At 40.9% G+C, this 142,631-nt stretch overlaps 9 protein-coding genes and 1 pseudogene across 18 annotated transcripts; 4 read left to right on the top strand and 6 right to left on the bottom strand.

Moving 5' to 3' along the window:
• Positions 1–14,711: 14,711 nt before the first annotated feature.
• Positions 14,712–23,116, bottom strand: LOC117413456 (dynactin subunit 4). Of its 2 annotated transcripts, XM_034022668.3 has the most exons (14): positions 22,925–23,116; positions 22,202–22,272; positions 21,421–21,599; positions 20,984–21,027; positions 20,677–20,784; positions 20,186–20,206; positions 19,484–19,557; positions 19,284–19,396; positions 18,908–19,017; positions 18,542–18,615; positions 18,072–18,126; positions 17,769–17,876; positions 17,314–17,411; positions 14,712–16,925 (listed from the first exon to the last, which is right to left on the bottom strand). In XM_034022668.3, the coding sequence occupies exons 1-14, from the start codon at positions 23,057–23,059 to the stop codon at positions 16,712–16,714; spliced, it is 1,404 nt and encodes a 467-aa protein (XP_033878559.2). In that variant the 5' UTR covers positions 23,060–23,116; the 3' UTR covers positions 14,712–16,711. The 2 variants fall into 2 exon arrangements, with proteins under 2 accessions (XP_033878559.2, XP_033878560.2); XM_034022669.3 differs by lacking the exon at positions 20,186–20,206.
• A 1,070-nt stretch (positions 23,117–24,186) lies between these two features.
• On the top strand, positions 24,187–31,666 carry LOC117413044 (small integral membrane protein 3-like). The gene is made up of 2 exons (XM_034021751.3): positions 24,187–24,534; positions 28,521–31,666. The coding sequence occupies exon 2, from the start codon at positions 28,556–28,558 to the stop codon at positions 28,727–28,729; it is 174 nt and encodes a 57-aa protein (XP_033877642.1). The 5' UTR covers positions 24,187–24,534; positions 28,521–28,555; the 3' UTR covers positions 28,730–31,666.
• A 2,741-nt stretch (positions 31,667–34,407) lies between these two features.
• On the top strand, positions 34,408–38,834 carry LOC117413243 (glutathione peroxidase 3-like; annotated as a pseudogene).
• A 1,392-nt stretch (positions 38,835–40,226) lies between these two features.
• Positions 40,227–67,083, bottom strand: LOC117413242 (TNFAIP3-interacting protein 1-like). Of its 4 annotated transcripts, none has more exons than XM_034022122.3 (18): positions 66,976–67,083; positions 56,570–56,761; positions 55,923–56,069; positions 55,452–55,549; positions 55,260–55,328; positions 51,938–52,132; positions 51,529–51,623; positions 48,467–48,611; positions 47,548–47,640; positions 47,134–47,199; positions 46,202–46,333; positions 45,360–45,488; positions 45,107–45,238; positions 44,235–44,360; positions 43,582–43,662; positions 42,818–43,009; positions 42,445–42,538; positions 40,227–40,863 (listed from the first exon to the last, which is right to left on the bottom strand). In XM_034022122.3, the coding sequence occupies exons 2-18, from the start codon at positions 56,712–56,714 to the stop codon at positions 40,802–40,804; spliced, it is 2,001 nt and encodes a 666-aa protein (XP_033878013.3). In that variant the 5' UTR covers positions 56,715–56,761; positions 66,976–67,083; the 3' UTR covers positions 40,227–40,801. The 4 variants fall into 4 exon arrangements, with proteins under 4 accessions (XP_033878013.3, XP_034764682.2, XP_034764683.2 ...); XM_034908791.2 differs by lacking the exon at positions 66,976–67,083 and adding an exon at positions 62,984–63,125; XM_034908792.2 differs by lacking the exon at positions 66,976–67,083 and adding an exon at positions 62,984–63,125 and having other exon boundaries at positions 42,445–42,532.
• A 4,954-nt stretch (positions 67,084–72,037) lies between these two features.
• LOC117413375 (annexin A6-like) lies at positions 72,038–88,051 on the bottom strand. Of its 5 annotated transcripts, none has more exons than XM_034022483.3 (26): positions 87,875–88,048; positions 85,217–85,276; positions 83,453–83,543; positions 82,748–82,842; positions 82,317–82,430; positions 81,963–82,053; positions 81,475–81,554; positions 81,320–81,376; positions 81,052–81,145; positions 80,449–80,544; positions 80,255–80,313; positions 79,716–79,838; positions 79,294–79,352; positions 78,857–78,935; positions 78,231–78,312; positions 78,050–78,144; positions 77,849–77,962; positions 77,408–77,498; positions 76,651–76,730; positions 76,035–76,088; positions 75,591–75,608; positions 75,037–75,130; positions 74,488–74,583; positions 73,924–73,982; positions 73,683–73,805; positions 72,038–72,688 (listed from the first exon to the last, which is right to left on the bottom strand). In XM_034022483.3, the coding sequence occupies exons 2-26, from the start codon at positions 85,232–85,234 to the stop codon at positions 72,629–72,631; spliced, it is 2,022 nt and encodes a 673-aa protein (XP_033878374.3). In that variant the 5' UTR covers positions 85,235–85,276; positions 87,875–88,048; the 3' UTR covers positions 72,038–72,628. The 5 variants fall into 5 exon arrangements, with proteins under 5 accessions (XP_033878374.3, XP_033878373.3, XP_033878377.3 ...); XM_034022482.3 differs by having other exon boundaries at positions 73,668–73,805; positions 87,875–88,047; XM_034022486.3 differs by lacking the exon at positions 75,591–75,608 and having other exon boundaries at positions 87,875–88,047.
• Positions 88,052–91,355: 3,304 nt separating this feature from the next.
• LOC117431431 (cationic amino acid transporter 2-like) lies at positions 91,356–104,931 on the top strand. 2 transcript variants are annotated; one of them, XM_034908619.2, is made up of 13 exons: positions 91,356–91,501; positions 94,549–94,651; positions 96,571–96,943; positions 97,247–97,402; positions 97,563–97,728; positions 98,124–98,260; positions 98,418–98,640; positions 99,044–99,180; positions 99,658–99,760; positions 100,002–100,141; positions 100,259–100,425; positions 100,748–100,856; positions 101,427–104,931. In XM_034908619.2, exons 3-13 carry the CDS (start codon positions 96,574–96,576, stop codon positions 101,555–101,557), a joined length of 1,839 nt encoding a protein of 612 aa, XP_034764510.1. In that variant the 5' UTR covers positions 91,356–91,501; positions 94,549–94,651; positions 96,571–96,573; the 3' UTR covers positions 101,558–104,931. The 2 variants fall into 2 exon arrangements, with proteins under 2 accessions (XP_034764510.1, XP_058853064.1); XM_058997081.1 differs by lacking the exon at positions 91,356–91,501 and adding an exon at positions 93,379–94,263.
• Positions 104,932–104,995: 64 nt separating this feature from the next.
• On the top strand, positions 104,996–108,678 carry LOC117964606 (platelet-derived growth factor receptor-like protein). Its single transcript, XM_058997082.1, has 6 exons — positions 104,996–105,297; positions 105,772–106,114; positions 106,386–106,537; positions 106,876–107,169; positions 107,489–107,628; positions 107,806–108,678. Exons 1-6 carry the CDS (start codon positions 105,240–105,242, stop codon positions 108,019–108,021), a joined length of 1,203 nt encoding a protein of 400 aa, XP_058853065.1. The 5' UTR covers positions 104,996–105,239; the 3' UTR covers positions 108,022–108,678.
• A 109-nt stretch (positions 108,679–108,787) lies between these two features.
• Positions 108,788–119,810, bottom strand: LOC117413225 (coiled-coil domain-containing protein 69-like). Its single transcript, XM_034022081.3, has 9 exons — positions 119,582–119,810; positions 116,578–116,641; positions 115,860–116,044; positions 114,076–114,163; positions 113,534–113,607; positions 113,124–113,225; positions 112,441–112,560; positions 112,229–112,326; positions 108,788–112,080 (listed from the first exon to the last, which is right to left on the bottom strand). The coding sequence occupies exons 1-9, from the start codon at positions 119,630–119,632 to the stop codon at positions 111,897–111,899; spliced, it is 966 nt and encodes a 321-aa protein (XP_033877972.3). The 5' UTR covers positions 119,633–119,810; the 3' UTR covers positions 108,788–111,896.
• Positions 119,811–123,029: 3,219 nt separating this feature from the next.
• Positions 123,030–124,952, bottom strand: LOC117412783 (ganglioside GM2 activator-like). The gene is made up of 4 exons (XM_034021353.3): positions 124,810–124,952; positions 124,338–124,493; positions 123,786–123,965; positions 123,030–123,462 (listed from the first exon to the last, which is right to left on the bottom strand). The coding sequence occupies exons 1-4, from the start codon at positions 124,900–124,902 to the stop codon at positions 123,307–123,309; spliced, it is 585 nt and encodes a 194-aa protein (XP_033877244.3). The 5' UTR covers positions 124,903–124,952; the 3' UTR covers positions 123,030–123,306.
• A 2,007-nt stretch (positions 124,953–126,959) lies between these two features.
• Positions 126,960–129,869, bottom strand: LOC117413457 (ganglioside GM2 activator-like). The gene is made up of 4 exons (XM_034022670.3): positions 129,459–129,869; positions 129,086–129,238; positions 127,761–127,943; positions 126,960–127,489 (listed from the first exon to the last, which is right to left on the bottom strand). The coding sequence occupies exons 1-4, from the start codon at positions 129,561–129,563 to the stop codon at positions 127,325–127,327; spliced, it is 606 nt and encodes a 201-aa protein (XP_033878561.2). The 5' UTR covers positions 129,564–129,869; the 3' UTR covers positions 126,960–127,324.
• Between the last annotated feature and the right edge of the window lie 12,762 nt (positions 129,870–142,631).

Raw genomic sequence — 142,631 nt, 5'->3', positions numbered from 1 at the left:
TGTCTTCTGGTATTTCTTGAAAATGCCACCATTAACTAGTTGTTACTACAGTCGACAGAAAACGTTTCCTGAAGGTTGCGTGGTCTTTGAAGCTGCAAGTCGATCTTCCTCGTGTGGTAAGAATCATCCCACAAAGGGGGGCTTAAAAAATACATGAGCCCTCACGCACTCAAGTGGGACAATCCACAGTTCTTTTAAATAGGATGAATTTCTGGTATCAAAAGAAAAAAATACAAATACAAAATAAATAAACACCAAGTCTTGGGTTGTGGGGAGAGCATGCATTGCTGTTTTATTTAATGAAAACGAACTGTAAACGAGCTGCAGCTATTGTGATACACATCGTTTTAATCGAGGCTGGGAGGAAATCCCACTGAGTGACGAATGCTGTGTTCCAGCAGTGCAAAACCATCCTTCCAGTCTTTAGTTCCTGTCCTTCGCTCCGCTGGTCACTGTTAATGCCTAATTAGTTTAATAGGTGCTGATTCAGCGTAACTGCTGATCGGGGAATTCTTACAGCCAACCCTTAGCATCCTCTAAAAAGTATTAAAAAAAAAAAAAAAAAAAAAAAAGCAACGGAATGTGTCAGGATTTCCACTCAGGGATCTGGACAGCGATGGCATAGCTTACAGCAGTACAAATTCACCTGGTGAATGTAGCCCCTGCGTTCTCAAATGACAAAAACACCTGTTGTGAAATTGCAGAGTGCTGTCGTTGAACTCCGCGAGGTGAGATTTGTAAGTGCTGAACCGTGGAATAAACATGAATGATCACAGCATGTATCATAAGTGTTCAGTATACAAGCTTATTGTTCGATTAAAGTTGAATTAGTAATGTTTTTTTTTTTTTAAGTTTTTATCAGTTATTATTTTAACTGCAAAACTTTAAGCTTCAATAGAAGTTAATATAATTTCTGAGTTCATATTGTGGGTACAGATGTTTTTATTTATTTTATTAAAAAGTGATCTGAATGTGCTTTTAATCATCTTCTATTTGTGCCTCTGCTCTGAATTTGAAAAAAATGACATTACATTATTTAAACCACTACTGTACTGGACTCAGACTTCAGAAGATTCAGCAGGAGCAGGAACAGTGATCAGAATAATTAGAAATCAGCAGAGCCAGACTTTCACGATAAACACAAACTCACCGAGGTGCCCCATGGCTCTTTAATGAGATGTGTATTCAAACTGGCTGTGTCACGTCGTAAGATTTTAGAGAAAGTAAACCTCACTAAACACATAACACTGAACGTTATGAAGGCCACAATTCATCCCCAGCCTGTTAAACAGAGTTTTGAAAGCAAAAAGCCCGAACCCCAAGGATTTGCAAACCAGAGGAACATCTGCCTAAAACAGGTCCTGCGTTTAGGAGCCCCAAGGAGTCGCAAAGCACTTTTTTTCAAAGAGTTTAAAGGCCCTCCCAAATCCTGTAATACTCATGATAAATTCTGTCCAGAAACATACCGTTAATAACAAAACATTGACATTATCACTTTTAATTGGACAGAATATGCCGCAGACATTGCAATTAAAACCACCGAAGGGCCAGATGGAGCTCTGGGTCCTACATTATCCAAGACCTAAACACATTCCTATCCAGGTCAGTAAGCTATATTATATGATACACATATATATTCTAATAGTTTTTGTATGCAGAATGGCAGAACTAAAGTGGTAAGATTTAAATTTTATTTTGAAGCCTTGAGGGTAAAAAAAAAAAAAGCAATGGTTATGCCAATGATCAATTTGTAATATATATTTTTTCTGGTTACAATATTTTATTTTGCTGCCTGGTGTCACATAACTAATTATAGCTTGTGCTGAGGTAAGGCAATGCAGTTTTGGCTGTGAGATTTTTTTCCCCTCGTAAATAATGTTGATTGTAATAAAAAGAACAGTAGTTGGAATGATGGACTGGAGAGGGCTACGTATGATTCTCCTAAAAATGTACAGCCAGGCAATTTTAATGTATGTAGCTTCACGCTTGGATCACATCCATAAGGAAAGGATTAAGCTGCTTTTAAAAGGTCAGCTTCTTTTGCTTTTTGTTTTTGTGTCAAGAGACAATTCAATAGCCTATACCTGGGTTACCGTATGACTCGATGTACACTCAGACAATCTGGAACAGTTTGGGGCTTTTCAGCTCACACCCCAAAGCTTTTTACTATGCGAAAAGGAGCTGTAACATCATGGAAGTAATGCTTAAGCAGACACACAGCGTAACATTTTGGGGAGGGCTGTTTCTCTTGTTTTGTTATAGAAAATAATTCATACTATGTCCCTTTCGCCACACACATGGTTTACAGCACTCAGATACCTTTGGGGAACAGTATTTTAGTTCGGACTGCTCGGACTGTAGAATTTCTTCCCTCGGCCATAATGACGATTTCATCGGATCCGACCCAGTTTATTTCCCTTATTCCTGTACATCCCTTTACAGGCTGGCTACACTTTTATTACTCTAGTAACACAAAGAGTTCCCTCATAGTGGTCATGGTCCACGGCACACCTCAGGTCATTGTAACTTCAGACATCCATCGTCAGGTAATTGAACAGTTTGGGAGTGCATCCTCATCACGGTGCATTGAGAACACACTCTCCATGGAATTCCTGCGCTCCCGAACACGTGTGAAAACATTCAGTCCATTGAGAGGCACTGGGGAGCCGTACATCATCGTGCTGTCGCTGTTTCAAACATGCCATGGGAGGAATGCGCTAAAGTGGGCTACTTAATAAGGGAGGCATCAGGAGGGTCCGCGTATTAATAACAGTCCTGGGTAGCCAGTGGTTTGCTAAGTCGACCCCCACCAAGCATGTACAGCTAACAAACGTTTTGTCCAATGCCTTCATCAGTGCCATGGTTTTCATTTATATCCCCGACATGAAAACCTGTGTGCAGTATATATAGGACTCCTAGAGATAGACTGTTGCTGCGCTAGAATTCTTAACCCATGTAACCCTACTCATTGCGTGGCTGGGTTTCTCAATAACCTGATTCTAATACTGCCAGACTTGCCCTCATACTATACATCCTGCTCTCACTAACCACTCATTGCTACCTTTCCTTGGGGAAGGAGAACCCAAGATGCTTATGAAAACTGATCCTAATTAGACCATAAATCAGCTTGCCAAATAGGACTGTGAGCCTTGGCAGGGAGCATGTGGGTAGCTCTTTAGCTTCACCATCAACCCCTTACAGTTATTTATAATTCACACTACATGAGATTGTTCATTTCTTCCAATCACTCGTCCCATAGGCCCATGTAGCACCTGTGTGTCCAGATTTAACAGAATTACAGCAAACACAAGATTGCAATCTATATCTACTCATGGCGTATACCCCTTTAAGCTGTAAAGATACAGGGATTCTCTGACATGTATGCAGGATTACCATGTTGATAGGGCCATGCTTTATGAGCAGGGACTGGGTATAACGTCTGGACAATCCTGATTTCCCACCAAATTCCTAGAGCTCTCCAATACATGGAAACAAAATTGGATATTTTTCCAGGGAATTCATTGCATCTCTCTCGTTCTCTCGCTCAGCAGTTTGTCCTTCACTAAGCTGCAGAGAAGCTGTAACTCTTATTTCAGACAAGTCTATTGTTTCACCTCTGCTGCTGCAATATGATCTGATGTGCAGACTGTCAGTGTGTTTGAGGGAGACGCTTTGATTCATAGGCACAGCACTGTGCATGGACGTCAAACAGAAGGTCAAATCAAATGATACATTTGTATACATGGTACATGTGTTCAGAAGTAGAGAATATGATGGAAAGGTGTTTATTTTATATTCAAACTGGTTATGGTCTATTGAGTGTGTTTATAGTTTGGGTTGAGTTTTCCTGGTCACGGTGGTATTCACAGCAGTAATAAACCAGATTATTAAAGCCCTTCCACAAAGATTGAATTGCATTTCCAAGCTCATTTCTTAAATGCACATTAACAAAATCATAAGGTTTTTTTATGATTAAATTGTTTTATTGTTTTGGGGTTTTTTTACAACAAAAGAACAGCAGGTTATGAATGAAGCATAATACATTGATATGTGTCCATTACCAGTTGAAAAGAAAAGTTTAAAAAAAGCAATAGTAATTAAGCAGTAATAAAAAACGAATATTATTATATTTTCATATAGAGGAACATCCTCACCCCTACATGCACGCTGTTAAGCATGTGCACATATACGCCTGTACTCATGCACATCATGTAGAAAACTTTTAAAAAGTATCAGAGTCTTAAATCTACTTCCCTGAGAAATTCCAGATGTCAATCATTAAAGTTGTTAAAGAATATAAGTTTATGTTTTTCAAGTATTGTAAGGATTTTTTTTTTATTATTCTTTCTTTTAATTCAAAAATCTACAGCCGCACTAACTAAAAAGAATAAAATCTGAAAGCAATATTTTTCCTTAAAATGATTTGCGACAACCTAGTTCTTTCCAATTTCTGCCTTTCTGTAGATGAAAAAATAAATCAATAGATCAAATCTGACACTAAACACATGGTAAGAATGATTAAAATATGGCATTAATTAGAGAACACAGGATTTGAGACGTATTAGTGGTTAATATGTGGTATTCTTGGATTTTCAGAGAAAACAGAGCTATTTAAGCATTGCCACAAAGCTGGACTGTGCCAGCGTATGAGGTTACTGCAAATGCCAGTCAGGCTGCTTCTTTATTCTAAGCTTATACCCGCCAACAAGCACACTGATGTTGCTGCTCTGTTTCCTACCATGTCAAACCCATTGTGCTCACCCAGATGCTAATTCTGAGCTGACTAATGAGCTTAAAGCATGGTCCTCCAGACCAGAAGAATGCTGCTTTCTCCTTTTTGCTATTCAATTTTGAAATGCCCCAATCTGAATGCAGTGTTACTGCTGCAACTCAGGTCATGAGATCAATCTGATCAATTGTATTCTACCACCAAATCTAGACAATTTTCCTCTCAAACCCATGGGAGTACAAGGGCCAATGCAAAACTCTATTGATGGCTTCTACCATACTATACAGAGTCATTCATGATCATTCTTCTCCAGGTTTAATATGTGCAATTACCTGGATGGATATTTAATAGGATCAAAAACATAAAAATGTAGGAAAATGCAATGTCTTTCTTAAAGTAACCCCAGACCAAAGAAAAATCAATTTAAGGGGTAATTTATTGCACAGCATAGCTAAATAATGACAACCTTTAAGGGGCATATGATAACCTTTCTCATGAGGGAAACATTATTTAATAATGTATAATAATTGAAATCCCTAATATGAGGTTCCAAATATTTTTAAGCATATCTTAACCATAATTGGCATAGCGTTGTCCTGAACGTTCTTATTGCCAATTTAAAAAAAAAAAAAACCTCTCCAATGTGTTCTAAGATGTCAGGAACCCTTTAAAGCTGGAGCCCCCTGCCTCACCTCCACCCTGACAATACAGTGTTTTGGGCTGCCCCCGTGACAGATTAAAACCCTGTTGGATGCATTTATTTAGCAAGAAGGAGGGCAGGGTTTCAGTTTAATGACCTACTTTATTCTGTGTACTGGCAACAACATTTCAAAAAGTCTTTGGCAGCAACCCGCCCTTCTTATTCTGGGCTCCAAATATGTTGAGCTCTGCAACTTGTGCAGTATTTATACTTCTCATTAATTAGCAAACAGTGGTCCAGCAAGAACAGGAAAGACTGAGAGCAATAGAGAGACAGACAGCTAGAACAAATACCCGCAGAGAAGGAATGTAATGTATCCTTCTCTTAAAGGTGGCGTTTTGTTTAATAACTTTTGACAATCTACAAAAGCTATGTACAAAAAAAACATGTTCTTTTTTCGTGGAATGAAACACTGCCATAAAGAAAGTTATATTCATAAAACGTACATTTGCTAAATCAAAGACGTTTGGCGTTCAATAAACATTTAATGAACACCAACCCAGTCTTGATGGATTACACAGAGCTTGATATTCAGATCTAATCGAGACTGTTTTGGGGTTCTACAGATTATGGCATGTAACCTGGTCACTTACACCACTCCGTGTGTGCAGCTTTGTACAGAATGCATCACGTGCTGTAATGTATGCGATTTGCAAAGTGTATTTGTGAAACAGGAAAGGAGTGAGGCTGGAGCATTTGTGAAACAAGAGTGGAAAAGCATCATTGCTGTGAGGGAAGCATGCATGAACTGCAGACCACACTGTCAACACAAGCAAATCAAGGACAATCGCAAAGCCATGTCAAGGAAGCTTTCCGTGCCGGCTTGACAAGAGAAACCCCACTGAACAGCACAGAGCCAGCAGAATGACTGGCAGCAAGCAGCCTTCGAACACAATGTGCTCACTGAACACTCCAGGGAAACTGTCCTTTTCTCTCAACCACACTGCAGAAACCCCGCTTTCAAAGTGGTCAGTTTTATTTTGTTTGTTTGCCAGAAAATGATATTAAACAATGAAATGAAAAATTAAGAATTTGAATATGATATAAAGACTTTGGGATGGATGCCAAACCAGATGTTAAATAAAGTAAATACACGGATAAGGCATGTAGTGAGAACCATGAACATGCAGAAGTGTCGCCTTGTGTTCTTACTGCAGACCACAGTACAAGTGAAAGGCTTTTGAATGACTCTGTTTCTGTCCAGATATCACCTAGTCTGTTTGTTTTTCAGTGCTGGTATCCAATATGTATCGGTTTCACACGAGCTTGCTTTAAATACAATAAGGTGATGAGATACAGCACCCTTCCAAATGTGTCCTTTGAGTTTCTCATAATGATAATGATTTAATATTGAATTGGGAGCTTCACCGACCCAGTAGGTCACATGGAAATATTGTGTTGGTTTGTGATATTTATCAGAAAAGTGGGCAAAAATCTGACCTTTCAGCTGTTGTTATTTGAAGACTGGGAATGTATCAGTTTTATTTATTTCTTTATCATCCAAAGCTTCAAAAAGCTCAATCAGAATACTACTGGTGCCTTCTTCAGTCTGCTGATTAAGTACTGTATATGTGGCTATTGTTAATAAATGTTTGTGAGAGTGATAGCCCCTGCCTGTAGGAGCTATGTGAGAACAGCATCCATCATCATTATTCAAACATAGTATTAAGTAACACAGTGTCTCTGCTTCAGTGCACATGGTATTATTCTACATTTCAAGAACTGACCCAACTTTAGTAGCCTGGAGCAATGGCTAAGCCGGACTCCTCTGTGTATAACATGAGACAGGCTAATTCAAACAGGTCTGGTTGCGGGGTCACTTCTAGAAGGAGCTGTGTTTGGCTCATTCCCGGGGAAGGTGCCGGCGCAGTGGTGTCGGATAGCCATCCCATGTGTGAAACTGTTTTCTTTTTGGAGGTATGTGCTGCTGACTGTTTGGGAGTGCAGCGGGAGAGAGTCCCGTTTGTTCCCCATTAGTGGGACTCTCGCACAGGCAGGAGCCACTGTTCAGTCATGTGGATCCCATTAACCACTACCAGGCAGGCAGGCTTCCTCTGCTTCTCATCTCTGTCACCTCATTCATCCTTCTCTCAACCACACAGTCGGGTTGCAGAACCTCAATCAAAACAGCGGTCCCTCCAATTCAAGAACTGCTGGAGGTTTTAGAAACAGTTAGCTTTGTTAGCTAAAGCTTTGTCGCATAGCCAATCAGGTTTCACCCCTGCATGTAAAGTGACAGGTCGGCTTGTAATCACTATCTGCAATATTAATCATGTACAAACCACCCTAACTCAATCCAGTGTACTTAAACATCGCTTGGAAGCCAAGCACGCTCTCTGATACTCAGCTCCAGTACTTCAATTTGGCCTCACTTGTGTCTAAAACTTTTTAAAAAGAGCATTGTATAGCCTGCTAGCTTTAGAAAGCTTGAGTGTGGATTCATTGTGGTAGCTGTGCTCCTGTCTGCAGCCAGAGCTTTCACCACATCAATGGAAATCAGTAGAAATTGCTGAGTATGTAGCATGTCAAAACCAGCATATCAAATTATAACTATTATCAAGTTACAGAAAAAAAGAAACCTGGACAGGGCAGATGTTCATAGCTCATCTCATTCAGTTGCTGACATTGGGAAATTGCATTATTTCCCCCATTGTAACATCACAACCTTAGAAAGAAATATATATCCTCCATGGTCCAGATTGGAATTAACTTCTTCCTAAATGCTACCATTTGCCAGAAAGTCGGACTGCCTTTCCACAGGAATACTCTCTGAATCCTGGATCCGCTTCCCAGCAAGTGCTGGACTAATGTGACATTTCACTTTTGGTTCCACCCTTTTTTTCTGAAAGGAAAAACAATGAATCACCTTAAATAGCTTTCATTTAGGTCACATTCTAGTTTAAGGACTATAAAGCATTACCCTTAAAAAACAGGGTTTTTTTTGTTTGTTTGTTTCTTTACAATAATTCACGCCCTGTATTGCTATTTCGGTAGTTTAGGACTAAACCCACAACACAGAAATTTGAGTTTAACTAAATGTTTTATTGATGATTATGTGACGTATGGAAGAAACAATTTGGCATCTGCTTGGTTTGAGGGTCCGCCACCTGGCCGTCTGGATGAGGCAGGAGACCCCTATGATAGATTGTACCTAGAGAAGCTACTGGGGCAGAGATGGGAGATGGAGGGATGCGAATTAATCGAACAAAAGAGAGGGGTGAATTACATGGGTATGCATATGTTTCTGATAGGCTACAATTAGACGACAAAGTGTGATGGGGCTTTAATTTCTAAACTTCATGAACAACACGTTTCATAAGCAGCTCCTACTTGTAAATCCACAGACTAAGGTGTGACCAATTCATGCTGTGATGTGCCAGGTGCCTGCTTGTTCAAACTCCTGGTAATTTCAATAATACACCTAAACAGTTCTGAAACCCAGGACTGGGTTCAGGGCTAGTGTGAATTTCAAGCCCTGACAACTCAATCAATACATTTTGTGCTTTTGAAAGACCTTGGAACGAACGACTGGGGTGGTCATAAGAACCCGCTGTAAGCTTGATCAGACTCGGTCTTCTGTGTTGTCAGCTTTGCAGACAGCGCGGAATGAACTCTTTGATCAGCTCAAACATGGGGGCGTCACAAGGCTTCCTTTCCATCTGTCACTCACACGGTCTCCATCAGCCGTCACCCGCACTTCAGCACAAAACCAAAGCAACGCATTTCCCGTTTTATTTTATTTATTTATTTTTTTAATACATTTGACGGCTGTCAGACTGCAGCTCGCTCTCCTGTTCCCATTTGTGGCTGCATGAAGAAACGCTCAAAAAATAGTTATTACTGTGCATACCTCTTCACAATAGTTATTACTGTGCATACCTCTTCACAATAGTTATTACTGTGCATACCTCTTCACAATAGTTATTACTGTGCATACCTCTTCACAATAGTTATTACTGTGCATACCTCTTCACAATAGTTATTACTGTGCATACCTCTTCACAATAGTTATTACTGTGCATACCTCTTCACAATAGTTATTACTGTGCATACCTCTTCACAATAGTTATTACTGTGCATACCTCTTCACAATAGTTATTACTGTGCATACCTCTTCACAATAGTTATTACTGTGCATACCTCTTCACAATAGTTATTACTGTGCATACCTCTTCACAATAGTTATTACTGTGCATACCTCTTCACAATAGTTATTACTGTGCATACCTCTTCACAATAGTTATTACTGTGCATACCTCTTCACAATAGTTATTACTGTGCATACCTCTTCACAATAGTTATTACTGTGCATACCTCTTCACAATAGTTATTACTGTGCATACCTCTTCACATTCAGCAAGAAATCTGTCACATTCAACGTGTGGCTTTCCTTAGCTGAAGATGTGTAAACCCTCTTCATCCTGTACTTGTTGTGCTGCAGCTGCGTGTGACCCCTTAGACATTGTTCTCTTCTCCCTTGTATCAAATTTGCTGTAACATTTTATTAATTGTTTTATTTGTTTGTATTTCGTTAAACAATTTGTGTCTATCCGGTCTGCTCCTTATCTTACCATATTCCTCTGGAATCTATTAGCAGGACACATTTGCATCACATTTTTGCTCTCCACATTTCTTCATGAAGGTCTTTTCGTATTATCTTTTTTTTTTTTTTGGCTCCGGTTTAGACAGCGGTTCTGGGTTGTGTGAAACATGATGTGGAGTCAGCCCAAAGTTCCTGGAGAAACCTCAGTGATCCATCACAGGGGTCGTCTAGACCTCCACCCCTCAGTCATCCAGTACCAGAGAGTTCTGGTCTTGAATATGGAGGCTAGCCAGCATTTAAATGCCTACAACTAGAATTGTACTAGACGAAACTGACCTTAATAAAGCATGATCTTAAAACAAGCTTAAAAACACCTTGGGGACTTGAAAAGGATTCACACAATAAAATACATATTGTCTGCTACTTATTCCCAGATTTAAAGTAGTTTTACATCCACATACAGCATGGAAACTGATCCCCTGCTGCACACGCAAGAGCTAAGGGGCCAGAAAGCAAACCACTGTCCAATCCACCAGTGACATATATTCTTCAAACAGCCGGGGGTAGAATTTATATATAAGACAGAGTACAAGGAGGTTAAGTGACTTGCTCAGGGTCACACAGTGAGTGAGTCTGGATTTGAACCAGGGACCTCCTGGTTACAAGCCCTTTAACTTAGCCACTGGAGCACAAAGCCAAACTATTGGTTTGAATTACCCAGGTCTGCTCATCTCTATGTGCCTCCTTTTCATTGAGTGCTGTACTTCATTAACACATGATTAGGCATATCATGTTTCTGCCTGAATCAATCAACATGCAATCTTCTGAAATCTGAATTGCAGTACAAACTAAAGACATGCATGGTAAGATTGAAAGCAGTTGTATAAACAAGGGATGGACCATGAGCAATCAGAGAGTGCTGTGGTTATTCCATTAATGAGGATGGCAGAAGTTCCGACAAGTGGGACCTCAGCAGAAACTCTGCATCTCAATGCAATCCCTGCCACTTCATTGACAAAGAATTGTTAATCAAAAATTACCAGTCATTACATAAAGACAGACTGCGCTAATGCCCACCTGATCCCCATTGCTCCACCAGCCCAGAGCAGAGGGAGGATGATACACTCTGATTTACTGTAGCACACATCCTCAAGCCAAGGAGAACAAGAGGGATGGTTCTGAATGAGACTGAGAAGAATGTGTAACTTCAGCAGACAAGCATTGAAATAATATTCCACGTTAACTTAGAAAACAGTTGTACATTGTGTATGTTACTGGAGCATGACTGGAAAAGCAGCTTGATAGAATCGTTGATTCTGCCATATGAGCATAGTGGTACGCAGTATCATTCCCAGGAGTTTTCTTTTCTTTTTCAGATTGCATTTGCAGGTCCAAATACATCGCTAAGCTTCCAAAGCTTTTTTTTTTGTGATGGTAAGTTTCCATGCAATAACTTTATTACCAAAGCGATATCGTCTGGCATCTATTAACAGGTATGGACATCTAATGCTTTGTTCTCAGGAGTCTGAATGCTATACTAAATTGTGTTTAGGAATTTATAACATAAACGCATGGAGAACGTCTTAAGCATGAGCTTCGGAAAACAGATGTCAGCTTTCTGAGTGTTAAATAAAAAGGAAACAGAATGCAGTTCTGAACTGTAAAATGAAATGCAGTTGTTTTTGGAGTGTCCGTTTTCACCCAGGCAGCCTAAGTAAACATTCTTAGGCCCGCTCTGTGGAGGCTCAGTGAATTTATCTAGCGGTCTAGTTTCACAGAACCAGCCTTGTCTCTACAGCTGGCGGGGGGCTGGGATCCATCCATCGACCCAGCCTTCATAAATAACCCTCTTAATTAGACATCATGATGGTCTGTTGAGCAAAAAAAAAAGAAAAGATGATTCATAGTCCAGTTTTGCCTTTTCATTCAAAATGTATTACATCATAGAAGTTGGGTCTGGATCTTTTCCACAGGGTTCGGTACAAAAAAGCATACTGAAATGTATTATTGTAAAGCCTGCTGGAACACAGCCAGCTGTTAAGACTTAAATAAATTAATAAACACATCCTAAAGTGGCTTTCTAACTTCAAACCCCAGCTTTACCCTACATAGCAAAGAGAGAACAGCAGTGGACACACACAGAGCTTTTTATTTCATGCTAAATTCTTTATTCAGAAAAGCGTCAGTAACTCAAGTAAGAGACAGTAAAGTCATTGACTGGCCGTTTGTCAGCTTGGACAGTATCCAGCCAGGATGAGACCACATGCAGTACCAAATGACTTTCAAAGGCAATGCATGGGTTCTGTACTAATGGACAACAGAAGCACAAGTTGTAGGAGCCAATGGTTGAATGGTACCATATTTTGGCATTCCACTTGAGTGCATAGCAGCAAAACACCAGGTCACCCTGAGTCTACTGCCTGTCTTAGATAACATGTAATAAATCAGCATTCGTCGATTGTGACCATTCTTAATGCTGGACAGGACTGGACACTTCCCTTTCATTCCCTGTTCTCTGCCAACAGCAGCTTTTATTTCTGTATCCAGTCATGGTGTTATTTAATTGGACCACACAGTACATCTAAACTGTACACTACAAGCTTTTTTTAAAAAAGCACCTCATATTTTAAAAGTATATTTTTAGTTCGGCCAAATGTTAAATATGAAACTTTCTTCCTATTTGATTGAAAAATAGTTTCCTTCATTTTGTCGCTGTTTGAAAGTGTACTGCTGTTTTCTGAATGCAACTGAACTGACTCAATATTGACCTCATTATGCCTTCCTTCAAGCTGGATAGGAACACCAATGCATACTATACGAATATTTCTAGCACCTTGCCACCCACATTCTGACACGTTGACCGTCTGAAATATGAACAGTTTCAAGTGGTTTATAGAACGTTCTGGGTTACACGCTAAATGAAGGCCATAAAAATACAGGCGGTGATTTGGAAAAGCCTGATTTCTGTTACGTTTAATATTTAGGTCTGTTTTTCCATGTAAATCTCTGTCAGGTCTTATATTTCAGTGTATTTTTCATCTTCCTTTTATGTACCCCTGGTAAACCGTAGCCACACCCTTGTTAAAAAAATGTCCAGAACATTATCAATTGCGCATGAAAAGGATGGCCCTTTCCACTAACTGGAGTGCTAGTGTGCTGTATATCACTTGCAATATTTCATCTCCTGTCTTTTCTAACTTTCTGGGGAATCGTTATAATATCAGTCCTTTTATAATCAGTTCACCCATTGTGTATTGCCCAAGCATGCAGATTGAGTGAAGCTCAGATGTTTCAACGCTCTCGCCACCTCTTGTTAAATGGGCCCACATCTCTCAGGATTCCAATCCTCTTTCCCGGGAATCTAGGTCAGATTTGTGTTTATTAGGCAGTCCACATTTTGGAATAAAAATAAATAAACGCACATCAATATGGAAAACATTTGCTGTTAACATGTAATTAAACTTACACAACAAGCCTTTAAAAACTGTAATGAATTAAAAGTTGAATTTAAATCAGATGCTAGAACAAAACTGGAAGTAAAAAAAAGGATAAAAAAAAAGAGTAAAACCGACATATAAATGGATGCTAGAAATCAATGCCAGATTAATCTTTTATCCCACAAAAGACAGAGAATGCTTCTAACAGATGGAATGCATCGTTCAAGTTTCAAACCAGATTAAAAACAATTATGTTAGGACCATACACATCCCCAGCCAATACCAAATTAGAGCTGTCTGAATCATAAGAGTTTTACAACGACCCACAGCATGTGCAAAATGACATAAGAAAAGGATGCGCATGTTGTAGCATCATGAAAATGGGGCTGACGAAAACGGATGTCAATCTGCTGTTCACACTAAAACAAGAAGGAAGTGTTGGTCGGGCGGTAGGAATGTCACAGTACATACAGTAGGTAAGATAACACACCACAACATGCAGCCCCCAGGGTTATGAAGATCACAACTGTTTTTAACGTTTACGTACAGCCGCAAAACTACACGCCTCTCGACTGGAGCGTTTCAGACAAAGATAACTAACTGTCTGCCTTACTAGATATAAACATGAGATAATTCGGAGCTAACCCATGCCTCAGGGGGACTGAGATTTTCTGATAGCTTTTAAGCGGAAGAATAAATGAAAGCTAAATAAAATGTGTCATGTTGTTTTTTTTTTTTTTTTTTGGTTGAATATACCCAGATAAGGAAGTACACTTTTAACTAAGATCTGTTTTTTTTATTTCTGTATTCCATTGTTCACAGCAGTTACATTTTTTTTCTAATGTAATCTCCTAAAAAAGTGATCACAGGAAGTTGAAAATGTAATAATTCAGGTACTGTTACCCTGTTAGATACTGAGCATCATGAGCATTGCAAAGGTGGCAGATGTGAAGAGCAGTGCAACACAGGAAAAGCACACTGGTGTGCGGACCCCAGGAGCTCACCCTGGTCTAAGACTGCATTGTACAGTGTTCTCAAACATCAGTGATATCTGCAGAAACAACCACATTCCCTAAGAGGACGATTATACCGCCACCTGATGGATGAAAATGTGAACTCCACTATTGATACTGTTTATATTCTGAAGTTTAAAATTTCAGAACAGCTGTACAGCTTTACAGTGCCATCTCATGGTTGTCAGTTTGTACTACAGTCTTACTTCTATATACACAGTATAATACAGATACAAAGTATATATAATAACTGCTGTTCCCTTTCAAATAAATCAAACCAAGAAAAGTGTCCACATTTTCATATTTATTGATGCTCAGTTTATTTCATAGCAGAAGATCAGCGTGACAAATAAAATGTTAACTACAGTTATGAATTAATAAAAGGATTTTACATCAAACTATTAGATGCCATTTCAACACAAAGCAGAAAGCTGGTGTTGTATACAGGTTACCATGACATACAGGAACAGAGTGTATGGATGGGAAAAAAAAAAAAAGACTTCAAACCTGTGCTATCACAATTTTCCTTGTATTTATATTTACAGGTTTCCTGTTGTCTGGAATGAAGACTAGGACAACGAAAAAAAAAAAAACACTAGAAAAAGGAATTCCAGGAAACATGATAAAAGCAATGTTTTAAATGTAATATAACGGTTGTGTACACATGCAGACAAGGTCTTTAACACTATACTGAATAAATAATTGTGGATAAGCATGCTGTAGATGTGAAGATCCTAAAACCTTAAGCTGTAACAAAGCGGTCCCCTTAAAACAGACACAGAAGTGTTAAGGGTGCTCCACCAGTACATTAGCAGAACGGGTAGAGCCGTCAGTCAAGGGCAGTGAAGTACTGTAACAGCAGTGACCTTGACAATCTCATGCTGTGCCCGAGGAGTCCTGAAGTTCTAGCGATCTGCCACTGCTCTTAGTGTTGCCTTCAGAGCTTTAGAAATTCGTTTGGAAGTATCTGAATGTTATTTAAAAGGGCGCGGTGGGGGGGTAAAGATATTAAGATATTTGCAAAATCTTCGTTCATTTTTTCAAGGGCCAACACAGTACTTTACCAAAAACCTGAAAAGGAGGCGATTTGTTTCTTTTGCCCCCAACCCGATTACAAAACTGCTGAAACAAGAAGGGCAGAGCGTCCAAAAACCAGCATTACTACCGACCGCTACATCTCAAATGCTGTCTTTTACAGTTTACTAAAAGATATCAATATACTATCGGACAATAGTATGTCTGAGAAAATGAAGGGTTAAAAGAAAACATATTGCCCCTTGCTGTTTACTCCATGCATCCACTATGGCTCCCTAAGATAGCCTCGGCCACTAAAATACCCAGAGCGAAGACACTTAGGTTACCAGCAACCACAATGCAAGTAAAGTATTTATATCTAGCCACAGAAAACATGTATTCTGGTTCCTGGGCAGACTTTGGCAATAAATAAAAATATAAATTGCTTTTTAACCTAACCACCACATTCCATATGATCCTTTTCACAACGGTTCTATTTAAATTTTGCTTGCTGTTTTTAAACAAGAATTGAAGACTATGGGTACTTATTAAAGCTATACATACTGTATTGCTTACAGTTAAACCTGTTTTATATGCAAACCATAAAAATCGCCTTTACAAATAAACCACTTTAAAAAGACCACACCTCCCCAGAATTAGATAATTATGTGTTACCCTTTCCGTGTATTACTAAGTTTTAAGTAGCTTCATTAAGTAGAGGTCATTATTTGTACATGTTGCCTGTACAGGACTTCAGTGCAACACACAAACTGTTTATATAAATAAAACCAGGTTTTGTCCTGTAATAAAGTGCATTCAGTTTGGTAGCCTTACTAACAATGCACTGCACTAGAGTTACACACAGACATCAGAACTTTCATGCCCAACACAGACACTAAAATTAGCTCTGCAAAGTGTAGAATAAAAATCAGGGCTAAACTGTGAAGTATCAGAAATGACTCTGCAACTGTAATCCTATTGACTGTGTCCAATTACTTCAATATCACCAAGCTAAATGTCCAACAATATAAAATGTCAGACAATCTACAGATCAACTTGCAAATACAACCACCAACAGGTTTTCCTACAGTTGTTTTGGATAGCTTTTCACTGCTTTGAATAGAGGCTAGCTTACATTAAGAGACAGTGCAGTCTTTTTGTTACTGCAGTTTATTTTAAGGGTTATGAAGGGAAAAAGCTTCTCTGAGGTCCTGGCTAGACCCCTGCTCCCAGCCCATTGTGAACGACCTCCAGTCTGCCTCTCGATGTCCCAGTTCAAGGTGCCAGTGGCCCCAGGCTCAGCTCCACATGGTGGGTCAGCCAGATGGGCTCGTTTCCCTGCTCCCCCTCTTCAATGGGACGGATGGGCACCGCCAGGTTCCTGAAGTCATGTCGCATTTTAAAGGACAGTGTCACCTCTCCCTCCTCGCACTGCGGGGTCACCTTGATGAAAATCCCGATTTTGTTGGACTTCCTAAAGGCAACGACACTGGGAAGAGAAAGAACTGAAGGTGAATAAAAGCGTCTATTTCATACAAGATACAGTCCCTAGGTAAACACCTCACTGTAGGGCTTTAAATACTGTTCTGAAGTTAAAAGTAGCCCTGTATTATGAGTTTCATTGTACTGTGGTTGCTTTTTACCTGTGCCTTCCTCTGGTATTTAAAATCACTATAACTTGTGGTTTCATATTCAAGGCTGCTACTACTAACTAAACAGAATGCAAACACAGCTTCTACAACTTTATATAAAATAGCCAAAAGGCCACTGGATCTCTCTTAGTCAAAATCTTTTAAAGTGTCTCAGTTTGTATTACTAGGTAACCAAGAGGAAAACAAGGATAGTCACAAAATGCAATTTCTAGCAGAAGCCCTTACTCTGGGTCATCTTGGAAGTCTTGTGGTTCTGCCAGCTCATCATATTCTGCTGCAGCATCCTTGCCAGCCAAGAGCAGCTCTTTAGGAGACACTGCAACCTGCAGGACAGGGCAGAAGTGGGCAATGAAACAGGGTAAAGGGGCACATATCAGTGGATTTAGTTCAGGGCATGTCATTTGAATAACGAATAGAGACTGATCTAAATTTAACAGGAGTAAAGAGCCCATCACAAAAGCAAAGCTTTGTATTGTGACAGAGCTTCACAGGAGAGGAGTTTGGTCATCAAAACGAGCAATGTGTTTCATGCATTTTTTTACGATCAAGCAGTAAAATATGACCCCAGAGATCTGCTCATGCCATGTACAAAACATGTGCCAATGCATTTAATATATCAGTGTTTAAATAGTCTGCAGACTTTGTGGATAAAGGCTTGGTAAACACTTTTGCTCTCGTACCGTAGCAGTGCTGTTCAGATCATCCTGGTCTCCCTCCTCACATGGGCGCAAGGTCACATGCGTGATGTTCTCGACAGGGTTGGTCAAAGTCAGGAGAACCTGGCTCTCCTGTAGCGCAAACAGGGAAATAAAGTAAGTGACCTGCAGTAAACCTCTTTAGCTACCACTCAGAATTGCATTTGTCTGAATATTTACCTTTATCTTTAATTTGTAAAACAATGCAAAAAAAAAAAAATCTACTATCCACTTAAATAGTAAAAATAAAAAAACAAGCAAGAAAAAAAAAAATAAAGGAAACTTTACCTTCAAGTATCGCAGATTTGGAATAGACATGATTCTCACCTCAGGGATATAATTCCTTGTTAAAAAAAAAAAAAAAAAAAAAATACTAACTGATTTATTGCATCCTGACTGTTTTACAATGAGATGCCTACAGTTTATTTCTGGGAGAGTATGGATGAAATGGTTTAGTTTCAAACATTTCCTTCCTAACTTTGTATTACAATGAACAAAGTGATGACATATTTAAAAATAACTTAAAATGGTATTTGCTGAACACTGCATTTGGACGGAAAGGTTTGAAGGTCCTCCCTTGAAAAGTGTCTGCTCACAGGTCTAGTTTCTGTGAATGAAAAGGCAGTGGTGCTAAATGAGGTGGACAGCAGACCCTCCAATCAGGCTGAAAGGACTGGGAAAGCATGATCAGATCTGGATTTGAGGAAAACAAAAGCACACCTTGTTCCATGTGCTGCACTTCAGGAAGAGGTACTTACAAAGCCACCAGCTGAATTTTGAATTTAATGGAAGTTGGATTAAATTCCGGTTTGCTCAAGTTGTGCTCGCATTTCTGGAATAAAAATTAATAAAATGAACACCTGACCTTGCATTATTTTTGGTCACTGGGTTACTGTTATTATATACTGTATATGTAGAATAAATAACATGAATTGTCAGCTTTATAGTTCACAGTCCTATTTAGTATGGGGTATATCGTTTTGTTGTGAGGTTACTATTCATGATGAATGTACTGTACGTTTTCTTTTAACTAACTGCAACACTAGGCCTAACTGTTTTTAAAAGGCCAGGTTGAAAGAGGCTTGAACAGACATCAGCACACTGTGAACTCAGCCAGTCCTTACCCTGCAGCGCAGGGAACGCTTGATCAGTAGGTGCTTGTGTCTCGGGTACAGCTGGGAGGCACCAATTGGCTGGAAATCTGGCTGCAGAAGGCGCTGCCGGAGCGTGGTGACTGGTGAACAAAAGAGTATTTACTGAAGCATTTCAGCTCGTAGCTTGTATTCAGTGTTTGCAGCCCAGCCATCACATGAGACTGAAGTCTCTTAATCTTAAAATCAAGATTCATTGGGAGGTGGTACAAAGAGAAAGGAACATTGTGTGATACACTGTTGCATATCTACCTCATGCAATACAATAAGATTCAATCACACAGAGGTATTGCATGCTGAGAATCCCAAAAAACTGCAAATGATCTGACCACCTTCTAGAATAAATTACCTTCTGGCAGGTTAATGGGTCGTGTGTAGTAGTCCTCAGGTAAGGGCTCCACCTCCTCAAGTGCCTGTACTGGTTCAATCTTTATCTCCTTCTGATCCTCGCCCTCTTTCAGTCTATCAGGTAGGAAGAAGAAAATCATTAGAAATTAAAAGAGCATTCCTCACCATTTCTCTGACAAATAGCTGCAAAATTGTACTTACGAAAGTCCTGCAAGACCGCTTATAGGTGCTCCAGACCTCTGACGCTGAAGTCTTGTTCCCAGACCATATTTTTCCTTTAAATAAAATAGAGTTCAGTAAATTATATTTTTTTTATTACGAGTTTATACAAATGTGTTTCAAATACTTGAAATTCTTGCTTTATAAAGTGCGGCTATTTTCGATTGGAGGATCAAATCCAACTCAGTTTTTAAATATGTTAAGGTTTTACTGGCTGCATTTACAACAAGCTAGCAACCACATGTGCGCAGATCATTACTACAGGGGCCAAAGTAGACACAAAAAATATATGCATATTTAAAAAAATAACAATAATAAATCAACAATCAACTAGCAAGCAAATACCAAAGACAAATGTAAATCCCAAATGTCACCTTAGTAAATAAACAGAATCTTCCATGAAACCTTGACAAAAAATGCTGTGAAAACCATTTTGCTTTCAAAAACAGTATCTTTGCATTGCAAAAACAGTTTGTATTGTCAGCTGCTAGATGCTGGAAGTAGTTCATAAAACCTACAACATGTTTACTGTTTACAAAAGGGCAAGATTATGTTTTTAAAGTAAATTATGCATCACAGTTCAGTAAGTGATCCCACACACAAGGGAGAAAAAGTTAGAGGAAGAACACACCTTTAGCCAAGCCAAACATTGCTTGGGAATTAAATTTGTGAAAAGTAACTCACCACCACATGAATTGTGTGTTGCTGGGGATTAAAACCAAAATAGCAGCGTGCATTAGCAAAGAGAAGGGAGGGAGGGAGAGAGAGAGAGAGAGAAAATCAACAAGGTGAAACGTAACTAAGTAAACTTAAGCGGGTGAAGTGCACTGCAGCAGTAACAGCAAGGGATATTTTCTATATGTTACAGGAATTGGGGACGCAATAAATACAATTAAAAAAAAAACAACATATCTTCCAGGGAAAGCAAGACTTGAAAATTCTCAACATTCCCCTAGGCAAGTGCAGTGCTAAGAGTGAGTAAAAACAGGCAGTGCTGCAGCTGGCAACAAAAGCGCAGTTTGAACTGTTGCAGCCCTAACAAACATTGTGGATGTACCACAGCATGTTCGAGCAGGTTTGTTTTTACAAATTTGCTGACGAGTTCTTCAGAATTCTAAAGACATTGTACACTTATCGTCCACCCTTGCGTGGTGAAGACAGAGAAAGAGGCTCACCGAAAACGCCAGTGGCATGTAGGTGCGACGCCGCGCAAGCTTCTTGCGGTCCCGCTCCACCTTCTCTCTCTGAGCAAGCTGCTGGTAATACTCTATCAGCTTGTTAATCTGGAGGGGCAAATCAGAAACTCACAATAACCAACATCTTTAACACTTCCCTTCTCGTTGGTGGCTCTTCAGGTTTCTTGATGGAAGCTCATTTCTAGTGATTTATAATGACATCAACGTACCCCTTTCTACGTGCACAAAGTAATATGCAGAAAAGGCACAGTGATAAACTCCCACCTAAATGTTTGGTTTTACTCACCCGTTGGGTGTGAGGGTTCTCAGGCTCCTGCCAACCTCCACTGGCTGAAACACAAAGACATTCGAAAAGCTGCTTTAGTTTAGTTGTCCCCTTTTAAAAACCAGATCACAGATGCATGGGACATTGTGCCCTAAACAGGTCTCACTGTTGAGTAATATCTCCTTGAAGCTTTGTGTTTCCCCAAAAAGCATAACACAACCGGAGAACAGCTGATCCCATCACAGTACATAAACTATATAACCTCTAATCAAAGAGACTACGATAAGACTTGCTCATTCAAAGGTGTAACTACTGGAACTACACACTTCTCCAAAGTGTACGGTAGTCTCATGTTAAATCGGGTGTTCAGGTGATCACAGAAGGTTTCCTGCCGACAATGCCCACAGTACCAGATCAGCGACAGTGTAAAAAGCTCTGGCTGACTGTAAAACACGTACCCACGGATTTGTCTGCCATCCCAACATCACGCGAGGTCCAGCGGCAGAAGCCACAGGCCAGGTAGTAGGCTTTCTTCATGGTGGTCTTGGCAGGGTCATCAGGGAGGGGTGAAGGGATGTTGGTGGCACGTGTGGACAAGGTGTGCATGCAGCATGGGCAGTCGAAGCAGTTAGCACACCTGGGACAAACACACAGACTACAGCAACAAGGTACTACACCAAGAAGAGATATCCAACAGTACAGATAATGCTGTTGCTAGTACACACAATAGTGTGTGGGAATAGCACATTTAAAGGAACTGGATAAGATACTACACTTAATAGCCTGAGACAGACAACCCACTTGTCTATTCTCTCTAAGTATAAATTCATTGTCAGTCTTGTAGGCATAGAAAATCCACACGCTAAAGTATTATTTAACCATTTTGCATTTAAGCACCAAACGCTATTTGCATGCTGCATTATGTTTGGCAGCCCTGCCTTACTTTGAGATATGTGCTTGCGTCAGCTTTTTATTTAATTTTGTCTGTGTGTTTACTTCCACTATTATTCATTGCTGTTAACTTTTGGTATTATAAGCGAGATGCACTTTTTAGACATCAAAACAGTATAAAAACATCAAAACACATCTCAATAGAAAATTCAGCATGACACCATACTTAATACTTTTAGAGGTGTCGTGAGTCAGCATTTACACATTCAGAAAACACTGGCCCTAGAGATGCATGCAATAGGACCTTTATGTTTGCAGTCTCAATTACTGTGATGTACATTGTCTGACCTGTTCTTTTTCAGCTTGGCCTCAGCTGATGGCATATTTTCTAAGCAGCTTGGACAGTAATGGGAATCGACCTAAAATAAAATTTTAAAAATATATACATTTCAAGCCATGTTCAACACTACGTGTAAGTATATTACGATATTTTAAGGTAATGTGGTCAAAACTAACAAATTCCAAAGATGGTGTAATACATTTATCCAAGAGCCATTTTTATTTTCACGTAAAAACAAATGAGACGATGATGCAGGCACCCGGGCACACAGGGTGTGGAGTATTTTTCTTAAACAAAACCTATGTCATTTCATTTTCAAGATGTAAACATTTTTGATACAACGTCGTAAACTTTGCACTGCAGTATAATTTAACGTACAGGGTGTTTTTGTTTTTTGGTTTTAAAAATTAATTTTCCAAGCTGTAATTATCAAGGGTTCTCGTGTGTTGGTCCAACCCACCACCACTTGCCTGTAAACCAATCAGAACGCTACACGGCCGACAGACTTAATCTGTAGCCAATTGCAAGTCTCCAACTCTGACAGACACAACAAGAAACCAGTAACAAACTGTATCATAAATTTGACAACCTTGTACAGTAGCCAATCACATGAAATTAAAGGCGGACCGACAGAATTAGGTTAGATCCGTCTAATCTATCACAAACGGCCTGGTACTGTCCAGTAACGATGTTAAGTGTTTGTATTTATTTGTTAGGTATTATTTTGTTACCTCGTGAGAGACACATTCCAGGGAGCGGAGCTCGCTGCAGTAACGGCAATAGTAAAGCTGCGACAACGGAGAGCGGATCTTTTTCTCCCCGCTTACGAGATATAGCACTCGGTCAGCCTGCAACAGAGACGCCATCTCTAGAACTGTCCTCTCCCTCCGCCCAAAACCCTAACATGTGACCTGAGACCAGACACGTAGTGTGGTGGCTTCATCATGTGACCCATATAACGCAGCCGCGAGGGATTTGTAGTTTTCTGGGATTTGTAGTTTCTCTACAAATTAAAATTCTGTAAAATACAATAAAAACAAATCTGGCAATTTGTGTGTTTTGTATTGGCAGGGGGGCTACAGTACGTTGTTGTACTACAATATTTGGTTGTTTAGATGTAGTGAGGTTTAATTTAAATAATGCAAATATAACGAAATGGTTTATAAACCTCCATTTGTGCACCTCTTGCATTTGACACACATATTTAACACAAACACTGCATATATTTATATGTGTGTGTGTGTGTGTGTGTGTGTGTGTGTGTGTGTGTGTGTGTGTGTGTGTGTGTGTGTGTGTGTGTAGATGCAGTTTATATACTTGTACTTGCTAGAACCAAAGTAATTGTATTTTATCTTGCTCTTAATTGTATTAATACTTGTACTGTGATTCTTGAAATGTATTTTTGTTTACGACTGTAAGTCGCCCTGGATAAGGGCGTCTGCTAAGAAATAAATAAATAAATAAATATATAATAATAATAATAATAATAATAATAATAATAATAATAATAATAATAATAATAATAATAGAAGAAACACACATTCAGTTTATTTTAGTATTTCTTAAATCATCAATATCGAGCGTTTAAACCTGAACTAATTTTAAAAAACGATCCTTGTTGGAGCAAGCCAGGATAATGATGTGATCGTTACGAAACCTTCTGTGATCGTAGCCAGGAGACTGTGTGGTCCAGTGGTTAAAGAAAAGGTCTTGTAACCAGGAGGTCCCCACATTGCGTGACCCAGAGCAAGTCACTTAACCTCCTTGTGCTCCGTCTTTCGGGTGAGACGTAGTTGTAAGTGACTCTACAGCTGATGCATAGTTCACACACCCTAGTCTCTGTAAGAAGCCTTGGATAAAGACGTCTGCTAAATAAACAAATGATAATGATATCTATACTCCAACCAACCAAGTGTACTGCGGCAGGAGCGATTAATATAATAAATCAAGTCAGGGAACCAAGCGCACCGCCGTAACGCGTCAGTCTGGAGCTCAACCGACTGAAGCATTTCCTTCGAGGGGAGGGGAGGGAGGAGATTGCTCACTCAGTGAGTTACGAAATGCCGTGTGTTTGTAAGCGGAGTGTGTACTGCTGGTGCCGCGACTGATCAGATACTTCGCGTTTTAGTCTTACCAACATCTGTTTTTTGTTGTATTTTGTTTTTTAAAGGATGAAGGTTTAATCAGAGAAATGTTTATTGTGTAAATCGACAAAACTCAAAAAGTGCCTTCTTTAAATTGTTGCCGAGGATCGAGTATTGAACCTTTCTTCGTTGACGGGTCTGGGGGTTCCCCGAGTCTGTTGACAAGCTGCAGAAGTTGAAGCTCACACTTTAGTGAGGTAATAACTTAACGAAACCGATATTGTTCTGGTGTTGCTGTGTGTGTGTGTACCTGTTGTATCGATACAAGCACCAAAAACTACATTTGGCACCAGCTTGCCAAGTTTTGTCATAATTCAGTAAACATTGATCCTTATGTGACTGCCATAAAAACGTGTTAAATGCTTAGCAGCAACTATATTTAACCAAACATATCGTTGGTATAATACTATATATGAGTTATTTGCGTTGTCAAAATGAATTGAATTAGGTGTTTACGTAGTATATGAAATACGAGTAAAAACAATATATTCATCTGGGTTTTAATGTATCACACACTAACTAACTAACTAACTAACACACACACACACACACAAACTGTCTGGACAACTATATCCTATGCCTCGTTAGCATTAGTCAGATGGTTTTCATTTCCTTAACTTATTATATATATATATATAAAACTGTCTTTCGCAACGAGCGGCGATTCGTGCATGAAACGTTACGGCAATTAAAAATGACACGGTGCTACGAGCGCATTACATAGAAGTTTGGTATTTGGTCGACTTAAACGTAGCACACATTTAAACAAACGTGTCTTTATTTAATTATTTAGGAATGTAACCTTTGTAGATCAGCGTATTGTAAGCATTATGTTTGGGTGTTTACAGTAACTGCAGTGCTTTCCCAGTGTGCATGCTTTCAGAATCTGGTACGTGTCAAGTAAATCCTACATTACTTCTAATTCTCTTTTTGACGACAAGTATTGATCTACAAGATCAGTTCTTATGATAAACGCTCACAGTAATGCAGGGTTTTTTAAATGCAAGTGATAAACCAGAATATGCAATTACAAAGTTGTGCGTTTTCATAAGACATGTGTTTCACAGTACCGGTATGCAATTAGCAGGAATATTGACAGTTTTGCTTCTAAGTGGAAAGCAGTGTAGTTATAGAAAGTGACTCCAGGTTCTGTGTGCTACTTAAAGATGTTTCCATAGCATAATGTTTACATTTGACAGTGAGGCAGGAGCCAACTTGTAGTCTTTCCCACTCATCCAGGGAAAGGTGGGCAAATCCAAGAAAATACTGGTGCGCGATGAAGGGGCGATGAATAATACAAAGAGCCAGAACATGGCTCTGATTGTGCCTGATTAAAAACAGATGTCGTGTGCAAATAGTATCTAAAACGGTGTTTTATTGCAAGTCCATGGATCTGTACAAAGTGTATTCACTATGTGTTGGAACAAAGCCTTGAACTGTTCGACCCGTTTAGGTGGGTATGTCCTTGGAATAGAGGCATCCTGCCTGGGGTTTATATCTTTACCTTTCAATAAACAGAGACAGGAAATGGGGATTTGAGGCCAGATTTACTGTACTCAAATTAAAGCAAAAATTGCTTCCCTCCCCACTCCCAAGAGAAAAAAAAAAACTCAGAGGTACATATAAGCCCTGAAAAGAACATTGCGGCCTGCTTATTATTTCTAGTTATGGTGTGTCAATACAGTAAATTTTATTACACTTAAAAAAAAAAACACCTGGTACATATGGTCTTTTATTTAACCAACGAAAGCTTTGCTGTTTAAAGGGCATACCTTTTTTTTCCAGAGCAACTAAAAAACAAAACGTATACAGGCAATCCTTTTATAAGCACGGGACAGGTTGACACTGAACAGCCAGTGGCCTGGTTTTTATAAATGAAGTTTATTCAATGTCCAGACAGCTCAGTTACAGCAGCCCTTGGATTGTGCTTTACTGCCTCGGAAGGTAACTTTGTTAATTGTTTTGGATTTATTTAGTGCAAAGTAAGGCGCTATGAATGAAGTGCTTCTCTTCTTTCAGGGGCAGCAGTCTTTTGCACTCACACATAAAGGTTCCTTTGCAAGTTTCTTAGAACTGGACTCTCACACGATCCCCAATCTCTCCCCTTTGAATAATGCCTTGCCAGAATTAGATAGGTATGTAGATACACTGTTGCTTTGGATACATGCAGTCGGTTCAACATGCATGCAAGCCCAGGCTGAGCCAGCTGTTGTTTTGATCTAACCTTTTCATTTCAGCTGAATGCCTAATTACTTTGAACACAGAACTAAGAGAAATGCATTTTTATTTTGACTTTAAAAACTTTTATCACACAGTACCTCCCTCTCTGGAACGCACTTTTACTGCGGTTGTTGCAAATTACTTTTAACTTACACATTCCATATGGGATGCTTGGCATGAGAAAGTAATATGAGAACAAGGCGACAGTCTGCCTGCCTGTAATCTGTTTTCTAGCCTGCCAGGCGGTTGTAATTGAGGAATAATGGAAAATTCAGAGGGCAGAGCACAGACAGCATATACTGTGCGGTCCACACTTCAGCGTTCCAGTAAATGTGAATTTGAGATTAGAAACGCCGTTATGCCTTTTCCGCTTGAACCCAGAAAGAGCATTTCATGCTGAGCCAAAGATAAGATTAGTAATGTATTAGCCAATGGCTGTCAACTGATTTGATGTTTAATATTTTATAAATGTAGCTGCTGTAAAATCTGTTCTGGGTTTTTAGAGTGACGGTAACAACCTGTTTCCCCTTTTCGTCCTGTTTTAATGATTTGCTGCAGTCAGCAATGCTCAGTGTTTCGCCTCTCACCTGTCACTTGTCCGCACAATGGCATCGTGATGCAGCTGCTGAAATTGCGGTTCTGGCAGGTTAGGTCTTGCAGACAGAGCACTATGACACAAACCTGACGCAGATTGGAGATGAGATCAGTGCCTGGGAGAGTTCTTCTCTGAATAATGTAATGCCTTTTATAAATCCACACTGCGCACTATACACGCCGCTGTGTGTATTTGTGTGTCATTGTGAAACTATCAGTACATGCTGAGTGTGTGAGTGTGTAGTTTCCCTGTTTTGCTCGTGGTTTTACCAGTAGATATATAGTCTGTCTTGTCATCATAAATTCAATTTTCGTAAAACAGTTGGTTGACCTGCTATTCACTGACTCATACTGCACAGCATCGGGTATTGTAAGTGCAGTCACGAAACATTTAAAGGAGCAGTTCAATTGTTATCGTGCTGTGCAGTTTGTTGTCATTTATTTTAGCATTAATCATTTTATTCATCCTTCAGAACTGATCCCTTAGCATTCATAACGGATTAATGGGGTATCAGAAGCGGAGCAGAAGAGTGAGAAGACATACATATATACAAGCACACACCTAAACATGTGTTAATTACAATCGTCAATAGGCCTGTTCTATTAGCCTAACCATTTCCCCTGCGACTCAATGATTTAGAGCAATGGAACCCACTTGAGGCTTTCCACTCTCCCCACACTTCCTAAATAAGGTAGAGATCAACAAGTGTTGAAACCAATTGATTGCCTTTCACAATCGCGTTTTTTAAGACGTGACGGTTGCCCACTGTTTTTAAGTAGTGCTCACAGGATAGTTCAGCCAATTCCATACCAGGACCAATTAAAGACCTGGTTGATGCTAGGCTCTGGACTGTTAATTCAGAGCTTGGCTGGAACGTGGTCCTGTTGTGAAATGGACTGAATGAGCCACAGGCGAGGAGCTCTGCAGCTGTGAGTATCCTTGCCTGCTGATTCTCAACAGATTTGTACAGCTGGGGGATAAAAGTCACAGTCTGTTTAGTTTTATTTTTTTTGTCCAGAACAGGATTTAGCCAACCCACAGCATCCTTACTCATTTAGGTTTGTGTGTCAAAAACCTGACTCATCTGAACCCTTGTATTGTAAATGTATACAGCATAATCTCCTGTGTCATGACAGTTTTTCCATGGATGCCGCAAAGGAAACTAGTTGAGTAAAGAAAGAATGCTTTTATACTTTGAGTAAACATGTTATAAATCGTCTAGTGTATACTGGTACAATGTTACGCCCTTGTCATGGAATATCTGAAAGTGAATTGGTGTTACTGTGCTGGTTTACTGTATTGCTGGTTGTCTGAAAGGGACTGGATCATTGATCATCCCTCACTAGAATGTCTCTCTTTGTTTCAAAGGTCTCGACAGGAGTGTGTCTTTGAAAGCCTAGGAGATGGATGATCTGACAACCGCAGCGCCCCACCTTCCACACATCCTGGAAGTCTGGGCCATTGTCCTGATCATTCTGGCAACCATCGTCATAATGACGTCTCTCATGGTTTGCCCAGCAATGTCTGTCATAATCTACAGGGTACGGACTGGCCCAACCAGGAATGAGATTGTGTGACACGCCACAGCATGAGGACTGCTCCACGAAAGAAGGAGGAAGTGGGATTGGATGATAACACAGCATACCGCATCAGAGCTGATCCGCTGAATCCAGAACGAGGTTGTGTGACGACGCATCCCTGTGAATGGACTCTCCCAATCACCACATTGTGAACTGGGACTATGGCTAATCCAACGGCATTGAATCTAGCCTAGTTGTTTATTTGATTTTGTTATATTCCCAGCGTGTACAAATTGCTGTCCTGGACTGAGATGTGATATTACACAATGCAAGGACCAATTCAACCTTGAACCAGACTTGAACAGAACAGTACCGAATACAGAGAAGGGATGGTGCGGCACTGTGGACTGATCCAGACCCAGGGGACAGTATTGAACAGTGTAAGAATGACAGACACACACTGACAAAAACAGACAAAGCTGAAGGAAGCATAAATCATAACTCATAAAGCTGTGAATTAATATCAAATGTGTATTTAAAGACAAAATCTCATGTTCAATAAGCAGCAGCTGCCCCATGTATTCTTTACAATCCAGTCTTTACCCAGGTCAAGCCCACTAACATGTGTTAAACTGACAGTGTAAGTGAGGAAGCTTGTTTGTTCTTATGGATTGGTAAAATACTATTAAGCTCTGTCCCAGGTTCAGGCTCAGCTCATTACATCCCAGTTGCTCCTGGCATTAGCTGCAAAATTTAATGAGGAATGTGATTTTGGCCGTAATTATCCCCATTACAATGCATAATAATTCCTCTGGCTTCATAATAAAGGGCTAAAAAGTTGATGTAATAACATTGTAGCTGCTGTGTAGTTCTTGTAGCTGTAAAATACCGTCAGTGAAAAGAGGGAGCAACGGTTATGTTAAATTTATTGTCCGGGCACACGCTATGTGCTAATATGAGATCTCGCTCTCAGTATGTGCAGTAAACAAGTCAGGCTTACTGGCAACTACAGCTCTAAACAGGAAGCATGCGTTGTGTGACGTTATAAAAACAGACCCTAAAAAAAACACAAACTCAAGTTCCTCCTCCCACACAGGGCCTTGACAGCGTTTCTAATTTGGGAGTAGAAAACCACAGTCCCAGTGTCTCAGGATTACAGTTCGCAGAACCCAGGCCACAGGGAAAAGAACACTGTGCCAGTTCCAAAATCAATTTTCAATTCTAATTCCAGTTCCAATTCTCTTTCAATCAGTTCCAACATATTCTGTTAAAATGTGCTTCTCACAGTGGCAAATTACTTCAATTGAAGTCACTCTTAGTCAGTTAAATTGGCTCAAATGAAAGCAATTGCAACAATTATTACGTCTCTAAAATGCCAATTCCAATTCCTTTGAAGGAACTGGAAATGGTTTTAAAAAGGCATTGGGAATGGAACTGATAAAAAGGAATTGTATATGGATAATTTATGTGTCCATCCCCTGGGGTTTTATGTTTCTCAAATATGCAGTTAACTTGATGAGGCAATTTCTCACTGATGTGTAGCATCGCCTGGAAAAGCCACACCTAGTTTGAAGTTAGATTTCTAATAAAACCTGTAAAGCACGGTATCCCTTCCCAAACCCCAGTGCAAAAGCACACTGTTGGTTTTGTTACTATGGTGACACAGTGTATCTGCTAATTAAGGCTTGTTTTGTGTTGCGCAAAAACATCTGGAATATAGAAGCCTGAATCTTTTTCTGTCTTTAATTCTAATCTGGGGTGTTATTCTTTTGTTTAGAGATTGTCTTAAAAGTATAACAGTGGACCTAGTGACAGGGTTGGCAGTATAATTGAGAAAGCAGGCACTGTCCTGAAAAACGAAGCTAAGAATTCCCTGAGGGGAGGGGAGCTAGCTGCAGCTAAGGCAGCTTCCAATTGCCTGTGCCTGGAGTCAACTTGAAGTTAAAATGTCTCTGAAGAGATTACTAAAAACCTTGTTGATACCAGGCTGCCAGGTTATTTCACTGCATACTGCATATTGATTTTTATATCAAACCACAAGCAGCGTGCCAAGGCAATGGGAAATAATTGAGTGTTCGTCACTAACCGCAACACGACACCGAGAAGCCTGTCTGTGTTTGACGTGCCTGCGCTGCAGGCTCCATTACTCATTCCTGAGGCAGCGGGTTGATTTGGAGTTCATTCCAGAGCCCGGGAATCAGTTCCTGTGAGGCATAGGGGACAAACAGGGCTAGAGGACAGAACAAGACTGTCAGCAATGAAGCAAGACTGGGGTGCCCCAGCCTGGAGGGAGTAGCCTTGATGCTAAGACAGTTTCAGCAGCACACACCCCATTTGTGTCAAACCTCTTTTATGCAGATTTGCACTTTTTGTGCTTGTTAATGGTGGAAGGGTGATAAGAAAGAAAGAAATACTAGTCAGACTGCAATGTCTTGGTTGAAGTTGCAAATGGTTGGTGAATAATTAGGCATTGAGATGAGAGTCTTATCACGATGCACTCTGTGAGCCTGAGAAACCAGCTTTTTGTTCAGTTCTTGGAAAGCTCAAGGGTCTTATCGGGCCCTTTGCTGTAATTCTGTTAATTTGTAACACAAGACTGATGTCACCAGATACTCATAGTAAGGGTTTTCTTATCACTGTTCTACTTTCCCACTCCATCCTCTGCTGGGTCATTTCCTGTTGACCTCACCCGTGGTTAGAACTTGCAGTTCCCAAATAAGAGTCTCAATGACTGGCCAAAAAAAAAGAAAGCGATCCTCCTGCTTCGTAAATTAAACAAACAAAAAAAATGTAAATATAGTATGAAGTCCTTTAATTTAATATACAGGGCTGGAATAAGAACATAAGAAAGTTTACAAACCAGAGGAGGCCATTTGGCCCATCTTGCTTGTTTGGTTGTAAGTAGCTTAGTGATCCCAGAATCTCATCAAGCAGCTGCTTCTTTTTTTTTTTTTTTTTTTTTTAAATAAATTTAGTCGTTGCCAATTATTTTTTATTATTTTCTCCCAATTTAGAATGGCCAATTATTTTTTAAGCTCAACTCACCGCTACCACCCCTGCGCTGACTCGGGAGGGCAAAGACAAACACACACTGTCCTCCGAAGCGTGTGTCGTCAGCAGACCGCTTTTTTTCACACTGTGGACTCACCATACAGCTACCCAAGAGCTACAGCGTCGGAGGACAACGCAGATCTCGGGCAGCAAAGGTCTCGACAGGGGTGTGTCTTTGAAAGCCTAGGAGATGGATGATCTGACTGACCAGCCTGCAGGCGCCCGGCCAGACTACAGGAGTCGCTAACCCTCCCTCCCCCCGGGTGACGCTCGGCCATTTGAGCACCACCCCCTGGGAGCTCCCATCCACACTCGGCTGTGGAATACCCTGGACTCGAACTCGCGACGTCCAGACTATAGAGCGCATCCTGCACTCCACGTGGAGCGCCTTTACTGGATGCGCCACTCGAGAGCCCCCATCAAGCAGCTTCTTGAAGGATCCCAGGGTGTCAGCTTCAACAACATTACTGGGGAGTTGGTTCCACACTCCCACAATTCTCTGTAAAAAAGTGCCTCCTATTTTCTGTTCTGAAAGCCCCTTTATCTAATCTCCATGTGTGACCCCTGGTCCTTGTTTCTTTTTTCAGGTCGAAAAAGTCCCTTAGGTCGACATTGTCAATACTTTACACATCAAATTTATGAAGTATTGTAGTTAGACAGAGTGCAGCTGTTTCCTTGTCCACTAGGTGGTGATCCAAGCATGGTTTATAAAATCCTTCTGCCTTGACCAAGTGTAGGCTGGCTCTTTAAATTTAGTAAAAACGCCATTTACTAAATTTAGCTCTCAGATTATGCTAATGAAAATGTATGACAATGTGCTTGCTGTGGTGCATTTATTATGTAGCTAACTCACTGCAATTTAAACTTGTTTTTACTGAAAAATAAACAGTATGTAAATCATAAGAGCTGTCTGTGTTACATGCTGTCAGATCAGGACTTCACCAAAATAGCATGCTAGCTGCAACATGCAGCTGGCATGCTGTACACAATTAAGGTTGTGGTCACAACTGTACACAAGTACAACTGTACACAATTAAAGTTGTGGTCACCAATTTAATACACAACACTTGCAAAATATTTAAAATTATAAACATGCTGAGTTCATTGCAGTCATCAGCTGCACTGATTAACCATTCAGCAGAATGAGGCAACAAACAAGTGAGTACAGACACAAGAAACCAGGCTGTAATGGGGCAGGTCTCGGTTTACAGCAGCAGTTTAAGAGTGCACATAGTTACTGGTCCACCTGGTGGTCGCTGTTGGAAACACTGGTGCTTGAGAGGAAAAGGCTGAAAACCACGGGTCTAAGCTGATTTCGCAATGAAACAGAGTATTGCGTGTCAGGCAGGATTTACCAATCTTGCTGTATTTTCTGTTTCTTTTTTTAGTTTAAAGAAGATTTTTGTATAATAAGGTGTACTGCATCAGTAAGGAATCTGATAGGCCCAAGACAAGTTTTAAATATTGACACTGGGAAAAATAACTGGAGCTCAGTTGCCTTCTACACTCTTGCGTGCGTGTGCTGGAAAGGAAACAAACATCAGAAGATCCTTTTCCTCAGCCAAAAGTAGAATATCATGAACTGTACAAAAATGACATCTCTGCTGGCTGTAGTACTTTTACAGGAAGGCATGGGAATACTTCAAGCTACAGAAAAATGTTATCATTTTTTTTTATGAATTGTATTTCTTCTAAAACTACAAATTATAGGTCAGTCATGTTATGTTCATCTTTTGTAATGGGTTGAACGATTCTTGGTAATTCTTGCTGGAGTACATCTCCAAAAGTGACAGCTGCTGACACATATTCTTGGCAAGTGTGTGTGTGTGTAGGCTAGTTATAAAACAATTTACAGGAAAAGAAAAGTTTGAAATCAGCAAGTGCAACCCCAGGCAGCCCTGTCCATCCTGCCCCCCTGCCCCAGTCCCGTTCTTGAGGAGTCAGTGCTGGCCGCGGCCTGACCTGCATTGTGATGGAAGTGGCCTGTCAGTATCTGTGTTTATCTGGGGCTTGCTACTGAGTGAGACTGATAAGAGAGCCAGGGACGAGGTCGTCCTCAAGTACATTTCATTTATTCAGTATTCAAAAAAACAACCTCCATGCCCAAGCTTTCTGAAGAGTCCTAATCTTAGAGCTCTGAAGTACGTATCTGTGTCTCAGCCAGCAGAGCTGAGCTGCCTGTCTGACAGGAGAGTGATCTTTTAACACCAACACAAGAAAAACAGCACATGGTCTGGATCAAACAGTGCAGCGCACAGGGATGGCAAAACTCACACTGAAAGCTTTTAGCTGTGAGTAAAAGGTTATGTACTCGATTCTACAAATACAGAAGCAGTACCTGGATCAATTATGATACCTGACGACAACCAGCCCACACAAATGTTGTGTGTCATGAATGTTCCAAGGGCTATTGTTAGGTGCCGTAGTGATTTTCTGAGGTGTAGAAGGGAAATGAACAAGCTTAAAAAGGGTAGACATGGTCCGTCTGTTATTTATTTCTTTATTTGTATGTTTTGTGTCTGTCTGTGCAGCCTGGCTCTGCTCAGCGTATGCAGAGTTAATGCAAGGGTGTCTACAATTCTGTCCTGTTTACTCAGTTGTGATTGGTTGAATGAGAGCCATGTGTGGTTTCCTGCCATTGTGAGGGAAGGTGTCAGTGAGGGATCGACAGACAGCAAGCTATAAAACATACTGAAACCCAGAGCCAGCCTCAGATCCTCCAGAGCTGGGGGGAGAGAGCATAGAGTCTCGCTGCAATGAGGGGGCGCACCAGCCGCTGGATCCTACCCCTGCTGCTTTTGGGTTTTCTACAGCCTCAACCTGGGACTGGAGACCTGCAGGTAAGGGCTTCATAGGTCTTATAGATAGATAGATAGATAGATAGATAGATAGATAGATAGATAGATAGATAGATAGATAGATAGATAGATAGATAGATAGATAGATAGATAGATAGATAGATAGATAGATAGATAGATAGTGTTTTTTAAGAAATCTCATTTGCATTTCTAATCAGCAATCATTTATGAATTAAGAGCTGGTATAATGAGCTTTCAATAATTAATAAATTAGTGTTCCAGTTCGCCAAACCTAGAAAACTCCTTTGACAAGAGTCCTTCTTGCAGGCAGCTGGCACAAGAGACAGCTGTTTAGAAGAAAAGCCACTGAGAGTTAGACATGCTGTTCTCACTGCATTTATCTGCTTCAAACTGTCGAGGAGCCTCAATGAGTCACAGCAGTGAGATCCTATTGCTTAGAGGATCATAATAGAATAGAAACTGAAATATGCCACTGTAACAGTCAGAATCTGTGTGGTGTCGGCTTGATTTGGAGCATTGTGCTAAGTGTGTGTGAGAGTGTGTGTGTGTGTGAGAGAGAGAGAGTGTGTATGTGTGTGTGTATGAGAGAGTGTAAACATGGTATAGTGTGTGTGCGTGTGTGTGTGTGTGTATGAGAGAGTGTATACGTGGTATAGTGTGTGTGTATGTGTGTGTGTGTGTGTGTGAGAGAGAGTGTATATGTAGTATAGTGTGCGTGTATGTGTGTGTGTGTGTATGAGAGAGTGTATACGTGGTATAGTGTGTGTGTGTGTGTGTATGGGAGAGTGTAAACGTGGTATAGTGTGCGTGTGTGTGTGTGGGTGTGTGTGTGAGAGAGAGTGTATACGTGGTATAGTGTGTGTGTCTGCGTGTGTGTGTGTGTGTGAGAGAGAGTGTATACGTGGTATAGTGTGTGTGTGTGTGTGTATGGGAGAGTGTAAACGTGGTATAGTGTGCGTGTGTGTGTGTGGGTGTGTGTGTGTGTGTGTGAGAGAGTGTATACGTGGTATAGTGTGCGTGTGTGTGTGTGTGGGTGTGTGTGTTCTGAGTGACTGTTCACAGAGAGAAATGTGTTTATTTATCAATGAACTTTAGCATTTTCAGTCAACAGGACAAAACACTTACATAACATGCATCCTGTATCAATGTCATTGAACTATTGGCTTAAACACACTGTGACACACAGGCATGTGTACCAAATCAGTGCTAAGATCTTTAAATACATTTACAAACAATTAATACAGCACATGTCCCCCATGCATAAGATATGTATTTAGTGCCCTTTACTATGATTCACTTCTCTAAAGTAACAGTTAAACACAGATGCATGCATTACTGAGATCTGATCAATTACCCATTACCCACAGCATATATACATCCCCCCGCCCACTATTTTAAAGTCACTTTGTTAATATTTTTATTTCTGTGAATGCAAAGCAGCCAAACAGAACTTCAGCATGGGCATTTCCAATCAGCTGTTGAGTTTCAGGATCTAAAATACTGTTTAATGGATCAATGCACCCTCAGAGATCATGCCAATATCAGACAGCAATTCACGAACACTTGCTGTATTTTATGCAAAACAAAGGAAATTACGACATGGCATCATCACTATAAATCTCACTTCAGTCATGAACGAGCGAGGCTGTGTTTATGATGAGCGGACTCTCTTAGTTACAGAGTTTTATGTGTCAAAAAAATCTGCAGCTCCTGGTAACCGGCTGGGGTGCCATAGAAACGGAACAATAAACCTGGAAAAGTCACAGTGCCCTCAGAACACACTAATAGGCTTCCGCTTGTTATTAAGAAGTGCAGCTACATTAGATTGAAAATAAAAACAGAGTGGGTAATAGACTCCCCAAGGCCCTGAGAAAATAGAAAATAGATTCAAATCCGCCCACACCTTCCCATGTCTTTGCTTTTGAAGGCTTCCTGCAACAGCTCGACAGACGGCACTATCTATGATTATGGCGCCCTCACGCTGGATGGGAGTCGATACATCTCGTTCCAAGAGTACGCAGGGAAGAACGTCCTCTTTGTCAATGTGGCAACCTACTGAGGACTCACCCTGCAGTACCTCGGTAAGAACCACTCACTCGCCGCACCCTCTTTAGAACATGTTTTGATACACTTGTACGAGCTAGCTAGTTATTGTTCAGTTACATTGGCTACATTGTGCAGGTGCTCCAGGGGTCTGTTGATTCCCTATAAAAGCTGAACAGATCTGAGCTAACTGTGCTGAAGCTTAAACTTCATAGATTTGTATTCTGCGTAGGCACATAGCCAGCTTCAACACCCCCTACGTCTTTGCTTGGGAGAGCTGTGGTCAATCCTCCCTGACGTAATACAGCAGGTATCTCGACATGTAAGCTGTCTGATTCTCTCTCCCACTCGGAGGACTCAAACTACCCCTGAGTGATGCTTGATTTCTGTGGCCTCCTGTGTTTTTATTTAAAGATGCCCTTTCTCTTTCTTATCGGCAGAACTGAATGCACTACACAAGGAGCTGAGCCCCGATGGTTTCGTCATCCTGGGGTTCCCCTCACACCAGTTTGGGATGCAGGAGCCTGGGGATAAGAATGAAATTTTGCCCACTCTGAAGTGAGTATTAGAGCAATTCCAGAAATGCAGATCTTGGCATGCAGAGTCCTAGTTCATACAGTATGAAACTCATGAATTCTCTTTATATTACCTTTAGGTACGTCCGTCCAGGGCGTGGATTTGTTCCAAATTTCCAGCTTTTTCAAAAGGGGGATATAAACGGGCAGCATGAACAGAAAGTCTACACCTTCCTGAAGGTAAGGCACACATCCCTTATCAGCTGAGATGCTGCAGTTATCTACAGAGCCTATAGGGGTAGTAATCAGAGAGGGAATGCATTGACCGAAGAATCAGCTCCATGTCTCGACTACTAAGCACAAGCCAGACTAGATCATTTCATAAAGTGCTTGGACAGTATCACACTAGTCCATTCCATACAATGCCATTATGTCATGGCTACCAGTACACAACACATTTATTGACTATGCATCTTAATTGCCATAAGCCTGCTTGGCACTCTACTCCTCCCTTGCTACTATAGTACAGTGATTCTTTTCAGGGTCGATATTTTGCTGCAGGATGAACCATACAGATAGATTGACCCTTCACTTTAGAAAGACCCGGGGTACGGTTCATTGGGGCAGCTTGGTTTGTGTTCAAACTCTCATACCTCTTTACCGCAGCCCTGCTCTTTTGTTCTTATAGAACAGCTGCCCGCCGGTTGGCGACAGCTTTGGTAATCCAACGAACCGGCTGTTCTGGGAGCCGCTGAGGGTGAACGACGTCAAGTGGAACTTCGAGAAGTTTCTGGTGGGTCCGGACGGAAAGCCGGTGAAGCGCTGGTATCCCCGAGTGAACGTGTCTGCTGTGAGGAAGGACATCTTTGAGTACCTGCGCAGTCAGGTCTCACAGAGGAGGCAAAGGCTACAGCTGCCTGTACTGGAACCCTGGATCAAATAAGCTTCAAACAAACACACTAAATACAATGGCACACTTTCCTTTGAAACAGTTTGTGCTTCTTTATTTTTGACCCTGAATAGAATCAATTCCCCACGAGCGAAAAGCAAAATTGAAGTATAAAAAAAAAATAAAAATAAAAATAAAGTAAAATGCTTCCCATCCTCAAATCTTATGGGTATGGGTAAATGTTTATACACAATTTATCAGATCACTGTTCCTATACAACCCACTCTCATTAAAACAGGTTATATGATTTCAGTATTGAAATGAGAGGCATGCTTGCTTACAGGTTTTTAGAAAGGGAGTACCAAATCTAGAACAGAGAAGTATAAGCAGAAAGGAGGCAGAGTATAAGCAGAAAGGAGAGCAATACGAACAAACTTTAGATGCAAAGCAAGAGGGTTGAAAATAATAAGAGTGGGCTGTATTCACAAAGACCAGGCAGTGCAATGGAATCCTACTCTGTTATACTTTAACTATATAGAGACAAAGAAATTAAAAAACATTAATATATATATTTTTTGCTGTTGCTTACTGGCTTATGTATTGCTGGAGGCCTCAGCTAGGGGGTGCTGTGTGAAAGGGTGCGTGTCAGTGAAGGTAAGGCCTGAAAGCAGTGACCCTGTGGGGCCTGACCCGAGACTCTGGGGGGGTCAGGAGAGTTCTTTAGTGCATTCAGGCTCTCCTAGTATTCCCACAGAGCCACGCAACCTTTCCTAGAAGCTGCACCTCTAAAGCTGTGGCAGTACAGTTTTTATTAAGGCTCACTTTAATAAAGCATTAGAGTTGGATCTTTGTGTTTTGTTTTTTTTCACTCACTTTAAAAGAAAGAAGTTAAATGCCAGGGCTGATGCATTGTTTTCATGTGCATTAAACTATTTGTGTTTGTTTTTTCTGTGGATTTTGGTGCAGGGAGTAAGAAAGCTTGCCTTAAAGAAAACATTAATGCACTTGCAACATTCGCCACCAGGTGGAGGTGTGAGCAACACAGAAAATCTATATATTCAAACGATGACTCCACTCCTTCAATCCTGGCATGCACTCGAGATTATTAAAATGGTGCCGCAGGAAATAAATGACAGTATGCTAAGAGGCACAAGACAGAGGAGTGCGAAAAAAAGTCAACAACAAAGAAAACAGGGGAAGTTATGTCAGCATTATTCTACAAATGCACCAATTGTTCCATAATATTATTATTAGTACTGTATACTGTATGCATTTTAGTCACTGCATGCATCATTGTACCGCGTTAAGTTTGCTATCTATGTATCTATTTTATAATGCGTATCTGTTTCTTCAAAGTTTTGGCAGGGCAACTTCTCGAACTCCATGGAGTTCACACAAACCGTTAAAAAAAATCAAATAAAAAAATCAAGACCGAACAGATCAGTATATAAAACCCTTAATGAAAATTGAAATGTTGATGATAACACAAGGCTTTTTTTTCCAGTTCAATGCATTTATCTCTGTGAGTCTAGAATTGAATAAACAGCCAGTAAGACCAGATCAGACTGCCACTCTGCACGTGTTACATGTTACAGTGATGCTGCATGTCTTCAGGGATTTGAACTCTTTAGTGACCTATAGTCGGGTAGAGCACTTTATTTATCAGGATGTTCCTCATCGTCCAAAACAATTAATGAATTTGCCAACACGTGAAACATTATAGATTTATTATAGGAGCAAGATACAGGAAATAGTATTTATTAGCCAATATTAATCTGATGTTTTTGGAACAACCTTATACTGCCAGACGTAGCAAGCTACATGAAATGCTGTTTGGATTAAATCAAAGGGTGTACTGGAAAGGGCAAAGCTCCACTTGTGCCCAGCACAGCATGTATGCAACATGTCAAAGCTAGTGAAGAAGACACAGCCTCCAAGCACGATGGGAAACACCTTTTGGGCATCATAGGGTTACATCAGGGTTTAATTCCCAAATAAATCGAGATTATTTTCACAAGCTTACACGGTATACTAGTCCCCCTTAACATAAATTGTTGTAGAAATTGACAGCTGAAGTAAAACCACTCACAACTTCTACTGGGAAATACCCCAGATACAGTAAGTCATTAGTTTAATATATTTTCGATACCAAATTTCAAAACTGTGTAGGGCCAGGTTCAATTATCTTTAGCTGGGGAAAAAGCATTTCATGAAAATATAACATGTTACAGCAGTGCAAATGTGGAACAATTTTAATTTCGATTTGTTTAACACACAATCGACGATCAATCAAAATTACCATTGATGCTCATGCTCTCTTGTTAGGCTAGGATTTGTACAGGACCCTTTTCCCAGCTCAGAGTAAACTGGGACCTTAGTCAAGTCGTTATTAACGTTCTTCACCTTACCGCTAAAGGCAAGTAAAGATTTGTCAGAGATGAAATGGGGCAATGCACAGCACGTTACTATTCAAGTCTGTGTTTACAATATTGCATTGAAACCACAACTTTAATTACAAAAAGATGGTCATTATTTTAGATTAAAAAAAAAAAGAAAACACACACACACACACACACACAACAGGATATACATTTTCTTAAATCTATACATTATAATCATAGGTTTAAAAAAAAAACTTGCACAATGCAGTTTACAAATTAAAAGCACAGATTATTTATCAAAATACAGGAATATATTTTTAAATCAAAAACAGTATTATTATTATTATTATTATTATTATTATTTATTTAACTATAGTTAATATTGCCCATAACTACAGCACACGTTTCCATTTGCAGAGATGAAGAGTCACTTAGTGCTTTCCAGGGGCATTATTCTGTCGCTCACTCTTCCCTAAGCCAGGTGATTTAGGACCTGCAAAAAATAAACCAACAAGCATGTCAGTGACAGTCTGTCAGCTCGACTAGAGCTCAGACACAGCATCTTTCAGCAACAACAAACTGAGACACAAGCAAGAATCGTTACAAGTTCAAGGTAAATGTAGGTTTCAAAGTGTTTTTTTTTTTTTTTTTTTAAAGAAAACAATGAGAAAAAATCATTAGCGCCCTCACCTTCGGCTCGGGACGCATAACTCAAATCGCGGTCAGATCAACTCACACACGGTACAGCCTTCATCAACTCACACTACGGCTTAAAAATAGATTTTATATATATATATATATATATATATATATATATATATATATATATATATAAACACAGTAGTTAACTGAGATTAATTGACAGCCCTAATATATATATATATATATATATATATATATATATATATATATATATATATATTAGGGCTGTCAATTAATCTCAGTTAACTACTGCGTTTAACGTACATTAAATCGCACTCCTCTGTCTTGTGCCTCTTAGCATACTGTCATTTATTTCCTGCGGCACCATTTTAATAATCTCGAGTGCATGCCAGGATTGAAGGAGTGGAGTCATCGTTTGAATATATAATTAGTCACGGGACTGCATTATGTAGCAGAGCACTCAAACTGAAAGACTTCTGAATAGGAAGTTTATTTAAAAAAAAAAAAAAACGTTCTGACTGTTCACTGGATAGATGCATCTACTGTCAAAGTGAGTTCCCGTATCACAGCCATACATCTAGTCTGCTGTACCACCTGAGTGCCACTAAACATGCTTTCACTTCTCAAAATACACTTTCTAGTAGTTCTGATGCTACAGACCACAACAATACAACAACACATGAAACCTGGCAGTTTCAACAGAGCACTCTTTTAGAAATTCAGGATCGCTGCAAACTCATGAATCAAGCTGAGTACAATACTATAACCAGCATGTTGCAAAGTCAATAGCTACTGACGCAGACCTGTCAACACTGCAGCTTTGTTTTATTTCAATAACCACTTTTATTTTAAACTACATTATTTACAATTACGAAGGATATAACAGTTACTCGGTGAATGTTTTGTTTTATTTAAGCAATTTCAAGTTATTAATAAAGAGAGAAGTTGTAATTATTATTATTTAAACGGCACTGAAAAACATCAGTTTATGAGTAAAGGAAACTGATCGTTGTCTCAACCCACTGTGAAACCGCCCCCCTGGCATTAGTAACACAGACCTGAAAGACACTAACTCAGCGCCCACATCATACCAGCACTGTGCTATCCTGTTCTGGCTGCTGCTGCTGCTTCTAGACTTGTATTAAGTGTGAGTTGTGCTGATCCCTTCTGTGTTTCCATTACAATTCCTCAGATGCACCCCCAATCATATTTAACACCCACCCTGTCAAAAGACAAGTGGGATTTAGCAGTGGTACCAATGTTTTAGTAGTCTGCTTGGATCCTGCGTCCATTCAAGTTCTCATTTGAAAAGCCATACACAGTACTTGGGTTACTTGGGCCGTGTCACTTATGGGAAGTGATAGTGTTTAAAGGGATGCAGGGAGATGGAAAGCTGAACAGTGGAACCTGCCTGTGTTCTCTGGGGGAGGCCATGCTTTGTCTCCGTGGGCTCTGGGACTGTGTGGCTGAGGGAACGGTGCTGGCCAGGCAAACTCCATCTGAGAGAGACAACAAAAAGGGACAAGACAAGAATGGATTTGTGCTGAGAGGCAAACCACAAGAAGGAAGCTATTCCTAGAAACCACTGCGCCTCCTAGCAAAGGCAGCAGTGCCATCAAACAGAATTAATAAAAACACATTTAAAAACACTGCTGTCAAAGTTACTCAGTAAGTCCCCCCCGTGTATTTGTTTATCACCACTAGTGTAGAGTTTACTACAGAATCCCACAAACGGGGAAATCAAAAAGAAAATCTACCCTAAACCCAAGCTCGGGAATACTCACTGGCTGGAACTGCTGGAAGTCTCTGGCGGGCTCAGAAGGTGCTGTCCTGGGTGGATAGTGAATAGGCCAGTCCTCGTAGCTCTGGTGCGCAGGATGGTGTATGGGCTGGACGAAGGGGTTTGGGTATGGGGGGCCAGCAGGAAGGTTAACCGCCCCAGACGTGTGGTCTGAAGCACGTCTCTCATGTTGACCCTAAAAAAAAAGAAAGCGGCACCGATCTTCACCAACCAGAGCTCACGCACACACACAAAAATGTAAAAATAAAAGACACATCCAAGTGTAAGTCTGTTTGGCTGTGCTGGGACCGCACTCTTGTAACCAGTTTTCTGAGCCATAATCATACTGTGCATGTGATGTGAAGTACTGATAGAACATCTGCATGCGTATGACAAACAGCAACATAAAGCAGCCAGCAAGCACTTTTGGAGGATAACAAAACATGCATATCTCAAACAGAAACTAAACTCTTGCTTTTAAAAGTTTGGGGAACATATATTTTTTTTAATTACCTCACAGAGGCCACAAGCATATCGTAATTAAATAATTACCGTGTCATTACACAAACTAGTCACTAGAGGGCATGGCAAAGAAAAAAAGATAGCTTCATCTTAATTCTTGTGCTTGTTTGTGCACAGCCCTCTATATCTATATCTATATCCATAGATATAGATAGAAAAATATATATATATATATATTCTAAAATGAAGCTTTGCAGCAATTACTGTTTTAACAAGAAGTATTGTCTGTGAGTGCATCCTCAGTACCTGTTTGAGGTGCCTGTGCAGTCTCTCCAGCTTGTCCCTCTCTGCTTTCTCTCTCTGACAGTCGCTCTGAGCCTGGCGCAGCTGAGACACACACAGGAAGAGACAGGAGGAAAGAAAGAGCAACTTTACAAAAGCAAGAAATCACCGCAAAAAACATTAAAAAAAAAAAAAAAAAACAGACGAAAACAAATGGCAAAGCAGACACAAAAGGAGAGTATTCTCAAGAAGAATCAATAGAGAGGGGTTTAGGATCATGTCATTTGCTTTGGAGATTGGAGAGCATTATTTAATGTTTTTAATTTACACTACTAGTAGCTGCAGCGCTGCTGCAATGCTAGAACGCTTTTGGAAATATCTTATGATGCACATTTTCCTCCACTCAATGAGCAATGCAGAACAATGCCCTAGCCACGTCTCCTTTCAAGTGGAGAAGCGCTCCTCTGGACACCCAGCCGCGTGCCTCCCCTCTGGACACCCAGCCGCGTGCCTCCCCTCTGGACACCCAGCCGCGTGCCTCCCCTCTGGACACCCAGCCGCGTGCCTCCCCTCTAACCCCGTTGCTGGTGATGTGAAGACGTGACAGGCCTGCTTTAAAGATGCTTTGTATGAAATCCACACAGTTGTTGAAGAGGATTCCCCGGCTCCCTGCTCACCTGGTTGTTCAGCACCGTCACTTGGCCCTGCAGCCTCTCCAGTTTCTGACGCAGCTCCTCCTTCTCCTCGTTCATACGCTCTCTGTCACTCCTCTCTTTCTGGAAGTCCTCTTCAAAGATTTTCACCTTTAGAATGGGACACAAGTACTTAATACAAGAGCCACAGGCTGGGGCACGGCTTGGCGGTCAGGGTCAGAATATCCTAAATATTTTGAGCTGCTGTTGGAAGTGTCTCATGGGCAACATATACATATGGCATTAACTCACAAAATGTATTTAGTCTTGTTTGAATACCACTAGTATAAATTTCAAATTGGTCAACCCATAGTATTGTTGTCTGATTTAAAGAGCTAGATTATTTTGCCTTACCTCACACTTACTAAAAATAAGAAATACATAGTGTAACAAGACAGGGAGGGGGGTAATATCCCCCCTGCCAGAAACGTATATTTGTTTATTTGTTTAATCATTGTTTAATTAGTATTTATTGTTTAATTATCACCTGCACCTGGCTATTATTGTAAATTAGAGCCAGGTGCAGGGTATTCTAGAGAGCAAGCAGTCTGCTGCTGTGTGAAGGAGCTCGATTGGTAAGTGTGCTCAATGGTATCAAAGGTACTATGTAAAACTGTGTGTTTTTGTTGTGTGTTTATTTTAACAGGAAAGCAGCTTAGCTGTCCTGTTGTATAGTTAGGTTCCTGTAACGTGTGTAGTAAGTTAGGTTTTGTTTTTGTTTTCTTTCTTTTGTTTATTAAAAATAGCGCATAAGCGCTTTGAAAATTCAAGTTCTGTGTCTGGGTCTGCTTTTAATGGGCAAACGAAGCACAGAGACTGAGCCCGGTTTACAATAGACATTGGAGGCCTGTGCACACCTGTTCTTTCAGCACTGCAATCTGGGTGAGCAGTTCCTGCCGTCTCAGGTTCATTCCGTCATCGCCATGGTTACCAAACAGGGGGGCCTGGGGAGCTGTGGCTGAATGCAGCTTCAGAGCTTCTTCCAGGGCCTGCATTCAGAACAACACAGAAAGAGCTTACAGGTTAGAATTAGACAGCTTGCATTCTTAGCACTGGAATCTAAATGCTGAAACAGTCCCCTGTCTGCTCTGTATTAGTGAAGCTGTTTACCCTGTTCAGACGATGGATCTCTTTCTCCTGGTACTCCCTCTGTTTGGATAGTGGGACCAGCTGGTCTTGCATGTATTTAGTCTTTTGTTTCAGTTCTGTCACCTCCGTCTTCAGCCTTTCTTTATCTGCCTGAAACAAAAAAAAAAACACGACATTTAATATCTTTAACATTCCCCTCCTCTACCTCTGCTTAATTCAGGTTACCTTTGTATTTTCTCCATAGCTTATCTGCCATTATGACAGTAGACGAGACAGAAAATATTTATAAAAAAAAAAAAAAAAACACAACTGGGATAAGAAATTCATTTAGATACACTTTTGTCGGGAACAGAAACACATCTGCCAAACGACACCTTTACGCAGACAGAATTAAACACAAACACCCACTCGTGAAAAGACACAAGCTGGTATGTCTACACCATAACTTCCAGTTATACCCCTTATCATGCAAGTAATGGTCTGTAGAAAATCCTGGGCAGGCTATGTGCACAGCTGCTGAAAATGCAGACTGTGGGAGGGTAATTCCACTTCACAAAGCCAAAGCATTCTGCTTGCCAAAGATCAGCGCAATGCAGGTTTGGGAAAGTACAATGAAAACTGTGGATTGTTCCAAGATGTTGGAGACCAGGGAACATTTTCAGAACATGAAGCGCTTATTCTGAAGACCCCTAGACAAAAAGTAACTAAACATATAGGCTGCATAGCTGCAACCTCGTCAAGGCTGCAACCTCGTCAAGTGCAGGTGCAGTGATGAGAGCGTGGTTTAAATCCAGGAAGTGCTGCCTTGGCCTTTGCATTAGTGCATGTGTGTCTGTGTCTGTGTCTGTGTGCTTAGCCCTTACCTCTTCATTCTCAATCTTGGATTTGGCCAGTAAAAGCTTGCGGTCATAATCTCGCTGCCTCTGCTCCCTCTCAGCCTCCAGCTCAGCCACTGCCTTCTGGGAATCTGCCAATCTTTTTCTGAGTTCAGTGATCTGGAGAAGAAATAAATCACAGAAAAGGCATCAGAAAAAAAAAAAAAATGCAAAAGTGTCTGAAACCCACTGCTTTAAAAAATATGGTATATTAGGATGTCAGGTGCTGGGTTTTTGTTTAGTTTTTTTCTGTTGGGAACAAACAACACTTTAAGGCTTTTAAAAAAAAAAAAAAAATGTAATGTACGTGCTACAAAAGTAATGACTCTGAACACATTCAGCTCTGTGGTTAGACCCTGCTGCAGTTTTCGGAAATTAACACTAGAGAGGAAACATTTGTGCCACGTAGCTGTGTCAACTCTGGCCAGCCCCAGGTGTACCACACAGGAAGACAGCGGGCATATGAGAGTTCAGGGGAATTCTATTCCGGCTGCTGCAGAGCCCTGTGGCGACCTCAATCTCACATCTTTCTATCAATTTCCTCCGCTTGCAACAGGGGTTACTCACGTCACAGGTGACCTTAGACTAGAACAAGCTGAAAGGTAGGTTCCCGGCCTTTCAGATATATTATAGGTCAACAGCTCTGACATCAACACCAGCACTGCTTAGCTTCTCTTATATATAAATAGATTTAAATGAGAGTAGTTACCATGGCATCAAAAGCCTGCAAGTACCTCCACTGTTTGTTTTCAAACACACTTTCCCAAAGTGTAAGCACTAAGATCAAAGACAGTTGTGACTAATTTACTGTAGTAAGCAAGAAAGCAAGTGTGCGTCTCCATTTGTATTCCACACCTCAGCCCTGCAAGAACAAACTAGTTTCATTTGTTTTATATACACACATGTAAATCTCATCTTACCTTCTGTTCATACTGTTGCTTCATTGATCTGAAGTGCTGATCCCATTGCTTGTTCACGTCCACCAGCTGCAGCAACAAAAAACAAATTAAAAAGCATGCACTAACATGTCCAGTTCCCATGAACCTCATTCCAACACTCAATTCCCAATGGTGCCAATACTGTAAGCCCATAGAACTCACTCTTGCAGCCCACTGCAGTGAACCTGTGAAGGTGAATTTACTCATTTAAAACGGACCAGGTCATGGACTAGATGAACCACAGGCGAGTTACTGTACACTTTTTTAAATAATCAAAGCAGATTTACTGGCTTTACAGTAAAGGGTGAATCAAGAAGAAGGCTACGCAATGCATTGTAACTGTAGTAACATTTAGGGATCCCACAGAATCCATAATAAACCCCCTCTCTCTCTTACCTCCCCTCGCTGCTGTTCCAGTGCTCTAATCTTCTTCTCTAACACCTCAACATCTCGGCTCTTGGGCTGAGCTTTCTGCACTGCTTTGTCGCTCTGAAAGAAACAAACAACCTAATAAATACAAAAGGAAATAAAGTAGACAAAATCAGCTCTCGCTTGCGTAATTTGTGGGGAAGATGATTATATCACTCAGCAGTGAGAAGGGAACTGAGGGGGGGGGGCTCCACTGCAAACTGCTTGCACAGTTTACCCTTTAACTCTATCCAAACCTGATCCCTTTATAGTCTGTAGGAAACAGGGCTGAAAAAAACAAACAGAGCCTAATCTACACAACTGAAGAAACTACCATGAGAAAATGAAAGTGCATTTGTTTTCATTGCCTCCTTCAAAAGGAATGCCCCGCACTGCACAGCACAGACATGCAGCTTTACAAGATGAATCTGGGTAGGACTTCACTAGGAAATAACCCTACCGATGCTGACTCTACACTGAAACAATAAGGATGTGAGAGTCTTCAGGACTGCTCCACATTAGCAGAGTGCATTCTCAGCACCGCCCTTCAGTAAGGAGGGGGTGATTCATAGAGTCATTCAAGAAAGTCTAGAGGAGGTCCCCAATGCATAGATGGGATTTTATAGACTAACCCTTATGCATCAGAGGGTATTTTTATATTGTAGTATAATTATATGCAAAGGGTATTTCATACAGATGTCACTAATACAAGAATATCTATCATACAGTATCATACATTGTACTACATTAAATAATTATCAATTAAAAAGGCTTTTCTTTTCAGAATCACCTTTTTTTTTTAAATATATATATGTACTTGACCACCAGGTGGTGCTTTGGATGCAATTTTTTAAGGTGAAGACACTTGAGCCACTAATATAGTAGAGACCAGACAGAATGAATGTACCTGTTGAGTGACGGCTGCTTCCATCCTCGCCCCCACTAGTTCCTGTTTCCTGTTTTCCAAAAGCTCAAGGTTGGTTCCACATCGAGGTCCTTCTTTGTTTTCTCCCCTGCTGGTCACTAGCTTTTTGAGCTCCTGGTTCTCCCGTCTGGGAAGCAGGACAATCAAACCATGAGTGAAACTGGCAAGGGCTCAGCACACATAAAAACACCTACCACCCCAGCGTGCACAACTCTCTGTGGGTGTGTGATGCTGCAGGGATATCCTGCTGGAAAGACCCTGATTCCAACTCATTTACTAAGTTCCAAAACTCCCCCCAAAGCCCTGAACTCCATTTACTCAGAGACGCCAGACCTTGCAGTCTGGTTGGAATCAAACGCTTGATCTACATCATTTATTAAGAATAATATTTTTACAGCTACAGCAGGTTCACCAATGACAGTCCTATTCAAAGCACAAACGCACTGAGGAATTGCAAAGCATAGTGTGTTGAATGGGTATACGTGTGACACAGAGTAGGAGGTGTTGAGAATTGCACAATTGACGACACACTCTATTCTACTATCATCTCTTGGTGACCTGGGGATCTCTGGCACTGCTCTGGCCTGGTTCTCCTCCTACCTCTCCAACCGCACTTACCAGGTAACCTGGCGTGGAGCAACCTCCACACCTCACCCTCTCTTAACTGGAGTCCCCCAAGGGTCAGTCTTGGGTCCTCTCCTGTTCTCTCTCTACACCCGCTCCCTGGGCCCCCTCATCGCATCCTATGGTTTCTCAAACCATTTCTATGCTGATGATGCTCAGATTTTCCTCTCCTTCCCCACCTCTGACTCCACCATCTCCTCCCGTATCTCTACCTGTCTGTCTGCTATTTCCTCCTGGATGCACTCGCATCACCTCAAACTCAACCTCTCTAAATCTGACCTCCTTTTCTTTCCCTCCTCCTCCCCCTCCTCTGATCTCTCTATCTGTTCCTCTGGAATCTACCACACTCTCTCCCTCTTCCTCCGCTAAGAACCTTGGAGTCACCCTGGACCCCTGCCTCTCTTATTCCCAGCACATCTCCACTCTGGCACGCACTTGCCGATTCTTCCTGAGCAACATCCGAAGAATCCGACCCTTCCTCACCAACTATGCTACCCAGCTTCTGGTCCAGGCCCTGGTACTCTCCCGCCTAGACTACTGCAACTCCCTCCTGGCTGGCCTCCCTGCGTCCGCCACCCGTCCGCTCCAGCTCATCCAGAACTGCTGCCCGCCTGGTGTTCTCTCTGCCTCGCTTCGCCCACGCTACTCCACTATTCCGCTCGCTCCACTGGCTCCCGATCACCGCTCGCATCCAGTTCAAGACTCTTGTACTAGCCTACAGATGCCTTGACCAGACTGCACCCAGCTACCTCCAGACCCTCATCTCTCCCTACACCCCCACTCGACCTCTCCGCTCCGCCTGCACTAGAAGACTAGCTCTACCTCCGCTACGCTCCCCTGCCTCCAGAGCCCGCACCTTCTCCACCCTTGCTCCGCAGTGGTGGAATGACCTTCCTACAGATGTCAGGACTGCCCAGTCCCTGACCACATTCCGGCGCCTCTTTAAGACTCACCTCTTCAAACAGCACCTGTAGAACTCCTCTGTTTGTATCCTGGGACACTATCACCCTTCATTTAAATGTGCTTTATTTTGCTCTTATCTGCCCCCTATTTTACTGCATTTAATCCTGTACTTCAGAATACTGTAATCTGCCAAGTGTTTAACCTGTAGTACTTTGTATTTAATCACATCCTGATGTAACTATCACTATTTAATCATATCCTGATGTAACTATCACTATTATCTGCTGTATTATTGAAATGTGGTTTGTCACACTTGTACTTTGCTTGAACAAAAGTTATTGTATTTCTTGCTCTTATTGTATTGTAACACTTGAAATGTATTTGCTTACGATTGTAAGTCGCCCTGGATAAGGGCGTCTGCTAAGAAATAAATAATAATAATAATAAAAGTTTCCCATAGTGTAAAACACAGCAAAGTGTAACAAAAGCATGGTAAAGCATAGGGAAGCATTGTAAAGCACATAAAGCTTTTTATATAAACACGGCAAACCAGGGTAAGCTATGGTAAATGCATAATATAACCATGCGGCAAACTTGGGAAAAGTGCAAAAACACTGTGATACAATAAACTTTTTCTGAGGGCCAACATGAGTATATGGTCTAAACAGAAAGTGTCTTATCACTGTAAACTGCCGTAAAAAATGTTTTAATATTGCAAGTCCCTTTAAATCGGCTATTCAACTTAAATGAAGGAGCATTTCCAACGCATCTTAATAAGGGAATGTGGAAAATCCAGCCAAAGGTATGTAATCATTTTGAAAAAAGAAGTGAAAGTAAAGAAACGCAAACTACGCAAATCAGAGCTCGTTCGCTATAATGAAACAAGAAGAGGCGCAAACACCCAAGTGTTATATCAGTAAAAATAAGACAACATGAAATGCTGGTCCAAGTGTGCGTGTAGTAGATATAACAAACAACAGCATGTACTGCATGTTGCATAGTTAGGATAGTTTTACCCATGTAAAGTGTAGGTCACTTTAACTAAGCCAGGGAACTGTAACTAGAATTTAACTGTTTAAATTATGGCTGGACAAAAATGATACACTAACATTTTATTGAAATATATTTACGCCCTTAAACCATATGGGTATTGTGTGGATCCTGATTAGTCTTTAAAAAAACAAAGCCGCAACATTCGTCTCGCCCTGCATGCAAATAACCTTATCTTCGGGGAACAGGGAACTAACTTGCTGAAGTTCAACATAACCTTTTGCGTTAATGACTGCCAGGCTTTGCAATTGTCAATTTAACATCTATTTTGGGAATAAAATAAATATTGGCTATATAATTTACTTCTATAAAAAAAACACACAGCAAATGTAAATACAAAAAGGGAAACTGGAAACTTTAACCACCTGGCCTCTTCTGCTGCATATACTGTTGCTGTCCACGGCCCAGTTCAATCTATGCCAGGTCTGTACTAAAACTAGCTAGAAATATATCAAACAACCCCCAACCTGAGCTGGTCCAGGTCCTGGTTCCTGTACTGCACATCAGCGTCCACCTTCTTGCAGAGATCTTCATTTTCTAAACGCAGCTGCTCACACAGCGTCTGCAAGGTTAAGGAGGAACGCTTCAGATGCAAAACACCAGACTCTCAGTTGATGCAACTGTCAGGATGTGTCAACAGGCCAGTGAGTGGTATCTAGCAGTCCTGAGAGCTGTTTAGGTTCTGTCTTATGCACTGGATGCTTTGTAAAAGGTTAAGCTCAGCTTATGCAGGATTTAAAAACAGCAAATCCAATGTGTATATTTACCTTTTTATTCTAAAAAAAAAAAAAAAAAAACCTGAAAAAGACACATAATTGCACTAACACTCCAATTATGTACTTCATATCAGTTTGACCAGGGTGCATCATTTCTGACCTGCAGAACGGCTGTTTTCTGTTCGTTCTTCTGCACCTTGATGGACAGTCTGTTGAACTCGAGCGCCATGCGCCCCAGGTGAGAGAACAGCTGGTTCTTATTGGACTCCTCTGCAAAGACACTCAGAGAGCTCTCTAGCCTCTGCAGTTGAGTGGCCAGGTCTGCATCCTCCTGAGGGACCGGAGGCTTCTGACCCTGGGGAAAGAAAAGCAGAACGTCAAGGAACAGTAAAGCTATCCCTTCTGATCAGCTCAATGATCAGATCAACGCAAAGCCCACTCTGTCACATGGTAGTCAAAACAGAGGGATTCCTGTGTAGCGAGTGCATTTGCACGCCAGTCCAGAATTTATTCAGTAACATCTGAACAGAGCTCACTCATTAGGGAGAACCCCCACACAGTGGCACCTTCCAGTATCAGGATTAAAAGGATAATGAACAATTAAACTAGAAATCTGTAACAGGACTGTTATCCATATTTAGCCACAATATAAACTAAAGATCCCCGAGCTAAAGATAGCAGCAGCTCACCAAGTGCATTGTAACTTTAATAAGATCTTCTGTTTAGCTACAGTTGTCAGAAAAGAAATGTACACAGAGTATTTAGAATGCTTCATTTGTAGAAGCAGCCGCACCTGATCAATAATAGTAATCCAACTGCCACTACGACTACGAATAATAACTCAAAAGTGAAAAAACAAACAAAAAACTTTAAAACATCCACCTCTCCATTCTTTACTAAAGACATAAGCAAGCTTGGAGCTGTCCAAACTGATCACGCCTTCAATACAGTATAGTTCACTTTTAGTGAATCCACTGCTAAAACTGAAAGCAGGAAAATATACTTAAAAGGTAACCTTGTGGATGTTGAAATGACATTCCTGGCATGCATAGTATGCAGAAACAATCAGGGCTTCTGTTGGCTTTCAACCAGTTTCCCCTGAAGTCATTCCCGCTGAAGCGCCCGCTCTCACTGACTCACTAAACTTTGCACGACTTCAGCTCTTATTTTTGGGAATTTCCCCCGACCCACCACCATGCTGTGTCACGTATCACACATGCTGAGTCATCGAAAGAACAATTTCAAATAATGAGAAAACCTACAGAAACCGCTGTGATGAACCTGTACCCGTGACAGAGAACCAACATCCTCTCTGAGCTGCTCCCATGGGGTTTCAAGCTTTTCATGAACTCGAGTACGGAAATAAAGAATACTTGATACAGAGAGGGACACCGTATAAATACAACTATGAAAGGAAATGACTTGTACCTTCTGAATGGTGTAAAAATACCGTAAATTAATGAACATTTGCATACAAGTTCCCCAATACCTCTGGACATTTACCAAACTGAAATGCTGGGATGTTTACAACTACTCTGCGTTTACTGCTGCATCATAAAACAATTCATATATGCCTTTGGGATGTACAGAGCAAATGTCAAACATTTTCTCAAGCAAATTAATGTTTAACTAGACTTGTAAACTAACCCTCGCTCACATCTCCTCTACCGTCCAGTATAAAAGGAGTCTTTATGTTTTGAGCACACACAAAAGGTAGGCTTACAAGAATAGAAAAACAAAGCATCCCTTAAGACTCCCATTAAAGAACAGTATTCAGGGTGAACTACAGTAATGAGTTAATTAGACACACTATTTTTGAAAGGCCACTTACAATGAGGGCTCACAGGGAAAGCTGGAACTCCCATTGCCTACAAGTTTGAGACATTCCCAGTTTTCCTGAGAGTCTCGGTTGTACATGACCTGTACAAAAGGTGCATGTTCTGTCCAATTAGGCTCACTCTAAAAGCTAGAACGGCCAGCAACCAGTGTCTTAAATACCTTATCCAGTATACCCTGCAATGGAAGTGAGTAAGCACAGTCTTCTTCAAAACATTTATAATCTCTTCAAGGTGAAGTTAAATAGGTTCAGACTTGAAGAGGCTAATAGGCTTCAGAAAGATCAGACAGAGCTCTATATGAATTCTGAAAGTACACAGCTGATTCGAGGTGGGTCTGAAACAGGGAGTGTTGAGGCAGAAAGCAGAAACTCTGAAAGGGATTGGAGCGCTTGGTATTACAACACAACATTTAAACTTGCCAAGCATTGCGATGTTTGGGCGTGTGCTTTTATGAAAGCTTGGGAGTTGTTTTAACAAAGCGTTCCTCTAAACCAGTGAAAAGGACCCACCCACTGGCTATTAACAGATCTATGAGCAAAATCACTTGTGAGTGCACAGTGGCGTCACTTGTCATGTTAGTCGAACACGCATCTAGTTAATTTATTCATCGGACATCTCAAAAACAGAATTAGACAGTAGTTTTTAGTCTAGTTTGAGGAACACCAGTCGTATGCTTTTTACTAGGAGGGGAACATCTTTACTATACTTTCTGAAGGCGTTTGCAGTAAACGGTTACGTCAGTCAAACCCACCAATACCTGCTGTTCATTATCCCAGCTGAGCGTTACTTCATTTCGGGATTTCAGTTTAAAAAGTGAACCCATTTCGAAACCCACAATATGTGACTCACAGGCAAACACTTCCCAAATGACATGGTGGTTTAGTTTAATAGTTTGTTGGCTGGTTGGTTTGTTTTGTGAGTGCTTTTAAGAGACATACACTGTAGAACTGCTGACACCAGCTTCCCTTGTGATGACACCACGGCAATGCCATAACATCACAAGCCACCTGTGAACTCTGCATTGTGATCAGTGGCAGGTAACGTAATAAAAGGGTTCCTTGTGACTTTGTTCCGTGCTGCAGGCTCACAGTCAGCCTTTAAAGTTTTGATTATGACACCGGGGACCTGATTTTCCACTGTGCTCTGATGAAGAGTATGACTTATTTAATTTAGTAAAGTAAAAAACTGGATGTCATAAAATCACAGTTCCAGTTGTAATGAAACCTCTTTCGTATTTTAATTTCACTATTAAAAGTAACTTAACACAGTTTAACAAGGGAGGGGAGAGTTGAAAAGACAACACTTCATAGATCATAACAGACTTCAGACCCTCTTGATTTGATTTGATTTGATTTGATTTGATTAACACATGACCAATGATGACTCAGAATGAAGAAAATCTATCTACATACTTTGTTGGTTTTGCTAAATTGTATTTTTCTGAAGCCATTTTCCCCAGCTTTAATCTTCATTGAATTAAAAAAAGCCAGCTTTAAATAGCTTTGTTAAAACAGGATCCAATGTAACAAATCTCTTTTACAATACGGAAAAGCACTGTGTTACAAAAGATTACAAATGTTGCAATCTTCTAATCCCTGCACGCTGAAAACATAAAAACACTACAGCTGGATAACTGGCACTTACTTCTTTCTCCCCTTCATCTGAACTACTCCGTTCATCTAGGTTTACAACTTCAAACTCAGAGGAGCCTCCCTGAAATCAGAATAAAACAACTCAAATTAAGGAAGGTAAAAAAACAAAACAATGAACTGCTGTGTCCTCTATAAATGATCAAAATGAATTGGTGAGCAGCAGTAAATGAAGAGATGCACTCACACTAGAAAGGGGTCTCGGTACAGTGCTGGGTGGATGCTGTGGAGCTTCTTTCCCTCCAGTGTGGGGTTTTTCAGAAAGTCCATGACTCCTTTCTTCATCTGGAAGTAAAACCAAAAACCAACGCTACTTAGTAAAACCACAGGCCATGCTTCTTCTTCTTATTATTATTATTATTATTATTATTATTATTATTATTATTATTATAATAATAATAATAATAATAAATGCAAAAACAGAAAAGAGCAAATCTCTTACAGCTATTAACATTTATAGTTTACACTGCTTTAAAATGCCAACATAGATACCAGCCCTGCAGGAAACATGAAAGCCTGAATGATCTCAGAATGCTTGTGAAAGCCTGAATGATCTCAGAATGTTTGTGAAAGCCTGAATGATCTCAGAATGCTTGTGAAAGCCTGAATGATCTCAGAATGTGTGTCCTTGCTGCTGCTGCTGCTGCTGTTCAGGTACCTTGAATTCCAGCCTGCAATGGAAGCTGAGTGCTCGGGGATGAAGATGTGAAGCTGGAGGACCTCAAGACCTCATTGTCCCGCACTAGAGCTTCCACTCTCTGGCGCAGTTTAGACGCCTCGGTCTGGGACTCTTCCAACAGGTCTCCTGGAAGTAAGAGAGAAAAGCATAAGCGACAACAAGGACCTCAACTGATCGTTAGTGTCCTTCCAGTTCACACTGACATTACTCTGAATGACTTCAGTCTGACTTTTAGGAACATGGGGGATGAGCCTACAACACATAACAAGGAAGCAGCACATTAAAAAATGCATACAGTCAGTATGCACGGACATGTATTCCAAACCACGCAGGTAAGCAATGTACTTTGACCAAGCTGTAAATGCAGTCTTAAATAATGACAGTAGTTAATGTAGCCATGGTAATCTGTAATCACTCCATTGGCTGCGTTAGCTGCTGTGAAACATTGGAATTGCCCATCTTGGGGTTGGCTGCACTGACTCATAAGTTTTGTATTGCAAATTGCCTAAACGGTTTTCAATGTTACCCAATCCAGAAAGTACAGAATGATAATGCTAATAGAATCATTTGGGTGAACATGAAACAGTGAGTGAATGATGCAGTGAAGCACTCAAGTGCTGTGGTACCTAGGCTCTTGAGGCCCTTCATCCTCTCCCTCAGGCCCGCGTTCTCTTTCAGCAGTTCCTGGTAAGTCAAATCGTTTGCCCCATCGTTCATCCGCGGGTTACTCCCACCAGGGTCGTAAATCCGATAGGGTCCTCTCCCTTCCATTGGTTCTTCTTTAAACGCATTTACACATCATACAGATGGAAAGCTGACTACAAGGAAGAAAGAGAGGGACAGAATTGTAAAACACCACCCAAACTGGCTATATATGTATATCCATGACTTTACAGTATATAAATATTTGTAATTTATCGTAGACCCTGATGTACATTTGCAATATACTGTATGCCTTGATATGGATGCGATATATAGGAGGCTGTGTGGTCCAGTGGTTAAAGAAAAGGGCTTGTAACCAGGAGGTCCCCGGTTCAAATCCCACCTCAGCCACTGACTCATTGTGTGACCCCGAGCAAGTCACTTAACCTCCTTGTGCTCCGTCTTTCGGGTGAGACGTAGTTGTAAGTGACTCTGCAGCTGATGCATAGTTCACACACCCTAGACTCTGTAAGTCGTCTTGGATAAAGGCGTCTGCTAAATAAACAAATAATAATAATAATAATATAGAGTAACCATCTGAAATGTCTTAGAATCAGATGGCTTGCATGGGATACTTTTCACCAGATGGAAATGATATCACAAAATATATAGTTTAGGGTTTCGCAAGATACAAGCTGATATTCACCCCACTCTGGGTGGATATCAACGTGCATCGCACCACACTCTGTACTATTACATTTTTTCATTAATTTAGAGAATCACAATCAGTTACAGCAGCAGCACAGTCAAAACAGTCAAACATACATTGATGAAATCATACAGTTGAACAGGTTATCTGCTTTTCAAACTCTTCATTCCGAGGGGCAATCAAATCTAAGCAAACGTTTCTGAACAAAATCAGGAAAATCATGTCATTTACTTTGTGTCTCACTGAGCGTATCCTAGAACAACCATGTCTAGAATACAGTGTTAGACAAAGCTCACAATTGCGGTACAACCCCAGAACTGAGATTATATCTAGTTCTGAGGGAAAGCAAGTCAAGCAAGTGTGTGAGTGTGTAGGAGCATGCAAGTGTGCATGGGCAACCTCTCATGAACTGCAGAGGTGTGCTTTTATGCCCCTGAAAACAGTTTGCTCTACAATGGAAACACTGATGTCTGTGGATAGCAAGCATAAGTTTTATGCAACCCTGCAAACTATGCAAACAATCAGACTTACAAAAATATTCTGAGTGGGTGTTAAACCGTACTGTAGGCGTAGTAACTCATAACAAATGTTATGTAGAGCAGACCAGTTCATCTGCAGAGATGCATTTACGCAGTTAGCTACCGAAACAGAACAATCTACCTACCTACTGTACCTAGCTACCTGTCCTCTATAAACATTTGGATACATTACTAGTAAACAACATTTAAATAGTCATACCGGCCATTCTTGTCGCACTGCTTCGCAACGTGCTCAGAAGAATATATATATATTTTTTTTTTTCCAAGATTTTGTTTGATCGCCTAATTCACACTTTGTGAATGTCAACTTATCAACAGTGGAATGAAAATGTTAAAATATACATATCACACTTCACAAAACATTTCAGTGCCATTCAACATAAAAAAACAAAACCTCACAGCACTAGAATAAATATTTTGTTATAATGAAAATGTAGGATGCTCTTGCTGTGCTCTTTTGAAAACACAACCACAAAAAAGTAATCTAACAATTTAATACTATACAATAAACCTTGGTATTGGATAAGCACAGACGCCAACACGTGCCCTTTTACAAACTGCTGTTCACATGTTTTTTCGATTTAAGTAAGCTTTCAATGCAATTCTCGTTACTCAGTCAGTTTTACCGTATTTCCTGCTGTTAAGTGTGAACCATTCCGCGCTCCTCAGCTCTCAAAACTCTGTCCAGTGTAGTGACTGAACGGGTCTTCATTTCAATGAGATTTTATGGAGGGAGGCAGCCAGGCAGGTTGCAGGGACTCCCCTCTTTCACATTTCCAGTAAACTGAAACTGAAACTAAACACTGCAAGCCTCCGTAAGAGACCATGGTTACACCATCACTCTGTGTAACACAACCTGCAGTGGTAGAAGCAGCTCAAGCATGTTTATTCGTTATGAACTTTCCCTAAATTACTGCATTATCATCTCCCAAGGAGAGGAAGGAGCTCAAAGTGACATTCCTGGATTTGGCTAATGCATATGGTTCAGTGCCACATGAACTTCTTTGGGCAGCATTTGATTTTTTCAGTGTACCGATGACAATAACAAATTTAGTGAAAGCCTACTTTGGAGATTTGCAATTTAGTTTTTCAACTTCAGAATTCAGCACTACATGGCAATGCCTAGAGGTTGGAATAATGGCAGGATGCACCATTTCTCCACTGGCTTTTACCATGGCAATGGAAGTAATCATTAGGGCATCAAAATGGGTAGTAGGAGGAGAGCGCTTGGCTTCTGGAATGCGACTACCACCAATTCGAGCATACAAAGATGACATGACAACCGTGACTACAACAGTAGCCTGCACTAATCGGTTATTGGGCAAATTAACCAATAACATTGAATGGGCACGAATGCAATTCAAGCCCACTAAATCAAGGAGCATCTCTATAATTAAAGGCAAAGTAGTAGATAAAACATTCTTCATTAATGGTGAGGCAATACCAACAGTGTCTGAGAAGCCAGTGAAGAGTCTTGGGAGATGGTACGACGGGGATCTAAAGGACACAGTTCGTGTGGGAGAAGTTAGACAACAAGCAGTGGAAGGGTTGAAGAGCATAGACAGCAGCGCTCTACCAGGCAAACTAAAACTCTGGTGCTTTCAGTTTGGTCTACTGCCGAGGTTGCTGTGGCCACTGACTGTGTACGAGGTTTCTTTGACAACAGTAGAGAAGATGGAAGCTTTAATCAGTTCATACATCAGGAAATGGTTGGGAGTTCCACGCTGCCTCAGCAGAGTGGGACTTTATGGTAAAGGAATACTGCAGCTACCAGTCTCCGCTCTAACCGAGGAGTTTAAGTGCGCCAAGGTCAGACTGGAAATGATATTAATAGAGTCACGTGACAAATGCGTAAGGGAGGCAGCACCTGTGTTGAATGGATGGAGACACATATGGATCACATTAGTTTACTGTAAAGCTACGTCTTAGTTGGTGCTTATCTTGGCGAGAGCTGAGTTCAAATCAGCATGAAGTTTTAACATCTACTCTCGTGTAATGGAAACCATAATCTCCCTGAAACATGAGAGAGACAGACTCACGTGTGCATCTGGCTTTCAGTACAAAAAAAACTGAAAATCTTTATAAAGAGAGAATTTTAAAGTGCTACTACAGAGGTGGTATGGTCATCATTGACCGTCGCTCTCTCTTAGCTACCACTCCATTGCTACAGGTATTTCAGATACAGTTGAATGAAAAATGCAACGACTGCACCCAACTCTACAGGATAGGTACAGTAAACATCCCATGGAAATGAATATTCTGTAAACACATTAAAGTCCATAAATTGTGACCAGTTTCCATTAGTTCATGATTTAAAATTCGAGTGACAGCAGATGGAAATTCTAAGAATAATCCATTCTAACAAGTCTCACTTTTTGCCCTCTTGGAAACTTTTTAGTGCTTGAAGCTCAACGAGTATGAGCAGGCATCAAAACATCACGTGCCTTTCAATTTCTATTCATTCATGGGGAAAGTGCAGACACTTTAAGAGGCTGTACGGAGACCACGCATGCTTTTATGGCAGGTAAACAGCAATTAACGTCACAGAACGACTTCTGGTATCGACAACATATTATCGTAACAAATGCAGTCTCAAGTCCAAAATCTGTATTCAGGAACTTAATGTAGATGACTTCCAAATCGGTTATTTATGTAAACCGCTAGTTTACAATAAAATGAAATCTAACAGGTCAGCTCAATTTCAATAATTTGAATGTTATTTCATTATTTCCTATTTGAACCCGAGTCTTCCCTTGTGATGACACCACGGCAGTGCCATGACATCACAAGCCACCTGTCAACTCTGCATTGTGATCAGTGGCAGGGTACGTAACAAAAATGACTGTTCTGTTCTAAAGTCTCACAATCAGACTTGGGACCCAATTTTCCACATTGCTCTACTGAGGAGTATGACATGCCAATAAATAATATCCTTGGCTTATATCGCCACATTTGGACTAGCGGTTATGTGCTGTAGATACATATAGAAGTGTGACACACACAGGTATGGTGCTCCTAGACTATGCTTTTCTTATTTTTTCACAGCAGCATTATAGTTACCAAATTATACAATAACATTAGTCCTGACCCATCTAGTGCTCTGTCCTTGTCTGACGGATATCCCTATCCTCAACTCTTCAACCCATTAGTACAGTACTTACTACACTGTTCAGTGGGCCCGCCACACAGCAGCATATATTAATGACTTTTCCAGTGAAATAGTTCTGTTAAAACAAACAAACAAACAAACAAAATGCACATGTGAAACTACCAGGGATTTTTTGAGGGGCTGCAAAGAACATGAGTACATGGAAAGGTACTTCTAATTCTGAGTTTGAATTGAAATTGACAATGTATGTACATTTTCCTTTCTCCTGGTCATAGCAGTAACAGGAATCCACCGATTCACTGAGAAATCTACTGCATGGTTCTTCGTAATTTGGAGGACGGAGAACAGTTACATCTGAAGCCATTTAAAAGGGTGTTGAAAGATAAAGAGTGGCTGGGTCAAAAAAAAATAAAACATTTTTGCTTGCTCTTATTTGTCTACAGTACACCTGGTCCTGGGGCCACAAACGTGGTCCTATCACTCAGGGTCACTCTTTTGGTACCTCTACAGGTAGCTGCCAGAGTGTGTGTTTTCATGCCAACCTTCGGTAGTCGATTACCATATCAAGGCTTGTCTGAAGCTCTTTATACGGCTGACACTTTTCCTCAGACAGAGCCTTTCATTTCCACCATGCTGTACAGGATAATCTGGATTCGAACACTCCCATTCCCACTTGAGCGTCACGGTACATTTACAATTCAAATTAAAACTCATTTAATTCCCCTGCTTTTGTCCTTGTTGTTTCGTAGTTTGAGAAACAGGTTTTCCTACAAGATTGTATCTCTAGAATTAATTTTTGGACCTGGGGGTAGGTAACAAGGGTCCACACATCAGAGAACGACAGAGCATTTTGAATAATGTGGTTTCCTAGTACAGAGTTCTGTCATTTAAATACGATTTCCCATTTGTCATGATTTAATCAATGAAGCCCCCAATTAAACTGTAGTCTAAGGGGGGGGGTTGCCAGTCCGTAGGCGTCTGAGTAGGGAGCTCCAAAAGACCCCCTCCCCCCTACTGTACCTCAAAGGTCGGGGGTAGCACAGAGGGGCACAGAGGGAGGCGTAGAGCAAAGCAATGGAAAAAAGCAGTGAGACAGCGACAGCACTCAGAGAGCATTATTTGTAATGCTGAACCTGTCACATACTGCAAGGTATACTTAAAATACTTAAATGCAGATTGCTGTTGCCCAATACACCTTCTAGTGCCTGGTTCTTTGCAGAATGAATGGATGTTACATTATTTACCAGTGTACCTTTGTCTGATCAGTCCTGGACCGATTACTGACAGTTGCTTTTCTAACAGATCAAAGAGAGGTAAAAAAAAACTTATTATAATAATAACCACTTGCCACTGACATAAATCACTAGTGTGTTCACAGTGGATGTGTGGTAAATGTTAAGAATCCACCTTATCAGACAGCCCTGATATCATAACACGCAGCCTCTGCATTGCCTCTGTTTCCCTCAGGCTTGTTTAGCTTTGTTCAGTGCAGTTACAGACTAAACAACACACAACTGCACGGTACTGGGGAAAAAAACACAGCTGCTTCGGCTACAGACAAGCACTATGCCTCGGTTTAAAAAATCTGTACCGACATTTTAGTATGGAAACAACAGGAAGTAGGTTACGTAAATATAATGTATCAGCCTCCGTACAGTTAGATTCAACACTGTTAAGACACAGTAATCTATCTGTCCAAGGTTTATTTTGCAATACAACTCTCATATTTACAGCATCAACATAGGCAAACTTACTACAGTAGTTAGCCTACAGCACTTAAGAAACGGTCCGCGCAAGGATAGACTGACACCACAGTTACACAGCACTTACATGAATGTAGGTGCATCACCAGAGAGTATCTAAAAACATCAATATCTATGGATATTACAAGCACTGTTTCCAAAACAGTGCGCTGCACTGCGCGTACACAAAACCCTACTGACAATGTAGTTTTGGAAACAGACAGCTGTATAACTGTGAAACAGAAATCCTTTTCAACAAAACATAATCGTATAACGGTATACAAAAGAACGTTTCATACCTGTCTTCTACAGTTTTTTAATCTCCCGTCCGCTTACTGCAACCGGCCTAAAAGTTGCTACTAAAACTGAATACGGAAGCGAAGTTTCAGTTGTAATATGGGAATTTCCACAACAGCTGTAAACAGATATGACTGACAGCGACGGCAGCCAATAACAATGCGAAATGAAAGGAGAGGGGGCGGTACAGGCTCATTGGTTGGACACACTCTGGACAAATGCGGATCTACTTCTGGTCGTGTAACTGGTTTGCAGTGGTGTAGCTGTTCGGGTGCAGCAATGTGATGCATAGTAACGAGAACTTGCACAATGGGACATGAGGTCAGAACCAATTCATAGTACCGAAATAAACAACGTGTTTCGAAGTTAGAAACCACACACAGTGTTTTAATTATTGACAGAGCTATTGCTCTACGTTGTGGAATGAGGTTTGGTCACTTTGTTCTGTGACCGGCAACACCCGACACGAAAGACACAAAAGAATTTGAGATGCATTAGGTGAGAAGAGTTCATGTTTAAAATAACAAAGCGCTGCCGCCAAAACTATTTTAGATGTACATACAGTAATTATATATATATAGAGAGAGAGAGAGAGAGAGAGAGAGAGAGAGAGAGAGAGAGAGAGAGAGAGAGAGAGAGAGAGAGAGAGAGAGAGAGACACAGAATTGGCGTAGTGATTAATGATCATGTGGCTTTAGTGACAAACCATGGCAGGGGATATCCAGAGTTACAGAAAGCAAAACAGACAGTTTGGCACATACATGTATATAACAATGACCGTTTTGTTGTAGTACACTCAGCTGATAAAACGATTAAACAAATGTGACCATGCACACATATCTGAGTCGCAAAAGACAGCTAAATTAAGACAATAGTTCTCACTCCTCAAACATACAGATACAAAGTAACATTCTTCACCCAGCTGCCTGGAAAGAAGGAGTGTATCAAATACATGGTGCGGGGATCCCCTACTTCTGTTTTCTATTTCCTGCCTGAAACCTACAGAAACTGCCACACTTCCTCTGTGATATCTAATTATAGCCTCGCCACACCAGACCCTGAAAGTAGTCATCCTATCAAGGAAAAGGAACCCGGCCTTAAAGGGACTGTCCTGTCTCCCGTTGACCCTCAGGATGCCTGGTAGCAAGGGTCACAAAACCATCAACTGTTCCAAACTTGAAAAATTTGACTCCTTGCAACACGTGGACAATTGGTGGCACTGTGTGCTATGCAAAGAAAAAAAAACCCATCATTTTAGAAGGAAAGGTAAAAAAAAAAATGTGTACAATAGAACACTTGTCTGTTTTTCTGTTTTTCTTTTTTCATTACTTGTCAATTTGGAGCCTATTTGTAGAATTTTTTTCAAATAGCGCGCAGAACACGTCTCAGTAACCTTTTTATTGTCAGGTTCCTGTCTAGGTTGACAGTGAAGTTCCACGGCCACTTCTTTTCTGTATGCTTGTTGTTCTACTGTGTTATTTCTGTTCTGATAATAAGACAAATCTCCAAAGCAACACAAGTCACGTATTGTGATTTTGCAATCTTGGTAAAGTACACATCCGTAGTGAATACTGCAATGGCAGATTTGAACAGTAACAGGAGCAGCAGCACGCTAGTAGAAATGCTGTGAAATCAAAGGTGTACAGAGCATGCAGGTGTCACTCCTTTGCAGGTATTAAAAGAAAAAACACGTTTTTTACATCTTGGCAGCAACAGCGACGTCTAGCGACTGAAACAATTGCATGTAGGAAAAAAAATTATAAAATGGTTCAAGTTATTTTCTTTATTATATGTGGAAATTTCCATTACATCAAAAAATATATACGAACAACAGAAAACAGAACACTATTAAAAACCAGATTTTCAATTACATGTGTTAGTGTATGATTTTTTTTTTTAATACTACTAAGGAATTAAAAGCACTACAAAGGAATCGATTTCCGTTGTTTTCGTATATTTTGAAAACGCTGTTTCCTCTGTTACCTCGCTGTTTTTTTTCCTTGTTCGTCAATTTATTCTATAGTTTTGTATGGTTTGCTTGTCACATTCTGTCACTTCATTTTGCATTTGATGATGGCATACAAAAAGCAAGGGAAAGAAACGCCTCTTATCTTCTGTATTTGCACAACGTGTTGTGTAAGTACCTTGATCCTGCCAATGCACAGCACTATTGAGTAAAAATGACTTCACCTCCACTGAATCCACAGTATCATTTACATGCTATAACTAAACCATACACATTTAGTGAATACAATGTTACTGCCAGGAGGAAGACGCTATAATATCATCCAGCACCTACTACTCATAACAAGTCTGTGAACTGATTCAATCAAAACGATGGCATCGCCAGATGAGTGTCGCCATGGTGACGGCGCCGTGACCATAGTGGAACATTTTTATATTACCATACACTTTAAAACTACAACACTTGCTAAAGTAATCTGACCGTTCCCGGGTTATTATTATTATTATTATTATTATTATTATTATTATTATTATTATTATTATTATTATTAAATACATTGATATATGCATTTAAATCAGGCAGATCCTGATAACATTTTTATATTGTAAAACAAATGTATGGATGAGGTGCATCATTTTAGAATGTATTGTAACTATAAACATGAACTACAGCTCCAGTAACAGTTCAATTAATCAGTACGCGGCCAATATGTGTACTTGAAGTACAAATATTTATATTATCTTCTTGCTGCTTTCAAAATAATAGTTTTCTCAAACGATTCACAACGCTAGATCCCAACATGGAGCGTCACATTTCTAACAAACAGAGCGGAGCGCTTCTTATACAGATTTTTTTTTTTTGGTTTTTTTAATAGGATCATCTCTGAAATAGGTATAAAAATAGCTTTCAAGACCACAAAGCCAGCTTCTTCAGGTGAGAATGGGAAACCAACTGAATGTTATGAGTCATGTTAGCAGCCAACACCTCCATTTTACATAACAGGGCCATTGTGCAATGCGTTGTCGTTAATGGCAGTCATAATAATGCCGTCATTTGACCTGCATTTCAGTATGGGGAATATATATATATATATATATATCATACTTATTTTCACATTGCTTCTTAAAACCATAGTTGTTTTCTATTTTCTGATAATTTTTCAGAGTACAGACCCAACAGGAAATGAAAATGTACCATATGTGAGTAGATGTTTTCTTGTTAACTTGATTATATATATATATATATATATATATATATATATATATATATATATATATATATATGCATAAATACTTAGAGAAGATCTACATTTAAACTATTTTGATTTATAGGTAAAGAAGGGCACTGTATTTTCCATGAGACATATTTCAGACATTAAAAATATATAACAGTCATACACATACAGCAGAATTGTGTATGAAACCTCAATGACTGTTATTTGTCATGTGTAATATATATATTAAATAGGTATTCTTGGAAAAAACTACTTTATGTTTATTCCGAAACATTATGATTTATAGGGATATTTTTTTATTTCCTTTTAGAATTTTAATTAAATTAATATTCTTTTTGTGTCCTGGTAAGTTATATTGTGTAAGGATAACAAATGTAATTCTTTATCACCAGCCATTTAATCAACAAAGGAGTCTAAAAACACGTTTGTGTCGATAGCAATACTATTTACATTCTCAGCAGACTGTTTTTCTTAAAATACATTTTGGGATCCACAATTCTCCAGTTTAAGAAACTGAATCACACCACCTCACTGATGAAGTTAAAATCAAGATCACCAAATGAAACTGTTCAATTGCTCAAATATGTGCTAGACCAGTTGACAACACAAAGAAAATGCTCATATTGACATATAACAATGAGTCTTGAAGCTATTTGACTAATAAGTATAGTAGAGATGTGAGTTCACTATGAAGCTTCATAATGACTCGTCCTGCATTTAATCTCAGAAATGTTCTATAATCTCACACAAAATGGATGTTACATATATCTACAGTAGGTAAGGATCTCACTTACCCTGGCTGGTGTTTGCACAGTTCCACTCACAGCTGAGATGACAGTGTTAGCTATGCAGAATGGCAGCACAGAGGGAAGCTGCACTATCTTATTCTCTGTATGAAACAGACTAGGGGGAATTCCCATGTTGTGAGAGCACAGCCCGGATATTCCAGGTTGAACCAAACTGACCTGGTGCCTTTCCAAGTCTTTGTGGCATTTACCAAAACACATGTTACGAAATTGCTTGGGAAACGTATTATTTCTATTTAAAAAACAATTAGCACTTAAAAAGAAAAACAAACTAATAATAATAAACAAAAAAAAAGTAATCCCCTGTACAAAACTTGCTATAAAATGCAACGAATGCAAATGATTGCAGTTCAATCCTTGGTTCCTGTGCACAATTCCCTCTCGAACGGCGATAAACCTGTACATTAGTCAGCAAAATGGGGTTTGAATACAACTCATATTGCAATTGCTATGAAGGCATTGTTTTGTATTACATTACCTAGAAACAAAATGCAGCTATCCCTATGTTTTATTTGAATCACTGTGTTCTTATAGTATCTACTAACACACATATTCAAAGATGCTAGGGTGTTGGGATGTGTCAGTCTCTGGCTTTGCCGTAGGAAGCGGAGCTCCATTGTCTCTCACAGCTGTCTTAGTGGATTTCTGCTTCCTCCATGCCTCGAAACAGGAAGCTGTGCTGGGAGGCCTGTCACTGGGATGGATTGTTCTGAATTGAGCTGCTTTTGGGGATTTCCTAACTGCAGCAGCAGCAGCAGAAATGACATAGACTGACATAGCTGCTGCTGGATAATGTGTAAAAACCACTGGGACAGTGCAGACCGGTTGCACCAGACAATGGGGGAGACTATTCTATGTGTAGAACTGTTTTAACGTTCTGCTTCAAATGAAAGTGCTCCTCAAGAGGTATGGCGACTATACTGAGCAATAATATCTGATGGATTCAGTGGCCCTGTTGCTGATGTCGTCACACAGTGCAATTCAGGTTTCCTTCTCGTATTTTAGCTCCAGTACACATTTGTCCTGCTCACCCCTTCTGCTTTTTAAAGGCATTCGCCTCCTCACTCTTCCTGGACTGTTCACCCACATTGTACAATCGGGTAGCTGTGACCTTTTCAGTTCGACGAAAAGCTTACATTACATCATTTGCCGTGTACTCCAAAACTCAGCACAAGACATTGCATTTCCCAAGGGTGACTAATTTGGATACAAAAATAAATCTTCTATGCAAATTCCACTTACAGGAATATGTTGCTGATAACTGGATTTTTTTGGTCAAAAAGTCAAATCTTCAAGTCCCTCAAAACAAATACCGTAAACTCTCGCTAATCCAAACCATTTAGAAGAGACCCAGCTCTGATGAGTGAGTTTTGTTATGAATAGGCCATGATGGGAATCTGTATGTAAAGTAGGAGGCAAAGCTAGTTGATGGTACCGTGTGCATTGACCACAGCGTGAATACAAATTAGATCTCACTATATTTCATCAATATCCAAGGAAAGAGTTGACTTGGTTAGTAGTCATCTCAGTCCACACATTTTACTAACAGATAGCACAGTTTCACAATATACGATCAGGTGAGAGAAAAGGGTAATGGGAGCTTGCTGTCTACCTTGCCAAGTTTCTCCTAGGTGAAACAAATAGCAAAGACTGCTTTCCACCATTTAATAACCCCCTTTAGGGAAACACAATCCTTCTACTGACTTCCTCTACCACACTAAAATGCATTGCCTAGTCTTTGTTTTGTGTTTTTAATATTTTGAAATCAACAAAAACCCTTCGTTTTGCACCCCTGTCATTGAATTGCAATATTGATGTTTGTTTTCTGCAACTGCTCCAGTATGAGCAGCCATTTCATTATGATAGTGTGGATTTGATCATAGGTTATTCTGGATTACCGCGTTTTGATTATCTATATATCTATCTATATATATATATATATATACAGTATATATATACAGTATATATATATATATATATATATCTCAATAGGAGATTTTGGATCTAAACAATGTGATCAGCAACCCACGTCACAAAACTCACATGAAGAAACTGAGCGGTCTTGAGTTTCTTCACTGATAATGAAAACTGCCTAGTCTGAAAAGTAGCGTGTTTGGGCTGTTCAAGTTCCTCAAAGCCGAGCAGCAGTGTCTCACCGTTTGCTTTGTTCCTCCGGAATGGAGAAGTTCAAACTGTGCTGCACACAAATACCTCAAGTGTCCAAATCTATTGTTTCATGCTCGCGTGGACTCATGATAATCCCAGAACATGGGTGTGGTTCACGACTTCTCTGTTGGAGGCTTTGCTTCTCTTCATTCCATTGGCTTTCTGTATGGGTGATTCAACAACGACCTGCTTTGGATGTTTGCCATGTACAAGCGATATCCTTTGTTAGAGCCACCAGGATCTCTGCAGTGTCCAAACAAACATAACTGCACCTGTTTTTTTTAAAAAAAGTAAATTCGGCTTTAAGTGCTACTTTTTTTTTAGAGAAAACTATGTCTTTGTGCATTTTGTGGAGAAAACTATAGCTACGTGCATTGCATTTGGATTGCATTGGGAGGTTGCAAGACCTGGGACCGAGATGGGATGGCCCTGGTGCTTGCTTGTAGGACCCCCTTGATTGTGCTGCTTCCTGTTTCACAGAGCTTCTCTCCAAGAACACACTGCCTTCAGTGCCAGGCAGAGCTTGGAACTTACCCAACAGTGTGTGACACCACCTTCCCTCACTTTATTACTAAATAAAGCAGACTGATGATGAAATGGATATAGGAAGATACAGTTGTATTCCACCCCAGCCCATCAAGAAAAAGAAAGCAAAACAGAAGGGGAAAAAAATCCTCTGTAGATTGATCGACTTCTAGGTGTCACCTTTGAGATGTTTTGTAATTATTAGTAGTTTGACTGGTTAATCCAGTGCAACAAACGAGACCTTTGATTCGGAGGCTACAGGCCAGCTACAGATTTCCTCAAGCAAACGTTAAAAGTTTTGCCACTGCTTGTTTAATTAATTTTTTTTTTTACTCACACTGCGTTGTGTAAATAAAACAATCAAACACAGTAGGGTGTAACCTCTTCTGTTGTTTTACAGTATTACACATTTTACAGCTTGTAAAAAAAAAAAAAATTCCATATGGGTGTATGCTGGGTATTTCCAGACAAGTTAAATCAATGTAATTAGGATCAATTTGCTATGAAATGCCAGCTATGTGTTTGTTATTATAGACGTATTGCAGGCAGACTGCTTGGTTATAACTCACACAGTACTGCTTTGAAGATGAAAAAGCCTGTGTTTAAATTGATCGGGAACCATAATTACAGTACACTGCAGCTTTCATATGGGCTCAGCCACTGCATGCACAAATGATATGCCATCCTCTACATTTCTAATCCAGTCCAGTAAGGTGCTTGACAAGTAGATCTTTATAAAGTGAACCGCCTAATGCCCCAATTTCCATTGCATAAAAGGGGTGCTATGCAGTGGTTACTGTAGAGATTACTGTATGCTGCTCTATCAGTGCTGTTCCACAAATGAGGAATGGCAAAATAACTTCCCAAGATGCCCAGGATTACATGTATTAATGTCATTTGTTACATAATGATCGTGACATTGTATATTACGGTGGCTGAGAAGTGCAAAGAGCCAGCAGATCTTCACAGAGATGTGTCTGCATCCAGGGGACTGAAACAGGGTGGTGACGTCTACAAAACTGCAAGTGCAGAAAAACAAAGGCAGGCACATCGTTTGAAAGCGTCTGCTGGAAGTTACGTCTCTGTAGATTTGCTACCTCTATGCATTTCTTGTATTACTCAGCTGCCACGACTGATCCTCAAACCCCTTCTCTCTTGCATAATCCTGAATATCATATCTCCCCTATATTGAAGCATGATGTAAGCTTTGGAGATTATGTTGTATTGTATGCATTAGGGTAACTGGGTGTCTTGGACTGACCAGAGGTGCATATTATAACCATATTGCTTTATAGTATTAATGCTGTTAGTATGCAGACTGCCTGGAATGTCTATAAGCTAGGTCTCGATGTGGATCTGCAATCGCTCAAACCATTAAAGCATTAATAAAGCAAAAGAGTACTTAGAATACTCTGATTCGTTATACTTTGAATAAGATGAGTCTGTGTGATTATTCTTGAAGAACTGTTGGTCTGTGTGATTATTCTTGAGTAACTGTTGGTCTGTGTGATTATTCTTGAGTAACTGTTGGTCTGTGTGATTATTCTTGAGTAACTGTTGTCTGGGTAGATGACAATCTGTAAGCCAGTACATGAACAAAGCACTGTAGGGGTTTATTTGATCTTCTGTCCTCCTGTATAGCCTCCGCTGATTCTACTGGAGAATAAAAGAAATGCAGGAACCTGACACAGCCCTATAACCACACTGCCGTTGATAAGGAGGGCTACATTGAGGAGGATGCATTGAAACTTCTGGGCTTCATTTTCCACCAAAGTTATTGAAGTAGCCCTGTATAAGAAATCAACCAATGGCAGTTACACATTGGTCAGAATTCAAGTGCATCCAGATGTCAAAAGTTAGAAAGCACTTTTGATGTTTAATAGCATATCCTGCAGTGCAATCACATTGATTATTCTGGTTTATGATAAGTACTTGCGTTGTGTGCAGGAAGACCCTTACTGTATATGAGAAGTCATTTCATGATTTCATACAGTTTGAACAGCTTAGCTTTGTAGCACTCCTATCCAATCTGGGAGAGCTGCCCTACCCTACCCACAACATATTGCAGTTGTACAGCAGGTGAAGGACTGGGTATGAATGACTATCCAATAGGACAAGATGTCATAAATGTGCTCATGACATACAGCAGGGAAAACTGATGTTCTGATTGTATGAAAGCGCAACAGCATTCTAGAATAACACAGAATATATGTCAGTTCTGTGGCCTGCAGGCCTACAAGTACTAACATGTGCATAACAGCACGCACAACAGGACTCACAAACACACGCACGCACACACACACACACACACACAGAAACACACACTATTCTAAAGGTAAAATACTGTACAACTCCCACACACAAAAAAAAGATTTTTTTTTTTTAACTTCACCATTTAGTTGAACACTTTAAAATTGCACATTATCAGTGTAGGTTTCTGTGAAATAACAGAAATGTGAAAATGTTCACAATAATCATTCATGTTGTAATACAGCCACGGGAAGCTTGTCTTTAAACTCTTTAAACTTCACAGCATTGCAGCAAAGTATAGATTTATACCAAGAATAAGGTCTGCCTTTTTCATATGCATTTCACTTTGAGGTACAGAAAACTAGCTGGTATCTAGCACAGAGGCAGCATGAGTGTAAGGCAAGTGTTGTTTTTTGGCAAAGCACTGAAGCTAGTAAAAAGCCATAATAAGTTTATCTCATGTGTATCTTTATAGATCAACATAAAAAAGATGATTATTATTATTATTATCCTGAAAATTGTAATTTACAGATTTCCACCAAATATGTATAAACTCTAAGATGATTTTGCTGAGAATTCCCAGCTACACAGCTTGTGGGTGCATCTTGCAGTTCCTTCATGGTTTACTGTAAAGTAAAGGGGAATTGGTGCACAACTCTAATGATATTCTAGGTTATCAAAGGGTTCTGCTCTCTTGGTTTTAATCCTCTCCACCGCAGAGAGTCAGCAAGGCCTTGCGATAGTCACCTGACGTATCACCCTAGAAGAAAAAAAGAGAGAAAACTGTTAAAGTGAAAGGCCAAGTTAAACACAATTATAAAGAGCATCCTACTTTCTATACAGCAGTCAGTCAGCTGAGGGCTGTGCATATTGTTTTTTGAAAACAGAGAGAGCTCTTTATAATTCAACCAGTATCAATCTCAGCTGAATTGTCAACACTAACCAGATATTTGGAATACAGGGAGTGCATGCAAACAAGCCCCTTAAGGGGCCAACATGTGAAAGGAAAGTCTCAAAACAGGAAACCGAACACGCTTTCCTACCATACATGGAGCTAAAAATAAAACCATCCAATCAGAAAAGAGGTTTCTGTTGGGGGAATTCCTGGACAGCTGTGCTACACTGGTCCACGTCACTGAACTACAGAGCAGCGCCTGGCCCAGTTCAGCAGCCTCTGAAGCAGCTCAAAATAGTGTCAGGGACAAACGAAATACAAAATAAGAACAAGGGTCTGTGCCACACTCCCACAGTGGCTCGGTGCTTCTATTAAAAGCAGAAGGCTGGTCACAATAATAGCCTATACCTGCCAGCTCATACTGTTTATGAACTCATTTACTATAGCATCAAGGTAGGGCTGCTTTTGTAATGTAAACTCTTAATACTAAACCCAGACAATTCGACAAACGGTTCCGCTAGTCTCCTGTTCTTCAGTGTCAAGCAGGCAAAGGTTTCAGCTCCTGCGTTTCCTGGGAATTGGGTTTGTGGATGTTTTAGTCATTGGTCTTTATCACATAGGTCTTCAGCACAAACAAGCAAACAAACAAAAACAACCCCAATCATGCTGAAACATAAAGCGTGCAATGGCTGCTGTGTTTGCAGAATGGTGACAGAAAGGGCTATGTGAAGGAAAGACACACTTATACTTTTTCACCACTGCTGATTCCCATTGCCCCACTGATCAGTCCTATATGGTTGGTTACCATTTCCCTCTCACTGTAGGGTATAAAAATATAACTAACACAGAGCGCTTCGACCTTGATGCTCTCGTGCAGGGACACATCGTGCAGCTCTTTGTATTCTCGTCGGATGTTGAACAGGTCGATCTCGCTTCGGGATACCAGGACTCTGATGAGGGTGCGGTCGTCCGTGCCTAGTCCCTGAGGAGGAAGAGTGCACCTGTCAGGGCGTTACACTGCACAGCGTTACATCCAATGTGCGTCACATAAAGAATCTGAGGCTAAAACCCAACTCTGATTCCAGTAAAGAGGTCATTACCTTCATAGACTTGTAGAGTCGGTCAGCAAAGTAGGAAGGCTTGTTCTTAATGCTTCGGACTGAAAGGAGGGAATCAGAAATCATGTATAAAAATAGCACTGGTGGTATTCCGAACAAGGCTGTCTGTGTGTAACAGATCTTTTCTGTAGTTGCTCCTGCCTTTAAGCACAGTTACCATGGAGTAAATGTCTCTTATTATTCTTATTGTACTTTAAAATGTAACCTTCTGTATTAAGAAGTTGGGAAAGGAACAAATATATATATATATATATATCATATTAGACAATACTGTTTATATGCAGGACAGAATGTATTTCAAGTAATTGTTTCTTAATGGTTTTTACTAGGAATACATCCTTAAGAAATTAAAGTGATTGCAGCTGACACAATAATTCAATACCTTCCTTTTGCTAAAATCCCTTTAATAAGACCAGTGATGCCACTTCCACATGCATAGTCATTCCAGTTCTAGAGAGGAGACAGGTCCTGCTTATCAAACCCTGGTGATAAGCCTGCAAGCATGCCACTCCACTATCCCGAGCAGCCCTGCAGACAGGAACCCACCGATAGCAATGAGCGCTGTCTTCAGATCGCCGGATATCTCCTTCCTGATGACCTGCTCCACATCCTTGTTGGTGCAAGTTACAAACTCCTGGAACACTGAGAAGAAGCACACAAACAAAGCACTGAGCACATATTTCAGAATACAGTGCAGTCGAAGAAGATCACGCCACTATAGGGTTGATAACTTAAGTAGTATGCAGTTTTCTAATATTTAATTCCAAATATTACACCAAAAAAATATGCTAAATTTGAGGGAATGCAATGCATTTAGCTATTTATACTTTTGATAACCTATGTCAGATGGCATCACTCTTTTGTCCCCTCATAATTACACACATTACACCCGGGTATGTCTATTAATAGATAGAGAACCTCAAGCTCCCTTAACATTTATTAAAAATCAGAAATAGTTATTAAAATCTGAATCTATGCAAAACGGTGTGCTTTTAAAGATGTACTGTTCTCCAGCTCATAACAGTGAGATCCTACAACATTGCTTAAAGAGAGCTTGTGAAGTCTCAGTCTGGGACACACACACACTCTCTGTACCTTTGCGGAGGTGGGGGTAGCTCCTGGTACACAGGATACTCAGGAACTTGGTTTCCATGGAAGTGGACTCATCGTTGACTGCATCACCCAGTTCCTAAACAAGTTACACAATACAGGGATTTTATTGTTCTGGATGCTGCTGTCTGTATTAGTTTCGACCCCTTAATTAAGAATGATTTGTAATATGATATGTGGTCCAGGTTCATAAGAAATACCCAGAAGACAGTCTTATACCAGAGGCAGGAGACTGTGCTTAAGCAATATAAAACCCAAATCAAAGGTCAGACAAAAAAATGAAAATCAGAACCACAGACTGAAAAAAGAAACATAAAAACAAGCGTTTCCATCTCCAGATCTGAAATGGTTTGAGATCACGTTTTTTTTTTTTTTTGGACTGCTTTAGACGTGAAATAACAAAACACACAAACACAAACAACAAACAATATCGAGAAATGCTGCTGGCACTGATTCTAAGACGTTAGTTCTCATTAAATAGCTAGCTCCCCCTTCAAGCTGTTAAATACTGAAAGTGATATTTTAAAGCCCATACTTACCAATGCTTCACTTACAATCTGATTGCACAATGAAAAACAAGAAGGAAGCATTGGTGTTGCAAACAGCTTCGCAGGCTTTTATAAAAACAGCACACATAATCTAAAGCCCAGTTTTAAAACAGGCAACCGGGACGCTTGGAAGTTATCAGCACAAGTTCAGCCTCTTCAGAAGGGATTGAGCAATACCGAAATACACAGTAACCCAGCATCGTGATTAGGAGAACAACATTGAAATCTCTTCCGTGGAAAGGGTGTGTCCGACACATTACCAGGTTCCACTGGGTGCAGAAAGATCTAAGAAAAAAAAGTCATTTTTCTAGGGGGGGGGGGGGGGGGGGGGGGGTTTGACGACGACACAGAGTTTGTAGACACGTGTTTTATTTTGAAATGGCAATCTAATTGCCTGTGTAATTAAGGACTGATAGGCTGCCCAGCTGTGATTACCTTGGCATCCTCCTGGGCTCTTGCAAGATCAGCGGGCCCCTCCTCTCGACTACCCTGCAACGAGAAAACATGCAGTTCAGTTCACAGGGAAGCACTGCAGCAATAATCATTCACAGTTTCTTTTGGATGTGTTGTTACATTTACAGTAGCATAACTATACCCCTGCTGGCCATTTAGTACGGCCAAAAAGTACAGCACAGAAAACTGGTAGCATTCAATCAATGTCTTGAAACGAGAGGGCAGGTGTGAATCATTATGAAATGCTTAAATAACTGAAGCCAGAGAAATGGCTTGTAAAGTATGCAAACATTCCTGGCCAGTTTCCTAATTAACTGCATATGTTGGTATTGTTATATCAGTTAGAAAGGGGGTAGCCTCTCCTTGTGAGAGCTGAGAGTGGACAGGCAACACCTGTGAATGTGATTAGTCTTTTAATGGTGGGTAGTCAGGAGTGGGGTGAGGGGAGGTACAGGAAGGTGAGGAAGGAGGGAGGGGTTGAAAGGGTGGTACATTTTACTGTAATGGATTTTCAACCTCCCCACTTCACTGTCTGTTACTAGGATTGTTCCTCTGACTGTGAAATGCTTGTGAATGAGCCGTTGAGGCATGCGTGTACCTGCACCAGTGAGACCAGCACCCTGCAGAAGTGGCCTGAGGTGTCTGAGGTGAGGGAGTCCTCCAGGTTCTTGTGGTAGGCTGGGCAGTGGGGCAGGGGAAGGAGAAGGGAAGAAAAAACAATTAGGAAGGAGGACAGAGGAGCTAGGCAGACAGTAATATTGTCGAGGGTGCTGTGCAAAGGCTCCCCCTGCAGGCCTACTGTGAGATGTCAACAGAAATATATGTGCTAATTCATGAAAACCTAGATATGGGTTCTATTTTTTTTTTTTTTTTTTTTTTACAGTGTTCTGGTTAAATTGGTAACTGTTTATTCTGGCTTTGATTATACATATATGCACACATATAATGGGATCCTGTTTTGTCATATCCTTTACAAATAGAATGTCCTTCAATATTCATTTTAACATATTGCATATCCATTTGATACACTTAAAAAAATACAAATGTACACAATGGATTCTGCTTATTGGTGAATAAAGCATCTTTGATTTACGATAGCTACACAACATTTGTAAAGGGCGCAGCAAAACAGGATTCCACTCCATCCCTCCATCCAAAGAGAAAGCATGGTAAAGCATAGGGAAGCATAGTAAAGCACAGAGAGGTATGGTCAAGCATATACAAAAAAACATGATCATTGCATAGGATAACCATGGGAAAAGCATGGTAAAGGTGCATAGATACCATGCACAATACTGTGGTAAACGTTTCTAAGGGATCTCCCTGTGTAATCCTGGGGTTACAGTCTTTCCTACCCTCCTTGTAAGCCTCGTTCATAGCCAGGATCTCCTGGTTGTTCCTCGTAGTTAAAATCTCAATCAAGGCCTTCTCGTCTGTGCCAGCGCCCTGCAACACAGGACAAGCACATTTGAACAAAGGGTGACAGGAAAACACACCTGGACCATGGGGACCCTGGAGGTATTGATGTGTGAGGGAAGCCACAGCATAGAGGTGAGATCCCATCACAGGTACAGTATGAAATCTGATTCCATTTCACATGGAAGATGGTGGAATGAGATAAGAAACCACTGCTAGTGTTTTCAGCACTCTGTAGACTTGTTTCTCCTAGGGTAAGTGGCTGTTACTCAAGGCAGCTAGAGCAATGCTGTGATCACTGCTCTGACTTCTTGTTTCAGGCTGGCACTGCTTCTTGATCTGCACACTGTTTTATTTATGTCAAAACGTCTTGCTCTCACCTCCATGGCTTTCCTCATCATTTTAGCATCGAACTGGGCTGGAGTCATCATCAGCCCCAGGATCAGTCTGCACAAACTTCCTGACAGTTCGGATTTAAGGTCAGCCATCAAGTCCTGGAAACAAATCATACACACATATATACATCTTTACGGGCATCATCTGCAGCTTAATTACCAATAGCATTTTATAATGCTACCTACCCTGCCCAGAAGGGATTTGTATTTCTGTAGAATCTCCTGTCTCTGTGCGTTGCTCCTGTGGGTGACTATGTCTATAATGATGTCTTCGTCAGTGCCTGAAACAACAAGCAGAGTCCTTGCTCAGCAGACCGGTAATAAGACCTGACGCCTCTCAGGTGTTTCCGGGTAAAAGGGAACTCACCGAATCCCTTCATGGCTTTCCGCAGGGCCTGAGCGTCACTGTCTGGATTGAAGTTTGCAGCTGGCTGAACCGTTCCCTTGAGCTGTAGTGAGAGCAACAACGCGGACGCTTGGGTTAAACGCGGGCAGGATAACAAGAGAAAAGAGAAAGCAGGGAGTTGTAAGCCAGCTCAGGGTGTGACAAAGCCAAGGGGATGCAGAGAGCAGGTTCAGCTTCAAGACTTGCTTTATTTATCTGTGTTTACCGGGGATATTCAATGAGGTTTTCCTATATATGTATACATTTAGATACACAAGGTCTTGCATCGTGTTTTGAGTCATGAGTGGGTCTTAAAGGGACGGATACAGAGCAAATCCCCACCAAGCCAAAAGGCACCCTGCCATCTTTCTTAAAAGAAGACACAGAATAAGTCTGATTCTGAATTCAAACACAAGAGCATTGAGGCACTTCAGGGAAGAAGGGAGTTAGGGAAGAAAAGAAATCACGCTGCAGTGTTTAGCCAGCTAAACAAAAAAAAAACAGGCAGAGCTCAGCACGCTGTGTTAATGAAGTTAAAGGGAGCTCAGTGCAAGCCAACAAGCAGTGACAGGTCACAGCAACTTCTGCTGGGGCTAGAGAGAGCAAACCTCCACGCGGGCCATGGAGCTAACTTCCCACATCTTGTAGGCTAGCTGCGCTGCTTCAGGGAAGAACTCGCCAGCAAGGCTGAAACAAAATGTGTAAACAGACAATACCTCTGAATAGGGCTAGATCCCACTGCAGATCAAAATGATAGCATGTTCTTATACCGCAAGGTCACCAACCGTCCAGCTACGAACTGCAGTAACAACATGAGCAAATGCTTGAGAAATACTTAGAGTTGCATGTTCGACCAAATTCACACTCGGATGTTTAATGTTGGCATTTTTAAATATGTGGCTGGCTGAAACTAAATCTGGGAATGTTAGGAGTTGTAAAGCACGTTGCTGTAGCTGTAGATTCCATTGCGTGGCTGTTCTAGATCTGAGCCTCACTATCAACAGGCTCACCCTTTCAGGGGTACAGGGGAGTAAAAGGAACTTACTCATCATCTCCTCCGCAGAGTTTCAGCAAACTCCTCTTGTACTCTCCAGAAGTGTCGTCCTGGAAACAAACACACAAGCACACAGTATTATTATATTATACTGGACTCTTTGAACTGCGTTATTATTATTTTGTTCATGGCACTTTATTAGGGCATGTGCAGTAGTTTAAAAGTTTAAACAGTAGTAAAATGATGCCTGAACCAGGTACTGTATATAAAGATGGTCTCACTGGCATTTTTCCCCCCACGGTAACCTTTGTTAGCATTGTGATGTGAAGTTTACACCTCATAGTTGTACTGTGATATTTATCTTGTTTAGCCTTATTTGGCTTCAATATGACTCCAAACTGACTAAAAATCCTCATCATAATATTCATATTAAAACTAGGGAAGGTAGGGATCAAGGTTATATTGTTACTTACCTTGATCATGTTATAAAGGGATTTCTCATAACTCAGCCGGAAGAACTCTCGGATATCAAGCATGTCGATTTCCGCACGGGAGACCATAATGCGGATCAGGGTGTTATCAGCAGTGCCCAAGCCCTGGGGGAAAGAGCAAGTGAAAATGACACACATTATATTCAAGTACAAAGAACAGCATGCAGAAACTAGACTCTCGAATTACAACTTTTCAGATTCTTTATCACCTGTTTTTTCAATAATGTGTGTATTTTAGGAATCTTTTATTTTGCCCGGATTAGTATTAACAATCTGATTGGTTTATAGAATGAAACCCATATAAACCAATCACCAGAGAGACTGAGGGGGGGGTGCTTTTTCAAGGTGCCTGTATCATTCACTTACATTGGGAAAGCAAAACGACATCGGTTCTCTGCTTACTGGCTGGAAAGAGCAGGTGACTCTTTCACTCCTAACCAACCTGAAGCAAGTGCGAAGGCAGCAGCACAAAGACGACACACCATTTTCAACATCTGCTTACATTTCCATTAGAATCTCACCTTCATCGCTTTGAAGAGCCGCTTTGCAAAATACATGGGGACGCTCCTGATGCACTGCACTGCAACACAGAGCAAGGAAACGGGTTCAAGCACTGGGGTCACAGTCTGCCCCTGATACTGCGCTACATTAAAACACTGTCCATGCCTGACATTCCTTAGGATTGCATCACAAGAGTAAGACAAAGCACTCTCACCCACTGCCAGCATCAGCTTCTCAAAGTCCCCAGACAGTTCGCCCCTGATGCTGTCTTCTATTTCCTTATTTGCAATCTTTTCGTACTTGTCAAATACTGGAAAACAAATCGTAAAAAAGGTACACTGGTGATGCTGCAAAACTTAAAAGAGTTCAGAGATTGCATTCAAGGACAGCTGCAGAATGTATATATTTTTTTATTTTTTTCAGAGTGTAACTGTTGAGTCTACACTGCTGTTACAGATTCTGTCCTGTCTCCTGTCTGTGACATAAGATGAGGTTAAAAGCTTTAAAACCACGAATGCAGATGAGCCCGGCTCTTTTGCACTGTGGTTAAAATGCTCGCTTGCGGTGCGCGGGGTCGCTGGTTCACTCCCAGCCTCCGCCCCATTACGAGAGGAAACCTCCCCATTCAACCTTCTATTCTGTTGCATCAATAAGGCCAATTGCAGTGCATGCTTGCTTGTAACATTTGGACAAGTTAGACACAGATGTCGGGGGACTGTACTCCATTACCAGAATGCAAGAAAGCCCACGTGTGTAGTTTTAATGTGATCTGTTCGGAGTCGGGCTCAAGTCTGTGAGTATGTGATGAGGTACATACCCATCTGGAGGTGAGTGACGCTCCTGTTTCCCAGGATAGTTATGAACTTGGCCTCATCTGTGCCCCACTGCACCTCACCAGCATCGAACAGGTCCTGAGGGGGACAGTGAGAGCAAACTGAATAAGAGGAGGAGGAGAACCATAACATTTCCCATGCACAAAACATTAGAAAAAGGGACAGATGCTCTGAGATTTAGAACGGCATGTTTCCTGAAACATCAGCTTTATAAGAAAGCTTCAGCTTCTCAATTCCTCGTGAGACTCAGACCTGGGCATCCTGCTCCACGAGGTCTTCACTCACAACGTCATCCTCCTCACGAGTGCCCTGTGGAAGGATCCCACAGTTAGTACAGCAAGTGGCATCAGACCACGAAGACACCTTCTGGAACAGGCTCCGGAGTCTTACGGAAACACATCACATACCTGAAGTAAAACCACTAACATCTTCTTGAAGTGGCCGGAGGTGTCTGACACAATATCTGCCTCCAGGTCTCTACCATATGCTGTGAGCAAGAGAAATAACACATAAAAGACTTGGCAATAGCAATAGCTAATTACACTTTCAAGCCACTTTGAAGGAGACATTTGTTCTTAGTTAAAAATGAGCTTCTGCCAAATAACTCAATATGGTCTCAGTCTTGACAGTCACTATTGTTCCAGACAGCATTGGTAGTAAATTGATAATGCTGTATTTTAATTATCTCTGTGATTGTGGGATGATTGCTCATTAAAATATTTATCACAGCATTTGAAGATGGGATGATTATCTATTCAGGGATACCGAGATATTTAGTGAGCAAGGACTGAGACTCCCAGGTGCACCGCATTCATTGATCACAATACTTGTTGGAGGTTAGTGCAATTAAATATATATATATCTATCTGTACAGTCAGGTAGTCAAGTTTCTTACCATCTTTATATGCATTCACCAGGTCATGAATCTGCTTGTTGTTCCTGGAGGCCAGGATTTCAATTAGGCACTTCTCATCTGTCCCGATACCCTGGGAAAGAAGACAATCCGTTAATAAGTCCATTATTCATGAATGGCTTTTCAAGTCTTTAATTGAGCAGTGGGCAGGATGTGACTCATGCTGCTACAGGACGTAAATGAACCAGGCAACATCATGTGCTCTCATTAAACAATCAACAAGAACGTGGGGCGCATTTATAAAACATGTGGATACACCCAGCTGGCAGCCAGTGCAATGCTTGGACCCATGTTGATTTTAAAGAGACCTGTCTGTCTGTTCAGCACTAGACTCACCTCGATGGCGTCTTTGATTTCTTTGGCGTCGTGATAGGCAGTCGGTCTCATCAATCCGACAATCAGGCGCTCAAACTTTCCAGTCAGTTCGTACTTTAGGTCACCAATCAGGTCCTAGAGAATGGGTGTTGAAGTGACTCAGAACCCCTGTGTTACCTCAGAGCTAGCACAATGACAGACTTTTTAAAATTACAGACAAACTTCTGTAAGAACAACAAAATCTGACTTTGCAGATTTTATTTTACAACATCTAGAGAATAATAGAAACCACATATATGGGCAGCTGGCTCTTTGAGCTAATATATATATATATATAAATATATATATATATATATATATATATATATATATATATATATATATATATATATATATATATATATATATATATATATGCTGTAATTTCACCTTATATATTCCTTTTCCCCTACCTTCCCATACTGGGATTTGTATGCTGCGCAGATCTCCTGTCTCTGAGCATTGCTTCTGGAGGTGATGAGTTCTACAATGGTCTCCTTGTCACTGCCTGCAATGAAACACAGGGAATCTCTGAAAGCCCTTGTTATTCACAGTGATCGTTCTGGTGCTCTGGTATTAAAGCCCAACATAGAACCTCTAGTATCACATCCAGGTGTCCACTACGCATTCGTGTGGTCTTTGATTATACCCTTATAAAAGCTGACTGCAGTAAACAGTGGTAAAAGCATAGCAAAGTGTAGTAAAATCATAGTGATGGCATGGTAAAGCGCAAGCAAGCATGGGCAATGATTGGGAACAATACATGGGTAGTATAGACATGGGAAAGCATTGTTAAATGCTAAATCACTGTGCAGCTAAACCATGCTAAACGTAAAGGGTAAAGCCAGGTGAAGTTACTCTACAGTGTCACAGGCAGAGCCATGTAGATGTTAAAACTCACACTGAGTCCGAGCCGCGTTCCGTTTACAATTGAGCAGAGCTGCGTTTTCAAAGCACAACTAACTATACACTGATATTTATCATAAACTAAACCCAAGGCATTTGCATTCAAGTGTACGTGAATGTCTGTGCCCAGCTCAGTTACAGAAGAAGCACCAACACTCAAACTCCAATGTCCTGTCTGCAGGATTATTGCAAGGCTACAGCTCTGTACTCACCTAATCCCTTCATGGCATTGTACAGCACCTCTGCATCACTGGAGGGGTTGAAGTCTGGGAACTCCACCACTGTCCCTCTGTACTTGGAACCCTGTGCAGAGGGACAGTTAATATGATCATGATCAGCAGAGGTATGGATTTCCACTGATTTATCTACAATATCACAAAATGGACTGTTCACATTCCATACTGGATTCTAAATGCTAATAAGTTTCTACATTTTAATCATGCCAGTGAAGTTACAAACGATTTGGGCTTTTCATTCATTCCAGAATCATTTTAATGACCATTAACGAAAGTAACTGACTAGCCTTTGATTGATGTGTTTTTGAATTATATAAGTGATCCTGTGCTGACTCTCTAAAGAGAGTAACACATTGGTATGTTTATGGTCTGATTTTGGTTAGACCTCCCAACCTGCACACTTATAAAGCATCTGCTGGTGCAAAAAACATGCGCCCATTTCAAGTGGATGGCCCCTGGGTCCCCCCATGATTCCTGATTCCCTTCTGCCCCAGTGGCCAGACCTGCCTGTGGAAGGAGAGCATGTGACAGCTGACACCTGTCAGGCTGGACGGCTGCTGGTTTATTCAGCAGCTCCTTTGTGTCTGTGTGGGGGTGTCCTGTTACTCACAGCTGCTCTGGGATTCTATAGGGTTCATTTAAACATCACAAGCCCCCTTCATCAGGACGGCATGTAACTCAGCTTCAGTTGCACATCAGTATGGAGGATAAACACAACCGCTATCCATTATGCATTGTATCTGTATTTATCAACAGCATCGGTGGACAATGGGAGCTTTAGGGTTAAGAGGGTTTGGTTTCATGGAGCTCCGGTCAAGGTGGTACATTCCCAGGAAAACAATTAAAGCACATGACAGGGGTCAGTCTGTGTCAGCTAAACAAGAGGTCCAGTATGAGCTGCCTACACACAGCATACTGTACACAGTAATCCAGTAATCTAGACCCACCTCCTCTAGAAGAAGCAGAGAATCTCATGTATGTATTTTCTCATTTGCCACTCACAGCTCGTTCTCCGTGCCGCCCCCCCCCCCCCTCTCTCTCTCTCTCTCTCTCTCTCTCTCTCTCTCTCTCTCTCTCTCTCTCTCTCTCTCTCTCTCTCTCTCCAGAGCCTGCCTGCTGCCCTCTCCCACACAAACACAGAGCTGAGTCACTGCTGCAGCCACTTCCCCATTGATTTCCCCTGAGACCACTTTGCCTTAAAGAAATGCAGACTATTGCAGAGCTGACACTGAACTCATATGGTCCTGATAATATATATCTGAACATCACAGGAAGTCGTGCAAAAAAATCCAAATGGGGCACACCTGTTACGACTGCTACGGACTACAAATAAATATGTCCAGTACAGCCAGTCATTGTTAATAAGTTAATAAGAGGATGAAGTAAAACATTAAAATGAAAACTAAAACTGGAAAATGAAAACTAATCCTGGCGTAGGAGACGTGCAGGAGAATAGCTACAATGATGTACAATGCATGGATGTCAGAGCCTGTTCACATCCACCTTACATTACACAGGTTACATGAGGAGCACATTGACGCAGTCTGTCATCAATGTGATTGCTGATTATCTTGGAAGGCAAATTATTAAAACTATTTGTTCTACCAATGCAGATAGTCTTTGCAAATCCGTGGTCCAACACAAAAAGACATCTCTAAAACCTCACCCCAACACAAAAAGACATCTCCAAAACCTCACCCCAACACAAAAAGACATCTCTAAAACAAAACACTTTCTTACCTTTCCTTTAGGTGCCATGGCGTCTGGTCGATTAAGAGACAATTCGGTCAAACAGTAATTCTGCAAATTTGAAAATGTTTCATTAAAACCAGTGAAATTGAAATGACTTGAATATGTATTCTAATGATGGGCTGTGTGTGAGCTCTCTGTTTGTTCAGCTCTTTGCTCTGCTGCAGTGGCCAGACATCTGTACTGCATCAAGGGCAGAGCAAGAGAATACTGCAGCGTCTCAAAGAAGAATGCAGACAGATACAAAACTAGACAGCTTCTGCTATGTGTGGGGTCCCTTTAAACTGAGAAAACAGAGCATGATGCATGAAAGGGACTTACAGTATGCTTACTTACAGTATGTTTCTGGTATACATTCCCAATAGTATCTATACTATCTGGCACTTTAGAAGTGAAAAGGTGACATGTTACCACTGTAAACCAGTGTAGCCTGAAACATCACAGTCAGGAATCATGAGAAATATCCTTCAGTTGAGAATGATACTAAGCAAGTCTTGCTACACCCTTACCAATGGTAACAATTATCAATAAAACTACTACGACTACTACTACTACTACTACTACTACTGCTAATAATAATAATAATAATAATAATAATAATAATAATAATAGTAATAATAATAATAATAATAATAATAATAATAATAATAATAATAATAATAATAATAATAATAATAATAATGTTTCTATTGTTTTAATTAATCAGTACTATCATTACAAGTGTAAATACTTGGAAAATGTGAATAGCAAGCATGGAATTTGAAGGCAAAGTTCTGCATAATTTCATCCTTAAAAAAAAAAAAAAAAAAAGTGAATGCAGTGTTTAGGGTTTTCCTTATGCAGCCTGTTCCTCCCAGAAAGACACGTTGCTGGAAAATCTGACTGTGGCTCATTGCCCAGTCCAGATCCAATAACAAAAAAATAATGTTTTATTAAATGTAAAATAACAGTTCATACAACTGTGCTTTTAACATACAGCACTGAATAACACAATGCAGTTTTCTACAATCGCAATCAGTTTGGAGAAGAATAAATCCAGCAGCTAAATTGTCAATTCGTGACAAGCTTACATATGCATGGGCTGCATGCCAAACCTTTACACTTGAAGCTGCTACAGCAGTTTCAGGCCTTTTTTGGATAAAAAAGGTGACTTGCTCTGTATTCCTAAGCTTAGCCTTTAAAAAACAAACAGGCTTTATGCTGGGCAATTACATTTTATGACATAAACTTCCCACTCTAAAATAAAAGGACCGTATTTTCAAAGCATTTACTGGACAAGTAAAACGCCTGCTGATTTTACAAAACTAGAACCCAACCACTAAGGGATATAATTCTACTTCTCTTAACGAAGCTCTCTCCATGTGTTTAAGTTTCTCATTTTGTAAAACTAACATGATCTTTCTCCTTTCACAGAACAGAAGTTCATTAAAGAAGGAAGGAAACACTTTGAAAATATGACCAAGTGTTTACACAAAGCACTGCTTGACTGCTGTTGTGTGGTATACTAGCTCCAATATCCACGATATCATCGTTTTATTATATATTCCAGATGCATGTTGATCGATGGCTTCAAATGGAAATATAATGGTCTAATGTTTATTTAATATAAATATATGTTTAAAAAAAAAACTGATAATAATTACCAATGGGTAACTGACATAACTGAACTCACTGGGGTGGGCATTCTGAAGACCCTGAGGTTTTCTACAATTGTAACCTTTCAGTATCAATGATGATATACAGGTGTGTGTTTTTATTTGCATTTGTTTGATTTATTATGAAGGTTAGTGAGGTAAAAGATGAAGACTATAATGTATTTCATGGTTTTAACCACACCCTATAAAATAACTATTAGCAGACCACAGAATGGGTGGCCAATGTTGATTGGTTTCGTTTTAATCAGCTTAGTTCTTAAAAATGTAGTTTCAAAATGTAGATAATATGCAAAGAAATACAATAAAAAAAAAAAAAAAAAAAACATTTAAATAATGTTCTTAACTTTGCACGTTTCATCTTATTTTATTTATATATTTTGTAATTGAGTTTATATTTTGCAACTAAAATGATCCATACTCTGCCTTTGTCAAAGGAACAGAAAGCCGCTTTGAACAGTGTTGGTACAGTGCTATTGAGGCAGGATTTTACTTCTGCCGTTGAATGCATGCTTTCAGTTATAATACTTGGCAGCAACACGGCACACATGACAAAAGGAACACACCAATGACATGGATCTCTTCTCTATTCCCAACTAATTCATAGAAAACGAATTAATATTTGAAACTACATATGTGACTACAGTAATCAAATATTGACAGCTGCATTATTCTTTATCAGGCAGGGCAGGTCAAATGATTGACAGTTGATCATGATTTTCATTAGTATTTTCGTCGTTTGCATCTTGCCAGCCAGGCTGTACCATTACACCCGTGACGCTGCAAGCACTGCAATTGCTTGGCCGCTTTTTACTCGTGTTATAGGAATAATAAGAAGAAGAAGAGTCACAGAAGAATACAAAAACGTTACAGGTACTTTTGTAACTCGCTACCCATGCTGTAAAAACATGTTCTACTCCTGTACCACATGCTTCTGCAGCAATGCAGCTGAGCTTCAAGGCATCCTCAGGCTGGAAGAAATGTAACGTGTACTTACAAGGTAGAAAGCGGTCCTTCGCTTGCTCTACAAAGCGATATTTCAGCAGTCCGTACCACACAGCCGCTCCCCAGAAGATTCGAAATGTCAAGACGCCGCAGAGCAGCCCCCCAGCTGTTCTCTTTTTGGTGCGGTATGACGTAACGAGTCAGCCTTGTAGCAGTCGCGCGCAGCAGTGGGGCCCTTTGATGCCAGCGAAATGCAGACACACCAAGTTGGATAGGACTCGAGTTACAGGGAGGGGTTTTGCACAGGACAAAATTGATGCCCTCTCTAGTATGTCATTTGCTCAATGAGTAAGGACATTTAGGAACAGCAGGCAAGCCACACCCATGCACATATGCATTTCTACCAAAGCATGTATTTGCTTACGATTGTAAGTCGCCCTGGATAAGGGCGTCTGCTAAGAAATAAATAATAATAATAATAATAATAATAATAATAATAATAATAATAATAATAATAATAAAATATGATTTCCCATCAACAAACTTAAAATATAGTCTGAACAGTGCTAGGAAAAATCAATGTTTTCTGTTTATTTTGCTACACAGACTACAGTGTACCAAATATTTATTTTATATTTATGGTGCACTATGAATTTACAATATTAGCTACAGTGCACAGGCCATATAGTATATTGGCAAAACAACTTTTTATTGTTTAAATAGCAAGTGGTCATTTAATCAAAGTATTGTGTTTGTTACTACATATTTGAATACTACTGTTAATGCTTGCAAATCTTTCATTAAATAACTCTGGTATTGCAGGTTACATGCATGATGTCCATTACCTGTTTACAACTATTTGCCAGGCTGTATAGTAGTAAATGGTAATAATATGCATGTTTATATATAATTTCAATCACATGAATTACAGGCACTTATTATAAAGTGTTAGCATAAACTGCAAAGGAACATGTGGGGGTTGGGCAATCCCAGCCTGCCTGCAGGACCTGGCCCATGATGCTCCTCTGCCCCCACCCTGGTGCTCGATAATTCTGTTCTATTTCTGTCCACTCTGACAGTCACTTCCAGTAACCTGCTCTGGAATGTGAGAGACTGGGAGAGAGAGACAGAGGAAGAGAGAGACAGAGGGAGGGAGGGATCCTCCTGCAGACAGGAAGCTTTTTTTCTCACAGCCCCCTACACCCACCCCCAGTGCCACCCACAGTTGGGGGGGGGGGCAACAAATAATTTTATCTTGCGCCCGTCTGGGGAATGACCCTGGCACTGCCCACCCCCACCCCCACCCCTGAGTAAATCCAGAAATGCAACAACTGGGTTAGTCAGCATTAAGGGAAGGGGTAGACTCATTTCAGTTGACTACATCAAGCCTCCTTATTTTTAATTTGATGGTTTTATACTAAATGAACACTAACTTTTAAAATGAAAGACTATAGTATAGAAGTTGTCTGTGGCTTACTTCTTTACATAAGATTGCCTTGATCAGTTACAGGAATGGTAGACTGTGGAGTGTGCAGCAGAATTACAAGCAGCTGGGAAGTTTGGTTTGAAGGAAACGTTTTCAGCCATACCGACGGAGCTGCAGTGAGACTGTTGTGTAAGTCGCTGGGTGTCCCACAACACTATGTAAATAAACAGGGCAGTGCATCCCAAAGTCTCTCAGTGTTTGTGAGCCATTCATGTCGGGGGGGGGGGGACACAGGGAAAACCAGTACACAATGTCACCGTGGGGCCAAGGTAATCAGACATAGTAAATCTACATCCATCTTCAACTGCAAGTATGTTTCAGAGAAAGGCTGTGTGGTCCAGTGGTTAAAGAAAAGGGCTTGTAACCAGGAGGTCCACGGTTCAAATCCCACCTCAGCCACTGACTCATTGCGTGACCCAGAACAAGTCACTTAACCTCCTTGAGCTCCGTCTTTCGGGTGAGACGTAATTGTAAGTTACTCTGCAGCTGATGCATAGTTCACACACCCTAGTCTCTGTAAGTCGCCTTGGATAAAGGCGTCTGCTAAATAAACAAGAGAAAGTTGAAAGTCCTGTCACAAGTAGGGACTGGGGGTTTACATTGCAAGAGTGATGCTGACATGCTGGAAACTCATTAGAATGATAGAGAGACAATTCCTTCTGAATCACTGACAGGTGGGCTTGCTGCATGATGAGTGATGTGTCTACACAGCTGGAGTTTGAGTGCTGTAAAACATGTGTTGAATAGGCCATGCTGTAGAAACAGTGTGCAAGACAGGGAGATTTCACTTCTTTACACATGTGCACTAGGTCATCCAGGGGTACAGAATTTAACCAGAATGCATTGAAATGTCTCTAATCTGCAGCGCTCCAGATGAACTAATTGAGATGAGTAAAATAAATACCAGTCCCTGTGGAAAGACCAGTCTGTCAGCACAGTGCTCAACCCTTGCCTTTTACTGAGAGGCTCTAGCCTGACCTCTAGCGAAACATTCCAGATACTGCATCTCTTCGTTCTTACAGGGCTTCACGCGAACGGCTCCCTTGAGACATTCTCATTGTGCATTGAAAGACTTCTGCTCGAAAAAAAAATTTGTACACTGCAGATATACCTCTTTTGAAACCTCGATACATAGATAGACAGATAGATAGATAGAGACAGACAGATAAATAGAAAGACACCGACAGAGAGACAAACAGAACCATGTGCCTGCTGATGTTTGGAATCCTTCACTTTTATAGAGCTTGTAAAAGAGGAATGCATCGCCCCCTGCTGTAATATGAGGTCATAGCAACCTCTCACAGCACTCAGCAGAACGGGTCCGACTTACACTCACTTAGTTCCATGAGATGGATTTGTAATTTACTGAGGGGAGCAGGAGGGAAGGTACTAAAGTAAGTAAGTGAAACCTACAGTTGTTTATTTAACAGGGATCTCTCAATTTGAGGTATCCCACCACATTGTTATACTGCAGTAGCAGTGTTGTTGTTTACCAACAAATCATTTTAACTTTGCTGCTTCCCAGAACCCCAAAGATGACCCCCTTCCTGTTAAAGTTCTTTCCTGTGAATACAATTTGCTTTACGGTAACACAATTGAAAACATTGAAAAAAACTCTTCTGGCTGAAGCATTTGTAAATTAATTTATGAAGTTGTTTTAACATTTCAAAATATGAAATACAAATCAGTACTCTTTCTTTTTTCAACCCATTTTCAGATGTTCAAACAAGCAGTTCTGTCTTTTCTTTCCTTTTTTCTCAGAGCCCCCCTCTTTGCTGTGCTCCCTGCTACATTATTTCCCTTGCCCTTGCAGTGTAAATGGTCACCTAACACACAGAAACCCATGCCCTAATTAAAGAGGACTGTGAAGGAAGGGGCACATGCCGTTCACATAAGCACTTTTTTAAATACCATACTTAAATATTTTTTCCCCTTACAATTAATTATATGAGACCTGTTTGAAATAATAAGCACATTCTGGTATGATCTGGCTGCTGCTGTGAGAGCACTTGGATGCCAACCCAGTGAGTGGGAAGGGATTGCAATTCAAGGGGCAGGGCTAACACATATTGTACTAAACGATCCACACAACTATAGAGTAAACAGAGCTTGAACTATTTACTGCACTGAATAGAATCCTGGACTCTGGATAAAGACATCTTAATTCCAAAATCTGCTGGCTTTCCTGTAAAGGTAACTATATATATATATATATATATATATAGATGTAAATATATTTCTATTCGTTATCAAATGGAATTTTATTTAATATGTTGTATTTATTTTTGCTGTGAAATATTGTCATATTGTGTTGTTAAACTGTTATTTTTATCATAATTCAACCATAACCCGAGGATGCTGAATTGGTCACTTATGCCAGTTTTTTTTTTATAACCAAAACAAAAAATTTTAACAAAAAATGTTATCTATATTTTTCATACGTAAACTTTACTGGCTTTAATATTTGGCTGCAAATGTAGTACTTTGAGTGATGCAGCATTCTATGTGTACCAAATATGTGAGTTCCTGTGGTCTCGCAAAAATGTAGCTAGAGAGAATTTTCTATCAGAATTTCATTGTCAAAAATATAAAGTGTGAGGGTGGGAAGTTGACGTTACAGAACCAGTAGGAAACAGGTGTGTGTAGGAGTCCCTCAGCTTACATGGTGGCTCATTTGAAGAGTCCTTTCTTGCGCTAGAGATTTTACCCACAATAGAAATCCACACCCAATATGTAAGTCAACCTGTTACCACGGTGCCAGTAATAGAAAAGAAGACACATTGTATAATAGGTATGTTTGGATCATTCTCTCCCTTATAAAAGTTTGCACTGTGTGTTTGCAAGTTTCCCCCATGCTTTCCCCATGGTTAGAGTATGGATTTACTAGAGTTTACCCTGGTTCGCTATGTTTATTAATATGCTTTAATGAAAAAGTTTTCACTGTGCCTTAAAAACAATGTCCAACAGGAAATACCTAACAGGTGCATCAGTCTCCATAAGTACACAGGTAGCACGCACCAGAACAGATCCGCACACCGGGGGAAAAAAGCATACCAATGCAGAATTCAGTGAAAAACAACAAGCTGTATTTATTAATGACAGGCTCGAACACAATGTGCATACTGTGCAAAAAGTGCAAAGTGCAGATGTTTCGGTCAAACATTGACCATCATCAGTGCTACCCATTAATATTCAATGATTACCTTTTATTTTCAGTGTGTTTTATTATACCTTGCTATGCTTTTACTATGGGAAACTTTCGTAAAGGCTGGTTTGGAGGTTTGATCAAACCTATATATATATATATATATATATATATATATATATATATATATATATATATATATATGCAGTTGCACCAAAATGCTGTTGTTAATTAAAAGTTGTTTTCATAATAAATATCTGTTTGTGTGCTACTTTGGACAGACCTTTGATCTGAGCACAAAATGACCTATTTAAGAATTATACAGCACTGATAAAACTGAACAACAGTGGCTGTAAAGTTCTTGGTTGATGGGGCAATTCCTCTCTCTTAAGAGAAACTGCTATTACCTGAAGCTCAGCTCATTAGCCTTTCACACCATGCAGGAACATACAGCTTTCACAATGTACTACGGTCTGCATCCAATAAATCTAAGCTTGTGAAATTAATCACCTTGAAATGAATTTCAAAGCCAGGCCCTCCTTGTGAAAGCGGTGCGGCCGTGCCACGTAGGGCGCCAGTTCGGCGAGTTTGATGAGGCCCCCAGTGAGAAAGATTAAAGTTTCAATGAAAATCCCTCTCTGGGCTCACAAAGAGCGAGTGTTTGCTGGTTTACTCAGCAGCAGCTAGAGCTAAAGAGACTTTATCACCACACTTTCATATGTGTGCTCTTGTTGTTAACCCATTGCGCAGTGAGCCCAGCGTAGTGCATTGAGATCTATGCAGTGACCGTGCTGGGGACTGTCGATAGAGCCAGGTCAGGTTCCGCAAGCACACATCCCTCCTGGGATGGTCTACAGACACCAGTACCAGGTGATCACACAGACTGCTGTAGCTGACTGGGAGGGAGAGGGGTAGATGGAAGGAAGTGGAGCTGCTTGATACTGTATGGCCCCAGAGACAGTGAGGTCTTGTTAAACACCAGATATTGTTGCTTGTCTGAGTTTGGATTCTGGTCTAAGCATGATCAGTCTAAAGATGAGGGAACATGAAGCAACTTTGTGGCTTGGAACTTGGTTTCAGTAGACTAGGTTTCAGGCATGGCACTCCAGGGGAGACTTGGGGTTTGACACAGCAAAGCTGCCTAAAAGTAGGTCTCCAGGTCTCCTGGAACCAGATTTTCAAGCCTTTCTTGAAAAAGGGGCTTCATGTTCCCACAGCTAAACGGTCCTTAGAAACCTCACAGGCCAGACCATGGAGAGCTGTCATTATCTCCAATAACACACTCTTCTGTAGCTGCACGCACTGGCCTTCACCTGCTGGATAACTGAACCTGACTTTTGACTCGATTGATAACCTGTCAAAGGATGATTATCTTATAGGAAGATATATTTCTTCCAGTTCCTAAGGGGTAAAAAGAAACAAAGCACCCCATATACTTGTACAGAAAAATTCAAGGTTCAATTTTTGTATGATCACGTTACTGTAATGTGCGGTCAGGACACTAAACGTGCTACACAATAGCCAACTCCCCTATTATCAGTCAGCATAAACCCAGTGTGGAATGCTGATAACGCAGCAATCCAGGCACTACTGAAGCAGTATTATTATCCTTGACTCTGGGTTGAGCTTTTAAATGAGTTACACTTGGAGTCTTTTCCTGAGGCTTTTGTCTTTCGGTTGCATTTTTAAATGAGATGCTCACATGTACTAAGTGAATGTACATTTACTTCTGTGTTAATGGTTACAAAGCCACTACATCATTACAATTAAATGCAAAAACTGTTCTGGACCAGTGATCTCAAAGGGCAAGGTAGGAACACACTTTGGTTAATATACATGTTAAGTTTAGTGAGATTTTAGAGTTAAGTAGGACGTTTAATGTTTGTTCTAATGTAATTTAATTTGAATTACCAATTTTATTTATTTATTTATGTATTTATTTTATAAGAAAAGCCTATTCATGGCACAATATACTGTATTGCCCTGTAGTGGAAGAACAAACTAAAAGGCTGCTAAAGTGTGCAGAGCTCTTTTTTAGTAGCATGGACCTCCTAAATGTAACAGGTCCAATGAAAAAATGTGCTGTGCTTTTCAGAGATGTTAAAGTAAACAGAACAATGCTGAAGGAGGAGGAATACTGCAGGGAGAAGATCCAGAGGAACAGAGAGTATTAAGCCTAATCAGAGAAGCTAGACCAGGTAAGTCGCACAGGAGTTTCTTTTCATTCTAGCAGGACCCTATTTCAGCTAGCGGTAATCAGTGGTGGGGGTGGGAGTGTTAGAGCCATTGTCATGCAGTAGAATGGATACACTAAACCCCTTTCACAGGCCGAGTTGGAGTTGCTGGGAAGGCGATCAATGTGACAAGCACAGTAGTAAGCCTATGGGGGTCCAGGTGCAATACCACACTGATCATAGCACTGAAGATTGTAGAGTTTTTTTTTGTGTGGACTTGGACTTGGACTTACGAGCCTAGAGATGCTGTAATGGTTGTAAAATTGGGAGTTCACAATTTACATTTTCATGAAAATGATTAGGTTAGGTTTTTATTGGCACAATGGTAATTGTTATTGCTGTACACGCAAAACTGTAAAGTACTGTATATTTTGACCTGTATGTCACACATATTTGCAACAGCTAGTGAAGACAAACAGCATGGTTACCTACATTCTTTCTAGTTAATGAGGGCTTTAAATGTTGAATTTACAGCATTGCCAGGGGATGGAAGTCACTGATATTATCTTGTTAAGAAGATAAGGAACTGTTGAACGATCCAAGAACCACGAAACACGTAATCACTGGGCACAATCCCACCCTTTCGCTTCTTATCAGTTTGAACAATGTCCTTCCCATTACATTGTCATTGTAACATTGTAATGCACTTGACATTGAACTCTTAGCACCGTTATCAGCAGCAAACTAAAATAAAAGAAAAAAGATACTAAGATATTACACAATGCGTGCCACCTTAATCAAAAAACCTCATGTCAATAAATGGCAGAACCTGATATGATGATTTTGGTGACTTGCATGAAGAGTTGCCGACTGAACATAATGTATTAACCCTTTTGCGTGCATACAGGACTGTGTTTATTAATGGTTTGTTGAACAGAATTCTAGAACGGAATGCTCCATTTACAGCAAGAAAAGTTCTTGTGCATTTGACTGATTACATGAAGCAACAAACACTGACAAGACTAATCTGGTGGAAGCTCCACAGTGCTGTAAAAAATATAACATTCAAAACTATTTCAACCTCTTAGCACACGGCAGGTCCAAAACAACGTCTTTGCTGCTGTTGTTGTTTTTCTCTGAATGCTGTAAACAAGCACAGTCAAGATCTTAGGCGACTCTTATTGCACTGATGATGACGACAGATTGGTGTGCAACTGAGAGATGCTATTTTACATTGCAGGGTGTGTCCTGCCTATAAGCAGACTCCTTCCAGGATAGAACAGCAGCACAAACTGTTTTCGTGTTATCAAGGGCCATTTCATTATCTTAAAAAAAAATCCAGATTATTCCATATATTGCACAATCTGTACTACGATAACAGAAAGTCACCAACGCCAACATATCTGAATGCAAATAAAGTTGTGAACTTTGCCGAGGAGTAATATAAAGAGATTTAAATGTAGTTCTTAGTCCTGCTGACTTCACTCTCCCGGGAGCAGCTCTGAGCAGGTTTACAGGACGGTTGTGGTGAGTAGACACACAGAGCGTGAAATGAGAGGGTGATCAGCATTAGCTAAATAGTTTAATCTCTGGAAACTATTGTGTTCATGGACGCAACCACAGCAAGGTTTAGTAAGGCTCGCAGGGCCATGGCGGTTGGCTGAGCTACTTATTTTTTTACATGGCCGATCATATCTTCAATTATTGAATAATGTTAGATTTTTTTGCATGTTTTATAAATTCTTTCAAGTTGACAAATGATTCTACAAAACGTGTACTAATGTCTACTGGTTGACCTTTGAAGTCTGATTGAGCGTTTTGAATTCATGGATTGTTTTCCGCTTTCATGACCTTGTTATTAATGAACTTTAATACCACTTTTTTTTACGGCTGTGTTTCGATGGGTTTTGAAACTGAAGTCTAATGCTTTCTCTTCCCCCCAGACCATGAAGCCTTGCAAGAAGGTGCTGTCATTCGTGAACAGTCTCTCCCGCAGGAAGCCCCTGACTGCAGACGGAGAGACCAACCTCTGCCGCTGTCTGACCACCATTGACCTGGTGGCCCTGGGGGTGGGCAGCACACTGGGAGCCGGAGTCTACGTGCTGTCAGGAGAGGTGGCGAGGGCGACTGCAGGGCCCAGCATTATCATCTGCTTTCTGGTCGCAGCCATCGCCTCCATCTTCGCCGGGTTATGCTACGCAGAGTTTGGCTCCAGAGTACCCAAGACGGGGTCGGCTTATTTGTACAGCTATGTGACTGTTGGGGAATTGTGGGCATTCATCACAGGATGGAATTTAATACTTTCTTATGTCATAGGCAAGTATGAGCTTGGCGTTAGCAATTGGTACTTATTTGAACTTCAGTAACACAGTGCCATGTCAAATTTCACAGAGTAAGGCAATATACAATACTGTACAAGAAGAGAACATGGAACAGTTGACATTCCAGCACACGTGTTCTGGTTGTGTAGATTGTGACATGTAGCACCTTGCATGATTGACATGCTCAGGATCCAGTAGTAGAAGAAGTTAGGAGAGCCAATTAAACTGTAAGGATCCCTTCCAGAACACTACAGGGCTTAAACCCTACATTGTCTATGTTTTTGCCTTACCCGTCCAGGAACTTCAAGCGTTGCAAGAGCGTGGAGTGGCACTTTTGATGACCTGCTTGGCAATCAGATGGCTCGTTTTCTTGTCGAACACACTGGAATGGGGTTGCCAGGTTTGGCTCCCTATCCAGACTTCTTTGCTGCTGGTCTCATCATGCTGCTAGCAGGTCAGTGACTATTCAGATTTCAGGACACACGTGACTGAAGGTTATGAAAGGCAGACCTGGTTATCAAGGAGGAACCCCCACTGCTAGGGATACATGTGAATGGAATGCTTGAGGTCTCCACTTCCCCCACTAAGAGGAAATGTCTTTTTTTCCCTCCAAGGTCTCCTTGCATTTGGAGTGAAGGAGTCGGCGATTGTGAACAAAGTCTTCACAGTGATCAACATCCTGGTCCTAGTGTTTGTTATTATCAGTGGATTCATCAAAGGAGATCTCAAGAACTGGCAAATTGGTGAAGACAGCCTTCTTAACGCCACAATTGAGGACAGGTATTTACGATTCCATTACTGTAACATACACACACAGTGTCCTTCCAAAGAAAACACAAGGGTTGCCTTATCCAGAAACCTTAGCCAGGTTCACCCATCTGGGCCCTCATTTGAATGAAATCATCCAATATGATGGTGTCATCTTGGTGCTCTTTAAACCAACCCTTGAACTGCATCAGTGGTACCTACCCATGTATTTTAGAGATAATGAACTGTGTCCACCATAATGTTATTCATATTAAAATCAACATATCAAAGCAGGAAAGATTCACTGTGCAACAATTCCAGAGATGTGCTGCCTCTGTCAATTGGAACATATGACTGTCTCTTTTAGCTAAAAGCAAGGGGGCTCTCGCCCTGTGAAAATCACTCTGTATTATCTGTGTGTGTTCCAGGAACCTGTCCTCCACTGTCAATGTCACCAGTGCGTTTGGTGTGGGAGGTTTTTTCCCATATGGTTTCGAAGGTACTCTGGCTGGAGCTGCCACCTGTTTCTACGCTTTTGTCGGGTTCGACTGCATCGCCACAACAGGTAACTGTATCTGTTAAATATTTGTGAACACTGCTGTAAATAAATTCTTCAGGAATATATTGGAATTTAAAAATAAAATCCCTTAAAATTCAAGCCCCCTTCATGTGCCTACGTAATGCCTATGAATCCATTTCCTTCTTGCACGATCCTTCTTTAGGGGAAGAGGTGATTAACCCCCAGAAGTCCATCCCTATTGGGATTGTCGCCTCCCTGGTAATCTGCTTCCTGGCTTACTTTGGCGTCTCGGCCTCACTGACCCTCATGCAACCGTATTACCTGCTCAGCACGAACAGCCCGCTGCCTGTAGCCTTCGACTATATCGGATGGGGTCCGGCTAAGTATGTGGTGGCTGTGGGCTCTCTCTGTGCCCTGTCCACAAGGTGAGAGATGCTGTTGCATGCTTCCAAGTTCACAGGAGGAATCTATCTAACATGTTCAATTCTTCCATCAAAGGCATTCATTGCATTCACTTTGGATCAGTATGAACCCTAGATTATGTGAAAATGAGGTTCTTTATTCAGTAATAGCTTCTAAACAGCGCGGATACCTGTCTAAATGAAATACTGATGGAGACTAGCTGCTGCTTTAGGGCATCCAGATATCATTTTCTTTTTACCCGCTGTTTATTTGGATTGCTCCAGAGACTTGGTTGCCATTAAGTTTCAGAGATGTTAAATGCCCCTTCTCCTAATGTTCTTGATTTATTAATCAACAGAGTATTAAGGTACCTGAGTTCTCTTTTTGAACCTGAACCCTCTGCTCGTGTTTCTCTTTCTGCTGTAGCCTGCTGGGGTCCATGTTCCCGATGCCCAGGGTTCTCTTTGCCATGGCCAGGGATGGATTACTCTTCAAAGCCTTGGCTAGAGTCAGTTTACGCCAGAGTCCAGTTATAGCAACTCTCACATCTGGAACAGTAGCTGGTAAATGGGATTTGAGCTATGGGGACTTTCCTTATGACATGTTTATAGATATCAATCTTGTATTTGCTGAGCCAGCACTTATTGTTGGTATAATTGGTTATCTGCTTCTGCTGACAAAATCTGTCCTTTATTAGGGTTTTTGTGGGCAGATGTTGCATAATTTAAGTTTTTAACATCTACTATATTATACCACTACTACTCTAATACTACTACTAGGGTTACCATATGACTCTGTGTACACTAGGACTGTTTGGGACAGCTTAGGCTTTTCAACTCACATTGCAATGCATTCTGGTATGTTTGACCTGTCTCAGGTACCTTTCACTTACCAGAATGCAATCGGGTGTGAATTGAAAAGCCCTAACTACTACTACTACTACTACTACTACTACTACTACTACTACTAATAATAATAATAATAATAATAATAATAATAATAATAATAATAATAATAATACTTTTCAAATGATTCCCCAGCTATCATGGCTCTCCTGTTTGACCTAAAGGCCCTGGTCGATATCATGTCCATTGGAACTCTCTTTGCATATACATTGGTGGCCATTTGTGTCCTAATCCTCAGGTGGGTATCCTGGCGCCAGTATCTTTTGCATGTAATCATCGAAGGGGGTGTCCCTTGTGTAGCCAACATTTGGTAGGGATATTGGTCTTTTATTAAACGTAACATTGGCCTATATTAAGCCTTCATTGCACATTCACTTTTTTATTGTAATTTTAAAAATACTAGATTATATGTAGTATGTATTTATATCGATAGGTAGATAAATACGTAAATAGATTATTTACTTCTTTTCAATTTTTAGGTACCAGCCTGATTTCAGTAAAGATGATCCAGATGATCTGAAGAAAGAAGGGGGTGGGTCCAAACTTTGGTTCTTAAACCCCCCTCCATACCCAACTCGTAAGACATCCACCCTGGTGTCTTACTTGACAGTACTGATAGGTAAGCAGGCCGCTGTGTTCACATCAGATGGAGTTCATCACTTCCAGCTGTTAAATGATCATCTATTAGGCGGCAACAGAACTGTTTTTGACAGAATCTGCTATTACTGCTTTGCAGCTGTCCTAATCACTGGCCTGAGCGTCGTGCTGACAAAGGCAATAAAGTCCCTACTGGATAAGGAAGTGTGGAGCATCATCTTTGTGACCGTTTTTCTTCTGCTAGTCGTCCTCTGTGTCATAATCATCTGGAGACAGCCCCAGAGCCCGGTCAAAGCCTCCTTCATGGTAAGGATGCAGTCCAGAGCAGAGTCTATTGTAGACGCCAGGAAAATACTGATGTCACTTCCTTCTTTACAGACCCCTTGCCAAAGGGTGACAAATATTATCTTCACGGGCATCCTGTCTAGACGGGCCAAATATGGGTGCAACCACCAGGCTTGTGGGCAGAAACTTCACCCCCCACTGGGCCGTTTTGATATTTCTGATAATCTCCACTAGAGCTCTGTTTTTCCAGCTGCCTGACCTGCTGCTCTGAATACCACCCTGGAACGCTTCGGTTGTGTTTTGCACATCATACACTGTTATCTTCACTGTGCCGCCCTCCCAGGTCCCCTTCCTGCCGCTGCTTCCTGTTGTGAGCGTCTTTGTGAATGTGTATCTGATGGTGCAGCTCGGAGGTGACACCTGGATTCGATATGCTGTCTGGATGGCGATAGGTAAGGGCAATGAACTTTGATACCAAAATGTCAACGATTGGAAACTTTAAATGACATTCCCTGTTTGCTTTGTGTGCTATTCGTGTGCTATTCGTGTGCTTCATCTTGTTTGTCTTGATATTGTTTGTCTTAAACTTCGTATTAGTTTACAAATCCAATGTTCTGAACACTGAAATGTTTCCTGATTGCCAGGCTTTTCCACCTCATCCCTTTAAAGTTTCTAGATTTTTTTAAAAAATGTTTTTTTTAAGGTAACATGAAGCAGGAATTGGTTTGTGGCTTATCTGTTCTTTCAATAAAATTGATGATATTGAAACTTAGTAGATCATTTACATGTGAGTGAAACTGCAATCCTTATTCACAGTCACTCATTTGTGGGTAACATGTAGACCCAAGAAAGAAAGTCTGGGGGTGTTGGTGCAATCGTATTAGTTTAAGGGCCTAGTGTATAGGCTAGGCCTCTAGACCATAATATTGTTTAATTGAATGCAGCTGGTTCAGCACCACTAGCTGTGTCATTGCTATCAATCACTGAAAGACACTTTCTCTTACCTTCTTATATTCTTCCAGGATTCCTCATTTATTTCGGCTATGGGATTCGTCATAGTGAGTATAGAACAAAGCTTCCCCCAGTCCAGGACCGGGTCAAGATTGACACAATCGCATTGGACGGAGACGTAATCAAACAGCATAGCTTCTGAACATGAGAGATCTGAAGGAATTGAATCAGAGGAGACGTTGTCAAACAGCATCGCTTCTGAACATGAGAGATCCAGAGCAAATGGAATCAGAGACAAATTAGAGACTGTCCCTTTAAAAGAAATAATGGCGTTCTGCAATTGCTAAGTGCCAAGTAAAAATCTTAGCACAGGTAGAGGTAAACTAAAAACACCTTAAAGGGGAAGCAATTGTGAGCTCTCCACATTTGTAGGCCACAGTTTAGTCCAGTATCAAGCACCCCAGCAGGCTGTGAAGGACTTGTTCCTCCTTTCAGCTTGTCTGGCCTATGGTTGCAGTGTTATATAAAACACAGCATATATTCATATCACAGGGAATGCACAGAGCTGAGTTCAGATCACACTGGTAAACAACAAGACCTCAGTGAAGAAAATCTTTGTACCAGGCCTTTAGTACCAAGGGATATTTATAAACCTATTAAGACACTAAAATGTTTTACTAGTTATGTGTATTATATTAATTCAGAATAATGTGGGGCATTCCTACAAAAACCAAACCAAACACTGAGGCGTCTTACTTTTAAAGGCAGTATTATAAAACCAATCTTTTGTTTTTGCACAGATGGTGAATGTGGTACATTTAGAGCAGAGATGTTTTACAGCTTGTGTTAAACAACCTAGAGGGTTAGTTAACAGGACGGTGAAAATGAATGGAGGCAGAAAGACAGATTTCAATGGAATACTTGACAATCCTCAGTGTGGGACCACAGCCCATACAAACCCACGATATTCTCTTTTAAAAGACTGATACAATTAAGCATGGTACCGTTTTCAAGTATCTCAGCTAGAGCCTGGGGAGAGGTGACCCAATCTTGAACACATAATATCAGGCCGGTAGGGTACTAGCCTCTACAGAATAACACAGGAGAAATAGGTGAACTATTTGTGGATAGTTACAGTGAAAGAATAATAAACCACTTACCTGGAGAACAGAAGTGCTGCTCATACCAGCATTGCATATGCCTGTATAGCTTTTACATACTGCATTAAGTGATCTGGGTTCCATTGCAACATACTGTACTGCATTCTTCTTAATCCAGGGCATTCTAGCAGGGATTCTAAAGGCATATTTATCATTGAGATGTGATTCATCTGTAGGTATTCTGTTGTCCTTTATGATTAATAGTGCTGCAATCAGAGGCATGCAGTGAGGCATCATGAGGTCCCAAAGACCCCCACATTAAAATTGTGAACCCCATTATTAGTGCAGTTTATAACAAGCGATCTAATGCCTTAATAATAAATAATATATTAGCATATGAGATGTGTGACAGAGTGGATACAGGTGCAGGAGTGATGCAGTGCGTGAATGAAGCAGACAGAGAATTGTAATCCGGTTTGGAAAAGGTTTTATTTATAATTTCCAGGTCTGGCGACCAAACAGTAATCCCCTGGCAGTACACAACAATGTGTACCGCACGTGGTATATAACAAGGGGATTGCAGTCCCAAATAATAAACAATAATATCCGCCCCGCAATAATCCAGACACGGTCACCAGTCCTGGGTGCGTGCAGTAGTGCTCGTGGTGGGTCATACAAGTTTATTTTCGTGACAATGGTGAAGTGATGTTCCGGTTTAGTGCTGGAACCTTGGGGTCAGCTCTGGAACTGTGTTAGCTGTCTAGTAACGTACAAGACAAGATAATTACAAACAAACAAAACACAACACTCACCATACACTTTTTGCAATACGGGTCTCGCACAGTCCTTCTCAGTTCTAGCTATTCAAACCGAAGGAACAGATTACAATTCTCCGTCCCCTTTTATGCTGGCACACCTGACCCCTTGGTAAACGAGTGCACGGGCGGCGACCACACATTCCAAACATCCATGCAACACTATTGGTTGCAACTGTTAAATGTAAAACATGTCAAATGTAGTACATACTTAATGTAACAAATGTAATCTAACTAAATTCAAATGAAAAGTGCTCACAGTATTTGTATTCCAATCATGTAAAATTAATAATGTATCTGTGTAACTCAATATATGAATTTCGTTTTTGGACGTCCTTGCTTACAGGGCATTCAATATCTGTTTCTTCTTTTGTTTAATACACTGTGTGTATTCTGGCACTGCTGCGTGTGTTGCATTGTACATTACAGGGCATTACATTGAAAGCATCAACGTTCGTGCAGTTAACACATTTGACCTGAGGTGGCACTGTGTGCTATGTAAAAACGAAAACCATTAAAGTGTAAAAGAGGAATACTATCAATCACAATATTCCGTTTTTATTGACTGCCCCTAGAAACATTAGTAGCATAAGGGTTAAAAATGACAAATCCAATAATTATCTAAAGACGTGCTTTATATGCAGAGTTAGAAAAATATACCAGCAGACTGCATACTGTTTAGATGTGAATAGCACACTTCTCTTTCAGAAGTGAAAAGGTTATATTTTTTGTAACACTGTTAAAAGGACACAAATTCTTTAGCCAAGGAAAGCACCGGTACAGGCAATCACAAGCTCAGATTGAAATAACTTCCATGCTGAGGTTCAGGGGTGCAGACAATGTGCTCATTCACAGGTCCTTACCTCAGTCTTCTTAATCACAGCTCAGCCCAGCTAATCCAAAGGAATTCAGCGCAAAGCACAAACAGAACTGACTCAAGCAGCAGCACAGTCAAACCCTTATGCTATGGAACATATAGGGTAACGGCAACACGTTTCCAGTTACTGATTATCCATGGTCCATAATGATCACAGTCACATTTTACTGTGTCAGATAATGCATTGAGTCTCTATATAGAAATGCAAAACTGGTTTACTCCTACATTTTTTTTTGATCCTGAACAATGTGTCGTAAATAGCTTTCTGAATCGAATCTATGCTTTTTAATGGCACTGACATTGTACTGTGCTGTATAGCTATTGCAGCGCTGATGTGCAAGACTCATAGATTGCATGTGCTGTTCCAATGCACTCTACCTTGATTCTTATCCAAAGTCCTGCAATCTTAATTCACAAGCAGTGAATCACACCTAGTTCATACTAGTAGACAGTGCAAACCTAGATACTGTAGGTAATGTGATGCCACCACTCAACTGACTGAAGCAGCAGTGGCAGCAGTGTGGAGTAGCGGTTAGGGCTCTGGACTCTTGACCGGAGGGTTGTGGGTTCAATCCCCAGTGGGGGACACTGCTATTGTACCCTTGAGCAAGGTACTTTACCTAGATTGCTCCAATAAAAACCCAACTGTATAAATGGGTAATTGTATGTAAAAATAATGTGATATCTGTATAATGTGAAATAATGTATAATGTGATATGTTGTAACAATTGTAAGTCGCCCTGGATAAGGGCGTCTGCTAAGAAATAAATAATAATAATAATAATGAAGCAACCTCCTCTCTCTCCTCCCAGCTCGTTTCCTCTGCAGGCTTGAATGATCTCATTGACTGGAGCCAGAGGAATGTGGTGTTTGTGGCACGCTGCTGTGAAAATGAATTTGGTTTAAACTGGAACACAGCAAAATGTTTGGGTTTTTCCTCTCTGCCCTGTCTCCTAAAGATCTGTGGGCTGCTGTGTAGTTGTGTCATCTTTCACAGCAGTTCTAAGTTAACTTTTGAACGCAGTGATCCTCTTGAGGAGGCAAACAGTGGCAGTGACTGAAACTAGTGTGCAGTAAACCGCTCACTCAGCCATGAGGGTCAGGCTGCTTTTCATCCTGGTGGTTGCTACAGTTTTCCTGCTGGACTTTGGTGAGTTCTGCTTGTTAACCATGCACACATATGTATGCAATGCAATTGTATTATATTGTTTTGCTTTTTGGAACAGCAACATGCTTTGCTGCATTTAATGTTTGCTTGCTGCATAGATTTAAATAAACTTTTCAAGTTGTTTTTTCTTCAATAATTTAGGACTTTGATGTATTTGGTGCTTATTGTTTAGCCAGTCGAATAAGGTAGAGGGCATTAACTTGGGACTGTAAATGGGAGCCTAAATATTGAAGGTGATGACTGTGCGTCACTCTTTTTAAAAGCATTTTAAGTTTCTTGGTCAGTTAAATCTTCATTCCTTCCAATTCAATTTGAGCACTCACTCACATTCTCTCAGTTTGTATTTTTCTATGGGAAGAGTATCTTTTTATCAGGGTCCTCAGAGACACTGCTGCTGGGCAGACTCAGTTTAGTTTTTCTTGGTCTGCCGTTTTCAATCAATGTCTTATTCTACAGCTCAGTGCCAGAAAAAGGAAAAAGAGGAACCAAGGCCAGCAGCAGAGAAAAGGCAAAAGGAGAAAGCCAAACCACCTGGTGCTAAAACAGCAAAGCCTGTAGTGAAGAAGACCAAAGCCACCCCCGAGCCGACCCCGCCCCCAACCCCAACCCCAACCCCAACCCTGCCCCCTCCTCCTCCCCCGCCGGTCCTGACCCAGGTGCTGGAGCGGGGGAAGTTCCAGAAGGTGGGAGACTCACTGACCGTGCAGGCGGGGGACACCCTAGAGCTGCGCTGCAAGGGCAAGCCTGTGGAGTGGGCTTTCCCAGACTACCTGGAGGAGGAGGATGAAGGCAGGCTCAGGTATTAGGAGATGCTGTCCACTCAGGCAGGGGATTTGCAAACTGTAGGTCTTAACAGGATGTACAGGTATATAGCACTGTTTTTTTCACTCTGCAGTGTATATACCTAATTTTTCTAAATGAGAAAAACAGCTCTTGGCTACACAATACGTTACATGCTGTATGATCTACTTTCCTTAGTAATGCTACTAAGTAATGGTACCAATTGCTCCACTAAGGTTCATAAGCCCCACAGCATAGTAAATGATCCTGCTTCTGTTTTTCCTGGTCAGGGTTATACAGCATCTGAAGTACAGCTCTCTGGTCCTAGTGAACTCAACCGGGGCAGACACAGGAGAGTATATCTGCTACCCAATGTACTGTGAGGACAGTGACTGCAGAAGGGAGTACGACAGAGCAGCCAAAACCTTCATCTTCTTTTCAGGTAAGGCCCTGCTGTCTTCACAGGTTTACTCGTTTCAGAGAGACAGGCGCGTCGCTGTGCTGTTCGCTCCCTTATCCTTGTGGCGTATCAGGGAGAGTTTGAAGGCTACAATAAATCTGTTGATATCTGAACCCATGAAAACATAGCATTTGTAAATTCTTTGACTTCAGATTATAACTGAATGTCGTTGTTTTAGGCTAGACTGACCTCTAGTGGTGCTCGGAAATGTTTCTATATCTATAGATTGATTTTATATACTGAAGCAGTTTGATGAATTGCATTGGGATAGCAGGAGCTAGTTTGGAGATGGGCTGACTGCCGTTATATTTGGGGCTCAGACCCGCAGGAGCTGTTCGTCCCATCGGCGGAGTACTACGAGGTGGTGCAGCTGCGCACCAACAGGCCTGCCACGCTGCCGTGTCAGGTGACCTCGCCCGATGCCATGGTGACGCTGCACCGCGAGTTCCCCCCGGAGGAGGTGAAGGTGGACGGGGTGGAGATCTCCTTCAACTTGAAGAAGGGCTTCACCATCCACCGGCCCAAAGCGCACCACGCCGGCTCGCTCTTCTGCATGGCCAGCTACCGGGACCTGCGCCAGATATCCACCAAGTACATGCTCATTTACGTCAACTGTAAGTCCAGCTGGAGCAGTGCATAACATAGAATATGACATCACCTTACATGTTCTAGCAACTTAACATATTTCAATATCTACACACAGCCTGCACTGGGCTATTTTTTTGTTTTTTGTTTTGTGTCATTGTGTTTTCCCATGACTTGGTCTAAAATTCATCACTCTATCTGCTAGATAAAACCTTAAAAAAATACAATTGTTGAAAAGATACCTCCAAAAAAGATTGAAAGCTGGGTATCATGAACAAAGCATCTAACATATCCAGTATATTTGATATTGTTTTCTTTCCCCCTCCCCCTCCCCCTCCCCCCGATTAGATCCAGTTGCTCCCCCTTCTCCGACAATCAGCGCCTCTCTGCGTTCGGTTCATGCTGGTCAGAATCTGCAGGTGACCTGCACAGTGCTTGGAGAGTCGGAGGTGGTCATTGATTTCACCTGGGAGTACCCAGGACAAAAGGTAGAGCACAAAATCCCTGACGCACAATCTAATTAACGTTCTTTATCTCCTCCACCCAGGCTACTGTGGTCTTGCATGTTAAATATTTTGGTGCCAGTGCAACATCTTCAGCATTTCAAAATGATCTTGACCGCTTCAAGGCGGCATTGCTGCATGTATCCATTTTTCTTTTGGTAGATCGGCAGACCGCCCTACACCCAGGACAGCACCTGGACGTTGCGCTCAGGGGGGCAGACGCGGCAGCAGTCCGAGACAGTTCTCATGGTGGATGGGGTGAGGGCCGTGGACCAGGGCACCTACACCTGCACTGCCAGCAACCTGGCCGGCTCCACCAGCGTGTCCACCACCGTCACGGTGCTGCCGGCACGGACAGCCAGGTCCAGACACCACTGACCACAGCCTGCTGGGGAGCACTGCGATGTAGAGATGAGAGAAAGAGACAGAAGATCCTAGGATCAGGATATAGATTTCACAGCACTGACACTGTGAGGCTCTGTGTCAGGTGCTGGCATACAGTATAAGTGACTGAACTGCCTTGAATAGTACAGGTTATTAGTTATCGACAGTGGCAGCTACAATCCCCACACTGTTACAATGCTGTTCTTCTTTCTGCTGGGGTCTGTCTATTGGCCACACGTTATTAAAGCCATGAAGCTGGTTCATTTACGAATGCATTTTATTTACAAACCCAGCTAGGACTGGATCAGATGTGATGTTTTCCAACACTACCCCTTTAAATCAACTGGGTGCTAAGCATCAAACAGCCCAGTTCTCAACCCCAAGCCAGTCTGAGTTGACCTGTTATGTTAAGTTTTGTTACACAGAGGAGGACGCAAGAAGAGCAAGCAAGCTAGATTTCACAATATATATGTAAACTTTTTTTTTTTTTTTTAAATAGACGAGAATAAAGGCATATGCTCTGTTTCCAAATCAACCACCTCGTTTGTTTGGCAAATGACCCCTTAAAAGGAAAACAGATCCAGGTCATTTTGTTTGTGTTTCCTCATAGGTATGTGCAGCATCTTCATTAAAGCTAAACATGTATTTAAAGTGTTTTTTTTTTGTTTTTTTTTTAAATAAACACTTCCAGCATTCCTTTTTTATGATTCTGTTCACAATAATCTCTACATAATGAAGTGTGTGGTTTCACATTGGAAAGCAGGTTCGATGCAAAGTGTAACCACAGACATACATTTTCTTAAAATTACAATTCTCACACGGTTACTACTCCCTTACACAGCTAATTAAAGCAGTGGTAATACTTTCCACACTGTGATCCTCACTCATGTCCTGGGAGGATCGAGTTCAGAACACTAAGCTCAATTGCTTTGAATTTTAACAGCACTCACCAGTGCAGTTCTGCAAGAGGTTTACTCATTCTGAAGCACAACTGAAAAGGAACAACTGAAGAAAAACGGGTTCTGCAAATACAATGATGTGAGGTAAATTCAAATACATACATGGAAAAAAAAGATCAGACAAGACCTGAGGCAGAACTCATTTAACATTACAGGTACCTTCCCATTTGAACAGGTGGCTGGTGAACAATAATAAACAAAAGAAACCCTCCAAGTTGTAATTGCTGAGCAGATAGCAATGGCAACAGCAAGATTAGACATTTTAAAACATTATGCATTGTAAAATAGTGGCATAGATACAAAACTTAACATGGTACAATTATGCACGCAGTGACTGATGGGGATATATATTGATCGGTTTGATTACTAAGTAAAATGTCCAAATGCAACACGGCTTGTTCATAAAATCTTAAAACAGTGAATAATGTAGCTCTATTCATATTCCTTGCAAAACAATGTTCAGAAACGGCCTTGTCGCATCCCCAGTTTCCACTGCCAATAAAACAACGACCCTCCCCAGAAAATGTCAGCAATCATAGTTAACACTCACACTCAAAGCATTCTATTACATGCATCCATTAAGTCAAATCTGTACTTTTCACAGAAGTCAGTCAATGGTGACTATTTAAAAAAAAAAATCTAAAACTTTTGGCTCACATCACCTTTTTTTTGTCCTGAAAAACTCCCTTATTCTGTGAGGTATTTGCTACACCAATAGCACCACCAAATAAAACACAAAACACCTTAATATGCATATGCATTTATCCCAAATATATCGAAAGCCCGTCCTTCGGACGAGAGGTAAAACCGAGGTCCTATTGTAAGTGGTTGAAGAATAGTTCACCCCCAAGTCTCTGGAAGTCGCTTTGGATAAAAGCATCTGCTAAATGACTAAATAATAATAATAATAAAATAAAAAGTCTCATTAAATAAAAACAAATTAATTAAATCCACTCAAAAAAAAAAAAAAGGAATAAAAAGTGCACGTGTGCATTTGAATACCATTCACTACTAAAGATTGCCTAATGCGTATGGTTCCATTGTAAGTGCTTTTCGTTTCTTGTCAGTCTTTTCTGGGAATGATGTGGATGGGAATTCCAGGGACAGGCTGGAACACAGGGTGGGAACAAAGCAGCTGTGGAGATGCATCAAAAACAAGCCATGTGGGACAACAATGAAATCCCACGACGAAAAAAAAATAGGACGGGTCTTACCAGCGTTTATCTAACCGCTCTTCCTGGAATTTAAACAGCCTGATCTGAGTGAAGAACAGAAGCTATTAGAAATACAATCAGATACTCCCAAGCCTGTACTGCCAGGGCCCTCCCTCCTGCCCAGCAAGACACAGGCACAAGGTAAAGTTTCAAATAAATTCATGCCCCAATAAAAGACATAGTGGAGCTGGAACTGTGCAGCTAAAAGCAGCCTGGGCCCCTCTGTGAACGCCTGTTCAGAATGGTGATGTCACCACAGCTGTGCACTGCATTACATCACAGACAGCTGTGATCCATTCCCAGGAATGGAGACAGACATTCAAGGAGGGCCACATTCACTTAGCATTTACTCCACTCTACATCAGTTCATCATAAAAAAGGAAACACACACTACTTATATTACATATAAAAAGGCTTGTGTAGTAGATGTATACTGTACTGTATGCAATTAAAAAGCAAATGCCTTGCGAATCTGTCCTAGCGCTCTGTGCAACCACTGTGGGTCTTTGTTCCAAAATTCAACATAACCAAAAAAAAAAAAACATTTGAAATAGAGGATATTCTAACTACACGGCAAAAGAAAACAAACAACAAAAACACTCCAAGCATTCATGTGGAGGGGGTTGGTTTGCCTTCAGGACGGGACACAGATTGGCTAGAAAACCCGGGATATGTTCTGTTGTAAAGTGGTTAGTGGCGTGGATATTGGGAACTTCACACCGTTAATGGATGCACACATACCTCCACTGTTTAAGAAGAGGGTATAACCCAAAACTGGAAAGACCTGTGATATGCAGCACAAACTTATTTTTAAATAGGCTGTGGCGGACATTGCCTATTACTGTGTATGCAAATGAATATATTGTGGAAGCTTGGTTGGCAGGTGCTTCCTTTTTTAAAGACTGTACAGATTACTGATGTCTCACAAAGGGCCATTCTAGGGGCCAGGCTTTGCAGCAGGTTCCCACATCCCACTCTATCCAGCTAGAATCACGGAGGATGAAATCATCGACGAATGGCCACATGAAGTAACCCCCCAGAACAAATAAACAAGACCAGTGGGGTATAGTGGTGCAGCTTGCATACTGCATGTCTTGCCTACATCTTCAGGTGCAACTAGACAGCCAATCATTCTAATTGGGATGAAACTTCTTCACTGAAAAAGAAAACTGCATCTCTAACATAGCATCTGCCTTGGCACTTGTCATCTATATATCTTTGGTACTGTTCACCTGGATTTGATCAACATTTGCATGGACATGTTTTTAATAGTAACAGTCTATGTATATAACACCACAGCAGACAAGCATGCAGGGTCAATGTTCTTTGCGCTGGGATATGTATAAGCATACTGTAACTGCTTCACAGTTTAGGACCCCTGCTTTGCTCCCAGTCCAGCTGTCATGATAACAGCAGAAAAGGACCTGTCAAAATGTCCATAACATAATAGTTGCTCAATGCTGCAGTTAGGTAGAACCCACCTGAAACATGCACCCCTGACTTTAAACAGTTGACTGTTTAGGAAGAACATCCAAAAAAGAGCAACAATATCCTAGAAAAATATCCTGCGGTGATGCAACTGCGTGTAGATCTTCCAGTTTGATTCAGAGAATTTGAGTACAGGGGAAAGGACAGCCTCCGCTGGCAGTCTGAGGAATCTACAGGTCAGAGACTTCCAAAGAGCACCCCCCTGTGGTCACCTGGGGGAGAGCTCGGGTGTGAGGGGAGGCAGGGCCTTGCCTGACAGGTGGAAGGTGGGCGAGGAGTTCCCATTGATCATCCTGTAGACAAGCTCTTCCTTCTCACGGTGCAGCTTCTGGCTCAGGTTGGTCTCCTTCTCCAGCGCTTCCTGTAGCAAAGTGTGCTCCCGGGACAGCTGCCTAGAGAGCAAGAGACAGCCAAAATGATTAGAGTATGGCACATATAAGCAAGGTTTATTAAGCTTCTGCAAAAAGCTAAAGGGTGCATAAAGGATGCCTCATCACTCCAATCTTTGATCAAAGGGTTAACAGAAGGGGCAGTTCATACTTAATGAAAGCCTGGTGGTTCTCCAAGCGGACCTTCAGGTCCTCGTTCTGTTGAAGGAGATTCTTCACCCTGTCCTCCAGCGAGAGGTTCTTCTCAGCCTGAAGACACAAAGAACAATGTGATCTCAAGGGAACTCCTTCCTCATCACTGTATGGAGCGGGGTGGGGACTGTCTGTTCTACATGAACAGGTTGGCAGGAGCTGAAAACCTACCAGAGTCTCCATGTGGAGCAGCTTCTTGCCTTGTTCCTGGATTCGCTCACACTTCATTTCAATCACAAACAGCAAGCTCTCCAGCTCCTGCTCCCAGAAAGGGCCAGGACTCCCGTGTGCCTGAGGAGAAAGAAACAAGCTGTGTTCAGCAAGAGATGGCACAATATCCAGATGGACTGGGCTTGTGTTCCACTGAGATCTTTGCACCAGATGGCACAATATCCAGATGGACTGTGCTTGTGCTCCACTGAGAACTTTGCACTAGATGGCACAATGTCCAGAGGACTGGGCTTGTGCTCCACTGAGATCTTTGCACTAGATGTCACAATGTCCAGGCAGATTGGGCTTTTGCTCCACTGAGGTCTTTGCATATTTTTTTATTTTATTTATTTCTAAAGCAGGCAAGAAAAAAGACAAAACAACAACGTCAGCCTTACTTCTTTCAACTTGACGCTTATCTGCCACCCAGTGTTGCAAGGATTAATTCAAGTGTAACTTTGCAGCTGGATTATGTACCCATATGTAATGTTTGTGTTTGTTGTTTGTTGTTTGTGATGTAACGCATTGAAATCCCTGAATTTGTAATTGTCATCTACAAACGTTAAAAACAAACAAACAAACAAACAAAAAAACTGCTCAGTCAGAATTCTAAGATAAATTTATAAGAAACAAACGCTGCCTGCCTGGATATTTCTGTGTAGGTCTCTCTTCAGGACCGACTCCTCCACTCTCCTCTTCAACTCGTTGAACACCTGCAGCTCTGCAGACAGCTCATCAATCTTGCTCTGCAGATTCAAACAGAGAAACGGTAACTCAGTGCAGCAGCAAGACCTCAACAGGATCCTGCAGGGAGCACTTGCACCCAATTAACACTAGATGGTGGTATTGACATTATTTAAATACAGCAAACAGGGTCACTATGTCAAAGTGAACTGCAGCTGAGGAAATAAAATAACTCTCCTAGAAAGCCCCATACTGACAGCAGCTATAATTATATATATATATATATATATATATATATATATATATATATATATATATAATCCAGCTTCTACACTTACTCACTTAACAGTTTGACAGTTACTGGGTATACCTGTAAAGATGTCCGAGTTGTCTCAAAGGACTCTGTCAAAGAGTTCTTCTCAAGGTCATGCGATTGCTGGAGCTCTGAAGAAAACAAAACAGACATTAGCGTGTCCAGAATAATTTTCTTACCATGTGGTCACAAATACATTATTATTCTGTATTTATTTACTAAAAGCTATACTGGATTTAAAAAAAAGAAGACAGCTCCCCCCCCTTTTTCCTAAAGAGGACAGAAGCTGATCTATACAGAGAGCTTAGCTATTGGATCCATTCCTTCTTTAAATACCTTACCTATAAAAGGGAAGACATGTGCTTCCATTCTGTCAGTCACAGGCCTTTCATAAGCACTACATACATAGTATTTATAGCCTTGATATGTAAATTAGGGTTCTTTGCGGTACACTACAGTACACATCCACCATAGAGCTGTATCGACCAGCAGAGAACCTGGAATCCTGAGGTGTGGATTTAAACATGGAAGAATGCAATCACATCTACAGTGCATGGTACAGAGTAAGAGGCGTCTGGAGCATTCGTGGTAAGACTTACCCGCTACTGTGTTCCCGTGCTCAGCTATGAGAGACTGAACCTGCTCAGAAAAGACTGCTTCCAGCTCTCCAGTCTTCTCCTTTTCAACCTAAACATTAACAGCAAGACTTTTATCAGCGATAGCCGCAGACATGCACTGAAGCAACTGCAGAGAGCGAAGGAGCTGCCTGTCTGTAGTCCTGTCTCTTATTAACTCCCTACCCATAGACGCCCCAACTTAGGTGCCTAGAAAGCAGCTTCTCATGGGAAAGTAGAAGCTCCAATTAAACAAAAACTGACAATCCCCAAACAGGGCAACACTGCCCTCTGCCTCAAGTTAGGGTCACCCCTAGTTAGGCTGCTCCATTTCTCAAGCTGCTGTCCCCTGCCTGTCTCTCTTATTCACCCTGCCTGTGATGTGTGTTTACGTAATGGAACACAGCTGCCAAATCATAGACTCTATCACGAATGACCTAAAATGTGTCATCGCATAGGCTTTCAATAAGGGCATGAATCACATCCTGACAGTTACACTGTCAGATCAGTTCTCTCTCCTGTTTATTCTTTTGATTTATAAACTACAGTGAGAATGGGTCTATGGCTTGATTCGTCTTCCACGTGGAATGGGAAATTAAACGTTGACTGCTGCTGGTACACTCCCAGAACATTTGAAAATTACATTTGAAAAAAGTACGCTGGGCTTGTTTCTTTGAGATTTCCACAAATTGTTTCCTAGAAAAGTGGATCCCGGGAGGCAGACAGGCTGGGGCAACGGACACTCCTTCCTGCATGTGCAGACGCATTGGAAACCAGAAAAACAAACATTACAAAACAATTACGCAAGACAAAGTACATGCTGCTCACAAAACTGCAGCGACCAACAAAGGAACGTACAAAAGTGAGCAATGAATTCCAGGTTAAGTGTCTGCTGTAACAGAACTGCAGCAGCAACACAAAAGTATATCCCAAAAACATATAGCAATACTAAAGCAATTGAAAAATGAGAGACAAACATAATATATTATATATATATATATATATATATATATATATATATATATATATATATAGTCTAAAGCTATTGTTCTTGGATACAAAAAAATGATGTCCTTAAATACTGGAAGGAGAAAAACGTTGAACTTTCACAGAATGGAAACACCTAAAGCTATATGTATTACAGCTGGAGAGGCTACACCAGACAGATCAAGGAAAAGCTGCTATTAAAATCAGTGCAATCTAATCTTGGAATTGAAATACTACGACAACGTCCAACACTGGGGAGGGACTGGCAACTGTTGCTGAGCAGGAGCCGAGACAGATTCTTGTAAGGTCACATCTGCTTGTGTTGCGCAGTGGAAAGTTAAACATGACCTTTAGATTGATTTCAAGCTCCAGAAATGCAAATGTGATTAAACAAAGGAATCAGGACCATCCCTAAACCTGTAAACGAGAGCTGTCGCCTGCATGACTCTCTGCAGCTGTTACCTTTGAAGTGAGCTCCTGTGTGACTCTCTGGAGCTGTTACCTTTGAAGTGAGCTCCTGTGTGACTCTCTGGAGCCGTTACTTTTGCAGTAAGCTCCTGTGTGACTCTCTGTAGCTGTTACCTTTACAGGTAGCTCCTTTGTGACTCTCTGGAGCCGTTACTTTTGCAGTGAGCTCCTGTGTGACTCTCTGGAGCCGTTACTTTTGCAGTGACCTCCTGCATGACTCTCTGTAGCTGTTACCTTTACAGGTAGCTCCTTTGTGACTCTCTGGAGCCGTTACTTTTGCAGTGAGCTCCTGCGTGACTCTCTGGAGCTGTTACCTTTGCAGTGACCTCCTGCATGACTCTCTGGAGCTCCTCTCGGTGAGTCTGCAGCAGCTCCTCTCTTTCCTTGATCCCCGCGGCAGTCAGGGTCTCCCGGAGGCTCCTCAGCTCCCACTCGTGCTGCTCGGGCTGCACGGACACGCTCGCCTTCTCCGGCACCCGACCCTCCAGCTGAGGCTTACCTGCGACACCAGAATCAGACAGCAACCATTAACGATGCATACACAGATATCTAACTGGAAAAGGCCATTGTATACACAGATCGCCTTCAATCGCACCAGTTCCACTGTTTGTCTACTTGACTTTGTTTCTTCTAGTTTTACCTAATTCTGTTGGAGTGTTTTGCGGTCATGTTAAAGGCTTGGGTCTGAGAATGTTCAAAGCTCTCTATAGGCCACCACCCTGAACAGGCTATCACAGTAAATACATGCATTCAACCTACGACTGGTTTTACAGACCCAGATCAGCACTAATCTTGGACTGCCTTACCTTAATTAATATTAGGTAATTCAAGACGAGTGCTAATCGGGGTCTGTGAAACTTGCCAATAGTGCATTAAAAATATTCTGGCAGCAACCCGGACAATAATCAGTAAATATTGTTTCATCCTATTGTAATATAACTATGCCCCACTGTGACCATGAATTGGATTCAAGTCAAAATGAAGGAGGGAGCAACCTATTTTAAGTATCATTTTTAAAATGCTGTTTCTTACATCCATCATGTAGTGTGTTCAGCTCCCGGGATAAGCTCCCACGCTCTTTGGCTGCATCTTTTCTCTGTAAGAAACACAGTAACTTAGTGATGATTTACTCCATTCTATTAGTGCGCGTTCTGCTTTTAAACAACAGATTTATCAAAAGATTCATAAAAAAAAAAAAGCATTCTCTTTGTATTGTAAAATTTGAATGAATGATCGCGCCATTTATAACACATGGGTATACCAAACAGATTAAAACAAGTCTGGTTGTTTCTTATGCTTTGGGTCACAGAGACACTGAAATATATATATTCATTCCCCATTTTAAAATTACGTTGAATTCAGATACCAAGTATGAAAAGCCATACAGACAGACAGACAGACAGCGCACAGAGCAGCCTGTCTACAACACTTTATTAAGGCTTGTCCTGTATTGTTGTTAAAACAGAGAAGTTTAAAAGGACAGTGCTGTAGTTTTTCCTGTTGTGTATTTAGTCTATATTCTTGCTATTTTCCGGTGGGGCTGATAAGATGTTTAGTGTCGTATAATGCAGGTTTTTAAAGTTCCTCGTCACCAGCTGACAGCCAAGGTTTTACTCCATTTCAAGACATTGCTTTTTCACAACTGTGGCGAAGTTTCCAATTTAAACAACTTTACTCAAAAAGCACAGAAAGCATCCGGTGAATTCGGTTACAAAGCTCTTCTTTGTCGGAAGCTACTTCCTGTTTTCATGTTCAGAACCGTAAAGACTGCGGACGTGAGGAAATGCGACGGAAGACGTTTGACACAAAAAATCAGAGAGTTCCCCGTTTTAAACGCTACACAGGAAATGACTGCTTTTGCTGCCTGTCTTGTTTTGGTCCGGGACCTTGTGCAATTAGAACAGGCCTATCCACACACATGAACTGAAGTGCAGTGACTTGCATGGCTGGCCTCATACTATGATGAACAGCATCATTAAAATGAAAAACCTGTATCTGGCTGTGCATTGAGAGCTGTGGAATCCACTTGCATGACAATATTTTTGCATGACAAGTATGCTGGGGATAAGCTATGGAAAACATCATGTTTTTTTTCCCTCTTCATTGCTTGCAGATTTTACTAAGAAATAATGCGCTAGCTAGTACGGTACTGTAGAACAGATGCATTCAATGATTAAAACCTTAGTCCAATCCTTGAATCAGGCAAGTCAGTAAAGAACCAATTCTCACTTTCAATAGCTTAGCAATATCTTAAAACAAAGAAAAAGCCAGGGCACTTGTCTTCACAGCACAAACCCACGTCTCACCTTGCACTGAACCCCCCCTTGCAATCTGATGAGAGGGTGTGAGGAGAATGTGAGAGCGGAGAAGGCTGGCGCTGTGCCACGGTGCACTGTAGCAGAACTGCAGCCCCCTTTGAGGTTGATCCCACACCTGTTACAGCCACTAAACCCATTAACTCACCAATAAAAGATGACCTTTTATACAGCACTCTTCAGCCAACTGTAAAATACCGTCCCGAGTGAAAACATCAGGGAAAACAGTGAAAGGGGGTGAAAAAGAATGTAACAAAATAAAGTGTTGGCTTTTAGTATCACTACATATTCTATCATTATAGTTTAGAAGTGTTCATTTTTATCCTGCTTATTTACTCTCCTAAAGCACTGCTTTCGCATGTTAAGTGCAGATATTATTAAGAAGACTGGATTTATCTCTTAAAATCAGTAAAAGCTCATCTTGAATAAACTCCCACCCCAGGAGTGGCTGCAGTAGAAAACGGAGCACCAGGGATTCAGACTCCCATCCACTGGGAAGCAAAAGTGTCTCACAGAGCTTCATGAAGCACCAGCTCCTAAAAGACTCCCGATTAAATTCAATGAGATTACTCATCTAACATCCTGAACCAGGCTGGATCATAACACAGTCGTGTGTCCCTCATGGAGGATCATTCCTAGTCTCTCGTGTTGCAGTCTGCATTTGTCTCAACGATTGCTGGTCGGGCCGTACATCCCTCTCCCTTCAACTTGGACATAGAGCTGTTTTTGAATTCTCTGTGCTCTATATACAATAGATAGATAGATAGATAGATAGATAGATAGATAGATAGATAGATAGATAGAGATATGCTCCTGCGATGGAGGGTGGATTTACAATCTTACTAGAAGATTCTCCTGTTTGACCACTGTGTTATTACAGTTCCTTGTTTGGGTACTTTTGTTACACTGATAAATCATACATATCAGGCCAAAGCCTAAGGCCAGCCCAAGATAACATTACTAGCATACAAAGAAGATCATAAAGTCTAGAACTGACTGCAGTCTCATATTCCAATGTAACACTCCATGTTCACTGAATGCACTACTGCAGCCAGGCAGGTGGACTTATTTTCTTGTATGGTCTGTGCTAACAGTATATCATGCAAGATGCGGATCTACAGTACATAATCGGTCGTTCACAACACACTAGTTTGAGGAGGTCACGCTTTCCACAGTATCAACAAACTAAACAGTACAGTACAAGTTATCAGTTTCAATACTAACTGCGTGTATGTTTGCAAATGAATCACAATTAACTCGAGGCTGTTTGTTGTAACTACGGTACTGATACAGCACTTAGGTGATATAATGAAAATAAAAACAATTCATATATGTAATAACAACGAAGTGACACGGACAGCGTTAAAGGCGGGCTAGTGAGCCTGGTTAAAAACTGTCACATCTGTTATGTATTAAACTACGACATGCAAAGACAGTCAAACGAAAAACAGTCAAAGCTATAACTCGCGGTACACCTTAAAAATACAGCTATATTTAACTCAAAAAGCACATTGATACAATACCCAAACTTGGTCGTGCAATTAAGCTCAATCAGAAAAGGCCACCATTCTATAAAGAAACCTTTCGGTACTTTTAAAAAGTAGTCACCACCAAATCCTCGAACAAGACGTTGAACTATACGGTTCATTTCCTGTAGTAGCCCACACTCTTTTAAAGTTCCTAATTATTTTAAAATGTACACAAAAAAGAAGTTCAAATACCCTTCTCCTCCGGACCTTGCTACAGCAAGCTCGGCTGTGGCTGCAGCCCATGCCTGACCCCCGCCTCTTGCTCTTGTCTCTGGGTGAAACTCGCTAGACCGACTCCTCTGTTCCAGTGTTTATGATAACGCACCATAACCCATGCAGCACCCCCACTATCTTTCAAATTACCAAGCGCTAGGGACCTGCAACTAATCTTCAGGCTATGTTTTGTAATACCGTATTCTCTAGACAATTGGTACCTTAAAATATTTTACAGTCAACACAGAACCGTGTGTATATATTATTAACGTAATTACTTATGTATGTATGTATGCATGTATTTTTTTAAATGCGTTTATTGCATAAAGTACATATTTAACAGTTTAAACATTTTGATAAATGCAAATTATGTTTTCAGAAAATTATTTATACTTTTTTGTATCTTTAAATATGTTTTGCGACATTTATGAAAGACAACTTCAATTTGAAAAAAAAAAAAAAAAAACAGTTCCTTTATCCTGATATCTTGGAACCTTGGAAGATATTGTAGCGATCTCGGTTAACGCAGGCAGGCGCGTCATACAGGGCGAGGCAATCCACACGCAAACGCATCACACAGGCGCGAACCCTGGATCTTTTGCACTAAAGCATAAAAATCGGTTTCTTTGCAAGGAGCATATAAAAGACTCATGTCTTCGTGTGTGATTACGTCACCTACCAGCCCTGCTGCTGTCCTCCCCCGTGCACACTACAATATTTTTCTGCACAGCTTGTCATAAAACGTTGTCTGTTGATACACAAGCAAAAACCCGATTCTAAGCTAAATCCTAACACCTTAAAGCCAAGGAAGTCATTACATCATAAATCGCGTTGCCCTGCTTTCAGTGAAGTTGCTCATGCTGTGACTGGATTGGGGAACAGGTGTCAGTGTTGTCTTTGTGTGGTCAAGGTGTGGCGGTGACACCTTTAGGAGGGATCAAACCAGGACAGATGGTGAGTGGCTCAGGTGCAAAGCAAACTTTAATAGCATTCACACGGGAAGGGGGAGAACTCTCCCATGATTTAATTTAGCATGCTCTATGTTCAAAAGTTGAATAATTTTGTGAAGCAGGCTACTGTGTGTTGTATAATTTATCACTACTGTTCAGCAGCTCAAGGTGTTGTGGAATACATAATAATAATAATAATAATAATAATAATAATAATAATAATAATAAATTGTATTTATAAGCGCTTTTCAAGAATCTCAAAGTCCTGCACAAGGATACACACAAAAACACACGACAATACACAATTATACCTTGAAAGTCATAATAATAATAATAATAATAAAACAAATCTTTAAAGGAGATTTAAAAATGTCCACTGCCGCTGTCTCTTACAATAAAAGTGAACCAACGCAAGCAAATCCATCCTGGGCTTCACTGATTGGGAGAGAGCCCTACGGTTCTTAGTCTCGCCTTGTCTGCGTACTACGGTAGTGTAGATCCCCTCCACTCTTTGTACAGTGTATAGCTGGGAAGCGTGAGCGGCTCTGTTTATCGCTCGCTGCACTCTGTTGTGGTTACCAACTTATATTACAGCACATGTTTGTCATGAAATATTACATAGCTATTAGGTTACATTGCAAAGCAGGGTCTGGACAGGTTTGTTAAAACCACACTGAACAGTTCAAACAGGGACAGGGAAAATCGCATTTCTTTTTTTTTTTGTTTGTACTGTATTCACATTTTTATTCCGTTACAGCGCATCGCATTTAATTTGAATAAATCTTTACTGCTAAAAAGTCCGCCAATGTATGTAAACTAACACATTTAGGGCAATATTTACTAAGCTTGTGGCTTTACTCCCCGGGAGAGCCACAGCCCCACCCCCAAGGTTGGAAAGCATGTGCTGTTTTGTACGTGTTAATTAAGTTTACAGCGCTACGGTGATGGTAATACCCTGAAGGTCATTTCACAGCACTCTCCATTCACCACAGCCTCAGACACATGGTGTAGAATCCGAGGACCGCGGAATTAGGTGACTACGGGACAGACCACGAGGATGCAGCATTCTAGCAAGCGCAACACTGCCGTTATAACGTGCCAGACCAAACCGTTAGGGGTACTGTAGTAAAAGACTCTACATTGCTGTTAATAAAAGTGTCCTTAAAGCTAGGGTTTACTGTTCAGGGCTGTAAACATGACATGTGGGTCTCAGGATGTTGTTTAATACAATATAATAATAGGATTATTAGTAGTAGTAGTATTGATGATAATAATAATAATAATAATAATAATAATAATAATAATAATAATAATAATAATAATAATAATAATAATAATAATAATAATATTAAACCTCAATAATGTTGCAGGGTAAAGTGCATCTGAAACTAAATGCATGTTAAGTACATGTATGTATATGTATTCTCCTCCCCATGGGAATGGGATCCTTTAGTTTTAGATTGAGATGAGTCTGTGAAAACATGCTATTTATAGTCGAGTGTTAAGCTCTGATAAAACACTGATAATCACAGTTGTTCCCCGGAGTCGGGTGCAAACAGAACAAGTTTCCATGTCGCCTGGAGGAGCAGCTGCAGAGTACTTCAGTTACCAAAACTGGCTGAGCGTGTAGAGCAGAGTGGCGGGCCTTTTCTGTGAAGGGCTGCTCTCTACTACGTGCTGAGTCCACTCGTAACCCCTCACGACCTCGCTGTGGCTTGGTCTCTTCTCAGCGATGCAGGCAGCGAGTTTCAAGGTTCCAATGTGGTTCTGACAAACTGGGCCCGCCTGCCTGCAGTTACTGCCCAAACCAACTCAACACAGCACGCTGTGTGCCGGTTTGGAGGTCTCCACAAAGAAGGGCATCAGGCTGACCTTCGACTGCTGCTAAGTTTAGAATGTGTATTCCACAGCTAGTGTTTGCATTCAAGCATCTGAGCCAAAGAGCCAACTTAAACAATATACAGTACAGTAAGTGGCGAGGGTTAAGATTGGGACTGGATGTTACCTGGGTTCAGTGGGACGTCAGCAGGTTAACTCTTGTTTGATTGTCTCTTTACTTAATAACCTTTTGTTCTCCTTTACATTTGTCTCCAATAGCCAGCTTTAGCAGGATAAACAGTGCAGTACGTTTGGCTTTAGGGGTGCTGGTAGCGCAGGTTCCAGCACAATTCAACTTTGACAGGACAAAAAGGGGCCTACGTTAAAAATAGAGAGATCAGGGCCTGTCTTAGGTCAGGCTGGGAGGGAATGGTGTTTGTCAGCCCACAAGCTCTTCAAAATGCCCCCCCTCCAATCCGAGATAACATTCCTTCCATAACCTCACAGAAGTGTTTTTATATAACTGTTTAAAATCCACCAATCAGCAGATGGTTCTGTGTATGTAACCCCCCCCCCGCCTTGATTCAGCAGCACCACGACCGCTTCAAAACCCTTTATATTTACTGACTTATTTATTTACGGACTGCAAATTAATGTATTGTACAAACAGTGAAAGACATATGATTATAATCAGTTTGACCTTTGACTTTTAAATAGTATTATTTGAAGCATTAAGACCCCAGACAACAGTTAGGATATCAGATGATTTCCATTTGATTTCTTTAATACACAAGTACATTAAGAATTTATAAACTCGTTTTTGTTTCTAATCAGGAGGCATGAGATTAAACTGCAAATAACCCATTCTAAGGAACTACAGTAGCGACATTTCTCCACCAGGGAGCGCCAATGCCTTGGTATGATCAGGCTTGTATCTTATGTGGCTTTCACTGCAATGGTGGTACTGAAACAGGCAATCTGCTCTGCGCCACTGGATGCCTTGATCTGCAGCCAGTACTCTCCGTTGGCAAGGAAAGCAGGTAGCTGAACCTTTGGAATATCTAGGGTAATCGTCGGTATATTGATCTCAGCCTGTTCGGGGATAAAAAAAATAAGAACAGTTATTGATACATTGCACATGATCTATAAAGCATGTACACATTTTGCAGTTGGCTTACAATGGTGATAACATGAAAGACCAGGTGTGTTGCATGAAGGTATCTTATAAACACACACTGGCCAGACTTCGCAGTGGCTATAATATGTTTTAAAGATTTGCCTGTCAGCGGTCTCTCATGGGAATTAGACATTGCCTTTCACATGCATTAAAAACGAATATTGCTGAGGTGTCCTGACTGGTGATCGTCAATGTAGATTTATTGGTATGAATAAAAAAGAGAAATCGTTTTCTTTACCGGTGCGACTGGACAGTGACAGGGAACATTATGGGATTGCAGGGTGGAGGGACAGGTTTCCTCCGGGAACATTTTCTCCAGCATTTCACAGACGTCGTTGTAGGTGCAGCTGCCGTAATTATCCTCACAGGGCAACTTAAACCAAACGCCCCAAACCTTCTTCTTGATTTCAACTTCCAGCTGGCAAATAAATTAAATCAGCATTTTTATAAAAGCACGCTATATAGAACTGAGCACACAGTATGGGCTTGATTCTTAAAGCTATTTACTCTAAAAAAAACACCAATTACATCTCAAATACAATTCCAATTACTTACAATTCCTACAACTGAATGTGTGAGTTTGTTTTTTATGGTTTTTTAACAGTTGTGTGTGTTTTTCATTTCTCAACATATGATTATCTGAAGTAAAAAAAAGCTTTGAGATTCAAGCCCTGTGTCCAGAAGCAGTGGATCCCATCTCCTGTCTGAGGGAACAATACCCCCTCCAGGGATGTGTTAACCAGGGCCACGCTATTCATTTAAAATGTGCCCTGCTAGCTGCGTCTCCTACCTTCAGCGGTGCATGGACTGGCACTTTGAGAGTCCCTGACAGCCCAATAGTGAGGGGTCCAGGGATCCTGATAGGACTAGAGATGGAGAGACTGTTCACAACAAAGGGGTCGTTCACACCGCAGTTAGACCAATCAGAGGCACTAAACTCATCCAGCTGAAACAAACACAACACCAAGCACAATAAACAGCTTTCACATTGTTCCTCACCCTGAGCGAATCTTAATGGTTTTACATCTGTACAACAACAAACAAATAACTTTTCACATTGTCATAGCACGCCCTTATGAAGGGCTGTGTGGTACTTCGATGCATCACACCTATAGTAAAACTAAGAAAGAAACCCAATTATTAAATTACACAGGACACTTCTTTTTTTTTATCCAACTTCTGGTTTCCTTTTGTATCCACACTTTTCCTAAGGCAAAGCTTTTCAGCCAAATAGAGCTCTCAATTAGTTTGCATTTACTTACCACAGGCATGTTTTTTTCCAACAGGGCGCTGCCCCCCGCAGTCAGAAGGCAGCAGAGAATGCTCAGGGCAGAAGAGAAGTGCAGGAGAGCCATGATCAGTCTTGATGCTTCAAGCAAGGGTACTGAGAACCAGAACCCTGTGTCTTATATACCCCTCTCTTTATACAAAGCACACAACGTTATTTACACTCACATATCATTTCTATTGATAAGACCACGTTTGTTCAAACAAAGAGCACTTCGTCTGATAAGAGGAGAAGAAAACTTTGTTGCCGGTATGATTTTGCATTTTTACTGCTGATAGCACAGTGAATTAAGCTGTTATACAATGTGAATACACAATGTGTTAAGTGGTTGGGTGTAAAGTGATTTATCTAACAGAGAGAACAGAGGACACGCAGTTATCAAATGATTGAATTAGGGATGAAAAGAGAGGCAACACTTTGCAATACGGCATGGAATTGAGTTTCCTGGAGTATTTATCTATTGGTATTCAAAATGCATATGAAAATGTTGACTTTAATTCAAAGCTGGATGGTAAACACAATTTGTTACACAGATTGGCAAAGTATTGTATCAAACCCCAAAGGGCATTAGAGAGTTAATCAATGTTTGAGTGGATGTCAGGCCTTGTAGATATCTCAATCATATTATAGGGCTCGTACTGCATGTAGATATCTACATCTTGAACACCCCTGTTCTGCACCTAGGTGTAACGAAGACAACAATAGGCAACAGCACACTCAAGTTTTGTCCTAAAATGTTTCCTGCTCAATAAAAGTTGCAATACGATGCTGGAAAACACGGGTGCTGCTAATTACTTTTCAAGTTTGTTGCAAACACAGAGCACTGCTTGTTGTAACAATAAAAAGTAACTCGTGTAGCCTATTGTCTTGGAAAGGAGGTGCTATTCATTTCATATACAGCGGTAGGCTTTAAATTGTGTTTCCCCCCTCACGAGTTCTCTATCGACATGCTGGAGACTGCTCTTGTTCTTGAGACTGTAGTTTTATTCTTCAAACCCCCTATTTGTTTTAGCTCATGTTGTAATTGCATGGGGGAGTTTATGCATAGTATATAAACTAATCATTTATTTGTATTACTCCAGGTTTTTTTTTTCCTGGTCTTTTGTGTTAAAATGTTTCTTTTGTTTGTTTTTTTAAAATCTTTTGTTATTCACAATTCTCTTTTTTTTATGAGTTTACTTTTGATAACCAATCTCTATTCTTTTGAATGCAAAACTAACAATGGAATTTTAAAAACACTTGATAACACACTGGTGTGTGAAGGAGTATTAACTTTATCATTGGTTTCCTCAAGTCTTTCCATATTTATCTAATGTGATACCTAACACAGAGGACACAGTGCTGTGGGACTTGACCGAGGAACCAGCTTACACCCCCCCCACACCACTGCACAGCTTTCAAGAGGAGATAACAGATCTCAATGTAATAGCAATACAGTGTTGCACTTGAAACAACAGAAACTTCATGCACACTTTTGAGTCTTAACTGGTTGCCGGTCACTAGTTTTCTAAAGAAACAAAATAAAAAACAACAGTAAGATTGCATTGAAATCTTCTTTTTCAGATAGTAATAATGAGAAGTAGCCTGGGCCTCATTAGTTCATCTCAGAAGTTAACAGCACACAGGCACTGACGCACTGTCTTGGGTGCTGGGGTACAATGGCAAGCCCTGGCAGGCTCTTTAATTTCACAACTGCCATTCTGAGATCAAGACAGATAGGAGCGCCTTAATGGTTGCTTTATGCTATTCTGCAGGTTTAACCATTGGGATTAATGTGAAAAATAATACAATGAAATAGTACCAGTGATGCAATAGTGTTTTACATAACCGTGCACACAATCTGCCTATGTGTCCAGTACACCAGGTTTGCAAAGCACTGTAGAATACCTCCCAAAGTGCAAAGAACAATGTCTCTTCTGATGTGATACAATTCAGCAAAGAACATTTCCCTTGCTTAACCAATCTGCAGCTCAACAAACGGGCTGCCTGTAACTCTTTATTGAGTTGTTCTAATGTGGTGATGGGTGGAACACTTTATCAGTAACAGACTGACATATTTTATGGACAGATAACATCAGTAAAATAAAGACTACAATGTCAACAATAGAAATGGCACTACACCAACACAGGGAAATATTTTATTGAAACCGTTGCACAATTTAGGTAAATATTAGTACAAACAATAATTTAAAAAAATACATAAATGCAATGAGGCCAACTGTTAATGAGAAATGAACACAAAGAATTGCATCACTGCAATATGATTCATACGGATGTTTACATCAATTGCTTACAACAAAAAAGAATCTCTGCATTTTGTGATTGGTTCCCTTGTGACTATCCACAGCAGAATTAGCTTAACTAATCAAATGACTGTAAGAAGTGAATAAATGATTAGGCTAGATTGCGCAGTGCTGTGACCCTGGTTTCATTCAAAGAGAAATGATTTTGATTCATTAGAGCAAGTGGAAGATTGGTTCTCTTCTGCCTCAAGCACCGAGGATTATCCTGAGGGAGAAGGTGAGTTTAAGGCAGCCCAGCTCCTGTCCTGCACTGCCCAGAACCCCTACCACTTTATAAGTCCCGTTCGTCAGCCAGGGGGGCAGACCCACATTCGTCAGGTAGAAATCTGAATCAGGCAGGGAGTAATCACCCTGAGGGTGGGAAAAATAAATTAAATATTACTCATTTGTAATACAACGTCAAACTCAAACACTGCAGGAGCAATGAGGATCGAAAAACTGTTGAATCCAACTGCGGTCATTATATTAACTCACTGAGGTGAAAAAACAGAATCCCACACTGCTGCTCTGTGTTAAAACTTTTCTGCACAGTGTAAGGGCACCAGCCACTGGATCAGCACAGAGCGCATCACTATTAATAGCAGGGAGAGACACAGAGATATCTGTGGTATTTTAAACTCACCGCCTTGAAGGGGCAGCGGCAGGGGATGACGTAGGTGCGGAGTGGCTCAGGACAGTCCTTCCCAGGGGGGGTCAGGATGTCCAGTATCTGGCATGCATCGCTGTAGTTGCAGCTCCCAAGCTCATTAACACAGGAGACCTTCACCCAGATCCCAGCCACCTCCTTTTCCAGAGTCACATTCACCTGAGAGGGAAAGCCAGACCGAACAAGGGTGAGAAAAGATGCACAAAACGCTGTGGGACGTTCTTTCAGAGCGCACAGCACACCGCGGAGGAAGGCACTGGCACGCAATGTTTGCCTGCCTTCTAGTTCTGAATTCTGATTAGGAGTTATGGATCATTCCAGCATGTCTACTCCAGTCTTTAATTAAATATAATTAAAGGTCACACAGAGGGTGTGTCATGTGAATAGAAGTCTGATTCCTGTTCTCTCTTCCTTTTTCTGCACAGTTTTCAGTTCTGTTAAAAATTGTGGGACTTTTCTCAGGTGATCAAAACAACAAGAGCTGTGAAGTGAACTCAAACAGACTCTTGGTAAAGTGCTGTAATAAAAAGGATCCTGAGTTGGTCACCTCACTGTTAAAGCACGGACTCAGAAACCTGTACAGAGTATGCAGTAATGACTGGTGAGGATCACATGATTTCAGACTTGTGATGTGACCACTCATTCACCACAAGATAAGAACTGTACTGGAGCCAGACACCCTGCAAGGTATTACAGCCACTGTGTTCAACACAGAACTGAATAACACAGGCAGCCAGCTAAAAATACACACTTTTCAAATGCAAAACTATCACTCAATCTGTTAACCTCCCAAGGTTAGGCTGTGGTGTTAGGGGACAGGAGAGGTACTGTAAACAACATAAACCTTGCTCACTTATCCTTTGAAATAAACCCTACATATTTTTCCTATAGATATTTCTATAATTTGTTTGTAGATTTCTATATATATATATATCTCTATATTTCTATAGAATTTTTTAATGATGGAATCTTGTTATTTATGAATGCTCCCTGCCTTGGAACACAGCCATGCTCGTGTTCATAACTTACTTCCACAGCCTAGCTTTCGGTGCACACTATCACAACACAGTCTGTTGACTGTCCAGTTTGTTTATATTCGCGGACGCTTCTTGAATGGTTTGCTCCTGGCACACTGTGAACTAAACCAGCAGGCTTGTGCAAAGAAAACGACTTTCAGCAGCAGCACGGATGTTATGCACGTCTTCTATATTATTATCTCAGGGATTCCAAACAGAAATGTGAACACCAGCCTTAGTGAAGAGAATTGAAAGTCGCCACCTACACTATAGTAAGGTACTTACAGAGAGTGGCGAGGTGAACGCGACGCTCGTGGAGCCAGTGGCGTTCGCTTTCAGGTCACCAGGGATAATAATGGGATCCGGTGACAAGGAGAGAGCCTTCATCACGGCTGGGTCCGTCGCGCTTCCACAGTTCTCCCATGAGAAACCGAGAACCTGCAACAACATTTGCATTGTTATAGTCCGTTTGTTGTGCAATCACTCATGCCCAGTGTACTGATCATGTAGGTTAAAACAAACAAAAAAAAACACAACAGATTTTTCTTTGCAAGAGTTTATGTAAGCGAAATACTGCAATTCCTTGTTGTTTACTTGGTGCAGGCTCAGTATTGTTAATATGTGTTGCATAAAGGCAATCCAATGGCAATTGACTCACCTTTGTGGATTTCAGAGGTTCTTTCTGAAAATCGCAATTTCCCCGCGGAGAACAAAAACTCAAAACACATAATGTGGCTGCAAATAAAATATTCTTGTTCTGCATTTTTAGTTTTTTTTTTTTGCAAAACGAACTTGTATTAATGTACTTCCGTGTCCAGAAGTTATACTGCAGTAAACGTTGTTTTGGTGATTGTGCAGTAATAAACAGCTCGCCGATCTAATGCCAAAATAGCAGACTTTAGATCCCTGTAGCTAACCTGCGACACAAACACTGGACGCAATATTTATTAGACACTAACTACGTTGTTCCATTCCAGGCTAATTCTTCAGGCATCGCTTCCTTACAGTTGGGGTACTGTTTTGGTATGTCGTTCAAGTGAACACACAGTAACACACCAGTGCAGTACCAGGCTGGGGACAAATGTATATATTTTCAATCTGTAACGTTGTCAAGTGCCACCAGATGGCGCCCTTGTGTTTTTAATGAGGTGAATGCACTGATTAAACGAGCACTTTGCTCCAGTCTGCACAGTAATATGAAGCGGTTAATGTAGCTTCTCATGGAATGTTTTGTGTGTTTGTTGTGCTGATTGCTTTCAATTGTTACAGATTCACTCCTGTCTCTCTCAGGAACTGTTATATTCTCTATCAGATTAGGCTTTTAACAGGTCTCAGAATCTATATTGTTTAATCTAAATCTCACCCACAGAAAACAATACAGAGCTTAAGATCTTTGCTTCACATTTGAAAGGATACCTACTGTATTGTAAGCTTCTGGAAGAATATGTTTAGAATGTGGGATTCAATTGTATAATTTGAATTATTTTAAGGCACAAAGCAATATAATATAATAATAATATTGTTTGGTATATTCTAATGGGGTTCATATGCATCACATCCCTTCTACAGTGCAGCAGGGTACATTTGCAGTGTAATGTTGCAGTTAACCGTAGTGCATAATGCATTATCAGGTACTTCCCTTGCCTGTCCATGCTTTCACCATTCGCTCACTATGTCCTTACTCTGCATTACACTTTGCTATGCTTTTACAACCGGTTTACTACTAAACGTCCCTACGTGTGGTAAAGGGTGCAAATACAGTGGACTGCAGTGCTTCTCTGCATAGCAAGCATGCAGCAATATACAGGTACACCAAAAGGTTTGCAGTGGTGTATTTTGAATAACTATGTATGGTTGCCTTCAATCTGTATCCTTAGTGCATTGCTGGTTATCCACTTGCTGGCTTCTGTCTCCAAGAACATCTCAATTGCACTGCCGATTACCTGAGAACAATGGAACCTGTTTATTGGTTAAGTATAAGCTTCTGTGCTGGCAGTGACAGATCACTGTAATTCCACGGAAATCTCTGCACTCTGACAGCCAACGGGTTCCTTTAATTACGTGATGTCATTACTTTTTAATTAATTACAACCTTTTATACACCAAACCCCCCCCTTCAGCAATGCAATTCCGTTCTGAGGAGAACGCAGTCCGTATTGACACATGATAAGAGCAGCCTGAGTTTGAAGGAAAGGGCTGTGAACCGGTTTGTACCTGACAGGCTCCTTGTGCAGCAACGGCACGATCAAGTTTGTGCGTTAAGTCAAGTTACTTCAGTTCAGAAAGGGTATTACAGCCCGTGGGGTGTTCTGATCAGATGAAAGCGGGTGGTTTGCTTTGCTAAGTCTCTTGCTGTTCATTAAATAATTAAATTACACAACCCCCCCCCCCCCCCCCTCCCCAAAAACAACTTGTTCCAACAACTGATGAAAGAGAATCCTTTTTAAAAATCTCCTTTGGGGCATTAAGTGTTAAAACCCTGGTTTGATTGTTACCTCCCAACCCCCCCTCAGGATTGCAATTATTCTGTCTGGGAGCTAACTATCTAAATGTCTTGCACCAGGGAAAATCTTACTTTAACACTTATTTCACCTACAAAGCTCCTCTTGCCTTTGTGTGGCATTTAGCAATCATTCTATGTGGTTATTGTTGCAACTGCTCCAATGCAGCGTTTTTTGTATTGTTTCATCATAACTTATCAATGAAGGCTTAATCTTTAACAGCGCAGTCTTAGGTAGAGCAGTCTGAAGAGCTGACACAATGGAGCCAGCTGCTGCTGCTTCTCTTAGTGGCTCACCTGTCACAGAAACACAGAACCAAGAGATTTTGCCTGCTGAGGAGAGCGCAGCTTGAGGAGCTGGTGGTGGGGTATAGCCAACACATACATACATACAGTACATAAGCCAAAACTGTACCTGAAACAATAGAGTTTCTTCAATGTATTACATCCTTCAGATGCCCATTATACAAGTAGTCCGCTGACCAATGTCTGCGTTCATAGGGGTATTATTTTGTGTTCCTTTCTCACGGAGTCAATGACGACAAAAGACTAGGCTCAAATTGAAAAACCATGGAGAAAAAAGGCAAACATATACATTAGATTTGCACACTGAGAAGGAATATGAAATGAGAACGACAGACGTACTTTCAGACAATGGTAATGGTTATTTCTCCTGCTTTCTTGGTTTCATTACTTTTTTTTGCTTGCTGTGCTACAGAGCTGTGGAGACAGGATACCTAGACAAATCATTGCGCTTCAGCCAAATCTTTACAGTTTGAACATTGTGGGCTGAGATTCTGCTCAAAGCACGATATGACTGAACCATGAGAAAGGTGCTGAGTATCTGAATTGCAGTGAGTGGTGTTTCAGGATGTCTTGCCAAGACTGTTATTCAATAAAGCTGAGGTTTGTGCCAATGGGTAATACTACACAGTACCAGACTTTATTGTCTTTCCCTTCCAGAGAAGCAATCGTAAAATATCATTAGAATAAGCAAACTGAAAGCCTCATTATTACTGGGATTTTTTAGCAGAGCTCAGTGAGTGCAAAACACCGGGTGTATTTAAGCACAACAAAAGCATGTTCAGGCATTCAAGCATGGGAAGAATAGCGAAACATGGGCAGGCGTAATTTACAAGAGCAAGCTGAAGTCTGCTGTTTGTACATTTAACTTCCCAAAGCGACTGACAAATCTAAAATAAACTCCTAATTAAGGACATATTAAATCAAATTAAAAATGAACAGTAGCTGAAAGCATGTGATTTTTTTTTCTCGTTGAAGTCACCTGTAAACTAAAATCTTATGTCTCTCTGAAATTCCATTCTCCCCATCAAAGGGGATAACGTGCTGACAAGAAGAGATATAACATACTGTAGATGTACAGTCTGACACGAGACAGTAATTGTACTGTATATCACTGCAAGTCCTAGAGGCGTATTGCATATTCATCATACTTGACATATTGACTTCCAAAACAGGTTGAAACGCTTTCGAAAAACCGGGGCGTATTTCTTATGTCTGTCGAATTTTTCCTCTCCGGCGTAGAAAGCCAAATTATGAAGAAATTAATGCTCATATTAATCCAAACCCCAAGCTGACATAAACAAATGAAAACATCAGGAAACGCCTCATTTGAAATTTGTGCATGTAATTATCATTGTATAACATATCCGGTTACAGTACTTTATTGTTCTATGAAAGTCCATGTGCTTATAGCTATTGCTAATCAAGACTCCTGCATGTTGTACCCCTGAGATCTTGTGCTGGTTGCTGCATGTGCTACAATCACACTTTTAAGCCTTAGTTTACTGTATACACCCGCCCCATCTGCTGAAATAAGGACAGTTTCTGGGTGGCTGATATGAATGTTCCCAGTGCATTTCGCAGATTGCTTTGTTGAACTTTGCTTTAATTTTAAATAGCAGGACACAGCCTTTAAAAGGGGTTGAAAGGTCAAGCTGCAGATGTAAAGCTACACAATGCAAGCTGAAATCAGTAAGGGATACTGTGCGGATGAGTTGGCGAATACAAACTTCCATTATGTACAGTACCTGTAGCTATGCAGCCCACGTGCTGTACCCTGATAATGCATTGCTTAATAACCCGCTGTTCCTTGTCCAGTTCTGCAGTAATCTTGTCATACATCACACTTGATTTCATAAAGACACTGCCAGTAGTTTGAATTCACAACACTGAGATAACATCAGGAGACAGATACCCTTTTTGGCCCAGTTTTATTCTGTTGTTATACACAAGCCGCCAGTAACAATGCACACAGACCTGCTAGTTATGTGTACACACCACACTCCAACATGAGATAAACGCACAGCACCTTCTGCCCATTTTACCCCATGCAGGCCCTTTGCTTACAAAACATCTCGCTATCCCTGAATAGATGACTGTGTCTTTTTCATTATCTGGAAAGAATACCTGCAGGTAAACAGGAAACATACATGGTAATGCATCAGAGCTGGCATTGCTTCAGAAGTAATTACACAAACAAGCTGGTCATTGATTAGTATTTGGAATTAAGTCTCAGCTTCTTATATCATATTTGTTTTTGTTGCTAGCAGGGTTTGTATAAACTAATGTAATAGCAGGGTTCAGTCTGGTTGTGTTCAAGTTATTAAATGCATTAAGTAACCTGTTTCTGTTGCACCACAAGACCACAGTGGCTATACTGTTGGCAATGCTGGGATTTTGGATAGGTATAGGGCTAATTCTCAGACTAGATTACAAATGTTTAGAGGTGTTTTGGGGTCATCTTGAGGTATTGTAACGTTGCTGCTTCCAAACTACACAGCTTGCAAATGCACAAGGTCATTTTTTATGATTAATGCATGCATAGGGTACTGTACACGTGTCAGAACTGAACATGCTAGTAAGGTCAATTAAAAACCTGTCAAGGGGAGAGTGGGGAGTGGAAATAAAGAATTCCAAATGGTCTTCTCACAGGCCCTAAGGGAATAGAAACTGGAGCCCTTATAAACTGACACAAAACACGTTTCTTCAAAAGAGTTTTCTCTCTTATTCCCTTTGCCAAAGCACAGGGGAGCAACATCACTGTATTCATTGCTAAAGCACAGAGGAGCAGCATCCCTGCATTTATTACATTCATTACATTAGAAGCTGTATTTCTCAGAGTGAATGCCCAAGAAACCTTGGAGGGAGACCTCCCAGTGTTGAAGCTCTGTTACTGACTTGAGCCTGCAGCTACGCCTGCCACTTTCAGCAAGCACACTTCTTACCTCAGTGCACCTTTCAAACACCTGGTCAGTGCCGGTGCTTAGAGATAATTCAATACACTGAACAAGGCAGGCCCTTGAGGTGAGGTTATTTATAACAAGGATGACCGTCACTCCTTGGCATTCATCAGCGCTATGCAGTTCACCAAATTCCAATCAAGGTGTTGTTGGCCTGCAGTCCTGCAATCTCCTTCACGTATGCTGCCATTGTTTTATTTATTTTGTACATTGCACAGATGGTCGCTGAAGGCCCTTAAGTGGAAATCTCCCCCTTTGGTAAAAGGGAGGGATTATCTCCATATCTGATGGAGATCGTTGCTGCAGGACTTGGATCAGAGGACTGACTTCGGCACAGTGTCAAAACCCTCACTGCAGGGCTTGACAAGTTAATGTCCACCATTCACTCATGCACTGGAGCAAACAGCTGCTTTCTGTGATTTAATAACATTATTATAAAATACTTTGTACAGTAAGGTTGTTCCAAAAAAAAAGGTATTTTGATTCAAGAGAGATAGTTATGTGCTTGGAGGACCTTCATTTGTTCTAGAGACCCGTCTGCTTTATCAGAAAACAGACTCTCTTGGAGATCCAGTTTGTTTACATTCCCCAAATATGATAGAGTGGCAGGAAGGCTTCAAGGAGACAGCTGATAGATAGATAGATAGAGTTAGAGATAGATATAGAGATAGAGATGCTCGTGTCTTTGCTTGTCAGGTCACTGCTGAACCTCTCTGCCTCCTGAGGCCAAACCCATTCGGTAGGACAGGGGTATATATAAAAAAATAAAGAAAAACAAAGCAAGGATATTTCTTTGATTTTCCTTGTGGCAAATTTGAAGATTAGCAAAGCACATGATTACAAACCTGCGGTGTGTCTGAACACACAAACTCACACTTTGCAGCACAAAGGGGTTTAATTCCTCTCTTCAAAGAGATGTGCCTACCTGTCCTACCGAATGGGTTTGGCCTCAGGAGGCAGAGAGGTTCAGCAGTGACCTGACAAGCAAAGACACGAGCATCTCTATCTCTATATCTATCTCTAACTCTATCTATCTATCTATCGATTCTGCAAGCGTAACTGTAACATGTGATTTGGCATTTAATGATGCACTTCCAGGTAACAATTATGAATGTTTGAAGGATGTTTAACTCACAATTTAACCTTCCGGGTAAAGTTACTCACTGTTTCTTGTGGAGACATGATAAATTCAGTTGTTAATGTATTATGCACTCACTATTTATTCATGTCCATGAAATGCAACTTGCTATCTATCTATCTATCTATCTATCTATCTATCTATCTATCTATCTATCTATCTATCTGTCTGTGTCTGTCTGTTGTATGTTTCTGTCGTATCTTTTTTTTTTTGTATTTTTTTTTCTCTCACTAGAATAAGCATAAAGACACCAAGAAGGTACATCTAAAAAAACACTTCAGTCACCATTATTTGACAACCTAGATGAGTCAGGTAATATAATTGCAGGGTTTCGCAAGCAGTTCTGTCATATAGTCAATGAGATGCCAGGCTTCTTCCAGCTCCTTGAGTAAATTATTCTTCCTCCGCTGTCCTTTAACACTGTAGAAGCAATCCCTGAGTTCAAGGGCTTCACTGATCTCCTCACTTAAGTATTTGTGTATTTTCCTTTGGTGTATAATCATTAGGTTACTTAAGCAAGTAATTTGATATTTTGCAGTACACCCAAGTAACATTTTCAACATTTTATTTTTACAAGCGTAGGCAATTACAGACAATTACAGAAAAACACTTAGAACTATTCCAATGATAAGAAGGTGTGTTATTTCTACAATTGTGGCTACATTTCAATTTATGATCCCCCCCCCCTTATTATGTAACGCACTGATTTCAATTCCTTGGACAACAGAAATCGTGGCAGGACACCCCTGAAAGAGATGCTGCAGCTCAATGACTCCTGCATACGACTGCTACTAATAATATCTCCAGTGCTCCTCCCCTGTCCCTGTTGGGCTTTCTTTCACCCCTGTGGAACAGGATGCTGGCCCTTTGGAGCTAGTTCTATCTGTTCATCTGTTCTTTTGTAAAGCAGTCAAGTGTAAAGACAAGCAGTTTGTTTCCTTGTTCAAAATGATGTTTTATTTTATTAATCTTCTTTTATTCTACACCCCGCCCGCCACTACGCCCCCGCCCAACGCTGTTGAGCAACAGCAAACTCACTCTGCGCATGCATGCTGCAACATGTACGGGCAAAACCCTTTTTCAGGCACATTTCACATAATAGTAGTTGCTGAGTGAATGAACTCTCTGGTATGCTGCAACCTGTGCGATCCTGCTCCACAGGCCAGTTTAAATGCAGGGGGTGGGGGAGGGTGTGCATCTTTTCTTTGGAAGGGGATGGGTCAGGAAAAGCGATTAACCCCAATTAGAAAAACAATCTAAAATGGAAATAATCACACCCTCAAGCAGTCTGATTCCACGGCACGCTGCCATAAGACACTGTGCTCTGGTGGTGCAACACCACATGGCAAACAAGAGTGGCAAAATACAAGACCTAAAACAGAAGACAAATGCACATGCATATCTTCATTGATATGACTGCGATGGTACCTCCCACATGGAGACGATCGATTTATAAAGTGATTTCACATAACTGACCCAAACTGTTCCGTATTGTCTGTTCAATCGCCCTGTAGCCGGGTTTGAATTCCACAAAAGCATCTTCAACTAAACCTGCAGACCACCCACACCAATCCTCACAGTATCAACAGGATTCAGTGATTGGTCTTTCCTAGTGCTTACTGCAGTAATATTCCAATGTAAAAGCATGGCAAAGCCCACCTGAAATATTACTGTGAAAGCACAGACAAGTTCAGCAAAGCATGGTAAAACCATGGTACAGTGTATAATCAAAGGGAAGCAAGGTGAACAACAAAACTGCACATATACTATGGCAAACTGATGAATCCGCAACTAATTCATTTATAATCTACACCCTTTTTTTTGCTTTGCTGTGCATGTTGCTACAAAGAGTCCCTTCTTAACTGCTCTGCCCTTGTAAATGTGCATTGGTGGGCAGCATTCGAGGCAATCTCCTTTCTCCTATCACTATTATCTGCTGTATTATTGAATTGTGGTTTGTCACACTTGTACTTTGCTTGAACAAAAGTTATTGTATTTCTTGCATTGTAACACTTGAAATGTATTTGCTTACGATTGTAAGTCGCCCTAGATAAGGGCGTCTGCTAAGAAATAAATAATAATAATAATAACAAAAGATCCTTTGGAATTTTATGCATTTTATCACATCTTGTCCTTTAGAGAAACACGTTACTCTCAGCCAAGTTCAGCGCTTCAGCGCCTCAGCATTCCAGCTTTTGATATAGGAGAAGATTTGGACACTCCCGCTGCAGATCTGTGACAAAATGTTCTTGTTGGACTTAGACAGGTGTGTGTTTGCTCTGGGGGATGCGTGGCCTTCAGCAGCCCTGATTGGCAGAGCAATTACTGCTTTCAACAGAATGTCAGGCCTGGGTCAGTGCACGGTAGGCACAAGAAGAGAAGCTCTGCATTCCACACCTTTGATTTGAATTTAGAGTAATAAACAGTGTGGGTGAATAGAACCGATCAATAGGGGAACATTTTAAAAATTGAACTTTCTTATCTAACCTCATGATCTGATCCCTGGTCAGAAACGAAACATTCGGAAGACTTATCAGCACAATCAGTAGTGGGGATGTGTGAAAACACAGCCTAGTTGTCGCCACAGCAATAATGCAAACCCATATAGAAAACCATTATCAAGATTAATGCTGCATAGGGGTTGGGGGGGTGTACAGTATGTACATGATGGGTGTACTTACTTTACAATGACAAAATCACAGGGTAAACTATGGTAAATGAATAGTACACTGTGGCAAAGTGATTAACTGTGTGCAAGTGCATGAATGCAGCAGTGATTAATGAACAGACAGACAATGATAATCCAGGTGCAATGTTTGTTTTATTTTTATATCCAATTGTCTGATGACACAAAGCACAGTAAATAATAATAGTGATAAGCAATACTGTGGCGGGTATTGCTTTATTTGTAATCCAACCGTTGGTCCCGAAATAATAATAGTCCCGTTCTTAAACACCCACACATAACACAAAACACAAACACAAGTCCACTGTGCGTGCTAAAGTGCTTGTGGTGTAAATACCGTTTATCATGATACAGGTGCAGTGATGTCCGGGTTAGTGCTGGCCTCTGGCGACAGCTCCGGACTGTGTTAGCCGTCTACTAATAATAACCACAGTAACAATTAGTGACAAACAAACAAATCACTCACAGTACGATAAACACGAATACGGGTCCTTCCGGGTCTTTCTTAACCATCAACAAAGGAACAGGTTATGTCGCGTCATCCCCTTTTTGTACCGTCGCACATGACCCCTTGGTAAATGATTGCAGCTGCTCCTCCATGCCACATCATTTCCCTTCCGGGTCGATGAGTTAGTGCACCGAAGCTCCACCCCCTTTCCTTTTAACCCTGGGAATGAAGTGTCAGGCCAAACAGTCCAGGGTACTCTGTTCCCGTTACTTAGCGCACTCACAGGTCGGGAGGGAGATTTACCACCAAAGATCATTCTATTTCTGTCACATTTTCAAATAAAGAATATTTATCCAGGGATGTAAGTGGAGCGAGGTTATGTTCTGTAAATCCAAGACGAGCCTGAGAAGAAACAAACAATAAACCTTTCATCAGCTGAGCAAACACAGACAAATGTGTCCTGTCCACCTACTCAGCCCAGCTGCGGTTCTACTCCAAAGCCATTATATCAGTGGAATAAATATTGCATTCGTAATGAAAGCCATCACCACCTTTGGACCACCTTATACCATACAAGCTTATGAAGTATCTCAGGACCATGGAGTGTCCTCTAAAAGCTTTGTTTTATTATCCATTATTTAGAGCCGAATGAAAACATTGGTATGCCCTTCGAAAACCTGTAAACGCAAACAGCAGCGGGTCTGCAGGGAGTTTGATTAAGCTTCCTGTGTCTGCTGAGCTGTGCTGGACTCTTGCACTGAGCCTCCTCTCGACTCTCCATCTGTCCTGACCATTCTTTGCATTTTGTTAAGCAGGCCCTGTGCTACACTGCCAGTCCCTCCTATAGTGAACTGCAGCTCAGAAATCTCAGGGCTTGAAAGGGAAAGAAAAACAAGAATTAAATGATCTAAGACGTAATGGCAAAATATAACCTCACCTCCGCTGCTTTCCAAGTAAAGAGCATTGTCCTTTAGGGTTTTTTTTTTCGAGAGCTGCATATTTTTAAAGATTGAGATAAGGCCAGTGAGGAATGGGAGTTCAGCTCCACCTGCAGCTATTGCAACGGGCCGTGCAGTTCATACATTCCTGGAGTATCAGGGATCACCCTTTTCAAAAAGCTTTAAATAGTGTGAAGCACACTGTAGGGGACCCCAGTGCCTCACCTGATAAAGGTCCTGCCATGCGTTGTACTAATGGGTTTGAATGCAGGTCACATCAAGTTTCCAATGTTGGCTGGGGGCTTCAGGGGAATCTGCAGTCCCATAGACAAGAGAAAATCATCTGGGGCTGTTTTTTCACCCCTTGCCACAGTGACACCTAAAGCGCCAAAAACCTTTAGGTTGTCCTTCTGGAACTGAATACATTAAATGATAATAATAGTAATCAAAAAAGAAAGATCACATATTTAACTGACCCAAGCTTTCCGAGTATTCCTTTATCTTTCAATAAGCTGTAAAGGAAGATTTATTTTTGCATTTCAGAGACATTCTTTCCAGTAACTGATGTTTGAGTTTTTTAAGTAGCCAGCAGGTGTCCAATGGGCTTCATACTGAGTAACAAAAGAGACTTTCCCCTGAGGCTATGTAAGTAGTGACTGTTAGCACCTCTGACCTCAGGTTACTTGTTTTACAGCCTTACAGTTGACTGACAAAGAAACAGAGATGCTAGCTGTGTGCAGAGGGGAATGCAAAGACCATACTGGTGCAGAGTTGAACACTCACTGACGACACTGTCCCATGCCTTTTGCCTTCATTATACGTTAGCAGGAGCAGAATAATCTTGTCTGCTTAAACCCTGCCTCTCTCAGATGGGTGCTAGTGTATCTAACATCAATTAGCTTGATGGGCATTGGCAATAATTCAGGAAGACTTTTTTTGTTTTGTTATTTACACAAAGAACAGGAGCAAACCACAGGAGGAGCAGCATCTGGGGGAAGCTGTGTAAAGATTTGCTTTCCCTGCGATTTTTACATTTGCTTTAATTAACCTATCGGCACGCAACTGAGAACTTGATCCACAACAACAGATAAGGGTATTTTTTTGTCACCCAATGTGCCCTCCAGGAGCAGCAGCTGTGTGTATTGTATGTGCGCACCTCTAAAAGTTTGGAAACGTTAATTACAGATTAATATAAACTCTGAGGTTTGACAGGGTGATGTCAAAATAGAGCACCACAGAGCATTCAGGCTGGAATCTACATTTCAGGATAATATTGCAATTATACAATGTATTCAAAGACCAGTAAGAGAAAAGAAAAACAAGAATAATATACTCTCTTTATCCTACAAATCCTGTACCTGAACCCACTGGAGGTTACTGTTGACGTAGTTATAGCAGAATATAGCATTGCTTGTCGTCTTGTTTGTCTTCTTGCAGACTGGTGAAAACAGCTGGTCCCAATTACAACTAAGAGGGAACATGCTTTTAGCCACAACAGACACCTGTTTATTTATTTATTTATTTATTTATTTATTTATTTAACCAGGATAGAACCCATTTCAATGGGGTGCTGGCAAGAGAAGGTGGCAAGAAACAACATTATAAAATCAATGACAAAAAACAGACAAATCATTTAAACAGGACAAAAACACTTAAAACAGTCACAAAAACATTATTACAGTATAAACAGTAAAAAAGGCCCCATTCTGCGCCTGAAGCTTGACATCTCTCATCAGGTCCACCACCCCCCTTTCCCATCCCATTTCAACCTACCCATTTGTATTGTCCTACCCCCATCCCATTTCGACCTACCCATTTGTATTGTCCTACCCCCATCCCATTTCGACCTACCCATTTGTATTGTCCTACCCCCATCCCATTTCGACCTACCCATTTGTATTGTCCTACCCCCCATCCCATCCCATTTCGACCTACCTATTTGTATTATCCTACCCCCATTTTACTCTTTAATATGTTTTTCTTTCACACAAACAAGCAATTAAACAAGTGTGTGAATTCAATTAAACTGCACTGTGATTTCAGGCTTGCCCGGTGTAGCAGCCTACAGACCGGTTTGTCTTTGAAGGTGTGTTGATGTCTCACAACAACCAGAATGACTTCATATGGCTTTGAAACACCTCCTGTCTTAATCTTATCCCACAAAAGAGAGTCTCCATTTGTTTATTACAGCAACAACTTTCAAGCAGTTTGATATAGATTGGCCCACCAAACCTATATACAGCACATCAATGAGCAACAGGTACAAATGCTAAGGAGCGGCTGCATGGTTGAATAGTATTGCTGTTTTGATTTGTTTCAATTGAATACATTAATAATTAATAAACTTATAAATACCTACTGCAGCTGACCATGGTAAAAGAAGGTTAAATGAGGTTCTTATATACTACTGTATAAAGCCAATACCCTTGCTGGAAATGAGCCTCACATTACATTGTAGATCAAGCCATTCCAGGCTATAGACTATAAACTCAGTTAGTTTAACCTGAGCATTATTTATTGTTTAAAAAGGGAGACATCCACTTCGATTTTTTCAAGGGAGTCTTGCCAAGCATCAACCCTGTAATTTCACAATCTTTCAACCAAGCAGAACAGATTGCATTCCTGGACAAGGCTTTAGTTTATACAAACAAGAGATAAAATATATTTTCAATGCATTCTATTGTCAGCTTTCTCTCCTACTCTAGCTGTGTTATATCAAATGTTCAACTTGAAGGTCCCTCTCAAATGGAATAAACTCAACACTATTTGATTCATTTGAATTGTGCACAGTTCCATAACCATGACGATAAAAAAAGGACTAGGAGAGAAATATCCTGTTTCCACTTTTACCAGCAGAT

This window comes from Acipenser ruthenus, chromosome 23 (assembly GCF_902713425.1).
Source record: "Acipenser ruthenus chromosome 23, fAciRut3.2 maternal haplotype, whole genome shotgun sequence".
In the NCBI taxonomy this organism is placed as follows: domain Eukaryota; kingdom Metazoa; phylum Chordata; class Actinopteri; order Acipenseriformes; family Acipenseridae; genus Acipenser; species Acipenser ruthenus.
This window is presented reverse-complemented; position numbering and strand designations above follow the sequence as displayed.

Excerpts from the sequence above, each read along its gene's own strand:
- LOC117413456 (XM_034022668.3), bottom strand. The coding sequence starts at position 23,059 with ATGGCGTCTCTGTTGCAGGCTGACCGAGTGCTATATCTCGTAAGCGGG. Across the intron at positions 22,273-22,924 it reads TGGAATGTGTCTCTCACGAG|GTCGATTCCCATTACTGTCC; the intron begins GTAACAAAATAA and ends ATTTTATTTTAG. Across the intron at positions 19,558-20,185 it reads AACACACAATTCATGTGGTG|GAAAAATATGGTCTGGGAAC; the intron begins GTGAGTTACTTT and ends TTTTATTTAAAG.
- LOC117413044 (XM_034021751.3), top strand. The coding sequence starts at position 28,556 with ATGGATGATCTGACAACCGCAGCGCCCCACCTTCCACACATCCTGGAA.
- LOC117413242 (XM_034022122.3), bottom strand. The coding sequence starts at position 56,714 with ATGGAAGGGAGAGGACCCTATCGGATTTACGACCCTGGTGGGAGTAAC. Across the intron at positions 56,070-56,569 it reads GAAGGGCCTCAAGAGCCTAG|GAGACCTGTTGGAAGAGTCC; the intron begins GTACCACAGCAC and ends TCTTACTTCCAG. Across the intron at positions 46,334-47,133 it reads AGCAACAGTATGAACAGAAG|ATCACTGAACTCAGAAAAAG; the intron begins GTAAGATGAGAT and ends TTTCTTCTCCAG.
- LOC117413375 (XM_034022482.3), bottom strand. Across the intron at positions 79,839-80,254 it reads GGCTCTTCAAAGCGATGAAG|GGCTTGGGCACTGCTGATAA; the intron begins GTGAGATTCTAA and ends TCTTTCCCCCAG. Across the intron at positions 77,499-77,848 it reads TGATGAGGAAAGCCATGGAG|GGCGCTGGCACAGACGAGAA; the intron begins GTGAGAGCAAGA and ends CCTGTGTTGCAG.
- LOC117431431 (XM_034908619.2), top strand. The coding sequence starts at position 96,574 with ATGAAGCCTTGCAAGAAGGTGCTGTCATTCGTGAACAGTCTCTCCCGC. Across the intron at positions 96,944-97,246 it reads AATACTTTCTTATGTCATAG|GAACTTCAAGCGTTGCAAGA; the intron begins GCAAGTATGAGC and ends TTACCCGTCCAG. Across the intron at positions 98,261-98,417 it reads CGACTGCATCGCCACAACAG|GGGAAGAGGTGATTAACCCC; the intron begins GTAACTGTATCT and ends ATCCTTCTTTAG.
- LOC117964606 (XM_058997082.1), top strand. The coding sequence starts at position 105,240 with ATGAGGGTCAGGCTGCTTTTCATCCTGGTGGTTGCTACAGTTTTCCTG. Across the intron at positions 106,538-106,875 it reads AACCTTCATCTTCTTTTCAG|ACCCGCAGGAGCTGTTCGTC; the intron begins GTAAGGCCCTGC and ends TTTGGGGCTCAG. Across the intron at positions 107,629-107,805 it reads GGGAGTACCCAGGACAAAAG|ATCGGCAGACCGCCCTACAC; the intron begins GTAGAGCACAAA and ends TTCTTTTGGTAG.
- LOC117413225 (XM_034022081.3), bottom strand. The coding sequence starts at position 119,632 with ATGGGCTGCAGCCACAGCCGAGCTTGCTGTAGCAAGGTCCGGAGGAGA. Across the intron at positions 113,608-114,075 it reads GCACGGGAACACAGTAGCGG|AGCTCCAGCAATCGCATGAC; the intron begins GTAAGTCTTACC and ends TGTTTTCTTCAG. Across the intron at positions 113,226-113,533 it reads CAACTCGGACATCTTTACAG|AGCAAGATTGATGAGCTGTC; the intron begins GTATACCCAGTA and ends TTGAATCTGCAG.
- LOC117412783 (XM_034021353.3), bottom strand. The coding sequence starts at position 124,902 with ATGGCTCTCCTGCACTTCTCTTCTGCCCTGAGCATTCTCTGCTGCCTT. Across the intron at positions 123,966-124,337 it reads CAGTCCATGCACCGCTGAAG|CTGGAAGTTGAAATCAAGAA; the intron begins GTAGGAGACGCA and ends TTTATTTGCCAG. Across the intron at positions 123,463-123,785 it reads GTCACTGTCCAGTCGCACCG|GCTGAGATCAATATACCGAC; the intron begins GTAAAGAAAACG and ends ATCCCCGAACAG.
- LOC117413457 (XM_034022670.3), bottom strand. The coding sequence starts at position 129,563 with ATGCAGAACAAGAATATTTTATTTGCAGCCACATTATGTGTTTTGAGT. Across the intron at positions 129,239-129,458 it reads AACCTCTGAAATCCACAAAG|GTTCTCGGTTTCTCATGGGA; the intron begins GTGAGTCAATTG and ends ATGTTGTTGCAG. Across the intron at positions 127,944-129,085 it reads CGTTCACCTCGCCACTCTCT|GTGAATGTGACTCTGGAAAA; the intron begins GTAAGTACCTTA and ends TTTCCCTCTCAG.